General features: G+C 55.8%; 4 protein-coding genes across 13 annotated transcripts; all 4 read left to right on the top strand.

Moving 5' to 3' along the window:
* Positions 1-4087: 4087 nt before the first annotated feature.
* Positions 4088-7331, top strand: TUSC2 (tumor suppressor 2, mitochondrial calcium regulator). Its single transcript, XM_075574187.1, has 3 exons — positions 4088-4350; positions 5386-5506; positions 6197-7331. The coding sequence occupies exons 1-3, from the start codon at positions 4220-4222 to the stop codon at positions 6260-6262; spliced, it is 318 nt and encodes a 105-aa protein (XP_075430302.1). The 5' UTR covers positions 4088-4219; the 3' UTR covers positions 6263-7331.
* Positions 7332-12130: 4799 nt separating this feature from the next.
* Positions 12131-38263, top strand: HYAL2 (hyaluronidase 2). 7 transcript variants are annotated; one of them, XM_075574183.1, is made up of 5 exons: positions 18924-18977; positions 19853-19900; positions 34233-35186; positions 36672-36761; positions 37413-38263. In XM_075574183.1, the coding sequence occupies exons 3-5, from the start codon at positions 34248-34250 to the stop codon at positions 37803-37805; spliced, it is 1422 nt and encodes a 473-aa protein (XP_075430298.1). In that variant the 5' UTR covers positions 18924-18977; positions 19853-19900; positions 34233-34247; the 3' UTR covers positions 37806-38263. The 7 variants fall into 7 exon arrangements, with proteins under 7 accessions (XP_075430300.1, XP_075430299.1, XP_075430298.1 ...); XM_075574185.1 differs by lacking the exons at positions 18924-18977; positions 19853-19900 and adding an exon at positions 12131-12274; XM_075574184.1 differs by lacking the exon at positions 19853-19900 and having other exon boundaries at positions 18880-18977.
* Positions 38264-47331: 9068 nt separating this feature from the next.
* HYAL1 (hyaluronidase 1) lies at positions 47332-73089 on the top strand. 4 transcript variants are annotated; one of them, XM_075574177.1, is made up of 4 exons: positions 47332-47483; positions 61616-62576; positions 67343-67432; positions 71763-73089. In XM_075574177.1, exons 2-4 carry the CDS (start codon positions 61653-61655, stop codon positions 72078-72080), a joined length of 1332 nt encoding a protein of 443 aa, XP_075430292.1. In that variant the 5' UTR covers positions 47332-47483; positions 61616-61652; the 3' UTR covers positions 72081-73089. The 4 variants fall into 4 exon arrangements, with proteins under 4 accessions (XP_075430292.1, XP_075430294.1, XP_075430290.1 ...); XM_075574175.1 differs by lacking the exon at positions 47332-47483 and adding an exon at positions 48596-48814; XM_075574178.1 differs by lacking the exon at positions 47332-47483 and adding an exon at positions 54070-54146.
* Positions 73090-95642: 22553 nt separating this feature from the next.
* NAA80 (N-alpha-acetyltransferase 80, NatH catalytic subunit) lies at positions 95643-101448 on the top strand. The gene is given in 6 exon segments (XM_075573644.1): positions 95643-95665; positions 98774-98868; positions 98871-98954; positions 98957-98983; positions 98986-99444; positions 99489-101448. Coding segments are annotated over 6 exon segments (912 nt in total). The 3' UTR covers positions 99713-101448.
* Positions 101449-106575: the final 5127 nt, after the last annotated feature.

Raw genomic sequence — 106575 nt, 5'->3', positions numbered from 1 at the left:
GCAGCTCATGCAGGAGGCGCTGGCATCGCACGCCCCGGGCTGAACCCGCAGGCCGGGCCCAGGAGAGCAGAGCGCGTGAAACCGCGAGACGGTGTGACTGGAGACTGTGTGCGGGTGCCCCGGCCTGCGGACCCCCGCGGGGGGGAGTGAGTGTGCGGGAGAGTGTCTGCGTGGGACCCGAGGAGCTGCGGCTGTGACAGATGTGAATGAGGAGGGCACTGAGGGTGGCGGTTACCCGAGTCTCCCGGCTGCAGAGCTGACGCTCAGAACCTCCCAGGAAATGGGGGGGGCGTCTATTCAATCCGCTGCTGCTTGTTTGCAGCTGGGAGTCTTTCACTAAACTGCCCCTCACAGCAGAGGAGGCGCGTGACATGTATACGGGGCGAGCCCCAAACACAGCCCGTTGGGTGCGCTCAGCGAGATAGCTACAGGAGGAGGCTGAGGACTGGTCACTAGGTGCCTGGTAACCCAACTCCTGCAGTGTGTTAATGCTGAGAGTGTGATTTTCCTGTGTCTGTGCACACGTTACACACATAAACATTTGTGCTGTAAAACAAAACCTTGTGTGTCCATTTATTCAGCGCCTGGCATGCGTGCAGCCACCCCCGGGGCACGTGGGACATGCGTGCAGCCACCCCCGGGGCACGTGGGACATGCGTGCAGCCACCCCCGGGGCACGTGGGGACATGCGTGCAGCCACCCCCCGGGGCACGTGGGACATGCGTGCAGCCACCCCCGGGGCACGTGGGACATGCGTGCAGCCACCCCCGGGGCACGTGGGACATGCGTGCAGCCACCCCCGGGGCACGTGGGACATGCGTGCAGCCACCCCCAGGGCACGTGGGATATGCATGCAGCCACCCCAGGGCACGTGGGATATGCGTGCAGCCACCCCCGGGGTGAGAACCTCCCCACCCATTTTTAAACCCACCAGGGGCTCTGACTCGAGCACCTTAACCACTACACTAAGCAGCTCTGCGATCAGGAGGGGAAGGAACCTGCAGCCAAGAGCATAAAGCCCAGTACTCCCAACTGCTACCGAGTACCAGAGCATCGCTCCTAACTCATCCCCTGCAGAGCATCGCTCCTAACTCATCCCCTGCAGCGCATCGCTCCTAACTCATCCCCTGCAGCGCATCGCTCCTAACTCATCCCCTGCAGCGCATCGCTCCTAACTCATCCCCTGCAGCGCATCGCTCCCCCACGCCTCTCCCTGCAGCGGCATCGCTCCTAACTCATCCCCTGCAGCGCATCGCTCCTAACTCATCCCCTGCAGCGCATCGCTCCTAACTCATCCCCTGCAGCGCATCGCTCCTAACTCATCCCCTGCAGCGCATCGCTCCTAACTCATCCCCTGCAGTGCATCGCTCCTAACTCATCCGTCGCTCCTAACTCATCCCCTGCAGCGCATCGCTCCTAACTCATCCCCTGCAGCGCATCGCTCCTAACTCATCCCCTGTCGCTCCTAACTCATCCCCTGCAGCGCATCGCTCCTAACTCATCCGTCGCTCCTAACTCATCCCCTGCAGCGCATCACTCCCCCATGCCTCTCCCTGCAGCGCATCGCTCCCCCACGCCTCGCTGCAGCGCATCGCTCCCCCACGCCTCTCCCTGCAGCGCATCGCTCCCCCACCGCCTCTCCCTGCAGCGCATCGCTCCCCCACGCCTCTCCCTGCAGCGCATCGCTCCCCCACGCCTCTCTCTGCAGCGCATCGCTCCCCCACACGCCTCCCTGCAGCGCATCGCTCCCCCACACGCCTCCCTGCAGCGCATCGCTCCCCCACGCCTCCCTGCAGCGCATCGCTCCAAACTCATCCCCTGCAGCGCATCGCTCCCCACGCCTCTCCCTGCAGTGCATCGCCCCCCACCGCCTCTCCCTGCAGCGCATCGCTCCCCCACACCTGTCCCTGCATTGCATCGCCCCCCACGCCTGTCCCTGCAGCGCATCGCTCCCCCACACGCCTCCCTGCAGCGCATCGCTCCCCCACGCCTCCCTGCAGCGCATCGCTCCCCCACGCCTCCCTGCAGCGCATCGCTCCCCACGCCTCTCGCTGCAGCGCATCACTCCCCCACGCCTCTCGCTGCAGCGCATCACTCCCCCACGCCTCTCGCTGCAGCGCATCACTCCCCCACGCCTCTCCCTGCAGTGCATCGCCCCCCACGCCTGTCCGTGCAGTGCATCGCCCCCCACGCCTCTCCCTGCAGCGCATCGCTCCCCCACGCCTCTCCCGGCATCGCATCGCTCCCCACGCCTGTCCCTGCAGCGCATCGCCCCCCAGGCCTCTCCCGGCAGCGCATCACCCCCCCACCCACGCCTCCCAGCAGCGCATCACTCCCCACGCCTCTCCCTGCAGCGCATCGCTCCCCCACGCCTCTCCCTGCAGCGCATCGCTCCCCCACGCCTGTCCCTGCAGCGCATCGCTCCCCACGCCTGTTCCTGCAGCGCATCGCTCCCCACGCCTGTCCCTGCAGCGCATCGCTCCCCCACTCCTGTCCCGGCAGCGCATCGCTCCCCCACGCCTGTCCCTGCAGCGCATCGCTCCCCCACGCCTCTCCCGGCAGCGCATCGCTCCCCCACGCCTCTCCCTGCAGCGCATCTCTTCCCCACGACTGTCCCTGCAGCGCATCGCTCCCCAAGCCTGTCCCTGCAGCGCATCGCTCCCCACGCCTGTCCCTGCAGCGCATCGCTCCCCACGCCTGTCCCTGCAGCGCATCGCTCCCCACGCCTGTCCCTGTAGCGCATCGCTCCCCCACGACTGTCCCTGCAGCGCATCGCTCCCCAAGCCTGTCCCTGCAGCGCATCGCTCCCCACGCCTGTCCCTGCAGCGCATCGCTCCCCACGCCTGTCCCTGCAGCGCATCGCTCCCCACGCCTGTCCCTGTAGCGCATCGCTCCCCCACGCTTGTCCCTGCAGTGCATCGCCCCCCACGCCTCTCCCGGCAGCGCATCGCCCCCCACGCCCCTCCCTGCAGCGCATCGCTCCCCACGCCTGTCCCGGCAGAGCATCGCTCTCCCTGCAGCGCATCGCTCCCCCACACCTCTCCCTGCAGCGCATCGCTCCCCACGCCTCTCCATGCAGTGCATCGCCCCCCACGCCTCTCCCGGCAAGGCATCGCCCCCCACGCCTCTCCCGGCAGCGCATCGTTCCCCACGCCTCTCCCTGCAGTGCATCTCTCCCCACACCAAGCTGCAGCACATCGCACCTCACGTCTCCCTGCAGCGCATCACTCCCCATGCCTAGCTGCTCCTCACTCCTCCCCCTGCAGCGCATCGCCCCTCACGTCTTTCTACAGTGTATCGCTCCTCACTCCCCTTAAAGTGCATCGCTACCCACGCCTCCGTGTAGCCACATCGCTCCTCACACCTCCCCTGCAGCGCATTGCTTCCCACACCTCCCTGCAGAGCATCGCTCCCAATGTCTCTCTGCAAAGCATTAATCCTCATGTCTCCCCTGCAGCACCTCACTCTTCACTCCTCTCCTGTAGAGCATCGCTCCTCACGCCTTTCCTGCTGCTTATCGCTCCTCACTCCTTCCCTGCAGCGCATCGCTTCTCACTCACTCTATGCAGAGCATCGCCCCTCACGTCTCCATGCAGAGCATTGCATCTCCCCTGCAATGCAGCACTCCTCACGCTTCCATGCAGATCATCACTCTTCACACCTCCTCTGCTGAGCATCGCTCTTCACCTACAGAGCATGGCTCCCCACGCAGTGCGTCGCTCCTCAAACCTCTCTGCAGAGCATCACTCCTCAAACCTCACCTGCAGAGCATGGCTCCCCACGCAGAGCTTCGCTCCTCAAATCTCACCTGCAGAGCATCGCTCCTCAAACCTCCTCTGCAGAGCATCGCTCACACGCAGAGCATCGCTCCTTGCACCTCGTCTGCAGAGCATGGCTACTCACACCTACCATGCAGCTCTCGTGGAATTCTCTGCCAGGCAGGTCACATGCTTCACACCTCTCACTTCTGGGCACGTGCACACACTGCGTTCCAGGCCTCGTTCTGCTACAGGAAGCCACGCCCCCGAGAAGAGCGTCGATTGGCTGTAGCGTGACGTGCCGCGTCTCCTCTGATCATGTGACACCGTCTGTGCGGCAACGGAAGTGACGCAACGCCGGAGCGTGTGACAGGAGTGCGACCCGGGGGAGACCGGAGTGCGGCCCGGGGGAGACCGGAGTGCGGCCCGGTTGTGAGGAGGCCGGGGAGGGGGGATCCGCTATGGGCGGCAGTGGCTCCAGGGCTCGGGGACTGTGGCCTTTCTCCTCCGCCGGAGCGGAGACCCCAGGGAGCTGCGAGCAGAGCCTGAGCCGGACCCGCAAAGCAACCCCCTTCATATTCACACGGCGGGGGTGAGAGCCCAGGGGGGGGGACAGAGTGAGAACACGGGGCAACCAGGGGGGGGACAGAGGGAGAACACGGGGCAACCAGGGGGAGAACACGGGGCAACCAGGGGGAGAACACGGGGCAACCAGGGGGGGGGGACAGAGGGAGAACACGGGGCAACCAGGGGGGGGGGGACAGAGGGAGAACACGGGGCAACCAGGGGGGGGGGACAGAGGGAGAACACGGGGCAACCAGGGGGGGACAGAGGGAGAACACGGGGCAACCAGGGGGGGACAGAGGGAGAACACGGGGCAACCATAGGGGACAGAGGGAGAACACGGGGCAACCAGGGGGGGGGGGACAGAGGGAGAACACGGGGCAACCAGGGGGGGGGGACAGAGGGAGAACACGGGGCAACCAGGGGGGGGGGACAGAGGGAGAACACGAGGCAACCAGGGGGGGGGGACAGAGGGAGAACACGGGGCAACCAGGGGGGGACAGAGGGAGAACATGGGGCAGCCAGGGGGGGGGGGACAGAAGAACACGAGGCAACCAGGGGGGGTAGAGGGAGAACCCGGGGCAACCGGGGAGGGGGCATCCAGGGGGGGACAGGCGGAGAACCCGGGGCAATCGGGGGGAGGGGGACCTGTGGACATATATACCAGTGTTTTAAATATACGTCTGTGTGTGTGTGTGTTCGTGTTCCTCATCTCAAGCACATCCCTTTCCAATGGCCCTGTGCCTCCCATATCCAATATCAAAGTCTGAGGAAACGGACCCCCTCCCCCCGCTCACCTTGGTAATGGCATAATTCTAGTTCATCATTAACAGTGAGTGCAACACTGGTTAAAGCTCTTCCTCCTCCCCCCCTGATGAGACATGGATTAATGGAACCAACATATTGTAGAGCAGTAAAATGTAGGAGCGCTCTAAACACGCAGCGTGTACACCTCTGCACTAGAGGATGGCCATGCTGCAGTGAGCCGGGCGTTGGAAGTGTGTGTGTGTGTGTGTGTGTGTTACATACACTATGGGAGTTTGAGAACCATCTCTCTTGGCAGCTCCATGTATTTTGATGAGGATGGGGACCTCGCTCACGAATTCTACGAGGAGACAATTGTGACAAAGAACGGTCGCAAACGAGCGAAACTAAGACGTATCCACAAGAACCTGAGACCCCAGGTAATGAGGGGGGGGGGGGGTGAAAGAATAGGGGGTAAAGAGGGAATATAGAGGAGGGGGGGTGTGTGAAGGGAGAGAGAGGTCAAGATTGTGGATGTACTTCTAGTTTGTCTACATGGACATGTGTGATTGGTTTTGTTTCCCATATATATTAGAAAGCAGTGGTGCTGTGTCTAATTTAAGGAGAATCTTGCTCCGTGAAAAGGTGAAACTCTAAAGCCACATTTTCACATATGCTGTTTATTTGTTTCATGGACAGAAATGCAAATCCTTTTAAACTTTAAAGTTCCCCAGCAGTGCAAGATCTTTGTAACACTTTCCTGTTTGTGATTATTTGTTGCCAATATTCCCAGCAGTTTGAGATGCAAACTGTAACAATAGATAATGTTGCCTTAGTAATATAAGGATACATTGACCCTGCAGTCACAATACAGCGTCCGATCTTGCAGTGAAGCACTCAGGAAATAGTGTTGTACTACATTGGTGTCTGCTATCTGGTGCCTCAGTCTGTGCTGTATACAGCGGGACAGTATATGCCGTGTTCTGTATGTACACACCGACAATATACAGCCACAGACGTGCGCCTATATCGCAGGATACATTGCACCTCCCCTGTGTGTGTCACTGGATCCCCTCGCTCACCTCCCCCTCGGTCCCCTCGCTCACCTCCCCCTCTTTACCTCCCCGCAGGGCACCATCAGGCTGGACCACCCGTGCATCCACGTGGACTTCCCCGTTGTAATATGCGAGGTCTGATGCCGCCTGCCTGCCACGCTGTGCCCTCTTTGGCCAACCTCTGTGCCTCTCGCCATGCTCCGGACACAGGGAGCGGGAGGAGGATGAGGGGGGCACGCAAGAACAGTACCCCAATACCGAGACTTCAACACTGTCTGCGCAGAGAGACACTGCCTGGGTGTGATTCGGAGACAGAACAGCCGCATGTCCGCGTGATGTGACGCACGGCAGCCGGTAACGAAGCCCCGGGAAGTGGCGGCGCGGGAAGGGTAATATCGCATTGCACGTGCTGTACTCCCCGAACGCTGGGCACTGCAAGGCAACGCAGACTCTCCTGGCAGGGGTTAAAGGAGAGATTCACCAAGACCTGGCTCCCCTGTGGCACTCAACAGGTTAAAGATATTCCGGGCCAGGAATGCATTGGCGCTGGGAACAAGTGCCAGGGGGAAGGGTTTGACCCGAAGAATACATGCGCCCAGCTGTAAGGGTTAAATCCCGCCCATACGTATCCCCTGTGTAATCGAGACAATTCTGACTTATATTGGTCATTACAAGCCCGCGTGTCTGCTCTGCCGCTGTGGGCGGAGCCGCACTCGCTGTAGCTGGCACTGAAAGGGTGCTTTTTCATGTGAAGGATAGGAGTCATTTTCATGTTAACTTATGTAGTCGGAGCGAGCTGCACTGTGAAGGCACGTACGATTCTGTAGGTGGCAGGGAGGGGGGGTTATGGCTGCCCAGCTGTGTGGGAGGGAGGGGCACGGCGGTACTCTCCTGTGGGGGGTGCCCCCCCCCCCCTCTCCATACATCGCTCAGCTGCCTGATTTTGAGTAGTTCTATGTATGTAAATAGATGTATGTAAACTTTCTCTGCGCTGGATTCCTCCCCCTTTCCCCCCCACGGAGGGGGCGTGTAAATTATTTATTACATGTATGTTTTAGTTTGTGTTGTGTATTTCTGCGCTGTGAACAGTCCCCCGTATGGTCCACTCTGCCCCCCACTGCTCCAGTGCAATGTAAATGAGATATACCCCATACATTGGTTTTCTGGGGGGGTAATGTCTCCTAAATAAAACTCCTGTTTGGAACAGCAAGGGTCTCTGTGCTGCTGGGAGGTACATGAGAGAAGGTGCCACTGTCATCTCCCCAGGCAGTGAAGGGTTAAGGCTTCATTAGTGATCTGAGCACATGGATATAATCAGTGAGGGGCTGTACCCTGTAATATGGGAGATACATATGCTGCTCTGTATAATAATGCTGAGTATCTATACACTTCTGCTTAAACGGTCATGGTCACGCTTTTCTGTATAATTATTGACTCTGTGCACTTCTGTGTAATGGTAATGAGTATCTTTAAACAATGACAGCCTCTGAAAATGAACATGCTGCCGGGTATAATGATGCAGAGTATCTAGACCAAATCACATAAAGGGATGCTGAACTGTATAATGATGTTGAGTATTGACATGCTGCATAGTATGTGTTGACCCGGCGATCCCCCCTAACTATGACCCCGATAACGCACACACAGTGTCACACCAACGCACAGCTATAACATCACTGTGGCTCCTGTCATTTCAGCAGCTGTCCACTGGAGGGTGTGTCCCTCACATAACATCCTATCCGTGAGGGGATGTCACCTGGCGAGGGAGCCAGGTTAGAGCCACTGTACATTATTTTATTTGTATGGCGCCAACGTATCCCACAGTTCAGTGCTGGAGGGAGGACAGGAACATTGTGTGACGAGTTACATAGTAGATGAGGTTGAAAAGAGACAAATGTCCAAGTTCACCCCATGCTAAATGTAGATGTCAGATACTTTATCCTATATACGTACTTGCAGTATACTGACCCAGAGGAAGGCAAACACAAACCCCAGTGACATCATCTAATGATATCTCATAAGGGGAAAAATAAATTCCTTCCTGACTCCAAATATTGGCAATCAGATTATTCCCTGGATCAACATCCTTCCCATATTTACTTATTTGGTATATCCCTGTATACCTTTCCTTTCTAAAATGCTGTCCAACCTTTTTTTGAACTTATCTATTGTATCTGCCATCAGTCTCCATGGGTAATGAATTCCACATTGTAACTGCCCTTACTGTAAAGAACCCCTTCCTTTGTTGCTCGTGAAATCTCCCTTGCTCCAACCTTAAGGGATGACCCTGTGTCCTGTGTACTGTTCTTCGGATGAATAATTATTTTGCTAGCTCCTTGTATGGTCCCTGAATATATTTGTATATAGTTATCATATCATCTCAGACGCCTCTTTTCTCGTGTAAACAAAACTAATTTAGCTAGCCTCTCTCCTCATAGATCTGATTATCCATCCCCTTTATTAATTTGGTGGCTGTTATCTGCACTTTTTCTAATGCCATAATTTCTTTTATAGACTGATGCCCAAAATTGTACTCCATATTCAAGGTGTGGTCTTACTAATGCCCTATAAAAGGGGCATCATTATGTTTACTTCCCTTCCATCCATTGCCAGTTTAATGCAAGATAAGATCTTGTTTGCCTTTGTAGCTACTGCATGACTTTGAGCATTATTGTTAAGCCTGCTGTCTACAAGCACTCCTAAATCCTTCTCCATCAAGGATTCCCCTAATTTATCCCCATTTAATTTGTACGTTGTCTGTTTATTCTTGGTTCCCAAATGCATAACCTTACATTTATCTGTATTAAACCTCATCTGCACCTGCCCAAGTTTCCAGTCTCTCCAAGTCCTGCTGGAGAGAAATTACATCCTGCTCTGATTCTACAATTTAGTATCATCAGCAAAGATGGAGACTTTGCTCATTATGCCAACCTCAAGCTCATTAACAAACACAAACAATAAAAGCACGTGTCCCAGTACCGATCCCTGAGGTACTCGGCTCACAACTTTAGCTCAACCTGAAAAAGCTCCATTTATTACAACTCTGTTGTCTATCCTTCATCCAGTTTTCAATCCATGTGCAAATATTTTTACCGAGCCCAATTTGTACTCTAACCTCGTGTGTGTGGCATTGTATAAAAAGCCTTTGCAAAATCTAAGAGAACCACATCCACTGCATTACCCTGGTCTAGAGATGCAGTGAGATACGAGGAAAGGGAGAAATGGAGATGCAGTGAGTTACGGGGAAACAGATGCAGTGGGATATAGGGAAATGGAGATACAGCGAGATACAAAGAAATGGCGATGCATTGGGATACGGGAAATGGAGATGCAGTGAGATACATGAAGTGGCGATGCAGTGACATATGGGAAGTGGCGATGCAGTGACATATGGGAAGTGGCGATGCAGTGAGATACGGGAAGTGGCGATGCAGTGAGATACGGGAAGTGGCGATGCAGTGAGATACGGGAAGTGGCGATGCAGTGAGATACGGAGAAAGGGAGATGCAGTGAGATACGGGAAGTGGAGATGCAGTGAGATACGGGAAGTGGAGATGCAGTGACATATGGGAAGTGGAGATGCAGTGAGATACGGGAAGTGGCGATGCAGTGAGATACATGAAGTGGCGATGCAGTGAGATATGGGAAGTGGCGATGCAGTGAGATACGGCAAGTGGCGATGCAGTGTGATACGGAGAAAGGGAGATGCAGTGAGATACGGGAAGTGGCGATGCAGTGTGATACGGAGAAAGGGAGATGCAGTGAGATACGGGAAGTGGAGATGCAGTGAGATACGGGAAGTGGCGATGCAGTGAGATATGGGAAATGGAGATACAGAGAGATACAGGCAAAGAGAGATGCAGTGAGATATGGGAAGTGGCGATGCAGTGAGATATGGGAAGTGGCGATGCAGTGAGATACGGGAAGTGGAGATGCAGTGAGATACGGGAAGTGGAGATGCAGTGAGATGCAGTGAGATACGGGAAGTGGAGATGCAGTGAGATACGGGAAGTGGCGATGCAGTAAGATACGGGAAGTGGCGATGCAGTGAGATACGGAGAAAGGGAGATGCAGTGAGATACGGGAAGTGGAGATGCAGTGAGATACGGGAAGTGGAGATGCAGTGAGATACGGGAAGTGGCGATGCAGTGAGATACTGAGAAAGGGAGATGCAGTGAGATACGGGAAGTGGCGATGCAGTGAGATAGAGACACAGGAAGTGGCGATGCAGTGAGATACGGAGAAAGGGCGATGCATTGAGATACGGGAAGTGGCGATACAGTGAGATATGGGAAGTGGTGTTGCAGTGAGATACGGGGAGTGGCGATGCAGTGAGATACGGGAAGTGGCGATGCAGTGAGATACGGGAAGTGGCGTTGCAGTGAGATACGGGGAGTGGCGATGCAGTGAGATACGGGAAGTGGCGATGCAGTGAGATACGGGAAGTGGCGATGCAGTGAGATACGGGAAGTGGCGATGCAGTGAGATACGGGAAGTGGCGATGCAGTGAGATACGGGAAGTGGCGATGCAGTGAGATACGGGAAGTGGCGATACAGTGAGATACGGGAAGTGGTGTTGCAGTGAGATACGGGGAGTGGCGATGCAGTGAGATACGGGAAGTGGCGATGCAGTGAGATACGGGAAGTGGCGATGCAGTGAGATACGGGAAGTGGCGATGCAGTGAGATACGGGAAGTGGCGATGCAGTGAGATACGGGAAGTGGCGATGCAGTGAGATATGAGAAATGGAGATACAGTGAGATACGGAGAAAGGGCGATGCAGTGAGATTCTGTGATGCAAAGAGAGACACTCAGCGGCATTCACGCCTAGCGGTCACTGGGTCCAGTAAATCGAAACGCTTCCTCCATGTCTGTGACGTACACAGTGAAAATAAGCCGATCAATCCCAAACCAATGTAACTATAAAAGTAACATCAGCCATACAACAATACGAGAGACATATAACAATAACACATCTGAAAGTGAGGAACGTCCCGTTCCTTAGCGAGACATTCCATTCTGAGGACGGTCACATCTTTAGGGTCAGAATGATGATGGGGGGGGGGGGGGTCTGTTGTATTTACACACGTTTATACTTCTCAAAAAGGGGGATTTTACATTACAAACATTTTAATTTTGTCTTTATATAAAAAAAAACAAGTACTCCCTTTTGAGAAGAATTTCCAAATAATGTTCCTATACTGTGTGTGTGTCTGGTCTGGTCACGCCGAGAGCTGTACCCAAAACAGCGGGTTACCGGTACACAGAGCTTATCCTGACTCCACCTGCCCGGAAAATGCCTTGGTCCTACTAACTGCAAGGAATTACTGTTAGGGCAAAAAAAAGGGCCCAAAAACACACTGCTATCCCTAGCCTCAGGTTGGTAGTGTCACACCCCCCCCCCCCCCACACACACACCACCAAGACACTAGGGGGTCACACTCATACCTGGGATACCACCCACTCAATCCTGGTGATTATGGACGCTCGCTGTGAGTCACAACCTTACTGTGAAACTTTAGTGGTTTTTGGGGACGGGGTCCGCCACGTACGCAGAGGGTCCCAGGTCTCCCAAAATACACGCAGCAAATGACAATCCCCGTACACACACCGTAGTGATTCTAGCCTAAACTCTTATCTCCTGGTGGTCTCAAGTCTACACTCACTACGGGGCAGTGTGGCCACCAACAAGGCTATGAGCCAACTCACGCCACTCCTGTTAATCCCTGACTAACACAAGGAGCCAATCCCACTTCAATGGCTAGCGTTTCTACCTGTACTGTTATCCGTGGGTTACTGAGAATAAGGGAAACCAAGCCAACTGACAGAATGGCCAGTAAGCTCCCTCAGCAAATAACTCCATATACAGTCTATCACGTTACACAAAACCACGTGGGTAACACTGTCACCACAATAGAGCTATCAAAGGTTTCATCTAGAAGGGTACAGTACACAAACTGTAACGGGGGGGGGATAGGAAAAAAGTTCTTTAAAACGTTACGGCCCGAGGGGGGTGGATTAAAGTCTTTGGGGTGGTGCTGGAACAGCGGGATCGCTGCGGAGGCCGCTGTCTTCCAGAGAGAGATCACCAGGCTTCGGGAGCAGGGAGACGGGAGCGAGGAAGCCATTGGTGGCCGGCGGGGACACTTGTGGGCGAGTACAGGGCACTATTTTGGCCATCTTTAGGGGCCTGCAGGGTCCGCCGGTGCTGCACGCGCCCCTTCTCCGCCTGGGAGAGGGAGCAGGGGAAGCCCTCCGGTGGTGATCTCGAGCAGAGGGGAGAGCGGAAAGCAGCAGATAAGAGGAGCGGGCTGGGGGGGGGAAGGCGCTGGGTGTCATGGAGGGAGTCTGGAAAGCCCCCTCCGTCACACACACACACACACACATATATATACAGTCATGTGAAAAAGAAAGTACACACTCTTTGAATTCTATGGTTTTACATATCAGGACATAATAACAATCATTTGTTCCTTAGCAGGTCTTACAATTAGGTAAATACAACCTCAGATGAACAACAACACATTATATACTACACCGTGTCATGATTTATTTAACAAACATAAAGTCAAAATGGAGAAGCCATGTGTGAAAAACTAAGTATACCTTATGATTCAATAGCTTGTAGAACCACCTTTAGCAGCAATAACTTGAAGTAATCATTTTCTGTATGACTTTATCAGTCTCTCACATCGATGTGGAGGAATTTTGGCCCACTCTTCTTTACAACGTTGCTTCAGTTCATTGAGGTTTGTGGGCATTTGTTATATATATGTGTGTGTATATATATATATATATATATATATATATATATATATATATATATATATATATATATATATCATCTTCAGCACTTGTCTCCCCACTTCGGGACGAAGTCTGTCCAATGATCTCCCAAGCATTGCGGTTGCAGCCTGCCTTCTCCACGTCGCTCCCACGCATTACCTAATTTCCCATCTTACTTTTGATATCCCTTGGCATTATTACTATCGTGTCTGTAAAGCGCCAAGGTATTCCGCAGAGCGATATAGTGGGGGTTACTGAGAGATCTAAATGAAGGCAGTGAGAGCCCTGATCCTGGGAGCTTACACTCTACAGGGAATACGGGGCAATATTGACACATCAGGTAAAGTGGCTGCTCATTGTGTGACGGAGTATACATCAGGATGGAGTATGGTCCAGCTGCACAGCTGGTCCTATTAGGGTTGGAGGGATGTTGGGGGTATGCCTGATATTCTTCCTGGGAAAAGGTGAGTTTTCCGGGACTATAAATGACTGGAAGCTGGGGGAGAGTCTGATGGTGCGTGGTACGGAATTCCAGAGAGAGAGAGGGCACCACGGGAGACGTCTTGTAGGCGGGAGTGAGAGGAGGTAATAAGGTAAGAGGAGAGGCGGATAGGGTTTTAAATGTAATTGTAGAGGCTATGGGAAGCCAGTGTGGGGATTTTGTAGTGGAGCAGTGGAAGTGGAGCGGTGAGTGAGGTAGACGAGTCTAGAAGCAGCATTTTGGATGGATTGGAGTTGGGACAGGCGGGCGATGGGAATGCCAACTTGGAGAAGGTTTCAGCTGTCAAGGCGGGACAGGATAAGTGAGTGAATTGGGATTTTGGTTGCGTCATGAGTGATAAAAGGGCATCTCTTGGTGATATTTCGGGGGGGGGGGGGCACTACTTACTGAGGGATTGAATATGAGGAATGAAGTACAGGGTAGAGTAAAAGATGATCCCTAGGCAGCAGGTTTGGTGGGTTGATGAGATTGTGGTATTATTGACAGTGAGGGAGATTTTGGGTGTAGGGGTGACAGTGGAAGGGGGAAAGATGATTAATTCTGTTTAGGAAATGTTCAGCTTCCGGCAACGGTGGGACATCCAGGATGAGATTGTGGATAGACAGTTGGTGACACGGGACAGGAGAGTGAGGAGAGGTAGATTTTGGTGTCATCAGCATAGAGATCATACTGAAAGCCAAAAAATGGTATTAGTTCACTAAGAAAGGAGGTGTAGAGTGAGAAGAGCAGAGGGCCAAGGACAGAGCCTTGTGGGACCCCAACAGAAAGAGGGAATGAAGAGGAGGAGATACCAGAGAAGGACACACTGAAGGAGCGGTTGGATAGATAGGACATGGACCAGGAGAGGGCTCCATCACATAGGCCAATAGAGTGGAGAGTGTACAGGAGAAAGGGTGATCAAAGGCAGCAGAGAGATCATGGAGAATTAGTAAGAAGTGACCCTTAGATTTAGCTGTGAGTAGGTCATTGGTCACTTCTGTTAGTGATGTCTCGGTGGAGTGTAGAGGACAGAAACCAGATTGAAAAGAGTCAAGCAGGGAATTGGAGGAGAGAAGTGAGTCAAGTAGCTGTATAGAAGTCGCTCAAGCCAGTCAAGTACCATGTATGGGAATATATGTGTTTGTCTATAGTAGTGCAGGGTGATGTGCTGACATAGGAAGGTTATCTCAGGACGATCTTTCCCAGAATCCTCTGCTCTCCACATCCCTTTCCTTTCCTGCGTCACCCTTGAGGTCACTCTCACGGCGGGGACTTTCGTGACGCTGAAGCTGACCTAAGAGGAAATCCTGGAGAGAGGATGGGTCAGCACGGGAGCATTAATTCCTCCCTATCCCATGATAGCCCAAATCTGTGTCACACTGTGTAACCCCTTCACTGCCAGAGAGGAGAGTAATATATATGTGTCTACGAATGTGTGGTGATATATATCTCTGTGTGTGTGTATACAGGGCGAGATATACAGTGGCGAGGAAAAGTTTGTGAACCACTTGGGATTTTCACATATTTCAAACATAAATGTTATTAGATCTTAATCTAAGTCCTAATAATAGATACAGATAACCTGATCAAACAAATGCCACAGAAACATGATACTTTTCCCACATTTATTTATCCACAAATGATTTACCATTCAATATCCATGTGTGAGAAAGTATGTGACCCTTTCGATTCAGTACCTGGTGGCGCCCCCTTTAGATTCAGAACCTGGTGGCGCCCCCTTTAGATTCAGCACCTGGTGGCGCCCCCTTTAGATTCAGTACCTGCTGGCGCCCCCTTTAGATTCAGTACCTGCTGGCGCCCCCTTTAGATTCAGTACCTGGTGGCGCCCCCTTTAGATTCAGTACCTGGTGGCGCCCCCTTTAGATTCAGTACGTGGTGGCGCCCCCTTTAGATTCAGTACCTGGTGGCGCCCCCTTTAGATTCCGTATCTGGTGGCGCCCCCTTTAGATTCAGCACCTGGTGACGCCCCCTTTAGATTCAGTACCTGGTGGCGCCCCCTTTAGATTCAGCACCTGGTGGCGCCCCCTTTAGATTCAGCACCTGGTGGCGCCCCCTTTAGATTCAGTACCTGGTGGTGCCCCCTTTAGATTCAGTACCTGGTGGTGCCCCCTTTAGATTCAGTACCTGGTGGCGCCCCCTTTAGATTCAGCACCTGGTGGCGCCCCCTTTAGATTCAGCACCTGGTGGCGCCCCCTTTAGATTCAGTACCTGGTGGTGCCCCCTTTAGATTCAGTACCTGGTGGCGCCCACTTTAGATTCAGTACCTGGTGGTGCCCCCTTTAGATTCAGTACCTGGTGGCGCCCCCTTTAGATTCAGTACCTGGTGGTGCCCCCTTTAGATTCAGTACCTGGTGGCGCCCCCTTTAGATTCAGTACCTGGTGGCGCCCCCTTTAGATTCAGTACCTGGTGGCGCCCCCTTTAAATTCAGTACCTGGTGGCGCCCCCTTTAGATTCAGTACCTGGTGGCGCCCCCTTTAGATTCAGCACCTGGTGGCGCCCCCTTTAGATTCAGTACCTGGTGGCGCCCCCTTGAGCAGCAATAACTTCAACTGCGCGTTTCTTGTAACTGCTGGTCAGTCTCACATCGGGTTTGAGGAATTTTGGCCCATTCCTCCTTACAGAACTGCTTCATCTCAGTGACATCTGAGGGCTTCCTTGCATGGACAGCTGCTTCAGTTCATGCTACAACATGTCGATGGGGTTTAGGTCCGGACTTTGACTAGGCCAGTCTAAAACACAGAATTTTCTGTTTGTATGTTTAGGATCATTGTCTTGCTGCATGACCCACTTTTGGTTCAGCTTCAGCTCATGGACGGATGGCCTGATGTTTGCCTCTAGAATCTTCTGATATAATGCATAATACATGGTTGTGTCAATGCTGGCAAGCCGTCCAGGTCCTGACACAGCAAAGCTGCCCCAAACCATCACACTCCCACCACCATGCTTGATGGTTGGGTTGAGGTTCTTCTGTTGAAACATAGTTTTGGCTTTCACCAAACATAACGTTTCTCATTGAGACCAAAAAGTTCTACATTTGACTTATCTGTCCAGAGACCATTGTTCCAGAAGACTTAGGGATCCTCTATGTTCTCTTTAACAAACTTCTGTCGGCAGCAATGTTCTTTTTAGAAAGCATTGGTTTCCTCCTGGCTATCCTTCCATGAATAACATTCTTGTTCAGTCGTTTTCTGATAGTTGAGTCATGAACACTCACGTTAGCCAAGGCCAGAGTGTCCGGCAGATCCTCGATATTACACTGGGGTTCTTTGTGACTTCCTCGGTGATTTGCCAGTTTGTTCTTGGAGAGATGGTAGGATGACCGCTCCTGGGTAGATCGTGGCATGACGTGTTTCCACACACCTGTTTGATGAAGACCAAACGCACACACTTTCTGATCTTTATATAGGACGGGGCCTCCCAAACTCACATCTAAAGATCTACCTAATTATTTCAACACCTGATTCTAATTATCCCCTTTAATTTAGCTGATAAAACCAGGGTTTCACTTACTTTTGCACATAGCCTGACTCTTAATTAGTGCAGGACAGGATGCAGGTGTAGGACGGGGCACAGGTGCAGGACGGGGTACAGGTGCAGGACGGGGCACAGGTGCAGGACGGGGTACAGGTGCAGGACGGGGCACAGGTGCAGGACGGGGTACAGGTGCAGGACGGGGTACAGGTGCAGGACGGGGCACAGGTGCAGGACGGGGTACAGGTGCAGGACGGGGCACAGGTGCAGGACGGGGTACAGGTGCAGGACGGGGCACAGGTGCAGGACGGGGTACAGGTGTAGGGTGCAGGACGGGGCGCAGGTGCAGGACGGGGCGCAAGTGTAGTGCGCAGGACGGGGCGCAGGACCGGGCTCAGGGGCAGGACGGGGCGCAGGTGTAGGGTGTAGGACGCAGGTGCAGGACGGGGCGCAGGTGCAGGACGGGGCGCAGGTGCAGGGTGCAGGACGGGGCGCAGGTGCAGGACGGGGCGCAAGTGTAGTGTGCAGGACGGGGCGCAGGTGCAGGACCGGGCTCAGGGGCAGGACGGGGCGCAGGTGCAGGACCGGGCTCAGGGGCAGGACGGGGCGCAGGTGTAGGGTGCAGGACGGGGCGCAGGTGTAGTGTGCAGCATGGGGCGCAGGTGCAGGACGGGGCGCAGGTGTAGTGTGCAGCATGGGGCGCAGGTGCAGGACGGGGTGCAGGTGTAGTGTGCAGCATGGGGCGCAGGTGCAGGACGGGGCACAGGTGTAGGACGGGGCGCAGGTGTAGGGTGCAGGACAGGGCGCAGGTGCAGGACGGGGCGCAGGTGTAGTGTGCAGCATGGGGCGCAGGTGCAGGACGGGGCGCAGGTGCAGGACGGGGCGCAGGTGCAGGACGGGGCGCAGGTGCAGGACGGGGCACAGGTGCAGGACGGGGCTCAGGTGTAGGGTGCAGGACAGGGCGCAGGTGCAGGACGGGGCGCAGGTGTAGGGTGCAGGACAGGGCGCAGGTGCAGGACGGGGCGCAGGTGTAGTGTGCAGCATGGGGCGCAGGTGCAGGACGGGGCGCAGGTGCAGGACGGGGCGCAGGTGCAGGACCGGGCTCAGGTGCAGGACGGGGCGCAGGTGTAGGGTGCAGGACAGGGCGCAGGTGCAGGACGGGGCTCAGGTGTAGTGTGCAGCATGGGGCGCAGGTGCAGGACGGGGCGCAGGTGTAGTGTGCAGCATGGGGCGCAGGTGCAGGACGGGGCGCAGGTGCAGGACGGGGCGCAGGTGCAGGACGGGGCTCAGGTGCAGGACCGGGCACAGGTGCAGGACGGGGCACAGGTGCAGGACGGGGCACAGGTGCAGGACGGGGCACAGGTGCAGGACGGGGCACAGGTGCAGGACGGGGCTCAGGTGCAGGACGGGGCACAGGTGCAGGACCGGGCACAGGTGCAGGACGGGGCACAGGTGCAGGACAGTGCAGAGGACGGGGCACAGGTGCAGCACGGGGCACAGGTGCAGGACGGGGCACAGGTGCAGGACAGTGCAGAGGACGGGGCGCAGGCGTAGGACAGGCCACAGCCGCACACATACAGGACATGGTGCAAGCGCACATCACGGCTGTGACAAGATGTTCTAATAAACACAATGTTCTTGTCAATGTTTATTATCTGTCTGGGGGGGGGGGTCAAATGTCACCTGTCAGCAGAATCCCCCCCCCCCACAACATCCCCAAGCAGTCGCCTCTCCCTCCTCCCCCATCCCGTCACAAGACCCTCATATCCCGATCGCTGAGGATTTGGGGGTCTGTGACTCAATTGGTGGGTGGGGGGAGCAGATAAGCAGAGGGGCCAGCGCAACCCTCCCCCACCCCCCCCCCCCCCCCTCCCCATCGTCCCACTGGGCAGAGGTGGGAAAACTTCCTATTCCATTCAACAGAGGAAACCAGCGCTGATTTGGGTGTGTGTGGGGAGGGAGGGAGGGGGGGGCAGGAAGGAAGGAAAGGGGGGGCAGGGAAAGACGGGGCAAAAGAGACCAGTGCACGGCTGGTGGCTACATAAGAGACCTGTGGGAGCAACGCTGTCACCGAGAGAGACTGCGCACAGACACAGGTAAGAGAGGGGAGAGCAGCGTGAATAAAAGAGGGATGTAAAAAGAAGACAGAGGGAGAAGAGAAGGAGGCAGTGGGAGAGTTTGGGGGGACCAGCATATTTCTTGTTTTTGGTTTAGTTTGGGGCACAGGGTCAGCAAACTGAGGGGTCACTTTCACGAAACGAAGCAGCTCTCAGCTGCCAAACAGGAAAAGAAATACTTTGCACCTGTACGGGAAGTGTCACCCAAAACCTCACCCAGTGACTCAACCTGTGGGGGGGGAGAGAGAGAGGGGGGAAAGGAGAGGCAAGAGAGAGAGAGAAAGAAAGAGAGGGGGGAAAGGAAGGGAGGAGAAAAAGGGAGAGAGCAGAGAGATAGAGAGCGGAGAGATAGAGAGAGGAGAAAAAGGGAGAGGGACAGCAGAGGAAGGGAGGGGGAAAAGGGAGAGAGATTGAGAACAGAGAATAGGAGGGAGAGAGAGTGACAGGGAGAGGGAGAGCCGAGGAAGGGAGAGAGAAAGGGAGAGAGATTGAGAACAGAGAATAGGAGGGAGAGAGTGACAGTGAGAGGGACAGCCGAGGAAGGGAGAGAGAAAGGGAGAGAGATTGGGAACAGAGAATATGAGGGAGAGAGAGTGACAGGGAGAGGGACAGCAGAGGAAGGGAGAGAGGAAGGGAGAGAGAAAGGGAGGGTGAAAAGGGAGAGAGATTGAGAACAGAGAATAGGAGGGAGAGAGTGATTGGGAGAGGGAGAGCGGGCGGAATAAGGAGCAGGTTGGAGGACCTGGAATGAGTGATGATGATGAGGAGGAGGAGAAGCTGCATTATGAGGATCTGACATATGCAGCAGGGAAGAGGTTAATGGAGGGGACTTTCTGATAGCCGCACTGTTACAGGGTCTGTCCTAACGAGGTGACACGCAGACTCAGGGACAGCGCAAAGTGGTGAGTACGATACAATATGCACAGGGTGACAATGTGATATAGCACTCACCCGATCACACTCACGGCAATGCGAGGACCACAGTGTCCCCTCTGTCTGCGTCACACTGTCCCCTCTGTTTGCGTCACACTGTCCCCTCTGTCTGCGTCACACTGTCCCCTCTGTCTGCGTCACACTGTCCCCTCTGTCTGCGTCACACTGTCCCCTCTGTCTGCGTCACACTGTCCCCTCTCTCTGCGTCACAGAGTCCCCTCTCTCTGCGTCACGCTGTCCCCTATGTCTGTGTCGCTGTCCCCTATGTCTGTGTCGCTGTCCCCTATGTCTGTGTCACACTGTCACTCTGTCACAGTGTCCCCTCTGTCTGTGTGACTGTCACACTTGTCTCTGGAATGTGGCGCTTGTGTCTGGGCAGCTGCTGCTAGGGTCACAGGTCACAGGGGCAGATAATACTATACATTCCAAACATGTCATGTTCAGACTGAGAGACATCACTGCACAGGGACCCATTTGAGGGGCTGTAACTCCCCCGCACCCAGCACTCTTATACTGCTCCCCCCCCACACCCAGCGCTCTTACACTGCTCCCCCCCCCCACACCCAGCGCTCTTACACTGCTCCCCCCGCACCCAGCACTCTTACACTGCTCCCCCCCACACCCAGCGCTCTTACACTGCTCCCCCCCACACCCAGCGCTCTTACACTGCTCCCCCACACCCAGCACTCTTACACTGCTCCCCCCCCCACACCCAGCACTCTTACACTACTTCCCCCGCAGCCAGCGCTCTTACACTGCTCCCCCCGCACCCAGCGCTCTTACACTGCTCCCCCGCACCCAGCGCTCTTACACTGCTCCCCCCGCACCCAGCACTCTTACACTGCTCCCCCCGCACCCAGCGCTCTTACACTGCTGCCCCTGCACCCAGCACTCTTACACTGCTCCCCTGCACCCAGCACTCTTACACTGCTCCCCCTGCACCCAGCGCTCTTACACTGCTCCCCCCACACCCAGCGCTCTTACACTGCTCCCCCCGCACCCAGCACTCTTACACTGCTCCCCCCCCACACCCAGCACTCCTACACTGCTCCACCCCCAGCGCTCTTACACTGCTCCCCCCCCCACACCAAGCGCTCTTACACTGCTCCCCTCACACCCAGCGCTCTTACACTGCTCCCCCCCCACACCCAGCACCCTTACACTGCTCCCCCCCCACACCCAGCACTCTTACACTGATCCACCCGACACCCAGCGCTCTTACACTGCTCCCCCCCCACACCCAGCGCTCTTACACTGCTCCCCCCCACACCCAGCACTCTTACACTGCTCCCCCCACACCCAGCGCTCTTACACTGCTCCCCCCCACACCCAGCGCTCTTACACTGCTCCCCCCCCACACCCAGCGCTCTAACACTGCTCCCCCACTGCACCCAGCGCTCTTACACTGCTGCCCCCTGCACCCAGCACTCTTACACTGCTCCCCCCGCACCCAGCGCTCTTACACTGCTCCCCCCGCACCCAGCGCTCTTACACTGCTCCACCCCGCACCCAGCGCTCTTAAAATGCTCCCCCCGCACCCAGCGCTCTTACACTGCTCCCCCAAACCCAGCGCTCTTACACTGCTCCCCCAAACCCAGCGCTCTTACACTGCTCCCCCCCACACCCAGCGCTCTTACACTGCTCCCCCCCACACCCAGCGCTCTTACACTGCTCCCCCCCACACCCAGCGCTCTTACACTGCTTCCCCCCACACCCAGCGCTCTTACACTGCTCCCCCCCCACACCCAGCGCTCTTACACTGCTCCCCCCCACACCCAGCGCTCTTACACTGCTCCACCCCCACACCCAGCGCTCTTACACTGCTCCACCCCCACACCCAGCGCTCTTACACTGCTCCCCCCGCACCCAGCGTATATAGTGAGATATTGGGGTGAGATGTAATGCGGGACAGAGGAGGGTATAGTGAGATATTAGGGTGAGAAGTAAGGAGGAGCAGAGGAGGGTATAGTGAGATATTAGTCAGATATAAGGAGGGGCAGAGGAGGGTATAGTGAGATATTAGTCAGATATAAGGAGGGGCAGAGGAGGGTATAGTGAGATATTAGGGTGAGATATAAGGAGGGGCAGAGGAGGGTAAAGTGAGATATTAGGGTGAGATGTAATGCGGGACAGAGGAGGGTATAGTGAGATATTAGGGTGAGAAGTAAGGAGGAGCAGAGGAGGGTATAGTGAGATATTAGTCAGATATAAGGAGGGGCAGAGGAGGGTATAGTGAGATATTAGGGTGAGATATAAGGAGGGGCAGAGGAGGGTATAGTGAGATATTAGGGTGAGATGTAAGGAGGGACAGAGGAGGGTATAGTGAGATATTAGGGTGAGATGTAAGGAGGGGCAGAGGAGGGTATAGTGAGATATTAGGGTGAGATGTAAGGAGGGGCAGAGGAGGGTATAGTGAGATATTAGGGTGAGATGTAAGGAGGGGCAGAGGGGGGTATAGTGAGATATTAGGGTGAGATATAAGGAGGGGCAGAGGAGGGTATAGTGAGATATTAGGGTGAGATGTAAGGAGGGGCAGAGGAGGATATAGCGAGATATTAGGGTGAGATGTAAGGAGAGGCAGAGGAGGGAATAGTGAGATATTAGGGGGAGATGTAAGGAGGGGCAGAGGAGGGTATAGCGAGATATTAGGGTGAGATGTAAGGAGAGGCAGAGGAGGGAATAGTGAGATATTAGGGGGAGATGTAAGGAGGGGCAGAGGAGGGTGTAGTGAGATATTAGGGGGAGATGTAAGGAGGGGCAGAGGAGGGTATAGTGAGATATTAGGGTGAGATGTAAGGAGGGACAGAGGAGGGTATAGTGAGATATTAGGGTGAGATGTAAGGAGGGGCAGAGGAGGATATAGCGAGATATTAAGGTGAGATGTAAGGAGGGGCAGAGGAGGATATAGCGAGATATTAAGGTGAGATGTAAGGAGGGGCAGAGGAGGGTATAGTGAGATATTAGGGTGAGATGTAAGGAGGAGCAGAGGAGGGTATAGTGAGATATTAGGGTGAGATGTAAGGAGGGACAGAGGAGGTTATAGTGAGATATTAGGGTGAGATGTAAGGAGAGGCAGAGGAGGGTATAGTGAGATATTAGGGTGAGATGTAAGGAGGGACAGAGGAGGGTATAGTGAGATATTAGGGTGAGATGTAAGGAGGGACAGAGGAGGGTATAGTGAGATATTAAGGTGAGATGTAAGGAGGGACAGAGGAGTGTATAGTGAGATATTAGGGGGAGAAGTAAGGAGGGGCAGAGGAGGGTGTAGTGAGATATTAGGGGGAGATGTAAGGAGGGGCAGAGGAGGGTATAGTGAGATATTAGGGTGAGATGTAAGGAGGGACAGAGGAGGGAATAGTGAGATATTAGGGTGAGATGTAAGGAGGGGAGAGGAGGGTATAGTCTTAAAAGTGAGGAGGAGAATTTTGTAAGTGATCAGAGTTTAATTGGAAGCCAGGGGAGAGATTTCAGCAGGAGAGGCGCTGAGACAGATTTAGGCTGCATCCATGGTGAATTGTGCCGGCCGGAGGCGCGCTGAGGCTGAGGGAAAGTGGGTGCTATCCCTGGCCTTAGACAAGGCTTGCGGAAGCGTGCGCGAGCCCCTGCTAAAGCTGCTCTCATTGCGGCTGCAGGGGCTCACTGCCGAGCAGCAGCGCGCCTCAGCACGACTTAGCGCATAAGCGCTGACCATGCCCGAGGCCTTAGGAGAGAGCAGCGGTTAGGATAGATCAGGGGTGCAATTTCTGAGCTGTGTCCCCCTGCCCGGCCGCCCAAGTGCTGGCGCCCCCCATGTCCTAGGACCTGGCGTCAAATGACGCCACGGGTCATGTGACATCACGTGACCCGGCAGCGTCATTGCAGCGCGTTGACATGGCGACGCGTCATGTCACACGACCCCGCCGCGTCGGTGAAGAGCCGGCTGAAAGTAGGTAAGAGAAGTTACCGAGGCCTCACGCCTCCCCCCGGCATTTAATTTAAATGCCTTGGGGAAGAGTGCGGATCCCTTGTAACCACCGCGCCCACCTCTAGAAAATCTTGCGCCCCCCTGGGATAGATTGTAGGGGAGACAGGTGTGAGGCAGAACAGTAAAAGGTTACAATAGTCGAGATGGGAGAGGATGAGGGCCTGCGTTAGTTTTAGCAGTAGTGGGACGAAGGAAAGGACCTATCTTTGCAATTTTATGGACGTAAAAATAACAGGTTTCAGCCACATTGTGAATGTGATCCCCAGGCTGCGTGTGTGTGTGACCCCCAGGCTGCGTGTGTGTGTGATCCCCAGGCTGTGTGTGTGTGTGTGACCCCCAGGCTGCGTGTGTGTGTGACCCCCAGGCTGCGTGTGTGTGTGACCCCCAGGCTGCGTGTGTGTGTGACTCCCAGGCTGCGTGTGTGTATGACCCCCAGGTGCGCAGAGTGTGTGACCCCCAGGCTGCGTGTGTGTGTGACCCCCAGGCTGCGTGTGTGTGTGACCCCCAGGCTGCGTGTGTGTGTGACCCCCAGGCTGCGTGTGTGTGTGACCCCCAGGCTGCGTGTGTGTGTGACCCCCAGGCTGCGTGTGTGTGTGACCCCCAGGCTGCGTGTGTGTGTGACTCCCAGGCTGCGTGTGTGTGTGACCCCCAGGCTGCGTGTGTGTGTGACCCCCAGGCTGCGTGTGTGTGTGACCCCCAGGCTGCGTGTGTGTGTGACCCCCAGGTGCGCAGAGTGTGTGACCCCCAGGTGCACAGATCGCTGGGGCTGCAGGAGTGCGCGCGCCCGCGCAGTTTGTATAAGCTCAGCCTAAGAGATCATGGGGATGGGCAGATGTGAATGTGCTCACATGTTGGATGTATATTTTCTTAACATATATGTGCTCTTTTGTCATACAATGTTACTGTCCTCCCTCCCGCTTTGTGCCGCTCTGTGGGATATGTTGGCCCCATACAAAGAAAATCTATTAATAATATAAATAATACAAATAAATAATACAAATGTAACACAATTTCTCCCCCCCCCAATCGCAGATAGAGTGCATGTGAGGGGAATCTATATGTATGAACAAAAAACAAACAAAAGCGCAAGCTCCATAGCACGTAACTGAGTAAAAAATAAGGTACATTTATTTTAAAAATCAGGCATTGGATGCCTTTATGAAGAGGTGTAGGTCATCGGGAAGCGCAAACCATGTAAAACAGAAAAATAATCTGATAGTGCAGTATACGTGATAAATAGTAAATTAATGTGAATGCAGGAATCTGTGTGCAAAATACTCACAAACATGTAGTGAGTGATAATCACATAAAGGTATCTTTGAATCACAGCCCACCAAGGATGGTAATCACAAGGAGCTTCTGGAGACCTTAATCACAAAAGAAACGGACATAGTGCAGACTGGATTGACAATTTATAAAAAGTAAGTGGTAAGGGATACACTCACATGGTAATGGAAATATAAAAGCATATAGATCCTGCGAACTATGCTTTTTTATTTTTTATATTTCCATTACCATGTGAGTGTATCCCTTACCACTTACTTTTTATAAATTGTCAATCCAGTCTGCACTATGTCCGTTTCTTTTGTGATTAAGGTCTCCAGAAGCTCCTTGTGATTACCATCCTTGGTGGGCTGTGATTCAAAGATACCTTTATGTGATTATCACTCACTACATGTTTGTGAGTATTTTGCACACAGATTCCTGCATTCACATTAATTTACTATTTATCACGTATACTGCACTATCAGATTATTTTTCTGTTTTACATGGTTTGCGCTTCCCGATGACCTACACCTCTTCACTCTGCATGGGATCGTGAGAAGGATCCTCCACTGGGTTATAGCGGCATCCATACCTGTTTTTATTGGTATCACTTTTTACTACACACAGTAAGATTGGGCTTTAGGCAGGTTGTATTTTATTTGGTTATCCTAGAGCGCCATTATTGATAAGTTCAATTGGATGCCTTTATATCTTGCTGCCAATTGATGGTGAACCTGGGCTGTTTACATCCACTCTGCAAACCTGGGACTCGTCCTACCACCGCAGATGACCACAATAGAGATTTCTCTCCCACGAATGGTTCTGTTCGAAATCCTGTAAGTGCACATTCTTATGGGTTGCTGATTTTTAAAATAAATGTACCTTATTTTTTACTCAGTTACGTGCTATGGAGCTTGCGCTTTTGTTTGTTTTTTGTTCATAGATTCCAAAAGTGGTTGGCTCTACCACTCCCCTTTAAAGCTGCAAAGACGCTCCCTGGATCTTCTATTGAGACTATATTTCTCTCTGGATTCTTTGTTTGAGTGGAACATTCAATTTGGATTTTCCTTTTTTTTCACTATCACGTTATGGTTTGTAGATATTATTAGGTTAAATTGTGGTAATTTTAATTTATTTTAATATTTTAAATATGTTATTATAATTTATCATTTATTAGGGTTATTTCACATCCTCTTTAGCGCTACTTAATTTTTGTGTTGAATCTATATGTATTATCAGCTGTGGTGCTTTTACCTGTCGGGTTCACAGGAGGCCTGAACCTCCGCCAGTGAGAGCCTGGGGTGAATCCTCTGGAACGATCTTACATAAACAGCGCCTCCACCTGTGTAGGATTCTAAGGGTAGAATGACCCCTGGCACAGGACCCGCATATAGTAACCACATACACCGGAGTATATATAAACAGTTTACTATAGGGGCAGATAACACAATACAACATACATAAACAATATGACAGTGTCCTTCTAGGCAGTGGATATACAGAGTTGAGTGCAAATAGCCGCACGGCTATTCTCAGTTGAGTGCAAATAGCCGCACGGCTATTCGCACTCAGTAGAACTTAACTGAGTGCGAATAGCCGAGCTGTTATGAACAGGTTTCTATGCCTTTATTCACTAGAAAACAATCAGAAAGTCTTATAGCTCAGTGAATAGCCGTGCGGCTATGAACACTGTAATGTCAGTAGGTGTTTCGCACGGCTATCCGCACTCAGTAGAAAAAAAAATGGAAAAAAATAAACATCCCTGCCAGGAATCGAACCCTGGTCCACTATGCTAATGGCCTGCAGCATAACCACTGAGCTATAAGACTTTCTGATTGTTTTCTAGTGAATAAAGGCATGGAAACCTGTTCATAACAGCTTGGCTATTCGCACTCAGCTAAGTTCTACTGAGTGCGAATAGCCGTGCGGCTATTTGCACTCAACTGTGAATAGCCGTGCGGCTATTTGCACTCAACTCTGAATATCCACTGCCGTCCTTCTATGACACTAATAGGTACAACTACTCGTCGTCTCGCCGGGCTTTAGCCCACACCTTATCCCACCCAACACCGTGTACCCAGAGCCCTACAACTATAGGTATGATCAATGCCTGTGTGAACCGGTATGGTGGTGCACTTGGTGATGTGGATAGTACCTGCCGGATGTGTCCACACCCGGGCACGCAGATGCTTGACTTGGAATCCCTTGCGATGACCCGAGATGCCTCCTCCTCAACGGCGGGTGGCTCCCGCATGGAGTGATCCACCTTACGAATGTCTCTGCCTCTGTTACTGCAGGGGATGCTTCACCTTCACAGCAATGGCCAGGATATTTACGTTTCCTGGCTGGACCCTCACTTGCCTGGGTTCTATAGGACCCTGTCCCTATCTAAGGGGTGTCCCTGCAGCAACCACAAGCTGAGGCGAGTTGGGGCCTAGCTGGGGCCTAAGGGGAGACTTCTGGCCTAGTGTATGAGCCACTGGCTCCCTACACATACCCACCCTCCCCTGTCTGTGACCCAGCTTCAACTGCTCTTCCTGTGCAGAGCGCAACAATGTATATCTCCCTCAGGGAAAGCTGTAATCCCTCTTGGCTGCTGAGGCATCACATGTGCTCCAGCCCCTGGGAATGCTGGGAGTTGTAGTTCCCCATGGGCCTATTTAGCATTGGGGCCGCGTGCACGATCTGCACTGCGCATGCGCGAACTTCTAATGGCCGTCGCCGACGCTAACTGCGCATGCGCGACTGTGGGCCATCCCTGCTGTATGGAGCACCTCTTCTGCCAGTTCTCCAACAATAAAATGGCCGCCGTGTCGCGTCTGCGCGAGCCTCGGCGCCTGCGCGAGTACACGCAATATGGCGGCGACCCTGAAAAGGGAGCCACCGGCCAGCCCGTCGCCACCCGCAACCACCACGGAGGGTGAGGAGGGAACACGGGGAACCGGAGAGCCATAGAGGACCTGGCTACAGATGTATATTTTCTGAACATATATGTTCTCTTTTGTCATACAATGTTACTGTCCTCCCTCCCGCTTTGTGCCACTCTGTGGGATATGTTGGCCCCATACAAAGAAAATCTATTAATAATACAAATAATATAAATAATACAAATAAATAATACATATAAATAATACAAATAAATAATACATATAAATAATACATATAAATAATACAAATATAAATGATACTACTGATACTATACCTAGTCTCCTCTGTGCTGTCCCTTTAATCCATAGGCTCCGCCCCCTCTGGTAGTGGACTGTACCACCGTGAGGCCGGGGGGGTGCCCAGACCTTCAGACACCAGCCCCGGGGAGGAGGAGGTGGGAGACAGAGGCCGGCTCCCCCCGGGGAGGAGAAGGTGGGCCCGCCCGCAGAGATCTCTTTATGTGAATGAAAGGCCCGAACTGTATATACTGTAATACCGGAGCACTGTGTGTGTATATATACATACACACCGGGGCACTATGTGTATACACCGGGGGCACTGAGAGCAACGACAGGAGAACACCGGGTGAGGAGGGAGCCTATGTATACTGGGAGTCACTATGTGGGATATATATATATGTGTGTGTGTATGTATGTATATATATACACTGTGTACACTGTGTGTGTGTGTGTGTGTGTGTGTATGTATATACATAGTGTGTGTGTGTGTGTGTGTGTGTGTGTGTGTGTGTGTGTGTGTGTGTGTGTGTGTGTGTATATACTGTGACTGTGACACCAGGTATATAATATATGTGACTGTATGTGTGTGTGTGACACTGTATATATACTTCAAGTTTGACACTGTGTTTATATGGATATATATATGTGTGTGTGTGTGTGTGTGTGTGTGTGTGTGTGTGTGTGTGTGTGTGTGTGTGTGTGTGTGCACACTAAATCTCTCTGTATATATACTGTAAGTGTGTTATTGACACTATGAAGTGATTGTGTCAGTATATAGCGTGTGCTATTAATTATATCTGTGTTTGTTTATGTGCACTGTTCATGCAGGGGAGAGTTATTTCTGTGTGTATACCTATATTCATGGAGATATGCATGTGTTGTACAGTATATTTCTACACGTAACTTTCTATATATACTGTGTACGTAGAGAGATATAATGTATATATTCATGGAAAGGTGTGCGTCTGTGTAAATACATACATTCCTTTGCTGCCAGAGAAGTCTACAATGCATATATTTATGAAATGCCAACATATTTTGTGGTGCCGTACAAAAGGTAAGACGTCGCTGTGACGCGCAAAATACAACAGTAACAAAATCTGCTACAATAGATATATATATATACACAAACGCAACAGTGCACAGCAGTGTGTTTATACACGTGTATTCATCGCAGGCATGTACTGTTTATGTTGGTATAGTAAAGCTGCCAGGTTTCCTTGTGCCAGGTATATGCCACGTGCTGTGACCCCCGTAGCATGTCACCGGTGATAATTTATGGAAAGGGAAAAGTCTGTAATTGTGAATGGAACTTTTATGTTTTCCGCAGTAATTCCCGACCTATCTCTGTGCTGCTTCTGTCCTGGGTAAATCGTGGCATCGGCTTTAGTTTGTGTGATTAAATATCCTGCATCACAGAGAGACTGGCGTGTGAGGGTGAGAGAGGCGTGTGAGGGTGAGGAGAGACTGGTCAGGATGAGGAGAGACTGGCGTGTGAGGGTTAGGAGACTGGCGTGAGAAGAGAGACTGGCGTGTGAGAGTGAGGAGACTGGCGTGAGAAGAGAGACTGGCGTGTGAGAGTGAGGAGACTGGCGTGTGAGAGTGAGGAGACTGGCGTGTGAGGGTGAGGAGACTGGCGTGAGAAGAGAGACTGGCGTGTGAGAGTGAGGAGACTGGCGTGTGAGGGTGAGGAGACTGGCGTGAGAAGAGAGACTGGCGTGTGAGGGTTAGGAGACTGGCGTGTGAGGGTTAGGAGACTGGTGTGAGGGTGAGAGAGGCGGGTGAGGAGAGACTGGTCAGGATTAGGAGAGACTGGTGTGTGAGGGTGAGAGAGGCGGGTGAGGAGAGACTGGCGGGTGTGAGGGTGAGAGAGGCGTGTGAGGAGAGACTGGCGGGTGTGAGGGTGAGAGAGGCGTGTGAGGAGAGACTGGTGTGTGAGGGTGAGAGAGGCGTGTGAGGATAGACTGGCGGGTGTGAGGGTGAGAGAGGCGTGTGAGGAGAGACTGGCGGGTGTGAGGGTGAGAGAGGCGTGTGAGGAGAGACTGGTGTGTGAGGGTGAGAGAGGCGTGTGAGGAGAGACTGGTGGGTGTGAGGGTGAGAGGCGTGTGAGGAGAGACTGGCGGGTGTGAGGGTGAGAGAGGCGTGTGAGGAGATACTGGCGGGTGTGAGCATGAGGAGAGGCGTGTGAGGGTGAAAAAGGCGTACCAGGAGAGACTGGCATGTGAGGATGAGAGAGGTGTTAGGGTGAGAGAGGCGTACCAGGAGAGACTGGCATGTGAGGATGAGAGAGGTGTTAGGGTGAGAGAGGCGTACAAGGAGAGACTGACATGTGAGGATGAGAGAGGTGTTAGGGTGAGACAGTCTGCAAGGTGCTTGTAGACAAAGAGAGAGAGACAGACGGGGAGACCCCAGGGAGTGACATTAAAGGAAAGGAATAGATGGGGCAGCACAATGAGTCATTGTATCAGCATCAAGTGTACAGCATCACTCACACTCAGAGCATGGTCTCACCCACACTCAGAGCATGGTCTCACTCACACTCAGAGCATGGTCTCACTCACACTCAGAGGATGGCGGTCTTACTGACGCCTCTCACTCGTGCTCATTAGATGGCGCTCTCACTCGTGCTCATTAGAGGGCGGTCTCACTCGTTCTCATTAGAGGGTGGTCTCACTCGTGCTCATTAGATGGCGCTCTCACTCGTGCTCATTAGAGGGCGGTCTCACTCGTGCGCATTAGAGGGTGGTCTCGCTCATTAGATGGCGGTCTCACTCTCACTCATTATATGGCGGTCTCACACTCGCTCATTATATGGCGGTCTCACTCTCGCTCATTAGAGGGCGGTCTCACAGGGAGCAGTGTGTCTCTCTATTCGGGGTCTCCTGTGGGAGTGGGGGGCAGCGTGTCCCTGTATTCGGGGTCTCCTGTTGGAGTGGGGAGCAGCGTGTCCCTGTATTTGGGGTCTCCTGTGGGAGTGGGGAGCAGTGTCCCTGTATTCAGGGTCTCCTGTGGGAGTAGGGAGCAGCGTGTCCCTGTATTCGGGGTCTCCTGTGGGAGTGGGGAGCAGTGTCCCTGTATTCAGGGTCTCCTGTGGGAGTGGGGAGCAGCGTGTCCCTGTATTCAGGGTCTCCTGTGGGAGTGGGGAGCTGAGTGTCCCTGTATTCGGGGTCTCCTGTGGGAGTCGGAGCAGCGTGTCCCTGTATTCGGGGTCTCCTGTGGGAGTGGGGAGCTGAGTGTCCCTGTATTCGGGGTCTCCTGTGGGAGTGGGGAGCTGAGTGTCCCTGTATTCGGGGTCTCCTGTGGGAGTGGGGAGCTGAGTGTCCCTGTATTCGGGGTCTCCTGTGGGAGTGGGGAGCAGCGTGTCCCTGTATTCAGGGTCTCCTGTGGGAGTGGGGAGCAGTGTCCCTGTATTCAGGGTCTCCTGTGGGAGTCGGAGCAGCGTGTCCCTGTATTCGGGGTCTCCTGTGGGAGTGGGGAGCTGAGTGTCCCTGTATTCGGGGTCTCCTGTGGGAGTGGGGAGCTGAGTGTGCCTGTATTCAGGGTCTCCTGTGGGAGTGGGGAGCTGAGTGTCCCTGTATTCGGGGTCTCCTGTGGGAGTGGGGAGCTGAGTGTCCCTGTATTCGGGGTCTCCTGTGGGAGTGGGGAGCTGAGTGTCCCTGTATTCGGGGTCTCCTGTGGGAGTGGGGAGCAGTGTCCCTGTATTTGGGGTCTCCTGTGGGAGTGGGGAGCAGCGTGTTCCTGTATTTGGGGTCTCCTGTGGGAGTGGGGAGCTGAGTGTCCCTGTATTCGGGGTCTCCTGTGGGAGTGGGGAGCTGAGTGTCCCTGTATTCGGGGTCTCCTGTGGGAGTGGGGAGCTGAGTGTCCCTGTATTCGGGGTCTCCTGTGGGAGTGGGGAGCAGTGTCCCTGTATTCAGGGTCTCCTGTGGGAGTGGGGAGCTGAGTGTCCCTGTATTCAGGGTCTCCTGTGGGAGTGGGGAGCTGAGTGTCCCTGTATTCGGGGTCTCCTGTGGGAGTGGGGAGCAGCGTGTCCCTGTATTTGGGGTGCCGCACAGAGACACAGGACACTAAACATGGCGGCACACAGATGGAATCCATCGCTGGGGAGGGATTCGCAGGATTATTGTGCCGATATTAAACCTGTTATTCGTATAGTTATTCCCCGGCGTGAAATCTATTCTTGTGGTGTGGCGGCAGTGCAGGCCTGTCCAGCAGTGCATGGTGTTAACGCCCCTCTCACCAGAGCGGCGGGGGTTAATATGTAATAATAATAAATCTCCCTTCCTTGGGCTGCGTGCCTGGGTGTCACCTCGGGGCGCGAAGCTATGGTGACGTCTGCGCCCCAAGGGGACACCCTCCCCCCAACCCAGTCTGACCGGTGTACCCTGAGACACGGCTACACCTGAGGGAGAGTAAAGCTGTAGACCCACTCGGAGAAAGCACTCGCCAGTGTACCAGCTTCATAACCCCTTCACTGCCAGAGGGGCCTCTTCATTGCAGCGTGTGACATAGGGCACAGCCAGTGAGTAGATTCTCGTCACCGCTCTATGTATCTTTTTCCTGGTTAAAAATAGACCCAAATCTCTGCTCGCCCAGGGGACCCGTTCTTGTCGCAGGACGCCGCGTCGCAATCACTCCCGGCGCGCAGTCATCTGGGTTTAGTGACGTCCTGCTCCGAGGTAGAAAACAATAAGAGATTGCAAAGTCGTCGCATTGGGGCTTCCTGTTGGGATCTGCCTTTTAAATCCCGATGTCACAGTGGCTGTTATCACGGGAGACGAGGGCTAATACCAGGATCAACTCGCTCGCCAGCGACAAACGCAAGAGTTTATCAAATTAATTTATTGGGGGAAAAGTTATCCACAACTGACATAAACAGACAGCACACATACTCACAACTGGGGGAAAACTGGGGGACCCTATAGTCCTAGGTGCAGGGATCTCCTGCAGAGATTTGCCCTGTTCTCTCTTCCCTGCAGCCTCCTCAGGACTCCAGGCCCGACACCAGCACAGGACACCGCAGCTTCCCTCAGTTACAGCAACAACTTCTGCAACTCCTTATAGCCAGCCACGGGTCTCCCTCACCTCCTTTTTATACACTAAACCAGGGGGGCGCAAAGTGAGGGGGGCGCAAGAATTTGAAAGGGGGAGGGGGGGAGTGCGGCGGTTGCAGAGGCCCCGCGCGCTTCCCCACGGCATTTACAATTTAAATGCCGGGGGATCGTGTGAGGCCTCTGCAATGTCTCCGACCTTGTCTTTGGCAACATGTCGCCGCGGCAACGCGATGTCAGCAGACGCCGCGGCGGTCACGTTGACATCATGTGACCCCGCGGTGTCATTTTGACGCCGCAGACGAGGAGGGGGGCGCGAGCAGGCAGGGGTGCGCAGGGTAACACCCCTGCGCTAAACCAATTGAAACATTCTGGGCCAGGTGCTCTCCACCTGCCCAGCCCCTGATTGGTGGGTAAAAATGCACCATAAAGAGTGACACCAAATCCTGCAGGGGAAGGTCACAGACACTACTGCAACACTATTTCCTGCAAAATTAACCCCTGGTCCCTGAGGTGCTGGAACCAGGTTAAGACCGAATACATTATACATACACACAACATAATACCAGTGTATTACTGACCGGTAGGGGTAATGGCAGCTTGACCTTTGACAGCAGCCATATTTACCCCTACCGTCACATTGGTAGTTTCCCCAGTGGGTATCTACGGAACCGGGGGTCTAATAATAGTGCAGTTCAGGTCTGGAAGACCCCACCCTCCCTCCTGGCACCCATATTGTTCTATCCCCCACCCCTACGAAACTTCTAATGCAAAAATCCAATGGGATAAATGAGGGGTGCAACGTGAGAGGTATTTTGGGTTGGGTTGCTCATTTCTCTCCTCCTGTCCTCTGCAGATCCCTTCTCCCAGGATGCGTTCCCGCTCCTCACTCACCGCCCTCCTGTGGCTTTTCCTCTGTACCCTGGCGGATGGCCAGTTGGGCGAGAACTGGCTGCAGAAGCCCACCTTCCGCCCAGTCTTCACCCGCCGGCCTTTCATGGTGGCGTGGAACGCGCCCACCCAGGACTGCCGCCCGCGCTTCAAGGTGCCTCTGGACCTGGAGCTCTTCGACCTTCAGGCTTCACCCAATGAGGGCTTTGTAGACCAGAACCTCACCATCTTCTACAAGGAGCGGCTGGGCCTGTACCCGTACTTCGATGAGCAAGGGTTGCCCGTCAATGGCGGGGTGCCGCAGAACGCCAGCTTGCCGGACCACCTGAACCGGCTGCAGGACGGTATCCAGAAGTACCTGCGCTCACCCGACAAGGACGGGCTGGCGGTCATCGACTGGGAGGAATGGCGCCCCATCTGGGTGCGGAACTGGCAGAACAAGGACGTGTACAGGCAGGCGTCCCGCCAGCTGGTGGCCTCACACCACCCGGACTGGGATACGGACCGGGTGAGCAAGCAGGCGCAGTACGAGTTTGAGAACGGCGCCCGCGATTTCATGACTCGCACCCTGCGCCGGGCCAAGAACTACCGGCCGCGTCAGCTGTGGGGCTTCTACCTCTTCCCCGACTGCTACAACCACGACTACAGCAAAAACCCAGACAGCTACACGGGCCGCTGCCCGGACGTGGAGGAGGCGCGCAATGACCAGCTGTCCTGGCTGTGGGAGGAGAGCACGGCGCTGTACCCTTCCATCTACCTGGACCAGGCGCTGGCTTCATCGGACAACGGGCGCAAGTTTGTGCGGTCCCGGGTGCGAGAGGCCATGAGGATCTCGCACAAGCACCATGAGGGGTACTCGCTGCCCGTCTTTGTGTACACACGGCCCACCTACATACGCAAGATGGACCTGCTCACCCAGGTGAGGAGCGGGGCCTTGAACTGGGGGGGGGGGGCGAGGTCTCTGGGTCACACATGCAAAAATACCAGCCGTGGCTGCGGTTTATTCTCTGATAGTCTTGGCGGGGGGGTAACCACACTCCAGCAGTGTCTTCTGTCACCTGTCAATCTCACATAGCCAGCCAATGTAAAGAATTTGACAATCCAATTGGGTACCCTAAACACACACACATCCTCTCCAGCCCTGGTCTCCCCACTGCTGGATGAAGCCTCCCCAATGATCCCCCAGGTCCTGCAGTTACAGCTTCTCTTCTCCACGTAACTCCAACACATGTTCTGATCTCATCCTCCCATCTTACTTTTCGTCGTCGGCCTGGTCTTTTAATCTCTCTACGAATCCAGTCGGGTTCCATCTTTGTCCAACGATGGTCATTTCTTCTTGCGATATGTCCGGCCCACCGCCATTTTATTTCTTTCCCTATGTGATGATGTCACAGACTTTTGTTTCGTTTCAAACCCATTCATTCTTTTTCCTGTCTCTTTAGGTCATACCCATAATGCATGCCTCCATACGTTGGATTATACCCAGCATGCATAACTCCATCCTTCTTTGGGTCATACCCAGCATGCATTTTTTCATACGTCTTTGGGACATACCCATCAAGCATCTCTCCATACTTCTTCGCGTAATACCCATCAAGCATCTCTCCATACTTCTTCGCGTAATACCCATCAAGCATCTCTCCATACTTCTTTGCGTAATACCCATCATGCACCTCTCCATACTTCTTCGCGTAATACCCATCATGCACCTCTCCATACTTCTTTGCGTAATACCCATCATGCACCTCTCCATACTTCTTCGCGTAATACCCATCATGCAAATATATCTATATACACTCGCTTTAACCCTATTCCTGCCATATTAGGATTTTGCTTTGCAATTTGTCCAACATTGACATGGTGAAAAAACACATGGGAGAGACACAGATTAACCCCCTGAATACCGCTCTGAAACTTGTAATATCCAGAGCTTTTTTTTAGCAATAAGGTAAAATGTGCAGCTTGGGTGGGCGTCCTCTGCCCCCCTCACATGGAAGCAGGCTGTTGGTCAGAGACTGCAGTTGGGTATCGGGTGACTCATCTGAGGTCACCACATCACCCCCCTCCCCCCCCCCCCCAACGCACAGACCAGCGCTCGATCCACGTGCATTCACAGTTCCACCCCTGAGGTGGCTGCACGGGGTTCCATTAGTCCGCGTATCTGGGCAGGGTTCTCAGGCTGCGCTTATAGTGCCTGCGACGGTGACGTCAGGCTGCGGTCGCTGGAAAAATCAAATAGAGATTACTTCCAGCGACCGTGACCAAGCCGCCGCGCTTACTATACGTGCACGAGACGGCGGTAATGCATTTGTTTTGACGCGACGTCGCCGACACTATAAGCGCAGCCTCGTGCTGCACAGCGCCGTGTACATGCTGGGTCACTGACGTCTACTCCTCTCTCCAGATGGATCTGATCTCCACGATCGGGGAGAGTGCCGCCCAGGGAGCAGCGGGAGCCATTTTTTGGGGGGATGCAGAATACACCAAGAGCAAGGTGAGTGCGCTGGCAGTGTCCCCTGGCTGCCCCCTAACCCCCCCCCCCAGCTGTTCCGGGTGCATTATTGTACTCTTGACCTTGTACCTACAAGCGGTCAGGAGCACACTGAGACCCCCTATTTCATACCCCACCCCTTAAGTGCTGGCAAATATGCTCAACCAATCAGATCTCCCGGCCTGAAGCCTCTGTGTGCCCCCCGGTAACGCCAAGAGGGCATCGCTATATCTGATTGGCCTCCGATTCATCGTTTCTGTGGCGAGATACAGGGGGGGGGGGGGGGAGTCCGTGGGGGAGGAGAACCCGATGCTGCAGGTCACACACAGAGCCAGCAGCAGAGCCGGGCACAGGGAGGTTAGAAACGGGCAGTGGTCAAAGGTGTTTGTATGGAAATAAAAGTGGATCAATTTGGGGGCAGTGCTCTGTACCCCCACCCCCCCCCCCTCCCAGTCCTCAGGATATCCGTGCTTCAGCACAGGTGGCTTAGTCTTCGACTGCACCACCTGTGCTGAAGCACGGATATACTTAGAACCTGACCTGTTGGTGGCCCTTGAAGACTGGAGTTGGCCGCCCTGCCCTAGTATGGTCACACCCCCACCGTGGCCCTGCGGGGTGCTGCTGTGTCTCAGGCTCCCCCCTCTCTCCCCGCAGGACACCTGCCAGGTGATTAGAACGTACCTGGAGGAGGACCTGGGCCGTTACATTGTGAACGTGACCACGGCCGCCGAGCTCTGCAGCCACACGCTCTGCGGCGGGAACGGGCGCTGCCTGCGCCGCGGGAACAACACCGACGCCTACCTCCACCTCAACCCGGCCAGCTTCCGGATCGAACGCGGCGCCGACGGGCTCCGGGCCCAGGGCCAGCTGTCTGCGGAGGACGCCCGCGCCCTGCGCCTCCAGTTCCGCTGTCAGTGCTACGTGGACTGGTTCGGAACCAGCTGTGGCACCCAGAGGCACAGCCAGAACAATGCAGCAGCCACGGGGAGCGCGGGGTGCCACGTGCTGGGGGTGATGTCAGCGGCGCTCCTCCTGTTGCTACACTGAGACGTGGAGCGGGGGGGGGGGGGCGGGGGCTGAACAGTAGAAGACACTACAGCGGAATCATGGTCATGTGACCCCAGCCGTGGGAGAGCCAGCCAATCACTGAGCAGGAGCTGGCGGGCGGGGGGGCCACATGACTTCTATTTATATAAACTGTTCTCACTACCCATCACTGACCGATGGCTTCCAGCGTTCCTACCTCTAGGACTTGAGGGCGAGCCGGGCACCTCTAGGGCTAGACAGCAGAGGGAGCATGGCCACAAGGGATAGTGGGCTTGGCACCTCTAGGACTGGATGGTATGCAGACCTGCTCCTCTCTGGTGCCGCCCTAGCGATGCAGAGCTTGGCAACCTCTAGGACTGTGCAATATGCTCCTCTCTTCCCATGTCTCTGGGAGGGTGGGCAGCTTTGAGACTTCCTGTCTGCCGTGCGGCCTGCAGTTCACCCTCCCCCCCCCCCCCCTCTAACTACAGACACCCTAATCCTGGCAGCCACCGGTGTTAAGGGCAATAAGGCACTCGGGGAACACAGCACCTGCCATTCACCACCAGTGCCTTGATCCATTGTTAAGCAGAAGCTGCCAGCAGTGAAAGAGTTACCGCTGCGCCTTTTGTGTTACTTAACCCCTTTCCTCCTGGGGAGATGTGAGGGGCTTGCTGCTGTGCGAGGGTCTCTGTGCAGGGCATGCTGGGAAAGCTGCATGCCAAATCTGGAGCGGGTCATCCAGACTCAGAACACCTATTCCCATCCCCCCCACCCCCCTCGTCCTTCCCCAAACACCTCTTCCCCCCCCCCCCCCCCAACTCTACTCTCCCTTATTCTCTTACCCCCCCCCCCCCCCAGTCAAACCTGACACAGGACCCTTGCAGAGAAACCATGTAATAAAGACAGAGGAGCAGCAGTGTGTGTGTGTCACATTATTACCGCCTTATACACACGCACACGACTGTCACTGCCTCACTATACCACCCCACAGCCCTCTGCTATTCCCGTGCTGACCCCCTGCACCTCCATCCTGCCTGGCACAGTGTGTGTGGAGCTCTTCCTGCCGGAGCAGGAGGATGGGTGTGGGGCGCCGGCCTCTGCTCTCTGTTTCCGGACTCTCGGACTTTGCTGACTGGGGATATTCTCTGAGTGGGAAGAGATGTGCACCCCTCTAACCCGGCGCTCTGTGTATACAGACGGGGAGCTGCGGGGGGGATAACCGGTGCTCTGTGTATACAGACGGGGAGCTGCGGGGGGGATACCCGGTGCTCTGTGTATACAGACGGGGAGCTGCGGGGGGGATAACCGGCGCTCTGTGTATACAGACGGGGAGCTGCGGGGGGGATAACCGGTGCTCTGTGTATACAGACAGGGAGCTGAGAGACTGGGGGAGATACCCGGCGCTCTGTGTATACAGACGGGGAGCTGCGGGGGGGATAACCGGTGCTCTGTGTATACAGACAGGGAGCTGAGAGACTGGGGGAGATACCCGGTACTCTATATACAGACAGGGAGCTGAGGGACGTCAGCGGGGGGGATACCCGGTGCTCTGTATACAGGCGGGGGGGATAACCGGCGCTCTGTGTATACAGACGGGGAGCTGCGGGGGGGATAACCGGTGCTCTGTGTATACAGACAGGGAGCTGAGAGACTGGGGGAGATACCCGGTACTCTGTATATACAGACGGGGAGCTGAGGGACGTCAGCAGGGGGGCATACCCGGTGCTCTGTGTATACAGACGGGGAGCTGCGGGGGGGATACCCGGTGCTCTGTGTATACAGACAGGGAGCTGAGAGACTGGGGAGGATACCCGGTGCTCTGTGTATACAGATAGGGGGGGAGGATACCCGGTGCTCTGTGTATACAGACAGGGAGCTGTGAGACGTGGGCGGAGGGGATACCCGGTGCTCTGTGTATACAGACAGGGTGCTGAGAGACGTGGGCGGAGGGGATACCCGGTGCTCTGTGTATACAGACAGGGAGCTGAGAGACGTGGGCGGAGGGGATACCCGGTGCTCTGTGTATACAGACAGGGTGCTGTGAGACATGGGCGGAGGGGATACCCGGTGCTCTGTGTATACAGACTGGGTGCTGAGAGACATGGGCGGAGGGGATACCCGGTGCTCTGTGTATACAGACAGGGTGCTGAGAGACGTGGGCGGAGGGGATACCCGGTGCTCTGTGTATACAGACAGGGTGCTGTGAGACGTGGGCGGAGGGGATACCCGGTGCTCTGTGTATACAGACAGGGTGCTGTGAGACGTGGGCGGAGGGGATACCCGGTGCTCTGTGTATACAGACAGGGTGCTGTGAGACGTGGGCGGAGGGGATACCCGGTGCTCTGTGTATACAGACAGGGAGCTGAGAGATGTGAGCGGGGGGGATAACTGGTGCACTGTGTATACAGATGGGGGGGGGGGGTATCCTCTCACTTCCTCGTCTCCTCGATCTGTACAATCTCCCCCTTCTGGGATGGAAGGGCTGTAAGAGCAGTGGTACTGTGGTATGTTGCACCGTGGTACTGTGGTACGTTGCGCCGTGGTACTGTGGCACGTTGCACTGTGGTACGTTGCGCCGTGGTCTGTTGCGTCGTGGTACGTATACCCCTCCCTATACACCCCAACACCCTGCTCCCTCCCTGCACAGAGACCTGCATCTCCCTGCACAGCTCTTACAGGTGATCTCCCTGCACAGCTCTTACAGGTGATCTCCCTGCACAGCTCTTACAGGCGATCTCCCTGCACAGCTCTCACAGGCGATCTCCCTGCATAGAGAGACCTGCATCTCCCTGCACAGCTCTTACAGGCGATCTCCCTGCATAGAGAGACCTGCATCTCCCTGCACAGCTCTTACAGGCGATCTCCCTGCATAGAGAGACCTGCATCTCCCTGCACAGCTCTCACAGGTGATCTCCCTGCACAGCTCTCACAGGCGATCTCCCTGCACAGCTCTTACAGGCGATCTCCCTGCATAGAGAGACCTGCATCTCCCTGCACAGCTCTTACAGGCGATCTCCCTGCATAGAGAGACCTGCATCTCCCTGCACAGCTCTCACAGGCGATCTCCCTGCACAGCTCTCACAGGCGATCTCCCTGCACAGCTCTTACAGGCGATCTCCCTGCATAGAGAGACCTGCATCTCCCTGCACAGCTCTCACAGGCGATCTACCTGCGCAGCTCTCACAGGCGATCTCCCTGCACAGCTCTCACAGGCGATCTCCCTGCACAGCTCTTACAGGCGATCTCCCTGCATAGAGAGACCTGCATCTCCCTGCACAGCTCTCACAGGCGATCTCCCTGCGCAGCTCTCACAGGCGATCTCCCTGCACAGCTCTCACAGGCGATCTCCCTGCACAGCTCTCACAGGCGATCTCCCTGCACAGCTCTCACAGGCGATCTCCCTGCACAGAGACCTGCATCTCCCTGCACAGCTCTCACAGGCGATCTCCCTGCACAGCTCTCACAGGCGATCTCCCTGCACAGAGACCTGCATCTCCCTGCACAGCTCTTGCAGGCGATCTCCCTGCACAGCTCTTACAGGTGATCTCCCTGCACAGCTCTCACAGGCGATCTCCCTGCACAGCTCTTACAGGTGATCTCCCTGCACAGCTCTCACAGGCGATCTCCCTGCACAGCTCTCACAGGCGATCTCCCTGCACAGAGACCTGCATCTCCCTGCATAGCTCTTGCAGGCGATCTCCCTGCACAGCTCTTACCGGTGATCTCCCTGTTTTTATTTTAATAGCACAGTATTGAAGCAGGGGGTCTCCGGAGCTGAACTGCATTAATTTCAGCCTCGGGACCCCCTGCTTCCCGAGTTACAGGCCTCGGTATGGGGTGCCGGTATCTCCACAAAGTTTAATTGTCCCGGTCACGTGACACGGGAGATTTAAACAATGCAGGGAGATACCGCTCACTCTCCTCATCCTCTTGTTCTCTCCTTCTCCTCATCTTCTCTCGCTCTCATCTTCTCGCTCTCCTCATCTTCTCTCTCCTCATCCTCTCTCGCTCTCTCTCTCCTCATCCTCTCTCGCTCTCTCTCTCCTCATCCTCTCTCGCTCACTCTCCTCATCCTCTCTCGCTCACTCTCCTCATCCTCTCTCGCTCACTCTCCTCATCCTCTCTCGCTCACTCTCCTCATCCTCTCTCGCTCACTCTCCTCATACTCTGCTCATCCTCTCTCGCTCTCTCCTTTTCATCCTCTCTCGCTCTCTCGCCTTCCCATCCTCTCTCACTCCTTCGCATCCTCTCGCTCTCTCCTCATCCTCTCTCCTCATCTTCTCTCTTGCGCTCTCTCATCCTCTTGCTCTCTCTCATCCTCTTGCTCTCTCCTCATCCTCTTGCTCACTCTCCTTCTCATCCTCTCTCCTCATCCTCTCTCGCTCTCCTTTTCATCCTCTCTCGCTCTCTCATCATCCTCTCTTGCTCTCTCGCCTTCCCATCCTCTCTCACTCCTTCGCATCCTCTCGCTCTCTCCTCATCCTCTAGCTCTCCTTCTCATCTTCTCTCTTGCGCTCTCTCCTCATCCTCTCTCCTCATCCTCTCTCCTTCTCATCCTCTCTCCTTCTCATTCTCTCGCTTGCTCTCTCTCATCCTCTTGCTCTCTCCTCATCCTCTCCTTCTCATCCTCTCTCGCTCTTTCTCCTTCTCATCCTCTCTCCTCATCCTCTCTCGCTCTTTCTCCTTCTCATCCTCTCTCACTCTCTCTCTCCTCATCCTCTCTCGCTCTCTCTCTCCTCATCCTCTCGCTCTCTCTCCTCATCCTCTCTCGCTCTCTCCTCATCCTCTCTCGCTCTCTCTCTCTCCTCATCCTCTCTCGCGCTCTCTCTCCTCATCCTCTCTCGCGCTCTCTCTCTCCTCATCCTCTCTCGCTCTCTCTCTCTCCTCATCCTCTCTCGCTCTCTCTCTCTCCTCATCCTCTCTCGCTCTCTCTCTCTCCTCATCCTCTCTCGCTCCTCATCCTCTCTCTCTCTCTCTCTCTCTCTCTCTCCTCATCCTCTCTCGCTCTCTCTCTCCTCATCCTCTCTCTCTCCCTCCTCATCCTCTCTCGCTCTCTCTCTCTCTCCTCATCCTCTCCCTGCTTCTGATTTACCAGGATCCCCAACTCACCCAGCGGCTCAAACATTTTCCAGATGTCAATTTCAACATGTTCTTGACTTTGTACTCTCTTATCGGAAATTCCCAGTGCAAATGACAGAGAACCGCTTAACCTTCTCCCTGCCAGACAGAACTGCAGCTTATCGGCAGCTTGCCACACACGTGGAACCCGCGGACTCCCCACTAGCAGATACATGATACATACAAACTAGCAAAGCTGGGTCTCTGTATCAAGCAGTGTTTTATTCCCCTTAGTCAGTGGATCCTATACGCCTCCACTAGGAGACTTCCCCTGCCCCCTCACTGCCCTGTTATACCCCTCCCTATACACCCCAACACCCTGCTTCTCTCCTCACTGCCCTGTTATACCCCTCCCTATACACCCCAACACCCTGCTTCTCTCCTCACTGCCCTGTTATACCCCTCCCTATACACCCCAACACCCTGCTTCTCTCCTCACTGCCCTGTTATACCCCTCCCTATACACCCCAACACCCTGCTTCTCTCCTCACAGTCCTGTTATACCCCTCCCTATACACCCCAACACCCTTCTGCCCCCTCACTGCCCTGTTATACCCCTCCCTATACACCCCAACACCCTGCTTCTCTCCTCACTGCCCTGTTATACCCCTCCCTATACACCCCAACACCCTGCTTCTCTCCTCACTGCCCTGTTATACCCCTCCCTATACACCCCAACACCCTGCTTCTCTCCTCACTGCCCTGTTATACCCCTCCCTATACACCCCAACACCCTGCTTCTCTCCTCACAGTCCTGTTATACCCCTCCCTATACACCCCAACACCCTGCTTCTCTCCTCACTGCCCTGTTATACCCCTCCCTATACACCCCAACACCCTGCTTCTCTCCTCACTGCCCTGTTATACCCCTCCCTATACACCCCAACACCCTGCTTCTCTCCTCACTGCCCTGTTATACCCCTCCCTATACACCCCAACACCCTTCTGCCCCCTCACTGCCCTATTATACCCCTCCCTATACACCCCAACATCCTGCTGCTCTCCTCACTGTCCTGTTATACACCCCAAAATCCTGCTGCCCTCCTCACTGCCCTGTTATACCCTCCCTATACACCCCAACATCCTGCTGCCCACCTAACTACCATGTTATACCCTCGCTATACACCCCAATATCCTGCTGCTCTCCTCACTGACCTATTATACCCCTCCCTATACACCCTAACACCCTGCTGCCCCCTCTCTGCCCTATTATACCCCTTCCTATACACCCCAACATCCTGCTGCCCTCCTAACTGCCCTGTTATACCACTCCCTATACACCCCAACATCCTGCTGCTCTCCTCACTGTCCTGTTATACACCCCAAAATCCTGCTGCCCTCCTCACTGCCCTGTTATACCACTCCCAATACACCCCAACATCCTACCCTACTACCAGGTGAGCAGGGGTATCTCCAGCCAATCAGGAGGCCTCCTGTGTCCGCCAAGGGATGGTATATAACAATGCAATGCTCTGCAGGTCTCTAAAAGGACACAAGCAGGGAATGTGTGTTGGTGCGATGCTCTGCGGAATACTAGCAGGGAATGTGTGTTGTGCGATGCTCTGCGGGACACTAGCTGGGAATGTGTGCTGTGCGATGCTCTGCGGGGCAGTATCAGTGAGTGTGTTGGTGCAATGCTCTGCAGCTCACTAGCAGGGAGTGTGTTTATGCAAATCTCTGTGAGGCAGCAGCAGGGAAAGTGTGTTGTGCGATACTCTGCGAGTTACTAATAGTGAATGTGTGTTGGTGTGATGCTCTGCGGCTCACTAGCAGTGTGTGTTGGTGCAATGCTCTGAAGAACACTTTCAGTGAGTGTCTTGGTGCGATGCTCTGTGGTTCACTAGCAGTGAGTGTGTGTTGGTGCGATGCTCTGCAGGTCACTAGAAGGGAGTGTATGTTGGTGTGATGCTCTGCAGCTCACTAGCAGTGAGTGTGTGTTGGTGCAATGCTCTGCAGTACACTAGCAGTTAGTGTGTGTTGGTGCGATGCGAAGTGTGTTGGTGCGATGCTCTGTGGGTTACTAGCAGTGAGTGTGTGTTGGTGCGATACTCTCCTGGTCACTAGTGGGAAATGTGTGTTGGTGCAATGCTCTGCAGGTCACTTGCAGTGAGTGTGTGCGATGCACTGTGGGTCACTAGCAGGCAGTGTGTGTTGGTGTGAAACTGCAGAACACTAGCAGGGAGGGTGTTGGTGCGATGCTCTGCAGGTAACTAGCAGGGAGGGTGTTGGTGCGATGCTCTGCAGGTAACTAGCAGGGAGGGTGTTGGTGCGATGCTCTGCGGATCATTAGCAGGGAGGGTGTGATGCTCTGCGGGCACTAGCAAGAAGTGTGTTGGTGCGATGCTATATGTGTCACTAGCAGGGAGTGTGTGTTGGTGCGATGCTCTGCAGAATGCTAGCAGTGAGTGTGCTGGTGCGATGCTCTGCAGGCCACTAGCAGTAATTGTGTATTGGTGCAATGCTCTGCAGTTTACTACCAGTGAATTTGTGTTGTACGATACTCTGCGGTTCACTAGCAGGGAATGTGTATTGGTGCGATGCTCTGCGGATCACTAGTAGGGAATGTGGGTTGGTGCGATGCTCTTCGGGACACTAGCAGTTAGTGTGTATTTGAGCGATGCTTTGCGGGTTACAAGCGGTGAGTGTGTGTTGGTGCGATGCTCTGTGGGTCACTAGCAGGGAATGTATGTTGGCGCGATGCTCTGCGGGTCACTAGTAGGGAATGTGTGTTTGGTGCGATGCTCTGCGGGTCACTAGCAGGGAATTGTGTTGGCGCGATGCTCTGCGGGTCACTGGTAGGGAATGTGTGTTTGGTGCGATGCTCTGCGGGTCACTAGTAGGGAATGTGTATTGGCGCGATGCTCTGTGGGTCACTAGTAGGGAATGTGTGTTTGGTGCAATGCTCTGCGGGTCACTAGTAGGGAATGTGTATTGGTGCGATGTTCTGCGGGTCACTAGTAGGGAATGTGTATTGGTGGGATGTTCTGCGGGTCACTAGCAGGGAATGTGTATTGGTGCGATGTTCTGCGGGTCACTAGCAGGGAATCTGTATTGGTGCGATGTTCTGCGGGTCACTAGCAGGGAATGTGTGTTGGCGCGATGCTCTGCGGGTCACTAGTAGGGAATGTGTGTTTGGTGCGATGCTCTGCGGGTCACTAGCAGGGAATGTGTGTATTGGTGCGATGTTCTGCGGCTCACTAGCAGGGAATGTGTGTTGGCGCGATGCTCTGCGGGTCACTAGTAGGGAATGTGTATTGTGCGATGTTCTGCGGGTCACTAGCAGGGAATGTGTGTTGGCGCGATGCTCTGCGGGTCACTAGTAGGGAATGTGTATATTGGTGCGATGTTCTGCGGAGCACTAGCAGGGAATGTGTGTATTGGTGCGATGTTCTGCGGAGCACTAGCAGGGAATGTGTGTTTGGTGCGATGCTCTGCGGTTCACTAGCAGGGAATGTGTGTTTGGTGCGATGCTCTGCGGGTCACTAGTAGGGAATGTGTGTTTGGTGCGATGTTCTGCGGGTCACTAGTAGGAAATGTGTATTGGTGCGATGTTCTGCGGCTCACTAGCAGGGAATGTGTGTTGGTGCGATGCTCTGCGGGTCACTAGTAGGGAATGCGTATTGGTGCGATGTTCTGCGGGTCACTAGCAGGGAATGTGTGTTTGGTGCGATGCTCTGCGGGTCACTAGCAGGGAATGTGTGTTGGCGCGGTGCTCTGCGGGTCACTAGCAGGGAATGTGTTTGGTGCGATGCTCTGCGGGTCACTAGCAGGGAATGTGTGTTGGCGCGATGCTCTGCGGGAAACTAGCAGGGAATGTGTGTTTGGTGCGATGCTCTGCGGGTCACTAGCAGGGAATGTGTGTTTGGTGCGATGCTCTGCGGGTCACTAGCAGGGAATGTGTTTGGTGCGATGCTCTGCGGATCACTAGCAGGGAATGTGTGTTGGCGCGATGCTCTGCGGGTCACTAGCAGGGAATGTGTTTGGTGCGATGCTCTGCGGGTCACTAGCAGGGAATGTGTGTTGGCGCGATGCTCTGCGGGAAACTAGCAGGGAATGTGTGTTTGGTGCGATGCTCTGCGGACACTAGCAGGGAATGTGTGTTTGGTGCGATGCTCTGCGGGTCACTAGCAGGGAATGTGTGTTTGGTGCGATGCTCTGCGGGTCACTAGCAGGGAATGTGTTTGGTGCGATGCTCTGCGGGTCACTAGCAGGGAATGTGTGTTGGCGCGATGCTCTGCGGGAAACTAGCAGGGAATGTGTGTTTGGTGCGATGCTCTGCGGACACTAGCAGGGAATGTGTGTTTGGTGCGATGCTCTGCGGGTCACTAGCAGGGAATGTGTGTTTGGTGCGATGCTCTGCGGGTCACTAGCAGTTCTCCTCCATCCGTTGACCACCCAGTCCCCCCTCTGGTAGGGCAGAGGTTACTTCGGTGCTCAGGGGGAGGGCTGTGTGACGCAGGCTATCTCTGCCCCGGGCAGGGGCGGGCACAACGATTCTGCCCCCCTCAGGGTGGCTCAGATCTTCCTGGAGAAATCACAGGAGGGAGACAGCGCAATCTGACTGTCAGCAGCACGGGAGTGAGTCCATGTGTGTCTCATTGTGGGGGGGGGGGGGGGGGAGGGAGGGGGATAGGGAGTCCATGTGTATCCAAGTGTGGGGGGGGGATAGAGAGTCCCTGCGTATGTCATTGTGGGGGGATAGAGGAGGGGATAGGGAGATCATGTGTATCACAGTGTGGAGGGGGGATAGAGGGGTGAGGAGGGAGGAAGAGGGGGATAGGGAATCCATGTGTATCGCAGTGGGGCGGAGGGGAGAGAGATGCGTATATGGGGGGGGAGAGGGAGAGAAGCGGGAGGAGGGAGAAATGAGGGGGATAGGGAGTCCATGTGTATCACAGTGGGAGGTTGGGGGGATGGAGAGAGGGTCCATGTGTAACACAGTGTGTGGGGGGGTGAGAGAGAGGGTCCATGTGTAACACAGTGTGTGGTGGTGGGGGGGGGGGGTGAGAGGTTCCATGTGTAACACTGTGTGGTGGGGGGGGGGTAGAGAGAGGGTCCATGTGTAACACTGTGTGGTGGGGGGGGGGGGGAAGAGAGAGGGTCCATGTGTAACACTGTGTGTGTAACAGACTAGGTAGAAAAATTTGGCAGGGCACTGCCAGACGGAACAGAAGGAGGCTCACTGTGTGCAGAAGCAAACATTATTTATTGCATTAAAAAATGGACCAAATGTCCCCCCTAAGCCACAGCAAAGGTCCACCAACGCGTTTCGGGCAGTATGCCCTTTCTCTTGGTGGACCTTTGCTGTGGCTTAGGGGGGACATTTGGTCCATTTTTTAATGCAATAAATAATGTTTGCTTCTGCATACAGTGAGCCTCCTTCTGTTCCGTCTGGCAGTGCCCTGCCAAATTTTTCTACCTGTTCCTGCTGCTTACCTGGGAGATTGCACGCTTACCTGGGAGATTGCACGCTTACCTGGGAGATTGCACGCTTACCTGGGAGATTGCACGCTTACTGGGAGGTTGCACGCTTACCTGGGAGGTTGCACGCTTACCTGGGAGATTGCACGCTTACCTGGGAGATTGCACGCTTACCTGGGAGATTGCACGCCTACCTGGGAGATTGCACGCTTACCTGGGAGATTGCACGCTTACCTGGGAGATTGCACGCCTACCTGGGAGATTGCACGCCTACCTGGGAGATTGCGCGCCTACCTGGGAGATTGCACGCTTACTGGGAGATTGCACGCTTACTGGGAGATTGCACGCTTACTGGGAGATTGCACGCTTACCTGGGAGATTGCACGCCTACCTGGGAGATTGCACGCTTACCTGGGAGATTGCACGCTTACCTGGGAGATTGCACGCTTACCAAAACAACTGATGTTGGATACGCCAGGAGAAACAAAGTGAGTGTACTTTATGGGTCACTGTAACCCTTTTTTCTCCTTTACCACAGTGGGACTTTGGTCTGTACTAATTATCAATGGTGCCGGTGACATTAGGTACTAGTCCCCTAACCCTATTAGAGCTACGTTATGATATATCCTTATAAAGGAGTTTTTTCCAACTACAGATTATTATATTATATTAAACAGGACTTGTTTTTCTGAGCACTGGCATTCTACATATTCTTGTGTAACAGACTAGAAAGGAGAAGTGAGAGATAAGAGGAGTGGGGGAGGGAGTGTTAACCCTTCTATAATGTCTGTGTTACACTGTGTGCTACTGTACAGCAGGACACACGCACATACTGAAATAGAACACACAGACACACGCACACACTCCAGCGCAACACACACTGAAGTAGGACACGCGCACACACTGCAACAGGACACGCGCACACACTGCAGCAGGACACGGGCACACACACACACTGCAGCAGGACACGGGCACACACACACACACTGCAGCAGGACACGGGCACACACACACTGCAGCAGGACACAGGCACACACTGCAGCAGGACACGGGCACACACACTGCAGCAGGACACGGGCACACACACACACACTGCAGCAGGACACGGGCACACACACACTGCAGCAGGACACAGGCACACACTGCAGCAGGACACGGGCACACACACTGCAGCAGGACACAGGCGCGCACACTGCAGCAGGACACGGGCACACACACTGCAGCAGGACACGGGCACACACACTGCAGCAGGACACGGGCACACACACTGCAGCAGGACACGGGCGCGCACTGCAGCAGGACACGGGCGCACACTGCAGCAGGACACGGGCTCACACACACTGCAGCAGGACACGGGCGCACACTGCAGCAGGACACGGGCACACACACTGCAGCAGGACACGGGCGCACACTGCAGCAGGACACGGGCACACACACTGCAGCAGGACACGGGCGCACACTGCAGCAGGACACGGGCGCACACTGCAGCAGGACACGGGCGCACACACTGCAGCAGGACACAGGCACACACTGCAGCAGGACACGAGCGCACACACTGCAGCAGGACACGGGCGCACACACTGCAGCAGGACACGGGCGCACACACTGCAGCAGGACACGGGCACACACACTGCAGCAGGACACGGGCACACACACTGCAGCAGGACACGGGCACACACACTGCAGCAGGACACGGGCACACACTGCAGCAGGACACGGGCACACACACTGCAGCAGGACACGGGCACACACACTGCAGCAGGACACGGGCGCACACACTGCAGCAGGACACGGGCACACACACTGCAGCAGGACACGGGCGCACACACTGCAGCAGGACACGGGCGCACACTGCAGCAGGACACGGGCACACACACTGCAGCAGGACACGGGCGCACACTGCAGCAGGACACGAGCGCACACACTGCAGCAGGACACGAGCGCACACACTGCAGCAGGACACGAGCGCACACTGCAGCAGGACACGGGCGCACACTGCAGCAGGACACGGGCGCACACACTGCAGCAGGACACGGGCGCACACACTGCAGCAGGACACGGGCACACTGCAGCAGGACACGGGCGCACACACTGCAGCAGGACCCGGGCGCACACACTGCAGCAGGACACGGGCACACACACTGCAGCAGGACACGGGCGCACACTGCAGCAGGACACGGGCGCGCACTGCAGCAGGACACGGGCGCACACTGCAGCAGGACACGAGCGCACACTGCAGCAGGACACGAGCGCACACTGCAGCAGGACACGGGCACACACACTGCAGCAGGACACGGGCACACACACTGCAGCAGTACACGGGCACACACACTGCAGCAGGACACGGGCGCACACTGCAGCAGGACACGGGCGCGCAAAGCAGCAGGACACGCGCACACACACTGCAGCAGGACACGGGCGCACACTGCAGCAGGACACGCGCACACACACTGCAGCAGGACACGCGCACACACACTGCAGCAGGACACGGGCACACACACTGCAGCAGGACACGGGCGCACACTGCAGCAGGACACGGGCGCGCAAAGCAGCAGGACACGCGCACACACACTGCAGCAGGACACGGGCGCACACTGCAGCAGGACACGGGCGCGCACTGCAGCAGGACACGGGCACACACACTGCAGCAGGACACGGGCGCACACTGCAGCAGGACACGGGCGCACACTGCAGCAGGACACGGGCACACACACTGCAGCAGGACACGGGCGCACACACTGCAGCAGGACACGGGCACACACACTGCAGCAGGACACGGGCACACACACTGCAGCAGGACACGGGCACACACACTGCAGCAGGACACGGGCACACACACTGCAGCAGGACACGGGCGCACACTGCAGCAGGACACGGGCACACACACTGCAGCAGGACACGGGCGCACACACTGCAGCAGGACACGGGCACACACTGCAGCAGGACACGGGCACACACACTGCAGCAGGACACGGGCACACACACTGCAGCAGGACACGGGCGCACACTGCAGCAGGACACGGGCGCACACACTGCAGCAGGACCCGGGCACGCACACACTGCAGCAGGACACGGGCGCACACACTGCAGCAGGACACGGGCGCACACTGCAGCAGGACACGGGCGCACACTGCAGCAGGACACGGGCGCACACTGCAGCAGGACACGGGCGCACACTGCAGCAGGACACGGGCCCACACACTGCAGCAGGACACGGGCACACACACTGCAGCAGGACACGGGCACACACACTGCAGCAGGACACGGGCGCACACACTGCAGCAGGACACGGGCGCACACACTGCAGCAGGACACGGGCGCACACTGCAGCAGGACACGGGCACACACACTGCAGCAGGACACGGGCGCACACACTGCAGCAGGACACGGGCACACACTGCAGCAGGACACGGGCACACACACTGCAGCAGGACACGGGCACACACACTGCAGCAGGACACGGGCGCACACTGCAGCAGGACACGGGCGCACACACTGCAGCAGGACCCGGGCACGCACACACTGCAGCAGGACACGGGCGCACACTGCAGCAGGACACAGGCACACTGCAGCAGGACACGGGCGCGCAAAGCAGCAGGACACGGGCACACACACTGCAGCAGTACACGGGCACACACACTGCAGCAGTACACGGGCACACACACTGCAGCAGGACACGGGCACACACACTGCAGCAGTACACGGGCACACACTGCAGCAGGACACGGGCGCACACTGCAGCAGGACACGGGCACACACACTGCAGCAGGACACGGGCACACACACTGCAGCAGGACACGGGCACACACACTGCAGCAGGACACGGGCGCACACACAGCAGCAGGACACGGGCGCACTGCAGCAGGACACGGGCTCACACACACTGCAGCAGGACACGGGCACACACACTGCAGCAGGACACGGGCACACACACTGCAGCAGTACACGGGCACACACACTGCAGCAGTACACGGGCACACACACTGCAGCAGGACACAGGCACACACTGCAGCAGGACACAGGCACACACTGCAGCAGGACACGGGCACACACACTGCAGCAGGACACGGGCACACACACTGCAGCAGGACACAGGCACACACTGCAGCAGGACACGGGCACACACACTGCAGCAGGACACGGGCACACACACTGCAGCAGGACACGGGCACACACACTGCAGCAGGACACGGGCTCACACACACTGCAGCAGGACACGGGCACACACACTGCAGCAGGACACGGGCGCACACTGCAGCAGGACATGCGCACAGAGCTCCCCAAACTTCACATGTCTCTTTTTCACGTGTACATGGCTTACCAAACCTCACAAGTCTCTTCTTCACGTGTACAGAGCTTACCAAACCTCATTGGTCTCTTCTTCACATGTACAGAGCTTTGCAAAACTCACAGGTCTCTTCTTCACATGTACAGAGCTTTGCAAACCTCACAGGTCTCTTCTTCACATGTGTGACGGGGAATCCTCTTTAGGCTGCGCAACGTCGCTCCAAAACAAATACATTGACTTTTCCGCAAGCGCTTATAGTAAGTGCGACCGCGACGGAGCGACCAAAAATGTTGAAACCGGGTTAATTAGATTTTTTAGAGACAGTCGCCACATGTGACTGTCTCTAAACCAGAGAGCGCTGCCCGCCCCCTTCGTGACGTCACTGGCCTTGTCGCCTAGCGATTTTGCTTAAAACCGAAATATATATTTCGCTCGTGGCGACGGGTGACGTCATCGGTCGCGTCGCCGTCAGCAAGGCAAAGGATGGAGGAGGGAGGGACAAGAAACAGATAACTAATTAAATAGAATAGATAGGGAGGGGGAAATAGCAAGGGGTCATTGGAAGTAGAATGGGGCAAGTGCGAGATTAGCATGCAGGGAGACACCCAAAGTGAATACAGATAATACTATAAAACTGCTAAAAACTAAACCCAATTGGCGAAGGCCGGAGCAGATAACAGAATAGCACAGACTGGAAAACCCCTTAAATGCGTGCTTGCTAATGCAAGAAGCCCGAGGCTGCGCCGATAGTGCCGGCGACGCAACTATTGCGGCAAAACAAATGTATTGCCGCCGCTGCGAGCGCTTATAGTAGAAGCGGAGCGACGGATTGGTCGCGATCGCTGGAAGTCAAGTCCATTTGATTTTCCCTGCGACCGCAGCCTGACAGATAAAATGGGGGAGCTTGAATTAATAGCTGAAAGGGAGCAGTATGATATCATAGGCATTACTGAAACATGGTGGGGGGAAACTCATGACTGGGCAGTTCATTTAGAGGGTTATTCCCATTTTCGGAAGGATCGAGCAAATAGAAGGGGAGGTGGAGTATGTTTATACAGTAAACCGGATCTAAAACCTATTATAAGGGAAGATGTTTACAAAGGGAATGATGACAATGTAGAAACCTTGTGGATAGAAATTAGCAGTGGAGGTAAAAGTGCAAAGAAAATGTTTGTGGGAATATGCCATAAACCACCAAATATCTGTGAGATTGAGGAAGCCAAAATACATTTGCAAATGGAGAAGGCAGAAAAACTGGGTCATGTTTGCATAATGGGGGATGTCCTGGAACAGGATTGTGTTTTCTCTGGCTTCAGGCTGCCAGCCTAGCTGTTGCAACAATGTTGCCATCCCTTGTGGGTTTCTTGGCTTCAGCCAGTTGCCTTGGCAACCCCCCTGCCTTTTTACCAGGATGGACTGCTCCCCCTCCCCTTGCCAGGTGCTATTGTCCCAGTTAATTTCCCATCAGCCCAGACCAGCATGCGCTCTCTTAGTACCAGCAGCCATCCTGAGCAGACATCTCTCCTATCCTGGTAAAGTTACTGTTTTTTACCTATTCCTATATCTTGCATTTATCCCACTTCCCCCATAGCTCCCCTCCCTCTCTATTGCTCTCATGTCCCAGTGTTCCCTCAGTACTTTTTCCCCCTTTTTATTTGTATGTTGTTGCCCCAAATAAACACTTCAGCGAGTAAGAAGGTTCCCTTGCTTGGTATATGGGATTGAGTTAACCTGCCTGTCCCTACGCATCTATCAGGGTGTGCTTGGTCCAGAACAGGCGATTTTAATTATCCAGACAGACTGCGGCAATGAGATTAGCATTACAACAAAAGGAAACAGGTTTTTGGGGATGCTTAAAGACAATTACATGACTCAAATTATTGAGGAACCAACCCGGAGAGGGGCAATACTGATTTGGTAATATCAAACAATGTAGAAGTACAGGTAGTCCTCGCTATCCATCGTTTCACTTTACAAAGAATGGCATATCCAACGCTTTACAATGCAACCCTAAGGGCCGTTTTTCACCGCCATAATGCGTTATCCGACACCTGAACGCCTGAACGCTCACCGCCACCGATTAACATGGGACTCACTTTACAATGGTTTCGCTATCCAACGTTACTTCCAGAACGGATTCCGTTGGATAAACGAGGACGGCCTGTATTAACAAATATTCAAGTCCAGGAACATTTGGGTAACAGTGACCACAAACTGGTCTCATTTGAAATAAATCATCAAAAACCATATTACTTGGGTTCAACAGAGACTTTAAACTTTAATAAACTGAGCACTAATCTAAAAGGAATAAATTGGGATGATGTTTTTGCAGGGAAAAAGGTGGAAGATAGATGGTCAGTCTTTAAAACATTGTTAGAAAAGCACACTCATCAGTGTATACCCTTGGGTTATAAGTATAAAAGAAATAAGTCTAAACCTATGTGGCTAAATAAACAGGTAGGGGAGGAAATGGAAAAGAAGAGGCAGGCGTTTAGATTATTGGGTAGGGGAAAAAATGGTAAGTAAGATCAACTCTAAAAAATTATTTAAGTACCTTAATAGCAACAACAACAAAAAATGAGAAAAGAAAATATAGGACCCTTTCAGTGTGAGATGGGCAGGCAGATTATTTGAGATAAGGAAAAAGCAGAGGTTTTCAACAAATTATTTGCCTCTGTGTTTACCAGGGAAGAATCAATTTCAATAGTAGTGCCGCAGGAGGAAGCCTCAACCTCCTTATTAATAAGCAATTGTTTAACTGTGGAAGAAGTTCATGGGCGGCTTGATAAAATGAAAGTAAATAAGGCACCTGGCCCCGATGGCATACATCCAAGAGTTGAAGGAGTTAAGCTCAGTAATAGCCAAACCATTACATGTAATATTCAAGGACTCCATTTCCACAGGCTCAGTACCACAAGATTGGCGTAAAGCAGATGTGTTGCCTATATTTAAAAAGGGAGCTAGATCACACCCGGGGAATTACAGACCTGTAAGCCTGACATCAATAGTGGGGAAGCTACTTGAAGGTTTCATACGGGATAATATTCAGGAATACCTAATAGAGAAACACAATTATTAGTAATAGTCAGCATGGATTTATGAAGGATAATCATGCCAAACTAACCTTATTAGTTTCTTTGAGGAAGTAAGTAGAAATTTAGACCAGGGTAATGCAGTTGATGTGGTCTATTTAGATTTTGCAAAGGCTTTTGATACGGTTTCACACAAGAGGTTGGTGTACAAAATAAAGCAAATTGGACTCGGTAAAAATATTTGCACCTGGATTGAAAACTGGTTGAAGGACAGACAGAGGGTTGTCATAAATGGAACTTTTTCAGGTTGGGCTAAGGTTGTGAGTGGGGTACCTCAGAGATCGGTACTGGGACACCTGCTTTTTAACTTGTTTATTAATGACCTTGAGGTGGCATCGAGAGCAAAGTCTCCATCTTTGCTGATGACACTAAATTGTGTAAGGTAATAGAATCAGAGCAGGATGTAATTTCTCTCCAGAAGGACTTGGAGAGACTGGAAACCTGGGCATGTAAATGGCAGGTGAGGTTTAATACAGATAAACGTAAGGTTATGCATTTGGGAAACAAGAGTATACAGGCAACTTACAAATTAAATGGGGATACATTGGGGGAATCCTTGATGGAGGAGGATTTAGGAGTGCTTGTAGACAGCAGGTTTAGCAATAGTGCCCAAAGTCATGCAGTAGCAGCAAAGGCAAACAAGATCTTATCTTGCATTAAACGGGCAATGGATGGAAGGGAAGTAAACATAATTATTCCCCTTTACAAAGCATTAGTAAGACCACAGCTTGAATATGGAGTACAATTTTGGGAACCACTCCATAGAAAAGACATTATGGAACTAGAAAAAGTGCAGAGAAGAGACACCAAATTAATAAAGGGGATGGATAATCTGATTTTTGAGAAAAGGCTAGCTAATTAGATTTGTTTACATTAGAAAAGAGGCGTGTAAGAGGAGATATGATAACTATATACAAATATATTCAGGGACAATACAAGGAGCTTTCAAAATAACTTCTTCCTATGGGCAGTACAAAGAGGACTCTGGGTCATCCCTTAAGGTTGGAGGAAAGGAGATTTCACCAGCAACAAAGGAAAGGGGTATTTACAGTAAGGGCAGTTACACTGTGGGATTCATTACCCATGGAGACTGTGATGGCAGATACAATAGATTTGTTCAAAAAAGGTTGGACACCATTTTAGAAAGGAACGGTATACAGGGATATACCAAATAATAAACATGGGAAGGATGTTAATTGAGGGAGTAATCTCCACTATTTGGAGTCAGGAAGGAATTAATTTTTCCCCTTAGGAGACATCAGTGGATAATGTGTCACTGGTTTTTTTTGTTTGCCTTACTTTGGATCATTATACTGTAAGTACAAATATAGGGTAAAGTTTCTGTCGTCTAAATTTAGCATAGGTTGAACTTGATGGACGTATGTCTTTTTTCAACCTCATTAACTATGTAATGATATGCATGGCAGTCTTATGTTTAGGTCTGCAGTCCAGCAGGGACCTGGTTAAGTAGCTGCCGAAAAAAAGCTGGATATTTAACCAGGCCCCAGCTGCCTGGTTAAGGCCGCGATTATAGTACCCGCGACAGCGCTCGATTTCGTGCACTGCGCGAACAAAGTGCAGCAGCCTTATGGAGCCGGCCATACTGTGCGCGGGCGCGATGCAGAGCGATCGCGCGTCAGATTTTTCAAACGACAAATGAATTGGTTTTTTTTTTTCCGCGCTGCGGCCGCGTCACGTGAGCGGTTCAGCCAATGAGGGCGATTCAACCTGGCGACGCGTCCACCATGCTTCCGCCACGCCTCCCCAATCGCTCCATCACAGTGAACCCATCACTCGGGCGACAGGCGCACACGCGATGCCATGCGCTCCGTCGCACGCCTACTATAATCTTAGCCTAAGGGGGTTTAAGACACCAGAACTGTCACTGTTTCAGAGTCTTAGGGAGACTGCGGTCTGAACCAGTGAGATACACGTGCCTGAGCTAAAGCACCCACACCCTGGATGACCCACCCTGGGGGAATGGAACCCCGCATTGTAACTGTTCAACAGGTCTGTTCTAAGCTATTGTCTTGTGGCATTTTTATGCTGAATGAAGCTCTGTTATGTTCCCGGTTTATTCAAAGATGAATAAACGCGCCTTCTCGGATACCCCACGTGTTGTTGCCTTGTCTTCTGCAACATGTGGTGTGAGAAGGGGGATGCTGAGGGGCAACTGCATCCAAAGGGCCACGTCTAAACAGGTGGTCAACATGTTGTTGGAGCTCCTCTCTAGGGTGGGACTTCCCCAGGTAATGTTAACCGATCAAGGAACACATTTTATGACCAACAGGATGCAGAAGGTTTTAATGTGGCTAGGGGTTAAAATACGTGCGTACATTGGTCTACCATTCAAAGACGGATGGATAGGTAGAAAGGTTTAACCGAACTCTGAAAAGTATGTTGAGAAAATGTGTTGATACAGAGAAGACCCCTTGGGACGAACTTCTCCCCCTTCTGCTGTTTGCAAAGCGGGAAGTTCCCCAAGCTTCCATGGGGTTCTCCCCATTTGAGCTCCTATTTGGCCGCCAACACTGAGGTATCCTCGACTTGTTAAAGGAGACCTGGGAAGAACAGAGATCCCCGTCTAAGAATGCCCTTCACTATGTATTCGATCTTAGGAATTGCCTAGGCATGACCGGCCATTTTGCAAGGGAGGACCTTAGACAGCCCCAAGATCATCAGGAACGACACTATAACCAAAACGCTTGCACGAGGGTGTTTCAACCAGGGGACGAGGTGATGTTGCTCTTACCTAGTTGTGAGTAAACTCCTAACAAAATAGCAGGGCCCATTTAAAGTACTCCGCCGTACGGGTGAGGTGAATTATGAGATCTCTCAGCCAGGGCCCAGGAAGGGTAAACAAAATGACCATGTAAATTTGCTGAAGCCCTGGAAGGTGCAGAGATCTCTGTTCATCCACCCGACGGAAGAGGAAATGAGTCTAGGGCCTCCACCGGAGAACCCCCCTTAGGCCAACAAAATCCCTATGGGAATGCAGTTAACCTCCGAACAGAGAGAACAGTTGGTAGAATTATGTAACCAGTTTAACAATGTGTTTTCAGATCTCCCCAGGAACACAAATCTAGTGTCACACAGGATAGAGACCCAAACTGGTGTGAAAGTACGATCCCACCCTTGCAGATTACCGGAAAGCCCTGGTAAAAAAAGGAAGTGCAATAGATTCTAAATCTGGGCGTGATCGAGGAATCATGTAGCCCAATTGTAATGATTTGTAAGCCAGATGGGAAGGTTTTTGCGTGGACCTTTGGAAGGTAAATGCTGTAACCCGGTTTAATGCATACCTGATGCTAAGGGTAGACTAATTACAGAACTCTCTTGGCGCGGAGAGTACATATCTACACTGGACCTCACCAAAGGATACTGGCAAATACCTTTGGAGGAGGACTCCAAACCCAAAATGGCCTTTGCAATGCCCCTTGGGATATTTAAATTCGTGACGATGGCGTTTGATCTGCATGGAGCCCCGGCCACCTTCCAGAGGCTCATGGACAAAGTGTCACAGCCTCCTAGGGCTTGTGCCATGGCATACCTAGCTGATATAGTAAGCATTGGTGGGTTCACCTCAATAGGGTAAGAGCACTCCTTAAATCCTTGAGAGAGGTAGGGCTCACTGCAAACCCTCAGAGGTGTGCCTTGGGAAAGACCTCTACAAAGCACCTCGGCTATGCTGTAGGGAGTGGGAAAGTAAGGCCATGAGCCAGTAAGGTAGTGGCCCTAAAGGAAGTCCCAAACCCGCGGACAAAAACACAGGTACTGTCCCTGCTCGGCTTAGCCGGGTTTTATCGTCGATTCATCCCCAACTATTCCGAAGTTACTGCGCCCCTAAAAGACCTCACAAAGAAGGGGGCCTTTGTACAAGTGGTATGGTCAAGAGAGTGCCAGATGGCCTTTGAAGAGGTAAAAAAGTGTTTATCAGAAGCCCCTATCCTTAAAAGCCCAGACTAATAAACCCTTTTTGGTACAGACCGATGCCTCAGAGATAGGACTGGGGGCAGTTCTGTCACAACAATTTGAAGGAGTAAAACACCCAATTCTGTTCCTGAGTCAGAAATTATTCCCGAGGGAGAGAAATTACTCTGTAAATCGATAAAGAATGCCTCACAGTGAAGTGGGCAATTAAAGTCCTAAGACATTACCCGGCGGGAGTCCACTTTACCCTCGTGACTGACCATGCTCCTCCAAAGTGGTTAAATACACTGACAGACTCCAATGTCTGGCTTACAATGTGGTATATGGCCCTCCAACCATTCTCTTTCCAAATTCAGCACAGGCCAGGAAAGGAAACGCGAATGCGGATTTCCTCTCCCTTGAGAAAGGGTGGGTGGTCGGGCTTCATCCATGCATGGCCCCAGCCATACACAAACGGGGAAGGAGTGTGACAGGGGCAATCCTCTAAAGTCAATGTTATGCATGGCAGTCTTATGTTTAGGTCTGCAGTCCTGCAGGGACCTGGTTAAATCCTAGCCTGAGAGAGGCTGGATAATTAACCAGTCCTCAGCTGCCTCATTAAGAGGTTTTAATTCACCAAAACTGTCACTGTTTCAGGGCTGTCAGTCATAGGGAGACTGCTGTCTGAACCAGTGATATGCACGTGCCTGAGCTAAAGCACCCAGACCCTGGATGGCTCTCCCTGAAGAAAGGGGACCCCACATTTGATCTGTTGTATGTATGATGTATGTATGTCTTTAATTTATATAGCACCATTAATGTACCTAGCGCTTCAAAGCAGTAATATACGTGACAATCAAATAAATAATAAATAATATAAATAAAACATAAAAGTAACATTTAGGAAAAGGAGTCCCTGCTCCAAAGAGCTTACAAACTAATTTGTTGGTAGGGAGAACATACAGAGACAATAGGAGGGTGTTCTGGTAAGTGTGTCTGCAAGGGGCCAAGCTTTATGTATCGTGTATAGTATTAGCCATGGAGCTACTCATATGCTTCCTTAAACAGCTGTGTTTTAAGGTGGGTCTTAAAGGTGGATAGAGAGGGTGCTATTCAGGTATTGAGGGGGAAGGCATTCCAGAGGTGTGGGGCAGTCAGTGAGAAAGGTTTAAGGCGGGAAGAGGGCTTTAGATAGAAAGGGGGTAGAGAGAAAACATCCTTGAGCAGAACGCAAGAGTCGGGATGGTGCATAGCGAGAAATTAGGGCTGAGATGTGAGGGGCAGAAGAGTGTAAAGCTTTAACAGTGAGGAGGAGAATTGAGTGCGAGATGCGGGATTTGATCAGAAGGTCTGTTGAACAGGTCTGTTCTAATCTATTGTTTTGTGACATACTTACGCTGTATGAAGCTCGTTTGTGTTCCTTGTTTAATCAAAGGTGAATAAACAAGCCTTCTCCGATATCTCACGTGTCATTGCCTTGTCTTCTGCAACAACATGTACAGAGCTTCTAAAACATCATAGGTCTCTTCTTCACATGTACAGAGCTTCGCAAACCTCACAGGTCTCTTCTTCACATGTGAGGTTTGGAAAGCTCTGTACATGTGAATAACAGACCTGTGAAGTTTGGGAAGCTCTGTACATGTGAAGAAAAGACCTGTGAAGTTTGGGAAGCTCTGTACATGTGAAGAAAAGACATGTGAGGTTTGGAAAGCTCTGTACAGGTCTGTTCTTCACATGTACAGAGCGTTCCCAACCTCACAGGTCTCTTCTTCACGTGTACAGAGCTTCCCAACCTCACAGGTCTCTTCTTCACGTGTACAGAGCTTCCCAACCTCACAGGTCTCTTCGTCACATGTATAGAGCTTTCCAAACTTCACAAGTCTCTTCTTCACGGGTACAGAGCTTTCCAAACCTCGCATGTCTCTTCCTCATGTGTATAGAGCTTTGCAAACCTCACAGGTCTCTTCTTCACATTACTGTCTTTGTCTTCTCTCTTTAAGAAGCACTGGTTCCTGCGGGACCCAGAATCGAGTGACGATGGTTCTAACGCCAGAGCTCTCTTCATCGCTTCCCCCACCCTTTGCTCTCTCACTGCTCCTCCTGTTCCTATCCCCTGCTGGTTCTGACCCTGTTCTCTCTCAGCGGCCCTTCGTCACCGCGTGGAACGCCCCCACCCGCCGGTGCTGGGATACTTTCGGGGTGGCCCTGGACCTGGGAGCCTTTGACATCTCGATCAACCAGAACCATTCATTTATTGGCAACGAGGTGGTCATATTCTACAACACCCAGCTGGGGGAGTACCCGTACTACGCCCAGGACGGGTCGCCCGTCAACGGGGGGCTCCCCCAGAATGCCAGCATTGAGGAGCACCTGACCAAGGCCCGCACAGACATAGAGGCCGCCATCCTTGATCCGGCCTTCAAGGGGGTGGCGGTGGTGGACTGGGAGAACTGGCGGCCTCTGTGGTCCCGTAACTGGAACCAGATGAAGGTCTACGTCCGCCATTCCCTTGAGCTGGTGAGCCAGCAGCAGCCGTACTGGCCCCGCAAAAAGGTGAGGAAAGTGGCAAAGAGGCAATTTGAGGGGGCCGCCCGGGACCTGATGAGGTCCACGCTGGAACTGGGCAGTAGGCTCCGGCCCGGGGGGCTGTGGGGCTTTTACGGCTTCCCCAATTGCTACAACTACGAGTACAAGAACGCCAGCTCCAATTACACGGGGGTCTGCCCCGAAGCGGAGGTGAGGAGGAACGACCGCCTGGGCTGGATGTGGGGGGCCAGCAGGGTGCTGTACCCCGATATTTACCTGGAACAGAGGCTGAAGCTGTCGGAGAACGTGGGGAAGTTTGTGCAGTACAGGGTGCAGGAGGCGTTCAGGGTGGCCAAGGCGGCACCTGGGGGGACCCTGCCCATCCTGCCCTACGCCCGCATCGTGTATACATACAGCATGGACTTCCTCGCCCAGGTAACGGAGAGACGACATACTCACCCGCCTCACACTCAGCACATACAGTGGGGCATAATAACCCCCACACAGCCAGATACACGGCACTCTTATAATGGGGCACATTAACCCACTCACAGCCAGATACACGGCACTCTTATATAATGGGGCACATTAACCCACTCACAGACAGATACACGGCACTCTTATATAATGGGGCACATTAACCCACTCACTCACAGACAGATACACGGCACTCTTATATAATGGGGCACATTAACCCACTCACAGACAGATACACGGCACTCTTATATAATAGGGCACATTAACCCACTCACTCACAGACAGATACACGGCACTCTTATATAATGGGGCACATTAACCCACTCACAGACAGATACACGGCACTCTTATATAATGGGGCACATTAACCCACTCACAGACAGATACACGGCACTCTTATATAATGGGGCACATTAACCCACTCACAGACAGATACACGGCACTCTTATATAATGGGGCACATTAACCCACTCACAGACAGATACACGGCACTCTTATATAATAGGGCACATTAACCCACTCACAGACAGATACACGGCACTCTTATATAATGGGGCACATTAATCCCACACAGACAGATACACGGCACTCTTATATAATGGGGCATAATAACCCCCCCACAGCCAGATACACGGCACTCTTATATAATGGGGCATAATAACCCCCCCACAGCCAGATACACGGCACTCTTATATAATGGGGCACATTAATCCCACACAGACAGATACACGGCACTCTTATATAATGGGGCATAATAACCCCCCCACAGCCAGATACACGGCACTCTTATATAATGGGGCATAATAACCCCCACACAGCCAGATACACGGCACTCTTATATAATGGGGCATAATAACCCCCACACAGCCAGATACACGGCACTCTTATATAATAGGGCACATTAACCCACTCACAGACAGATACACGGCACTCTTATATAATGGGGCACATTAACCCACTCACAGACAGATACACGGCACTCTTATATAATAGGGCACATTAACCCACTCACAGACAGATACACGGCACTCTTATATAATGGGGCACATTAATCCCACACAGACAGATACACGGCACTCTTATATAATGGGGCATAATAACCCCCCCACAGCCAGATACACGGCACTCTTATATAATGGGGCACATTAATCCCACACAGACAGATACACGGCACTCTTATATAATGGGGCATAATAACCCCCCCACAGCCAGATACACGGCACTCTTATATAATGGGGCATAATAACCCCCACACAGCCAGATACACGGCACTCTTATATAATGGGGCATAATAACCCCCACACAGACAGATACACAGCACTCTTATATAATGGGGCACATTAATCCCACACAGACAGATACACGGCACTCTTATATAATGGGGCACATTAATCCCGCACAGACAGATACACGGCACACTTATATAATGGGGCATAATAACCCCCCCACAGCCAGATACACGGCACTCTTATATAATGGGGCACATTAATCCCACACAGACAGATACACGGCACTCTTATATAATGGGGCACATTAATCCCACACAGACAGATACACGGCACACTTATATAATGGGGCATAATAACCCCCCCAAAGACAGATACACGGCACTCTTATATAATGGGGCACATTAACCCCCCCCCCACAGACAGATACATGGCACTCTTATATAATGGGGTACATTAACCCCCGCACAGACAGATACAACCAACACAGACAGATACACGGCACACTTATATAATGGGGCACATTAACCCCCGCACAGACAGATACACGGTACTCTTATATAATGGGGCACATTAACCCCCGCACAGACATACACGGCATAATAACCCACATAGACAGATACACGGCACTCTTATATAATGGGGCACATTCACCCCCCGCACAGATAGATACACGGCACTCCTGGAACCCATATCTGTCACCCCCCCCCCCCTGTGTCCGTCACTCCCCCCCCCCCTGTGTCCGTCACCCCCCCCCCTGTGTCCGTCACCACCCCCCTCCCCCGTGTCCGTCACCCTCCCCCGTGTCCGTCACCCCCCCTCCCCCGTGTCCGTCACACCGCTCCCCCGTTTATTATACACACTTCTATTATAGATTGCAGCATCAGATTAAGACAATGTAGGCCTTTTATGTGACAGGGAAAGGGTTAACGCGCTCCGGGGCAGACATCTTATGTGCGCCCGGCAGTAATTCCCAGTATGTCATTTCCAGGGAAGGGAGATTTTTATCAGAAAAGCGGAATTTTGCCTCCGGTAAATGCACATTTAACCCCTCCACTGCCAGACGTACCCGACTAACCTCATTCTTTTGTGCGAGCGCAGATATTAACCCCTTGTGTGCCTGTGCTCACCCCCTCCCACACTATAAAAGGGTCTATTACCAAAATATTAAAGCAGCAGCTCCCCCCAAAGCCTGTGTGCTTTGCGCTCGTACGATGTCAGCAGCCCCCCCTTCAGCCTGACCTCCCCCCTCTGTGGGAACGCTCACACTGCACCGGGCTCCGGGGGGCGCTGCGTTATAACCTCCCCCCTCTGTGGGAACGCTCACACTGCACCGGGCTCCGGGGGGCGCTGCGTTATAACCTCCCCCCTCTGTGGGGACGCTCACACTGCACCGGGCTCCGGGGGGCGCTGCGTTATAACCTCCCCCCTCTGTGGGGACGCTCACACTGCACCGGGCTCCGGGGGGCGCTGCGTTATAACCTCCCCCTCTGTGGGAACGCTCACACTGCACCGGGCTCCGGGGGGCGCTGCGTTATAACCCCCCCCCTCTGTGGGAACGCTCACACTGCACCGGCCTCCGGGGGGCGCTGCGTTATAACCTCCCCCCTCTGTGGGAACGCTCACACTGCACCGGGCTCCGGGGGGCGCTGCGTTATAACCTCCCCCCTCTGTGGGAACGCTCACACTGCACCGGGCTCCGGGGGGCGCTGCGTTATAACCTCCCCCCTCTGTGGGAACGCTCACACTGCACCGGGCTCCAGGGGGCGCTGCGTTATAACCTCCCCCCTCTGTGGGAACGCTCACACTGCACCGGCCTCCGGGGGGCGCTGCGTTATAACCTCCCCCCTCTGTGGGAACGCTCACACTGCACCGGGCTCCGGGGGGCGCTGCGTTATAACCCCCCCCCCTCTGTGGGAACGCTCACACTGCACCGGGCTCCGGGGGGCGCTGCGTTATAACCTCCCCCCTCTGTGGGAACGCTCACACTGCACCGGGCTCCGGGGGGCGCTGCGTTATAACCTCCCCCCTCTGTGGGAACGCTCACACTGCACCGGGCTCCGGGGGGCGCTGCGTTATAACCTCCCCCCTCTGTGGGGACGCTCACACTGCACCGGGCTCCGGGGGGCGCTGCGTTATAACCTCCCCCCTCTGTGGGAACGCTCACACTGCACCGGGCAAAAGAAATGGAGCCATGAAAAAAATCATTGTTGACGTTTTTTTTCACAACTGTCTCACTGCCCCCTGTGTCTCACACTGCCCCCCTGTGTCTCACACTGCCCCCTGTGTCTCACACTGCCCCCTGTGTCTCACACTGCCCCCTGTGTCTCACACTGCCCCCCTGTGTCTCACACTGCCCCCCTGTGTCTCACACTGCCCACTGTGTCTCACACTGCCCCCTGTGTCTCACACTGCCCCCTGTGTCTCACACTGCCCCCTGTGTCTCACACTGCCCCCTGTGTCTCACACTGCCCCCTGTGTCTCACACTGCCCCCTGTGTCTCACACTGCCCCCTGTGTCTCACACTGCCCCCTGTGTCTCACACTGCCCCCTGTGTCTCACACTGCCCCCTGTGTCTCACACTGCCCCCCTGTGTCTCACACTGCCCCCCTGTGTCTCACACTGCCCCCTGTGTCTCACACTGCCCCCTGTGTCTCACACTGCCCCCCTGTGTCTCACACTGCCCCCTGTGTCTCACACTGCCCCCTGTGTCTCACACTGCCCCCTGTGTCTCACACTGCCCCCTGTGTCTCACACTGCCCCCTGTGTCTCACACTGCCCCCTGTGTCTCACACTGCCCCCGTGTCTCACACTGCCCCCCTGTGTCTCACACTGCCCCCCTGTGTCTCACACTGCCCCCCTGTGTCTCACACTGCCCCCTGTGTCTCACACTGCCCCCTGTGTCTCACACTGCCCCCGTGTCTCACACTGCCCCCTGTGTCTCACACTGCCCCCTGTGTCTCACACTGCCCCCCTGTGTCTCACACTGCCCCCCTGTCTCCCCCTGTGACAGTCACACTTCCCCCAGTGACTGTCACACTGTCCCCCAGTGACTGTCACACTGTCCCCCAGTGACTGTCACACTGTCCAACTGTGACTGTCACACTGCCCCCTGTGTCGCCCACTGTGACTGTCACACTGTCCCCCTGTGGCTGTCACACTGTCCTCCCTGTGTCTGTCACACTGTCCTCCCTGTGACTGTCACACTGTCCTCCCTGTGACTGTCACACTGTCCTCCCTGTGACTGTCACACTGTTCCCCAGTGACTGTCACACTGTTCCCCAGTGACTGTCACACTGTCCCCCCGTGTCTGTCACACTGTCCTCCCTGTGACTGTCACACTGTCCCCCCTGTGACTGTCACACTGTTCCCCAGTGACTGTCACACTGTCCCCCCGTGTCTGTCACACTGCCCCCCTGTGACTGTCACACTGCCCCCCCTGTGACTGTCACACTGTCCCCCCGTGACTGTCACACTGTCCCCCCGTGATCTCTGCAGGAGGACCTGATTCAGACGATAGGACAGAGCGCGGCGCTCGGCGCGGCCGGGATCATCCTCTGGGGAAACGCAGACTACAGCAAGAGCAAGGTGAGACCCCAAAATACAGGGGTCCCGTCTGTGTCACCCCACGGTGAGCCCCCAAAATACACGGTCCCATCTGTCACCCTGTGGTGAGCCCCCAAAATACACGGGTCCCGTCTGTCACCCCACGGTGAGCCCCCAAAATACACGGTCCCATCTGTCACCCTGTGGTGAGCCCCCAAAATACACGGGTCCCGTCTGTGTCACCCTGCGGTGAGACCCCAAAATACACGGTCCCGTCTGTGTCACCCCACGGTGAGCCCCCAAAATACACGGTCCCGTCTGTGTCATCCCACGGTGAGCCCCCAAAATACAGGGGTCCCGTCTGTGTCACCCTGCGGTGAGACCCCAAAATACACGGGTCCCGTCTGTGTCACCCTGCGGTGAGACCCCAAAATACACGGGTCCCATCTGTCACCCTGCGGTGAGCCCCCAAAATACACGGGTCCCGTCTGTCACCCTGCGGTGAGCCCCCAAAATACACGGGTCCCATCTGTCACCCTGCGGTGAGCCCCCAAAATACACGGGTCCCATCTGTGTCACCCTGCGGTGAGCCCCCAAAATACACGGGTCCCGTCTGTGTCACCCTGCGGTGAGCCCCCAAAATACAGGGGTCCCATCTGTGTCACCCTGCGGTGAGCCACCAAAATACACGGGTCCCTTCTGTGTCACCCTGCGGTGAGCCCCCAAAATACACGGGACCCATCTGTGTCACCTTGCGGGGAGCCCCCAAAATACAGGGGTCCCATCTGTGTCACCCTGCGGGGGGAGGGACACACTGCACACACTTCCCGACTGTGTCACCCTGCGGGGGGAGGGACAATGCACACACATCCCGACTGTGTCACCCTGCGGGGGGAGGGACACACTGCACATGTCCCGTCTGTGTCACCCTGCGGGGGGAGGGACACACTGCACACGTCCCGTCTGTGTCACCCTGCGGGGGGAGGGACACTGCACACGTCCCGTCTGTGTCACCCTGCGGGGGGAGGGACACTGCACACGTCCCGTCTGTGTCACCCTGCGGGGGGAGGGACACACTGCACACACATCCCGACTGTGTCACCCTGCGGGGGGAGGGACACTGCACACGTCCCCTCTGTGTCACCCTGCGGGGGGAGGGACACACTGCGCACACGTCCCGTCTGTGTCACCCTGCGGGGGGAGGGACACACTGCACACGTCCCCTCTGTCACCCTGCGGGGGGAGGGACACACTGCACACATGTCCCGTCTGTGTCACCCTGCGGGGGGAGGGACACACTGCACACACGTCCCGTCTGTGTCAGCCTGCGGGGGGAGGGACACTGCGCACACGTCCCATCTGTGTCACCCTGCGGGGGGAGGGACACACTGCACACACATCCCGTCTGTGTCACCCTGCGGGGGGAGGGACACTGCGCACACGTCCCGTCTGTGTCAGCCTGCGGGGGGGGGACACTGCACACGTCCCGACTGTGTCACCCTGCGGGGGGAGGGACACACTGCACACACGTCCCGTCTGTGTCAGCCTGCGGGGGGAAGGATACACTGCACACGTCCCGACTGTGTCACCCTGCGGGGGGAGGGACACTGCGCAAACGTCCCATCTGTGTCACCCTGTGGGGGGAGGGACACACTGCGCACCACGTCCCATCTGTGTCACCCTGCGGGGGGAGGGACACACTGCACACACGTCCCGTCTGTGTCACCCTGCGGGGGGAGGGACACTGCGCACACATCCCGTCTGTGTCACCCTGCGGGGGGAGGGACACTGCGCACACGTCCCGTCTGTGTCAGCCTGCGGGGGGAAGGATACACTGCACACGTCCCGACTGTGTCACCCTGCGGGGGGAGGGACACTGCGCAAACGTCCCATCTGTGTCACCCTGTGGGGGGAGGGACACACTGCGCACACGTCCCATCTGTGTCACCCTGCGGGGGGAGGGACACACTGCACACACGTCCCGACTGTGTCACCCTGCGGGGGGAGGGACACACTGCACACACATCCCGTCTGTGTCACCCTGCGGGGGGAGGGACACTGCGCACACGTCCCGTCTGTGTCAGCCTGCGGGGGGGGGACACTGCACACGTCCCGACTGTGTCACCCTGCGGGGGGAGGGACACACTGCACACACGTCCCGTCTGTGTCAGCCTGCGGGGGGAAGGATACACTGCACACGTCCCGACTGTGTCACCCTGCGGGGGGAGGGACACTGCGCAAACGTCCCATCTGTGTCACCCTGTGGGGGGAGGGACACACTGCGCACACGTCCCATCTGTGTCACCCTGCGGGGGGAGGGACACACTGCACACACGTCCCGTCTGTGTCACCCTGCGGGGGGAGGGACACTGCGCACACGTCCCGTCTGTGTCACCCTGCGGGGGGAGGGACACTGCGCACACGTCCCCTCTGTGTCACCCTGCGGGGGGAGGGACACACTGCGCACACGTCCCGTCTGTGTCACCCTGCGGAGGGAGGGACACTGCACACGTCCCGTCTGTGTCACCCTGCGGGGGGAGGGACACTGCGCACACGTCCCGTCTGTGTCACCCTGCGGGGGGAGGGACACTGCGCACACATCCCGACTGTGTCACCCTGCGGGGGGAGGGACACTGCACACGTCCCGTCTGTGTCAGCCTGCGGGGGGAGGGACACACTGCACACACATCCCGACTGTGTCACCCTGCGGGGGGAGGGACACTGCACACGTCCCGTCTGTGTCAGCCTGCGGGGGGAGGGACACTGCACACACGTCCCGTCTGTGTCACCCTGCGGGGGGAGGGACACACTGCGCACACGTCCCGTCTGTGTCACACAGCGGGGGGAGGGACACACTGCGCACACGTCCCGTCTGTGTCACCCTGCGGGGGGAGGGACACACTGCGCACACGTCCCGTCTGTGTCACCCTGCGGAGGGAGGGACACTGCACACGTCCCGTCTGTGTCACCCTGCGGGGGGAGGGACACTGCGCACACGTCCCGTCTGTGTCACCCTGCGGGGGGAGGGACACACTGCACACGTCCCATGTGTCACCCTGCGGGGGGAGGGACACTGCACACGTCCCGTCTGTGTCACCCTGCGGGGGGAGGGACACTGCGCACACGTCCCATCTGTGTCACCCTGCGAGGGGAGGGACACACTGCACACACATCCCGACTGTGTCACCCTGCGGGGGGAGGGACACTGCACACGTCCCGTCTGTGTCAGCCTGCGGGGGGAGGGACACTGCACACACGTCCCGTCTGTGTCACCCTGCGGGGGGAGGGACACACTGCGCACACGTCCCGTCTGTGTCACACAGCGGGGGGAGGGACACACTGCGCACACGTCCCGTCTGTGTCACCCTGCGGGGGGAGGGACACTGCGCACGTCCCGTCTGTGTCACCCTGCGTGGGGAATGACACACTGTGCACACATCCCGACTGTGTCACCCTGCGGGGGGAGGGACACACTGCGCACACGTCCCGTCTGTGTCACCCTGCGGGGGGAGGGACACACTGCACACACGTCCCGTCTGTGTCACCCTGCGGGGGGAGGGACACACTGCGCACACGTCCCGTCTGTGTCACCCTGCGGGGGGAGGGACACAGCACACGTCCCGTCTGTGTCACCCTGCGGGGGGAGGGACACTGCGCACACGTCCCCTCTGTGTCACAATGCGGGGGGAGGGACACACTGCACACACGTCCCGTCTGTGTCACCCTGCTGGGGGAGGGACACTGCGCACACGTCCCCTCTGTGTCACCCTGCGGGGGGAGGGACACACTGCGCACACGTCCCCTCTGTGTCACCCTGCGGGGGGAGGGACACACTGCACACACGTCCCGTCTGTGTCACCCTGCGGGGGGAGGGACACACTGCACACACGTCCCGTCTGTGTCACCCTGCGGGGGGAGGGACACACTGCGCACACGTCCCGTCTGTGTCACCCTGCGGGGGGAGGGACACTGCGCACGTCCCGTCTGTGTCACCCTGCGGGGGGAGGGACATTGCACACGTCCCGACTGTGTCACCCTGCGGGGGGAGGGACACTGCGCACACGTCCCGTCTGTGTCACCCTGCGGGGGGAGGGACACTGCGCACACGTCCCCTCTGTGTCACACTGCGGGGGGAGGGACACACTGCGCACACGTCCCATCTGTGTTACCCTGCGAGGGGAGGGACACACTGCACACACGTCCCGTCTGTGTCACCCTGCGGGGGGAGGGACACTGCACACGTCCCATCTGTGTTACCCTGCGAGGGGAGGGACACACTGCACGACTGTGTCACCCTGCGGGGGGAGGGACACACTGCGCACACGTCCCCTCTGTGTCACCCTGGTCCGTGTCACCATGTCACTGTTCTCAGGACTCCTGCCTGGCAGTGAAAGCGTACATAGATGACACTCTCGGCGCGTACGTGGTGAATGTGACCAGCGGGGCCTTGCTGTGCAGCCGAGCTCTGTGTGCCGGGAACGGGCGCTGCGTGCGGAAGGACCCCGCGTCCGAGGCTTATCTCCACCTGCACCCCGGGAGTTACAACATCAAGCGGCACACCTTGGGAAGCGGCTACCTCGTCTCTGGAGAGATCACCCAAAGGGACACTGAACACATGGGGACACAATTCCGGTGTCGCTGCTACCCAGGCTGGGGAGGGACAGACTGCACACAGGGGACAGACTGGTAACGCCAAAAGTTTATTCTGGGTAACTCCTGAGTGTTTCGTTACTCCAGCAGTGACACCTTACCGTGATAACCCAACCTCTGAGTGCCTCATTACTGCAGCAGTGTCCCTGTAACATCATATCACAGTAACCCAGCTCCTGAGTGCCTTATTGCCCCGGCAGTGACCACATTTTGCAGTAACCATTGAAGGTTATTATATAATCCTGTTAATCTCTCGCTATAAACCCACTCGCTCTCTCCTGTCTCCTCTCTACCCCCAGTGTCAGCACGTCTCTCACCCCCTCACCCCCAACCCCCCCCACTCTGCAAGCTCCACAAAGCGTTTCATTGATCCTGGGTGGGACCCCGCCTCACTAACGACATTATGCACTTATACCCTGTAACCCAAGAGTGGCCAACCCCCGTCCCCAAGGGTCACCAACAGCTCAGGGTATCCCAGCTTCAGCACAGGCAGGTCAGTGAAAACCTGACCTGTTGGTGGCGTTGGAGGACACGCGTGCTCTTGCCGTGTCTGTCAGGGTGTGTGGTTATTTGATACTGTGTAGCTATTTTCATGATATTGGTGGGTTAATGCGCTTTGCGTCTCGCTGTGTGATGTGTTGACACGCACAACGTTCGCTATGATGGGTTAGCGTCCATCGTTGGCGCAGACAAGGGACCGTGTGTCACCTTCTCTGTACACCGGGGGCGCTCAACTCCTGTCCTCAAGGACCGCCAACAGGTCAAGTTTTCAGGATATCCCTGCTTCAGCACAGGTGGCTCAATCAGTCCCTGCTGACTGAGCCATCTGTGCTGAAGCAGGGACATCCTTAAAACCTGACCTGTGGTTGGCCCTTGAGCGCCCCCCGGTGTACAAGCCGGATATGGGAGGATGTCACTCCTGGATATGGCGGCGGACATGTATATAAGCTCACGCGATATTGGGAACCCCGACCTGATGATGGGGGGCCTGGGACGCCCCTGTTTGATGCACCGCGGTTTCCTGTGAAATAAAGAGATTTTCACTACAAGCGCGTCTCAAGAAATTATTTGCAGAAACGATCATCTGACTACAACGGCGAGCGCTTTGCGGCGAGCGCTTTGCGGCGAGCGCTGTCTCTTCTGATTTGTCTGGTCGTTTCCCCACATGCTGAGTAGATAGGAAGTTCCTGTGCCCAGGAGCTCACATTCTCCCAATGTTACCTCTATTTCTGAAGCGCTTGTTCCCTCTGAATTATTCTATTCTCTGTTATTGTAAAGTGCCAAGTACCTGGTCAGTGCTATAAAAATATACATATACTCTACACATGTAGATCCCTACATATATACACATACAAATATATAGATCCCTACATATATACATATAGATCCCTACATATATACAGATACAAATATATAGATCCCTACATATATACATATAGATCCCTACATATATACACATACAAATATATAGATCCCTACATATATACACATACAAATATATATAGATCCCTACATATATACACATACAAATATATAGATCCCTGCATATTTACACATACAAATATATAGATCCCTGCATATATACACATACAAATATATAGATCTCTGCATATTTACACATACAAATATATAGATCCCTGCATATTTACACAGAAAAATATATAGATCCCTACATATATACACATACAAATATATAGATCCCTACATATAAACACATACAAATATATAGATCCCTTCATATATACACATACAAATATATAGATCCCTACATATATACACATACAAATATATAGATCCCTGCATATTTACACATACAAATATATAGATCCCTGCATATTTACACAGAAAAATATATAGATCCCTACATATATACACATACAAATATATAGATCCCTACATATAAACACATACAAATATATAGATCCCTTCATATATACACATACAAATATATAGATCCCTACATATATACACATACAAATATATAGATCCCTACATATACACATACAAATATATAGATCCCTACATATATACACATACAAATATATAGATCCCTACATATATACACATACAAATATATAGATCCCTACATATACACATACAAATATATAGATCCCTACATATATACATTCATACATACAAACAAACAAGACACTCTATACAACACCACGAAGAAGGAAGATACTGCTCACCCATGGGACACCGCTTCTCACAGCCAGATCCTTCCATTAATGATTTAAAAATCAAAATCCTCAATGGAAAGTTTAAACGCCCCCAGGAACAGAAACATCTGAACTCAGAATGATAAGACTCTTTGACACCAAAACAAGAGGACTTAATGCGGATATGGGGTTTCTCACACCCTATCACAATTGTTTGTAATGATCCCGCCTGCCTCTCTGCCAATGTTCCTATCAACCCTCCTCCCGCCCCGCAGCATCCCCTTCCCCTCCGTGCTGCTGTTGGGCTGCGCTTATAGTGCCTTGCGACGGCGACGCCGCTCGAAAACAAATACATTGCCTCCGTCGCCAGCGCTTATAGTAAGTAACGTAAAGTAACATTTGGAAGCTGGGGCCATTTGATTTTTTAGAGACAGTCGCCACATGTGACTGTCTCTAAACCAATCAGAGACCGCGGCCCGCCCCCTTTGGTGACGTCATTGGAGACCGTCGCTAAAAACCAAATTACAACTATTGCGGGTGGCGACGGAAACGTTATCGGTCGTGTCGCTGTCGCCAGCACGATAAGCGCGGCCTTAGATGTACAGCCCCCCCCCCACCCCCATCCCTGGTTCTCACATTCCTCGTCACCGTTTTATTGCCCTTCAAGTGTCTTGAAACTTCCCTTTCTCACCCACCTCATCTTCATCTGTCACTCGCGGGGGGGGGGGGGGGAGGCAGTGTCACTGGCGGGGGGGCAGTATCTCACGGGGGGGCAGTGTCTCTCACAGGCAGGGCAGTGTCTCCCACGGGGGGCAGTGTCTCACAGGGGGGCAGTGTCTCTCACAGGGGGGGGGCAGTGTCTCCCACAGGGGGGGGCAGTGTCTCTCACAGGGGGGGCAGTGTCTCTCACAGGGGGGGCAGTGTCTCTCACAGGGGGGCAGTGTCTCACACGGGGGGGGGGGCAGTGGCTCTCACATGGGGGGCAGTGTCTCTCACAGGGGGGGGGCAGTGTCTCTCACAGGGGGGGGGCAGTGTCTCACAGGGGGGGCAATGTCTCTCACAGGGGGGGGCAGTGTCTCTCACAGGGGGGGGGCAGTGTCTCTCACGGGGGGCAGTGTCTCACAGGGGGGGCAGTGTCTCTCACAGGGGGGGGCAGTGTCTCTCACAGGGGGGGGGCAGTGTCTCTCACAGGGGGGGGGCAGTGTCTCACAGGGGGGGCAATGTCTCACAGGGGGGGCAGTGTCTCTCACAGGGGGGGCAGTGTCTCTCACAGGGGGGGGGCAGTGTCTCTCAGGGGGGAGCAGTGTCTCTCACAGGGGGGGGGGGGCAGTGTCTCACAGGGGGGGCAGTGTCTCTCACAGGGGGAACAGTGTCTCTCACAGGGGGGGCAGTGTCTCCCACAGGGGGGGCAGTGTCTCTCACAGGGGGGCAGTGTCTCTCACAGGGGGGCAGTGTCTCACACGGGGGGCAGTGGCTCTCACATGGGGGGCAGTGTCTCTCACAGGTGGGCAGTGTCTCACAGGGGGGGCAGTCTCTCACAGGGGGGGGGCAGTATCTCTCACGGGGGGCAGTGTCTCTCACATGGGGGGCAGTGTCTCTCACAGGCGGGGCAGTGTCTCCCACGGGGGGCAGTGTCTCTCACAGGGGGGCAGTGTCTCTCACAGGGGGGGGGCAGTGTCTCCCACAGGGGGGGCAGTGTCTCTCACAGGGGGGGCAGTGTCTCTCACAGGGGGGGCAGTGTCTCTCACAGGGGGGCAGTGTCTCACACGGGGGGGGGGGCAGTGGCTCTCACATGGGGGGCAGTGTCTCTCACAGGGGGATGGCAGTGCCACTCACAGGGGGGGGGGGGGCAGTATCACTCACAGGGGGCAGGGCAGTCACTTACATGGGGGTCGTGCCACTCACAGGGGGCAGTGTCACTCACTGGAGGGGTATTGATCTCAGTATCCCTGTCCCATCCTGTGATCTCATGGCGCCTCCCTGTGGTCTCGGGCGGTACTAACCCTCCGAGTATGAGTGGAACAGAAGGTCATACAGAGGGGTGCAGGGGGCCACAGAGGGAGGGGGTGAGCAGGGGGTCACAGAGGGGGAAGGGGGCAGGGAGTAATAAAGAGGGGGGAGCAGGGGGCACAGATGGAGGGGGAGCAGGGAGTCACATAGAGGGGGGGAGCAGGGAGTCACATAGAGGGAGGGGGAGCAGGGAGTCACATAGAGAGGGGGGGAACAGGGAGTCACATAGAGGGAGGGGGAGCAGGGAGTCACATAGAGGGGGGAGCAGGGAGTCACATACAGGTGGGAGCAGGGAGTCACATAGAGGGGGAGCAGGGAGTCACAGAGGGGGGAGCAGGGAGTCACATAGAGGGGGGAGCAGGGAGTCACATAGAGGGAGCAGGGAGTCACATAGAGAGGGGGGAACAGGGAGTCACATAGAGGGGGGGGAGCAGGGAGTCACATAGAGGGGGAGCAGGGTGTCACAAAGAGGGGGGAGCAGGGAGTCACATAGAGGGGGGAGCAGGGAGTCACAGAGGGGGGAGCAGGGTGTCACATAGAGGGAGGGGGAGCAGGGAGTCACATAGAGGGGGGAGCAGGGTGTCACATAGAGGGGGAGCAGGGAGTCACATAGAGGGGGAGCAGGGTTTCACATAGAGGGGGGAGCAGGGGGTCACATAGAGGGGGGGAGCAGGGGGTCACATAGAGGGGGGAGTAGGGTTTCACATAGAGGGAGGGGGAGCAGGGAGTCACATAGAGGGGGGGAGCAAGGGGTCACATAGAGGGGGGGCAGGGAGTCACATAGAGGGGGGAGCAGGGGGTCACATAGAGGGGGGAGCAGGGGGTCACATAGAGGGGGGGAGCAGGGGGTCACATAGAGGGGGGAGGAGGGTTTCACATAGAGGGAGGGGGAGCAGGGAGTCACATAGAGGGGGGAGCAGGGGGTCACATAGAGGGGGGGCAGGGAGTCACATAGAGGGGGGAGCAGGGGGTCACATAGAGGGGGGAGCAGGGGGCCACATAGAGGGGGGAGCAGGGGGCCACATAGAGGGGGGGAGCAGGGGGTCACATAGAGGGGGGGAGCAGGGGGTCACATAGAGGGAGGGGGAGCAGGGAGTCACATAGAGGGGGGAGCAGGGGGTCACATAGAGGGGGGGAGCAGGGGGTCACATAGAGGGCGGAGCAGGGAGCACATAGAGGGGGGTAGGGGGTCACATAGAGGGGGTGGAGCAGGGTGTCACATAGAGGGGGGCAGGGGGTCACAGAGGGAGGGGGAGCAGGGAGTCACATAGAGGGGGGGAGCAGGGGGTCACATAGAGGGGGGAGCAGGGAGTCACATAGAGGGGGCAGGGGGTCACATAGAGGGGGAGCAGGGTGTCACATAGAGGGGGGAGCAGGGAGTCACATAGAGGGGGAGCAGGGGGTCACATAGAGGGGGGAGCAGGGAGTCACATGGAGGGGGAGCAGGGAGTCACATAGAGGGAGGGGGAGCAGGGTGTCACATAGAGGGGGGAGCAGGGAGTCACATGGAGGGGGAGCAGGGAGTCACATAGAGGGGGAGCAGGGTGTCACATAGAGGGGGGGAGCAGGGAGTCACATAGAGGGGGAGCAGGGGGTCACATAGAGGGGGGAGCAGGGTGTCACATAGAGGGGGGGAGCAGGGAGTCACATAGAGGGGGGAGCAGGGAGTCACATAGAGGGGGAGCAGGGTTTCACATAGAGGGGGGAGCAGGGAGTCACAGAGAGGGGGAGCAGGGAGTCACATAGAGGGAGGGGGAGCAGGGAGTCACATAGAGGGGGGGGAGCAGGGAATCACAGAGAGGGGGGGAGCAGGGAGTCACATAGAGGAGGGGGAGCAGGGAGTCACATAGAGGGGGAGCAGGGTGTCACATAGAGGGGGGGGAGCAGGGGGTCACAGAGGGAGGGGGAGCAGGGAGTCACATAGAGGGAGGGGGAGCAGGGAGTCACATAGAGGGAGGGGGAGCAGGAGTCACATAGAGGGGGGAGCAGGGTGTCACATAGAGGGGGAGCAGGGTGTCACATAGAGGGGGGAGCAGGGGTCACAGAGGGGGGAGCAGGGTTTCACATAGAGGGGGGGAGCAGGGAGTCACATAGAGGGGGGGAGCAGGGGAGTCACATAGGGGGGAGCAGGGAGTCACATAGAGGGGGGGATCAGGGAGTCACATAGAGGGGGAGCAGGGGGTCACAGAGGAGGGGGAGCAGGGTGTCACAGAGGGGAGCAGGGGGTCACAGAGGGGGGGAGCAGGGTTTCACATAGAGCGAGGGGAGCAGGGTGTCACATAGAGGGGGGGAGCAGGGAGTCACATAGAGGGGGGAGCAGGGAGTCACATAGAGGGGGGAGCAGGGTGTAACATAGAGGAGGGAGCAGGGGTTTCACATAGAGGGAGGGGGAACAGGGAGTCACATAGACGAGGGGGAGCAGGGAGTCACATAGATGAGGGGGAGCAGGGGGTCACATAGAGGGGGGAGCAGGGGGTCACATAGAGGGGGAGCAGGGGTCACATAGAGGGGGGCAGGGGGTCACATAGAGGGGGGGCAGGGGGTCACATAGAGGGGGGAGCAGGGGGGTAACATAGAGGTGGGAGCAGGGGGTCACATAGAGGGGGGAGCAGGGGGTCACATAGAGGGGGGAGCAGGGGGTCACATAGAGGGGGGAGCAGGGAGTCACATAGAGGGGGGAGCAGGGAGTCACATAGAGGGGGGGAGCAGGGAGTCACATAGAGGGGGGGAGCAGGAGTCACATAGAGGGGGGGAGCAGGGAGTCACATAGAGGGGGGGAGCAGGGAGTCACATAGAGGGGGGAGCAGGGTTTCACATAGAGGGGGAGCAGGGAGTCACATAGGGGAGCAGGGTTTCACATAGAGGGGGGAGCAGGGAGTCACATAGGGGAGCAGGGAGTCACATAGAGGGGGGGAGCAGGGAGTCACATAGAGGGGGGGAGCAGGGGGTCACATAGAGGGGGGAGCAGGGGGTCACATAGAGGGGGGAGGAGGGTTTCACATAGAGGGAGGGGGAGCAGGGAGTCACATAGAGGGGGGAGCAGGGGGTCACATAGAGGGGGGGCAGGGAGTCACATAGAGGGGGGAGCAGGGGGTCACATAGAGGGGGGAGCAGGGGCCACATAGAGGGGGGGAGCAGGGGGGTCACATAGAGGGCGGGGAGCAGGGGGTCACATAGAGGGAGGGGGAGCAGGGAGTCACATAGAGGGGGGAGCAGGGGGTCACATAGAGGGGGGAGCAGGGGGTCACATAGAGGGCGAGCAGGGAGCACATAGAGGGGGTAGGGGGGTCACATAGAGGGGGTGGAGCAGGGTGTCACATAGAGGGGGGCAGGGGGTCAAAGAGGGAGGGAGCAGGGAGTCACATAGAGGGGGGGAGCAGGGGGTCACATAGAGGGGGGAGCAGGGAGTCACATGAGGGGGAGCAGGGAGTCACATAGAGGGAGGGGGGAGCAGGGTGTCACATAGAGGGGGAGCAGGGAGTCACATGGAGGGGGAGCAGGGAGTCACATAGAGGGGGAGCAGGGTGTCACATAGAGGGGGGAGCAGGGAGTCACATAGAGGGGGAGCAGGGGTCACATAGAGGGGGGGAGCAGGGAGTCACATAGAGGGGGAGCAGGGTGTCACATAGAGGGGGGAGCAGGGAGTTACATAGAGGGGGAGCAGGGTTTCACATAGAGGGGGGGAGCAGGGAGTCACAGAGAGGGGGGAGCAGGGAGTCACATAGAGGGAGGGGGAGCAGGGAGTCACATAGAGGGGGGGAGCAGGAATCACAGTGAGGGGGAGCAGGGAGTCACATAGAGGAGGGGGAGCAGGGAGTCACATAGAGGGGGGAGCAGGGTGTCACATAGAGGGGGGAGCAGGGGGTCACAGAGGGAGGGGGGAGCAGGGAGTCACATAGAGGGAGGGGAGCAGGAGTCACATAGAGGGAGGGGGAGCAGGGAGTCACATAGAGGGGGGAGCAGGGTGTCACATAGAGGGGGAGCAGGGTGTCACATAGAGGGGGGAGCAGGGGGTCACAGAGGGGGGAGCAGGGTTTCACATAGAGGGGGGAGCAGGGAGTCACATAGAGGGGGGAGCAGGGAGTCACATAGGGGGAGCAGGGAGTCACATAGAGGGGGGGATCAGGAGTCACATAGAGGGGGGAGCAGGGGGTCACAGAGGGAGGGGGAGCAGGGTGTCACAGAGGGGGAGCAGGGGGTCACAGAGGGGGGAGCAGGGTTTCACATAGAGCGAGGGGAGCAGGGTGTCACATAGAGGGGGGAGCAGGGAGTCACATAGAGGGGGGAGCAGGGAGTCACATAGAGGGGGGAGCAGGGAGTCACATAGAGGGGGGAGCAGGGTGTCACATAGAGGGAGGGGAACAGGAGTCACATAGACGAGGGGGAGCAGGGAGTCACATAGATGAGGGGGAGCAGGGGGTCACATAGAGGGGGAGCAGGGGTCACATAGAGGGGGAGGCAGGGGGGTCACATAGAGGGGGAGCAGGGGCGTCACATAGAGGGGGCAGGGGGGTCACATAGAGGGGGAGGGGTCAGGGGGTCACATAGAGGGGGGAGCAGGGGGTCACATAGAGGGGGGAGCAGGGGGTCACATAGAGGGGGAGCAGGGGGTCACATAGAGGGGGGAGGCAGAGAGCAGGGTCACATAGAGGGGGAGCAGGGAGTCACATAGAGGGGAGGGGGGAGCAGGGGAGGTCACATAGAGGGGGGAGCAGGGAGTCACATATAGGGGGGGAGCAGGGAGTCACATAGAGGGGGGGAGCAGGGAGTCACATAGAGGGGGGGAGCAGGGAGTCACATAGAGGGGGGGAGCAGGGAGTCACATAGAGGGGACATAGAGGGGGGGAGCAGGGAGTCACATAGAGGGGGGGAGCAGGGAGTCACATAGAGGGGGGAGCAGGGTTTCACATATAGGGGGAGCAGGGAGTCACATAGGGGGAGCAGGGTTTCACATAGAGGGGGGAGCAGGGAGTCACATAGGGGGAGCAGGGAGTCACATAGAGGGGGGGTGCAGGGAGTCACATAGAGGGGGGGAGCAGGGAGTCACATAGAGGGGGGGAGCAGGGAGTCACATAGAGGGGGGGAGCAGGGAGTCACATAGAGGGAGGGAGCAGGGAGTCACATAGAGGGAGGGGGAGCAGGGAGTCACATAGAGGGGGAGCAGGGTTTCACATAGAGGGGGGAGCAGGGGGTCACATAGAGGGAGGGGGAGCTGGGAGTCACATAGAGGGAGGGGGAGCCGGGAGTCACATAGAGGGAGGAGCAGGGAGTCACATAGAGGGGGAGCAGGGAGTCACATAGAGGGAGGGGGAGCCGGGAGTCACATAGAGGGAGGGGGAGCAGGGAGTCACATAGAGGGGGGAGCAGGGAGTCACATAGAGGGAGGGGGAGCCGGGAGTAACATAGAGGGAGGGGGAGCAGGGAGTCACATAGAGGGGGGAGCAGGGAGTCACATAGGGGGAGCAGGGAGTCACATAGAGGGGGGGAGCAGGGAGTCACATAGAGGGGGGAGCAGGGAGTCACATAGAGGGGGGGAGCAGGGAGTCACATAGAGGGGGGAGCAGGGAGTCACATAGAGGGGGGGGAGCAGGGAGTCACATAGAGGGAGGGGGAGCAGGGAGTCACATAGAGGGAGGGGGAGCAGGGAGTCACATAGAGGGAGGGGGAGCAGGGAGTCACATAGAGGGGGAGCAGGGTTTCACATAGAGGGGGGAGCAGGGGGTCACATAGAGGGAGGGGGAGCCGGGAGTCACATAGAGGGAGGGGGAGCCGGAGTCACATAGAGGGAGGGGGAGCAGGGAGTCACATAGAGGGAGGGGGAGCAGGGAGTCACATAGAGGGAGGGGGAGCCGGGAGTCACATAGAGGGAGGGGGAGCCGGGAGTCACATAGAAGGAGGGGGAGCAGGGAGTCACATAGAGGGAGGGGGAGCTGGGAGTCACATAGAGGGAGGGGGAGCCGGGAGTCACATAGAGGGAGGGGGAGCAGGGAGTCACATAGAGGGGGGAGCAGGGAGTCACATAGAGGGGGGAGCAGGGGGTCACATAGAGGGGGGAGCAGGGAGTCACATAGAGGGGGGAGCAGGGAGTCACATAGAGGGGGGAGCAGGGAGTCACATAGAGGGGGGGAGCAGGGAGTCACATAGAGGGGGGGAGCAGGGAGTCATATAGAGGGGGGGAGCAGGGAGTCACATAGAGGGGGGAGCAGGGTTTCACATAGAGGGGGAGCAGGGAGTCACATAGGGGGAGCAGGGTTTCACATAGAGGGGGGAGCAGGGAGTCACATAGGGGGAGCAGGGAGTCACATAGAGGGGGGGAGCAGGGAGTCACATAGAGGGGGGGAGCAGGGGGTCACATAGAGGGGGGGAGCAGGGGGTCACATAGAGGGGGGAGGAGGGTTTCACATAGAGGGAGGGGGAGCAGGGAGTCACATAGAGGGGGGAGCAGGGGGTCACATAGAGGGGGGGCAGGGAGTCACATAGAGGGGGGAGCAGGGGGTCACATAGAGGGGGGAGCAGGGGGCCACATAGAGGGGGGGAGCAGGGGGTCACATAGAGGGGGGGAGCAGGGGGTCACATAGAGGGAGGGGGAGCAGGGAGTCACATAGAGGGGGGAGCAGGGGGTCACATAGAGGGGGGGAGCAGGGGGTCACATAGAGGGCGGAGCAGGGAGCACATAGAGGGGGGTAGGGGGTCACATAGAGGGGGTGGAGCAGGGTGTCACATAGAGGGGGGCAGGGGGTCAAAGAGGGAGGGGGAGCAGGGAGTCACATAGAGGGGGGGAGCAGGGGGTCACATAGAGGGGGGAGCAGGGAGTCACATAGAGGGGGCAGGGGGTCACAGAGGGGGAGCAGGGTGTCACATAGAGGGGGGAGCAGGGAGTCACATAGAGGGGGAGCAGGGGGTCACATAGAGGGGGGAGCAGGGAGTCACATGGAGGGGGAGCAGGGAGTCACATAGAGGGAGGGGGAGCAGGGTGTCACATAGAGGGGGGAGCAGGGAGTCACATGGAGGGGGAGCAGGGAGTCACATAGAGGGGGAGCAGGGTGTCACATAGAGGGGGGGAGCAGGGAGTCACATAGAGGGGGAGCAGGGGGTCACATAGAGGGGGGGAGCAGGGAGTCACATAGAGGGGGAGCAGGGTGTCACATAGAGGGGGGAGCAGGGAGTCACATAGAGGGGGAGCAGGGTTTCACATAGAGGGGGGAGCAGGGAGTCACAGAGAGGGGGAGCAGGGAGTCACATAGAGGGAGGGGGAGCAGGGAGTCACATAGAGGGGGGGAGCAGGGAATCACAGAGAGGGGGGAGCAGGGAGTCACATAGAGGAGGGGGAGCAGGGAGTCACATAGAGGGGGAGCAGGGTGTCACATAGAGGGGGGGGGGAGCAGGGAGTCACATAGAGGGGGGAGCAGGGGGTCACAGAGGGAGGGGGAGCAGGGAGTCACATAGAGGGAGGGGGAGCAGGGAGTCACATAGAGGGAGGGGGAGCAGGGAGTCACATAGAGGGGGGAGCAGGGTGTCACATAGAGGGGGAGCAGGGTGTCACATAGAGGGGGGAGCAGGGGGTCACAGAGGGGGGAGCAGGGTTTCACATAGAGGGGGGAGCAGGGAGTCACATAGAGGGGGGAGCAGGGAGTCACATAGGGGGAGCAGGGAGTCACATAGAGGGGGGGATCAGGGAGTCACATAGAGGGGGGAGCAGGGGGTCACAGAGGGAGGGGGAGCAGGGTGTCACAGAGGGGGAGCAGGGGGTCACAGAGGGGGGAGCAGGGTTTCACATAGAGCGAGGGGGAGCAGGGTGTCACATAGAGGGGGGAGCAGGGAGTCACATAGAGGGGGGAGCAGGGTGTCACATAGAGGGAGGGGGAACAGGGAGTCACATAGACGAGGGGGAGCAGGGAGTCACATAGATGAGGGGGAGCAGGGGGTCACATAGAGGGGGAGCAGGGGGTCACATAGAGGGGGAGCAGGGGGTCACATAGAGGGGGAGCAGGGGGTCACATAGAGGGGGGCAGGGGGTCACATAGAGGGGGGCAGGGTGTCACATAGAGGGGGGAGCAGGGGGTCACATAGAGGTGGGAGCAGGGGGTCACATAGAGGGGGGAGCAGGGGGTCACATAGAGGGGGGAGCAGGGGGTCACATAGAGGGGGGAGCAGGGGGTCACATAGAGGGGGGAGCAGGGAGTCACATAGAGGGGGGAGCAGGGAGTCACATAGAGGGGGGAGCAGGGAGTCACATATAGGGGGGGAGCAGGGAGTCACATAGAGGGGGGGAGCAGGGAGTCACATAGAGGGGGGGAGCAGGGAGTCACATAGAGGGGGGGAGCAGGGAGTCACATAGAGGGGGGAGCAGGGTTTCACATATAGGGGGAGCAGGGTTTCACATAGAGGGGGGAGCAGGGAGTCACATAGGGGGAGCAGGGAGTCACATAGAGGGGGGGAGCAGGGAGTCACATAGAGGGGGGGAGCAGGGAGTCACATAGAGGGGGGGAGCAGGGAGTCACATAGAGGGGGGGAGCAGGGAGTCACATAGAGGGAGGGAGCAGGGAGTCACATAGAGGGAGGGGGAGCAGGGAGTCACATAGAGGGGGAGCAGGGTTTCACATAGAGGGGGGAGCAGGGGGTCACATAGAGGGAGGGGGAGCTGGGAGTCACATAGAGGGAGGGGGAGCCGGGAGTCACATAGAGGGAGGGGGAGCAGGGAGTCACATAGAGGGGGGAGCAGGGAGTCACATAGAGGGAGGGGGAGCTGGGAGTCACATAGAGGGAGGGGGAGCCGGGAGTCACATAGAGGGAGGGGGAGCTGGGAGTCACATAGAGGGAGAGGGAGCCGGGAGTCACATAGAGGGAGGGGGAGCAGGGAGTCACATAGAGGGGGGAGCAGGGAGTCACATAGAGGGAGGGGGAGCCGGGAGTAACATAGAGGGAGGGGGAGCAGGGAGTCACATAGAGGGGGGAGCAGGGAGTCACATAGGGGGAGCAGGGAGTCACATAGAGGGGGGGAGCAGGGAGTCACATAGAGGGGGGAGCAGGGAGTCACATAGAGGGGGGGAGCAGGGAGTCACATAGAGGGGGGAGCAGGGAGTCACATAGAGGGGGGGAGCAGGGAGTCACATAGAGGGAGGGGGAGCAGGGAGTCACATAGAGGGAGGGGGAGCAGGGAGTCACATAGAGGGAGGGGGAGCAGGGAGTCACATAGAGGGGGAGCAGGGTTTCACATAGAGGGGGGAGCAGGGGGTCACATAGAGGGAGGGGGAGCCGGGAGTCACATAGAGGGAGGGGGAGCCGGGAGTCACATAGAGGGAGGGGGAGCAGGGAGTCACATAGAGGGAGGGGGAGCAGGGAGTCACATAGAGGGAGGGGGAGCCGGGAGTCACATAGAGGGAGGGGGAGCCGGGAGTCACATAGAAGGAGGGGGAGCAGGGAGTCACATAGAGGGAGGGGGAGCTGGGAGTCACATAGAGGGAGGGGGAGCCGGGAGTCACATAGAGGGAGGGGGAGCAGGGAGTCACATAGAGGGGGGAGCAGGGAGTCACATAGAGGGGGGAGCAGGGAGTCACATAGAGGGAGGGGGAGCCGGGAGTCACATAGAGGGAGAGGGAGCCGGGAGTCACATAGAGGTAGAGGGAGCCGGGAGTCACATAGAGGGAGGGGGAGCAGGGAGTCACATAGAGGGGGGAGCAGGGAGTCACATAGAGGGGGGAGCAGGGAGTCACATAGAGGGAGGGGGAGCCGGGAGTCACATAGGGGGAGGGGGAGCAGGGAGTCACATAGAGGGAGGGGGAGCTGGGAGTCACATAGAGGGAGGGGGAGCCGGGAGTCACATAGAGGGGGGGATCAGGGAGTCACATAGAGGGAGGGGGAGCCGGGAGTCACATAGAGGGGGGGATCAGGGAGTCACATAGAGGGGGGAGCAAGGAGTCACATAGAGGGAGGGGGAGCTGGGAGTCACATAGAGGGAGGGGGAGCCGGGAGTCACATAGAGGGAGGGGGAGCAGGGAGTCACATAGAGGGGGGGAGCAGGGAGTCACATAGAGGGGGGAGCAGGGAGTCACATAGAGGGAGGGGGAGCCGGGAGTCACATAGAGGGAGGGGGAGCCGGGAGTCACATAGAGGGAGGGGGAGCAGGGAGTCACATAGAGGGAGGGGGAGCTGGGAGTCACATAGAGGGAGGGGGAGCAGGGAGTCACATAGAGGGAGGGGGAGCCGGGAGTCACATAGAGGGAGGGGGAGCCGGGAGTCACATAGAAGGAGGGGGAGCAGGGAGTCACATAGAGGGAGGGGGAGCAGGGAGTCACATAGAGGGAGGGGGAGCCGGGAGTCACATAGAGGGAGGGGGAGCCGGGAGTCACATAGAGGGAGGGGGAGCTGGGAGTCACATAGAGGGAGAGGGAGCCGGGAGTCACATAGAGGGAGGGGAGCTGGGAGTCACATAGAGGGAGGGGGAGCCGGGAGTCACATAGAGGGGGGAGCAGGGAGTCACATAGAGGGAGGGGGAGCCGGGAGTCACATAGAGGGAGAGGGAGCCGGGAGTCACATAGAGGGAGGGGGAGCTGGGAGTCACATAGAGGGAGGGGGAGCCGGGAGTCACATAGAGGGGGGGATCAGGGAGTCACATAGAGGGGGGAGCAGGGAGTCACATAGAGGGAGAGGGAGCCGGGAGTCACATAGAGGGAGCCGGGAGTCACATAGAGGGAGGGGGAGCAGGGAGTCACATAGAGGGGGGAGCAGGGAGTCACATAGAGGGAGGGGGAGCCGGGAGTCACATAGAGGGAGGGGGAGCCGGGAGTCACATAGAGGGGGAGCAGGGGGTCACATAGAGGGGGAGCAGGGGGTCACATAGAGGGGGAGCAGGGGGTCACATAGAGGGGGGCAGGGGGTCACATAGAGGGGGGGCAGGGGGTCACATAGAGGGGGGAGCAGGGGGTCACATAGAGGTGGGAGCAGGGGGTCACATAGAGGGGGGAGCAGGGGGTCACATAGAGGGGGGAGCAGGGGGTCACATAGAGGGGGGAGCAGGGGGTCACATAGAGGGGGGAGCAGGGAGTCACATAGAGGGGGGAGCAGGGAGTCACATAGAGGGGGGAGCAGGGAGTCACATATAGGGGGGGAGCAGGGAGTCACATAGAGGGGGGGAGCAGGGAGTCACATAGAGGGGGGGAGCAGGGAGTCACATAGAGGGGGGGAGCAGGGAGTCACATAGAGGGGGGAGCAGGGTTTCACATATAGGGGGAGCAGGGAGTCACATAGGGGGAGCAGGGTTTCACATAGAGGGGGGAGCAGGGAGTCACATAGGGGGAGCAGGGAGTCACATAGAAGGGGGGAGCAGGGAGTCACATAGAGGGGGGGAGCAGGGAGTCACATAGAGGGGGGGAGCAGGGAGTCACATAGAGGGGGGGAGCAGGGAGTCACATAGAGGGGGGGAGCAGGGAGTCACATAGAGGGAGGGAGCAGGGAGTCACATAGAGGGAGGGGGAGCAGGGAGTCACATAGAGGGGGAGCAGGGTTTCACATAGAGGGGGGAGCAGGGGGTCACATAGAGGGAGGGGGAGCTGGGAGTCACATAGAGGGAGGGGGAGCCGGGAGTCACATAGAGGGAGGGGGAGCAGGGAGTCACATAGAGGGGGGAGCAGGGAGTCACATAGAGGGAGGGGGAGCCGGGAGTCACATAGAGGGAGGGGGAGCAGGGTGTCACATAGAGGGGGGAGCAGGGAGTCACATAGAGGGGGGAGCAGGGAGTCACATAGAGGGAGGGGGAGCCGGGAGTAACATAGAGGGAGGGGGAGCAGGGAGTCACATAGAGGGGGGAGCAGGGAGTCACATAGAGGGGGGGAGCAGGGAGTCACATAGAGGGGGGAGCAGGGAGTCACATAGAGGGGGGGAGCAGGGAGTCACATAGAGGGGGGAGCAGGGAGTCACATAGAGGGGGGGAGCAGGGAGTCACATAGAGGGAGGGGGAGCAGGGAGTCACATAGAGGGAGGGGGAGCAGGGAGTCACATAGAGGGAGGGGGAGCAGGGAGTCACATAGAGGGAGGGGGAGCAGGGAGTCACATAGAGGGAGGGGGAGCAGGGAGTCACATAGAGGGGGAGCAGGGTTTCACATAGAGGGGGGAGCAGGGGGTCACATAGAGGGAGGGGGAGCCGGGAGTCACATAGAGGGAGGGGGAGCCGGGAGTCACATAGAGGGAGGGGGAGCAGGGAGTCACATAGAGGGAGGGGGAGCAGGGAGTCACATAGAGGGAGGGGGAGCGGGAGTCACATAGAGGGAGGGGGAGCCGGGAGTCACATAGAAGGAGGGGGAGCAGGGAGTCACATAGAGGGAGGGGGAGCTGGGAGTCACATAGAGGGAGGGGGAGCCGGGAGTCACATAGAGGGAGGGGGAGCAGGGAGTCACATAGAGGGGGGAGCAGGGAGTCACATAGAGGGGGGAGCAGGGGGTCACATAGAGGGGGAGCAGGGAGTCACATAGAGGGGGGAGCAGGGAGTCACATAGAGGGGGGAGCAGGGAGTCACATAGAGGGGGGGAGCAGGGAGTCACATAGAGGGGGGGAGCAGGGAGGTCACATAGAGGGGGGGAGCAGGGAGTCACATAGAGGAGGGAGCAGGGTTTCACATAGAGGGGGAGCAGGGAGTCACATAGGGGGAGCAGGGTTTCACATAGAGGGGGGAGCAGGGAGTCACATAGGGGGAGCAGGGAGTCACATAGAGGGGGGGAGCAGGGAGTCACATAGAGGGGGGGAGCAGGGGGTCACAAAGAGGGGGGGAGCAGGGGGTCACATAGAGGGGGGAGGAGGGTTTCACATAGAGGGAGGGGGAGCAGGGAGTCACATAGAGGGGGGAGCAGGGGGTCACATAGAGGGGGGGCAGGGAGTCACATAGAGGGGGGAGCAGGGGGTCACATAGAGGGGGGAGCAGGGGGCCACATAGAGGGGGGGAGCAGGGGTCACATAGAGGGGGGAGCAGGGGTCACATAGAGGGAGGGGGAGCAGGGAGTCACATAGAGGGGGGAGCAGGGGGTCACATAGAGGGGGGAGCAGGGGTCACATAGAGGGCGGAGCAGGGAGTCACATAGAGGGGGCAGGGGGTCAAAGAGGGAGGGGGAGCAGGGAGTCACATAGAGGGGGGAGCAGGGGGTCACATAGAGGGGGAGCAGGGAGTCACATAGAGGGCAGGGGGTCACAGAGGGGGAGCAGGGTGTCACATAGAGGGGGGAGCAGGGAGTCACATAGAGGGGGAGCAGGGGTCACATAGAGGGGGAGCAGGGAGTCACATGGAGGGGAGCAGGGAGTCACATAGAGGGAGGGGGAGCAGGGTGTCACATAGAGAGGGGAGCAGGGAGTCACATGGAGGGGAGCAGGGAGTCACATAGAGGGGGAGCAGGGTGTCACATAGAGGGGGGGAGCAGGGAGTCACATAGAGGGGGAGCAGGGGTCACATAGAGGGGGGGAGCAGGGAGTCACATAGAGGGGGAGCAGGGTGTCACATAGAGGGGGAGCAGGGAGTCACATAGAGGGGGAGCAGGGTTTCACATAGAGGGGGAGCAGGAGTCACAGAGAGGGGGGAGCAGGGAGTCACATAGAGGGAGGGGGAGCAGGGAGTCACATAGAGGGGGGGAGCAGGGAATCACAGAGAGGGGGGAGCAGGGAGTCACATAGAGGAGGGGGAGCAGGGAGTCACATAGAGGGGGAGCAGGGTGTCACATAGAGGGGGGGAGCAGGGGGTCACAGAGGGAGGGGGAGCAGGGAGTCACATAGAGGGAGGGGGAGCAGGGAGTCACATAGAGGGAGGGGGAGCAGGGAGTCACATAGAGGGGGGAGCAGGGTGTCACATAGAGGGGGAGCAGGGTGTCACATAGAGGGGGGAGCAGGGGGTCACAGAGGGGGGAGCAGGGTTTCACATAGAGGGGGGAGCAGGGAGTCACATAGAGGGAGGGGGAGCAGGGAGTCACATAGAGGGGGAGCAGGGTTTCACATAGAGGGGGGAGCAGGGGGTCACATAGAGGGAGGGGGAGCCGGGAGTCACATAGAGGGAGGGGGAGCCGGGAGTCACATAGAGGGAGGGGGAGCAGGGAGTCACATAGAGGGAGGGGGAGCAGGGAGTCACATAGAGGGAGGGGGAGCCGGGAGTCACATAGAGGGAGGGGGAGCCGGGAGTCACATAGAAGGAGGGGGAGCAGGGAGTCACATAGAGGGAGGGGGAGCTGGGAGTCACATAGAGGGAGGGGGAGCAGGGAGTCACATAGAGGGGGAGCAGGGTTTCACATAGAGGGGGGAGCAGGGGGTCACATAGAGGGAGGGGGAGCCGGGAGTCACATAGAGGGAGGGGGAGCCGGGAGTCACATAGAGGGAGGGGGAGCAGGGAGTCACATAGAGGGAGGGGGAGCAGGGAGTCACATAGAGGGAGGGGGAGCCGGGAGTCACATAGAGGGAGGGGGAGCCGGGAGTCACATAGAAGGAGGGGGAGCAGGGAGTCACATAGAGGGAGGGGGAGCTGGGAGTCACATAGAGGGAGGGGGAGCCGGGAGTCACATAGAGGGAGGGGGAGCAGGGAGTCACATAGAGGGGGGAGCAGGGAGTCACATAGAGGGGGGAGCAGGGGGTCACATAGAGGGGGGAGCAGGGAGTCACATAGAGGGGGGAGCAGGGAGTCACATAGAGGGGGGAGCAGGGAGTCACATAGAGGGGGGGAGCAGGGAGTCACATAGAGGGGGGGAGCAGGGAGTCACATAGAGGGGGGGAGCAGGGAGTCACATAGAGGGGGGAGCAGGGTTTCACATAGAGGGGGAGCAGGGAGTCACATAGGGGGAGCAGGGTTTCACATAGAGGGGGGAGCAGGGAGTCACATAGGGGGAGCAGGGAGTCACATAGAGGGGGGGAGCAGGGAGTCACATAGAGGGGGGGAGCAGGGGGTCACATAGAGGGGGGGAGCAGGGGGTCACATAGAGGGGGGAGGAGGGTTTCACATAGAGGGAGGGGGAGCAGGGAGTCACATAGAGGGGGGAGCAGGGGGTCACATAGAGGGGGGGCAGGGAGTCACATAGAGGGGGGAGCAGGGGGTCACATAGAGGGGGGAGCAGGGGGCCACATAGAGGGGGGGAGCAGGGGGTCACATAGAGGGGGGGAGCAGGGGGTCACATAGAGGGAGGGGGAGCAGGGAGTCACATAGAGGGGGGAGCAGGGGGTCACATAGAGGGGGGGAGCAGGGGGTCACATAGAGGGCGGAGCAGGGAGTCACATAGAGGGGGCAGGGGGTCAAAGAGGGAGGGGGAGCAGGGAGTCACATAGAGGGGGGGAGCAGGGGGTCACATAGAGGGGGGAGCAGGGAGTCACATAGAGGGGGCAGGGGTCACAGAGGGGGAGCAGGGTGTCACATAGAGGGGGGAGCAGGGAGTCACATAGAGGGGGAGCAGGGGGTCACATAGAGGGGGGAGCAGGGAGTCACATGGAGGGGGAGCAGGGAGTCACATAGAGGGAGGGGGAGCAGGGTGTCACATAGAGGGGGGAGCAGGGAGTCACATGGAGGGGGAGCAGGGAGTCACATAGAGGGGGAGCAGGGTGTCACATAGAGGGGGGGAGCAGGGAGTCACATAGAGGGGGAGCAGGGGGTCACATAGAGGGGGGGAGCAGGGAGTCACATAGAGGGGGAGCAGGGTGTCACATAGAGGGGGGAGCAGGGAGTCACATAGAGGGGGAGCAGGGTTTCACATAGAGGGGGGAGCAGGGAGTCACAGAGAGGGGGAGCAGGGAGTCACATAGAGGGAGGGGGAGCAGGGAGTCACATAGAGGGGGGGAGCAGGGAATCACAGAGAGGGGGGAGCAGGGAGTCACATAGAGGAGGGGGAGCAGGGAGTCACATAGAGGGGGAGCAGGACATAGAGGGGGAGCAGGGTGTCACATAGAGGGGGGGAGCAGGGGGTCACAGAGGGAGGGGGAGCAGGGAGTCACATAGAGGGAGGGGGAGCAGGGAGTCACATAGAGGGAGGGGGAGCAGGGAGTCACATAGAGGGGGGAGCAGGGTGTCACATAGAGGGGGAGCAGGGTGTCACATAGAGGGGGGAGCAGGGGGTCACAGAGGGGGGAGCAGGGTTTCACATAGAGGGGGGAGCAGGGAGTCACATAGAGGGGGGAGCAGGGAGTCACATAGGGGGAGCAGGGAGTCACATAGAGGGGGGGATCAGGGAGTCACATAGAGGGGGGAGCAGGGGGTCACAGAGGGAGGGGGAGCAGGGTGTCACAGAGGGGGAGCAGGGGGTCACAGAGGGGGGAGCAGGGTTTCACATAGAGCGAGGGGGAGCAGGGTGTCACATAGAGGGGGGAGCAGGGAGTCACATAGAGGGGGGAGCAGGGAGTCACATAGAGGGGGGAGCAGGGAGTCACATAGAGGGGGGAGCAGGGTGTCACATAGAGGGAGGGGGAACAGGGAGTCACATAGACGAGGGGGAGCAGGGAGTCACATAGATGAGGGGGAGCAGGGGGTCACATAGAGGGGGAGCAGGGGGTCACATAGAGGGGGAGCAGGGGGTCACATAGAGGGGGAGCAGGGGTCACATAGAGGGGGGCAGGGGGTCACATAGAGGGGGGGCAGGGGGTCACATAGAGGGGGGAGCAGGGGGTCACATAGAGGTGGGAGCAGGGGGTCACATAGAGGGGGGAGCAGGGGGTCACATAGAGGGGGGAGCAGGGGGTCACATAGAGGGGGGAGCAGGGGGTCACATAGAGGGGGGAGCAGGGAGTCACATAGAGGGGGGAGCAGGGAGTCACATAGAGGGGGGAGCAGGGAGTCACATATAGGGGGGGAGCAGGGAGTCACATAGAGGGGGGGAGCAGGGAGTCACATAGAGGGGGGGAGCAGGGAGTCACATAGAGGGGGGGAGCAGGGAGTCACATAGAGGGGGGAGCAGGGTTTCACATATAGGGGGAGCAGGGAGTCACATAGGGGGAGCAGGGTTTCACATAGAGGGGGGAGCAGGGAGTCACATAGGGGGAGCAGGGAGTCACATAGAGGGGGGGAGCAGGGAGTCACATAGAGGGGGGGAGCAGGGAGTCACATAGAGGGGGGGAGCAGGGAGTCACATAGAGGGGGGGAGCAGGGAGTCACATAGAGGGAGGGAGCAGGGAGTCACATAGAGGGAGGGGGAGCAGGGAGTCACATAGAGGGGGAGCAGGGTTTCACATAGAGGGGGGAGCAGGGGGTCACATAGAGGGAGGGGGAGCTGGGAGTCACATAGAGGGAGGGGGAGCCGGGAGTCACATAGAGGGAGGGGGAGCAGGGAGTCACATAGAGGGGGGAGCAGGGAGTCACATAGAGGGAGGGGGAGCCGGGAGTCACATAGAGGGAGGGGGAGCAGGGAGTCACATAGAGGGGGGAGCAGGGAGTCACATAGAGGGGGGAGCAGGGAGTCACATAGAGGGAGGGGGAGCCGGGAGTAACATAGAGGGAGGGGGAGCAGGGAGTCACATAGAGGGGGGAGCAGGGAGTCACATAGGGGGAGCAGGGAGTCACATAGAGGGGGGGAGCAGGGAGTCACATAGAGGGGGGAGCAGGGAGTCACATAGAGGGGGGGAGCAGGGAGTCACATAGAGGGGGGAGCAGGGAGTCACATAGAGGGGGGGAGCAGGGAGTCACATAGAGGGAGGGGGAGCAGGGAGTCACATAGAGGGAGGGGGAGCAGGGAGTCACATAGAGGGAGGGGGAGCAGGGAGTCACATAGAGGGGGAGCAGGGTTTCACATAGAGGGGGGAGCAGGGGGTCACATAGAGGGAGGGGGAGCCGGGAGTCACATAGAGGGAGGGGGAGCCGGGAGTCACATAGAGGGAGGGGGAGCAGGGAGTCACATAGAGGGAGGGGGAGCAGGGAGTCACATAGAGGGAGGGGGAGCCGGGAGTCACATAGAGGGAGGGGGAGCCGGGAGTCACATAGAAGGAGGGGGAGCAGGGAGTCACATAGAGGGAGGGGGAGCTGGGAGTCACATAGAGGGAGGGGGAGCCGGGAGTCACATAGAGGGAGGGGGAGCCGGGAGTCACATAGAGGGGGGAGCAGGGAGTCACATAGAGGGGGGAGCAGGGAGTCACATAGAGGGAGGGGGAGCTGGGAGTCACATAGAGGGAGAGGGAGCCGGGAGTCACATAGAGGGAGAGGGAGCCGGGAGTCACATAGAGGGAGGGGGAGCCGGGAGTCACATAGAGGGAGGGGGAGCAGGGAGTCACATAGAGGGAGGGGGAGCCGGGAGTCACATAGGGGGAGGGGGAGCAGGGAGTCACATAGAGGGAGGGGGAGCTGGGAGTCACATAGAGGGAGGGGGAGCCGGGAGTCACATAGAGGGGGGGATCCGGGAGTCACATAGAGGGAGGGGGAGCCGGGAGTCACATAGAGGGGGGGATCAGGGAGTCACATAGAGGGGGGAGCAAGGAGTCACATAGAGGGAGGGGGAGCTGGGAGTCACATAGAGGGAGGGGGAGCCGGGAGTCACATAGAGGGGGGAGCAGGGAGTCACATAGAGGGGGGAGCAGGGAGTCACATAGAGGGAGGGGGAGCCGGGAGTCACATAGAGGGAGGGGGAGCCGGGAGTCACATAGAGGGAGGGGGAGCAGGGAGTCACATAGAGGGAGGGGGAGCTGGGAGTCACATAGAGGGAGGGGGAGCAGGGAGTCACATAGAGGGAGGGGGAGCCGGGAGTCACATAGAGGGAGGGGGAGCCGGGAGTCACATAGAAGGAGGGGGAGCAGGGAGTCACATAGAGGGAGGGGGAGCAGGGAGTCACATAGAGGGAGGGGGAGCCGGGAGTCACATAGAGGGAGGGGGAGCCGGGAGTCACATAGAGGGAGGGGGAGCAGGGAGTCACATAGAGGGAGGGGGAGCAGGGAGTCACATAGAGGGAGGGGGAGCCGGGAGTCACATAGAGGGAGGGGGAGCCGGGAGTCACATAGAGGGAGGGGGAGCTGGGAGTCACATAGAGGGAGGGGGAGCCGGGAGTCACATAGAGGGGGGAGCAGGGAGTCACATAGAGGGAGGGGGAGCCGGGAGTCACATAGAGGGAGGGGGAGCTGGGAGTCACATAGAGGGAGGGGGATCCGGGAGTCACATAGAGGGGGGGATCAGGGAGTCACATAGAGTGAGGGGGAGCCGGGAGTCACATAGAGGGGGGGATCAGGGAGTCACATAGAGGGAGGGGGAGCCGGGAGTCACATAGAGGGGGGGATCAGGGAGTCACATAGAGTGAGGGGGAGCAGGGAATCACATAGAGAGGGGGATCAGGGAGTCACATAGAGTGAGGGGGAGCAGGGAATCACATAGAGAGGGGGAGCAGGGAGTCACACGTAGGGTTTCCGAGCTCAATGGGGGGATGAGGACTACAAATCCCGGAGTGCACCTCTCTTCTCCACGCCCACTTTGTGATGTAACAGCAGCTGATTGGGCGGAGCAAACCCTCGAGCACATGGGGGAGAGCACAGGGAGAGGGTGAGTGAGACCCACAGTGGGGGGGTGTGGGCACGGGTCACACTGTACTGTAAGGTGTGTGTGTGTGTGTGTGTGTGTGTGTGTGTGTGTGTGTGTGTGTGTGTGTGTGTGTGTGTGTGTGTGTGTGTGTGTGTGTGTGTGTGTGTGTGTGTGTGTGTGTGTGTGTGTCATGAGCACCATGAGCACTACCATATATGGGAATATATACTGTGTGTCATATATATATATATATTGGCTTTATTTTTGTTAAATAAATCATGACACGGTGTAATATGTCATGTGTTGTTGTTCATCTGAGGTTGTATTTACCTCATTTTAAGACCTGCTAAGGAGCAGATGATTGTTATTTTGTCCTGATATGTAAAACCAAAGAATTCAAAGAGGGTGTACTTTCTTTTTCACACAACTGTGTGTGTGTGTGTGTGTGTGTGTGTGTGTGTGTGTGTGTGTGTGTATCTACAAAGTCTAAAAAAAAAACACTCGCCCAAACAGAAAGTCACTCCCCCCCCCCTCCCTCACAAGTCTTACCTGTGGCTGGTGCGGCGTCTCCCGCCATTTTCCTGCTCCCCTGCATTTGTGAGTGTCTCCCCTGCAGCTCCTGTGAAAATGGCTGCATTGCCATGACAACGGGACGCTACATGGCACCAGGTTGTCATGTCATATATATATGTGTAACATACACAAAAAATGAATACCGCATCAACAACCAACAAATAAATGCATTATCTAAACCTATCTTTACCAGAAAAATAACTGAAAAGAAATTACAGATAAATAATTAAACTGCTAGGCGGTGCTAGAGGAGTAGATTAAATATGAAAACACAGAAAAGGAAACCTCCAAAAAGCACTCAGACAAATTATGCAAAATAATGATAATAATTTATTAAATCAAAAAATAATGAAAAACAGAAACAGCTGACTGAAGACCTGCCTGACTAAACAAAAAATAAATTAAAATTGGACAGACCCGAGGAAAACGAAATTACCATATAAAACCCAAACATAATATGATCAGTACCTAAGATGATATGACCACTATGGGGACAGAGTACCCATAATAATCTACAACTGGCCGGTCGTTATTACAGATACTGAGCAAAAAAAACAATAAAGGAAAATAAATAATAAACCTTTAAAGAAAATACATAGAATATGGTAAAAAGTAATTAGCAGGCATGCTATACCAGTGTGCGGGGCACTTGATAAAGAAGACCTATAAGCATGAAACTATACATATAATACATGACATCAAAGAAACATTATTTGAAAGGTACTTCAGTGACCCAAACACAGATGTCAAAAAGATGGATTAATAGGAAGATAATAAGCTCCTGTGATAGTATGACACTGCAGTCTCTGGTAGACAAAGCCACGATCCAAAAATAACTTCCAGGGGTAAACAACAGAAATATAAAGTCCAAATAGAGTGCTAGCAGGCAGGGCCAGCAGCGTGAAAGTCCCACCAACGCGTTTCACCCGCTAAGGCTTCTTCAAGGGTCCCCACCAACGCGTTTCGCCCGCTACGGCTTCTTCTAGGAGAAGCCTTAGCGGATGAAACGCGTTGGTGGGACTTTCACACTGCTGGCCCTGCCTGCTAGCACTCTATTTGGACTTTATATTTCTGTTGTTTACCCCTGGAAGTTATTTTTGGATCGTGGCTTTGTCTACCAGAGACTGCAGTGTCATACTATCACAGGAGCTTATTATCTTCCTATTAATCCATCTTTTTGACATCTGTGTTTGGGTCACTGAAGTACCTTTCAAATAATGTTTCTTTGATGTCATGTACTATATGTATAGTTTCATGCTTATAGGTCTTCTTTATCAAGTGCCCCGCACACTGGTATAGCATGCCTGTTAATTACTTTTTACCATATTCTATGTATTTTCTTTAAAGGTTTATTATTTATTTTCCTTTATTGTTTTTTTTGCTCAGTATCTGTAATAACGACCGGCCAGTTGTAGATTATTATGGGTACTCTGTCCCCATAGTGGTCATATCATCTTAGGTACAGATCATATTATGTTTGGGTTTTATATGGTAATTTAGTTTTCCTCGGGTCTGTCCAAATGTAATTTATTTTTTGTTTAGTCAGGCAGGTCTTCTGTCAGCTGTTTCTGTTTTTCATTATTTTTTGATTTAATAAATTATTATTTTGCATAATTTGTCTGAGTACTTTTTAGAGGTTTCCTTTTCTGTGTTTTCATATATATATGTGTGTTTGTGTACCTTTGTTTTGTGTATTTTTATTTAACATTAAACATATTACGTTACGCTATCGAGAGAGAACTGGACTTAAATGTAGACAACAGTCCACTACAATTTGATTTTTTTCACATTATCCCCAGCATACAGCGCTTCCCCTGCAGCAAGGGATTGGGGATAATGATGAAGGGGCTGCAGACTTGCCTAAGGCTAAGGCCCCGCTGCCTCAGTCAGCGCGCCCGCACTGCATTCAGGCGGAGTGCTGAGAGGCAATTGACTGCTACCTGCGGTCTGTAAAGAGCGGGGGGGGGGAGGTTCGTCACCCCACACACCACACACCACACACCACACACCACACACACACACACTTTTCCCCCGCAGCACCTTCCCTCCTTGGCTCACTGCCGCACCACGTGACGCGTCATCGCTTCTGATCACCAGAAGCTTGCAGCATCGGCCGGCTGACGCGTCACAGCACGCAGTCAGCCATGTCGGATGGAGCCAGCGGGGACCTCCAGACTGGAGGAAAGGGGCTGGTGGCCCGCGGCGGTAAACCCTACAGTCTTGAAAATGCAAATCCAACAGTACAACCAACTTCACACTGATGATCCCCATTAAGGCTGAAACATGTCTGTGAACGGTTTCTCTGGCCTTGCATCTGATTCCCATGCTGTGCTTTAAAGCTGTGTTAACAGCGAGTATTAGCTTATATGGGCTCCATGTAACAATGTTTTTTCAGACAAAAGGTGACACATTGTGTGCTCATTTGCATGTCATTTCCCAGAATCCCTTGCATATATATATATGTATATATGTGTGTGTTTATCTTTATAATAACCTCCTCCCCCCCCTCTCTCATGCATATCGTTAAAATAACCCCCCTCCCCCCCTCTCTCTCAGCGATGCCCTCTCAGATCTCGCCCTCATACCGCTGCACCATCGCCCGGATCTGACCGTGTCCTGTGCGGAGCTCCTGAACCAGCAGTGGCAGCGGAGCCTGGCGCCCGCGTCCACTCCCTGCAGCGTTCCTGCGATGAGCTCCCCGTGTGCCTGGTGCTGGCCGGGGGTTCGGGGGGGCCTGTCCTGGGCACGCCCGTCTCTGTAGGGTTCTGGACGCCCGGACAGCGGGTTTGTGGAGTCCGTGGTGGTCAGCAGGGAGCTGCGGGGGAAAGGCTACGGCCGGCGGTTGATGGAGGCCACGGAGAGATACGCCAGGGGAAGGGGCTTCCGAAACCTGCACCTCACCACCCACGACAAGCAGGACTTCTACTCCCACCTGGGGTACCGCCTGTCAGAGCCCGTCCAGAACATGGGCACAGCGGGCACGCTGATTCCATGGGTATCCTTCAGTGCATCACTCCCACAAGGACAGACTCTGCCCCGAACCAGCTGCACCCTGCCCTCCCTATACCCCCTCCACCTGCCCTCCCTATACCCCCTCCACCTGCCCTCCCTATACTACCTCTCCTGCCCTCTCTATGCCCCCTCCTCCTGCCCTCCCTATGCCCCTGCACCCTACCCTCCCTATACCCCCTCCTCCTGCCATCCCTATACCCCCCCTCCTCCCTCCTGCCCTCCCTATACCCTCTCCACCTGCCCTCCCATCTACTTACCCCCTACCACCAATCCTGTCCTCCCTATGGCCCTGCCCCTGCCCTCCCTATACCCCCTCCTCCTGCCCTCCCTATACCCTCTCCTCCTGCCCTCCCCATACCCCCTCCTCCTGCACTCCCTATACCCCTGCATCCTGCCCTCCCCATACTCTTGCCCCCTCATCTGCAGACCTCTTACCGGGATTTCCGGGGGCATCCTGTATTTTGGATGAAGAAAAACATCTGATGGATTTGGGCAGACACGGTTATCAGAGGAGACGTGGAAGCATTTAATAGTGTAACACGGGAGGGGGGGGGGCAACACATGAACCCCCGACATCTTATTCCCAGGCACAATGTTATTTAAAGGGACAGTGTCCCTCACCCGGCAGCCCCTCCAGGCTGGTTTTGTACAATAAATACACTTTTGCAGAAAATAGTGGTACGCGTTTTAACCCTTTCACTGCCGTGCAATAAATATCTGTATCCGGCAGTGTGCACAGTACCACTAGTTTTCCAGCAGCCAGTGTCCCCAAGTGAGACTTTGCACTTCAAGGTTATATACTTAGCAAGAGTAGAGTGTTAACATCTTCACTGCCAGCGGGGCCTGCAATGCGAGCGAGGAGGCTAGGATATATATATATATATACATACAAACAATCAACGCAACAGTGCTCGCTAGTATGTGAAGTGTATTGTCAAATGAGTAAATGACTGATAAGTGCATATGTTCTTAATGATGAATAAAAAGAATCACTAAAATAGTGTATAAGTGCAAATGAGAAAATGTCCAGTGACCAGTGAATACTAACTGATGATTAAGAATAAACACATGGGGTTAATGTGTACATAGTTACACAGTTACATAGTTACATAGTAGATGAGGTTGAAAAAGGACACGTTCATTGTATGCTAAATGTAGACGTCGGATACTTTATCCTATATACGTACTTACCGCGTATTGATCTAGAGCAGGGGTGCACACACTTCTGGTGCTGCACACCCCAGTGCCCCCGCCCCCCCCATCCCCTCTTACCCTAGTGCCGGCGTCAAATGACACTGACCCCACGGCGTCATTGACGGCGCATTGCCTTGGTGACGCGTCCCCGAGTTACAGAGGCCTTGCACGGTTCCCCCGGCATTTTATTTAAATGCCTTGGGGAAGAATGTGGGGCCTCTGTTACCGCCGCGCCCCCCCTGAAAAAAATCTTGCGGCCCCCATGTCTAGAGGAAGGCAATCAAAAACCCCAGTGAGATATCCAATGAGATCTCACAAGGGGGAAAATGAATTCCTTCCTAACTCCAAATAATGGCAATAAATGTTTTTTTAACAGATTTATTGTATCTGCGATCACAGTCTCCATGGGTAATGAATGCCACATTGTAACTGCCCTTATGTTACTTTTATGTCTGAAGCACTTCTCCCCTTTGTGTGTTATTTATATGATTGTCACGTGTATTACTGCTTTGAAGCCCTATGTACATTAACGGCGCTATATAAATACAGACATACCTACTGTAAAGAACCCTTTCCTTACAATAAATTAAAGCTGGTCAAGAAAACCTGGAGACGCAGCTGCTTCTAAAGGAACCTCGAGTTCCAAACAAAACTAAATAACGAAAGCAAAAAACAGAAGCACATGATCCATAGCACAATGATTTAATAAAAGGTGATAATAAAGAGAAAGGCTACAAAACACTCAACAATATTGTAATTCAATGAGGCAGGTGATGATAACATTACCACTTAGCAAAGTGTATGCAAAGTCCCGCTGGTTAGATATAATATCCCCATATATTCAATGTCCCAAAAGTTCACAGTGTTCGAGTTATGAGAATGTACGTCATCATCGATGGTCACTGGTCAGAGTTCTTTGACTTATTCAACATACAAGACAATGCTTCCCCCTACACACTCAGAACATGTGCAGGACGGGTGCACACAACAGGCGGGAGAGCAAACGGCTGCATCGTGTGTCCCAGAGATATATAGAATAAAGATACCAGTCCCTGCGCTTCTAGAATGCAATCAGATGGCAGTGAGCAAGGAACGAGATTCCCACACCAGGCGTGGCACGTCACCACCCACACACACCTTAAGGCCTCGTTCAGGGTGCTGGCTTCGGAGGGAGGGCGTGCTGCTGTGCGTGCTGCCGTGAGAAACAAAGTATTCAATTTGAATACTGGTTGTCAGGGTAGCAGCTGCCCTGTCTCCGAAGCCAGGAGTTGAAGCTGACTAGTTTCAATAAACGAAAATTTCGTTTTTTGGAGCTGCAGCAGCGTCACAGGGACCAAGGCAGCCAATGAAATCATTCTTCAGAATGATTTCATGACTGCAACCTCGATACTTACCCTGCTGTGTGTAACCCCACCCCCTCCCCAACGCTGAAAAGTCTGCTGGGGGATAAACACAGATCACCCAGCAAACTGCCGCACTGCCGCCCTCCCTCCGAGTCCTGCAGCTGGCACCCTGAACGAGGCCTAAGGGAACAGCTGACCGCATCCCACTGTGAGAACAAGACGCCCGGATTTTACTACCGCTGGGCAGGGACATCCTGGGGGTGTAATGATCATTAGCCATGTGCATTGTACAAGCAGCGATTGGGGACAGGAAGCCCTCTGGCGCTGTGATCAGGGTTCTCCAGGTTGGAATGACTGCCCAGTATGTAGCACAGCTGTACGGTTGATGAGGTTTCCCTTCCGATCGCTGGATTTTCGGTTATGTCACTCGGTCCTGGGGGTGCTCGCAAGAAATCCTTCCTCCTGCTACAATAACGCAGTTACCAAGTTCCCCCGCGCGTTTCGCCTGGATTGGCTTCTTCTGGAGTCTCTGATAGGCTGGAAATGTTTGGGAAATGTGAGGACCCATTTCCTGTTTTCTTATCTACATATCATCATCCCAGCTTCTACATATTGCACTATTGGTGTGATTTGTACTCCTTAATGTCGCCCTGCGCTCCCCTTCCCGAAGGCTCCCCTGTAACGTCCAACCCCAGGAAGAAAGAAATATTAAAACACCAGAGACAGCAGAGCCGACTGCACAGTGTAAAACTACACGGAGCGCACACACACAGAGCACACACACGCAATCACACGGAAAGAAGCACTCACAAGAGAAGGAAGAAACATGATCTCTTTCTTGTGAGTGATTCTTACCTTGTAATTGTGTATTAAATCTGTGCTGTTGTACACTATAGAGTCTCCCCCACATCCTCCCTTTCCCCCCTGCTCCCACCTTCCCCTCTCACCCACCTCTCTCCTTCCCCTCACCCACCTCTCTCCTTCACCCCTCCTCTCTCCCCCGTCTCACCCACCTCCTCTCTCCTTCCCCCCTCCTCTCCCCCGTCTCACCCACGTCCTCTCCTCCCCTCACCCACCTCCTCTCCTTCCCCCTCTCCTCCCCTCTCACCCACCTCCTCTCTCCTCCCCCCATCTCTCCTCACCCACCACCTGTCTGCTCCCACCTCCCCCCCCACCCACCTTCTCGCCCACCTCTCCAGCCACCCACATCCTCCCCTCCCCAACTCTCTCCTCCTACCTCCCCCCTACACACGTCCTCTCTCCTCTCCCTACCTCACCCACGTCCTCTCCCCTCCCCCTCATCCCCCCCCCCTCACCCACCTCTCCTCCCCCGCCTGACACCCATCTCCTCTTCTCCCCCCACCTCCTCCTTCCCCCAGCCCCACCTCCTCTCCCCCCCTTCCTGCGGTGATATTGAATAGGAATATATTTATATGATAAAACGGGAAGGAATTCTAAAACCATTTCCCCTCCTTAGCAGGGGCGAGTCCTGTCACTGCCAGAGAGTACGGTGACACCACACTGACATCTGTAGACCCCACACTGCCTGAGATACTTAGCAGTGACATTTCTGGGTTTGAGTGTCCCTTAGGGGAAACAAAATGGCCACCACATCTCAAGCCAAGAGGAAGCTGCCACATCATGAGGGGGGGGGGGAGGGGGCGGCGCTTCCTATTGGACGGCCAACTCAATCCCCTCTAAAGAGCAGGAGGTGATACCAGGAAGGATCTTCGGGTGCAGGGTGTCGCCGGAATCGGGTTGTAGCGCGGTTCTGACGGGCGGCCCAGTTCCCGTCCTGTGACAAACGTTGTTAGTTTGGGGGAAGAGAAAATAAAATCCACGTGTGGGATATTTGTGAGACTTTCCCGCGGGTTTCTTAACCCCGGCAGTGCTGGATGAGCATACAGTTATAGGCTGCTTTGTAGTGCATTGCTGGCATACAAGGGGTTAAGGCAACCCTTAGCGGCGTGTTTCGGGACAGTGTCAGCGGCTCAGTGGTTAGCCCGCCCCCGTGGGTGGGGGGCTCAGGTGGTGCTGGAGTTGAGTTGGAGCCAAAGCTGAGATCCCGCGAGTCGAAGCTGGCGCACGGCGTCTTCCTGAGCGTTTAGTCTGCGAGAGAGGGAGCGCACGGCCGCGTCCTGCCGCACTGCGGGGGAGAGAGAGGGGGGGAGAGAGGGAGGGAGAGAGAGGGGGGGAGAGAGGGGGGGGAGAGGAGGTAAAGCTGGAACATTGAAATATAGCTACTCACACACAGGCCCCTGTGTGCATCCCATAGGTAGGGAGCAAAACGGGAGAGTCCCGTGCTGAGATCTTAAAATATATATCACTGTGTGTATATATATATATATATATATCCATGTGTGTGTATATATTTCACTGTGTGTGTATATATATATCCGTGTGTGTGTATATATATCAGGAGGTGGGTGAGAGGGGGGGAGGAGAGATACACACACAGTGATACACATACACACACACACACACACAGTGATACAAATACACAGTGATACACACAGTGTCACACACACTCACAAGCTCACGCAGTGATACACACACTCACAAGCTCACGCAGTGATACACACACACACACAAGCTCACACAGTGATACACACAGTGATACACACACAAGCTCACAGTGATATACATACTGTAATAATAATCCTTAACCCCCATCACTGCCAGGGAAGCACCTCCGTTACTGGCACACAAATATTTGTTGTGAGTCTTGTGGCACAGAAGGGGGTAACCCCGCCAGAGACGGACAATCCTCTTTAATGTATACATCGGGTTTTAACCCTTCCATCGCAGCACCCTCTGGCAGCGAAAGGGTCAATTCCGCCTCCGTCCCTTTTTTGCAAAGCGCACCCAGGGGGTTACGGGATCAGGGAAAGATTTCCCCGCTGCACAGTGAGGACTTACCGCTCAGGTACAATGTGTAAGCGGTCAGGGAGAGGCTAGCCAGCACGAGGAGGGCCAGGATGGTGAAGGCAGCGGAGCGGGAGCAGCCCGGGGGGCTGCAGCACACGTGGGGGGCCAGGAGACACCCCCCTATCCCCAGGCGAGTGCCCCGTGTCAGGACACAGGATGCTGGGGGCGCCAGACCCCCCGACGGAGCTGAAAGTAGCAAAGGAGAAATCACAGACATGTCACTGTATCAGCGCGCGGTGAGATGGGCGCGGGCCGGGTCATAGGTCACCCCGCGGTGAGAGGGGCGCGGGCCGGGTCATAGGTCACCCCGCGGTGAGAGGGGCGCGGGCCGGGTCATAGGTCACCCCCGCGGTGAGAGGGGCGCAGGCCGGGTCATAGGTCACCCCGCGGTGAGAGGGGCGCAGGCCGGGTCATAGGTCACCCCCGCGGTGAGAGGGGCGCGCGGGACAGGTTACAGGTCACCCCGCGGTGAGAGGGGCGCGGGCCGGGTCATAGGTCACCCCCGCGGTGAGAGGGGCGCGGGCCGGGTCATAGGTCACCCCGCGGTGAGAGGGGCGCGGGCCGGGTCATAGGTCACCCCGCGTGAGAGGGGCGCGGGCCGGGTCATAGGTCACCCCGCGGTGAGAGGGGCGTGCGGGACGGGTTACAGGTCACCCCGCAGTGAGTGGGGCGCGCGGGAACGGGTTACAGGTCACCCCGCGGTGAGAGGAGCACGCGGGACGGGTTACAGGTCACCCCCGCGGTGAGTGGGGCCGCGCGGGACGGGTTACAGGTCACCCCGCGGTGAGAGGGGCGCGCGGGACGGGTTACAGGTCACCCCGCGTTGAGAGGGGCGCGCGGGACAGGTTACAGGTTACCCCGCGGTGAGAGGGGCGCGCGGGACGGGTTACAGGTCACCCCGCGGTGAGAGGGGAGTGCGGGACGGGTTACAGGTCACCCCGCGGTGAGAGGGACGCGTGGGACGGGTCATAGGTCACCCCCGCGATGAGAGGGGCGCGCGGGACGGGTCATAGGTCACCCCGCGATGAGAGGGGCGCGCGGGACGGGTCACCCCACGGTGAGATGGGCGCGTGGGACGGGTCCACCCCGCGGTGGGAGGGGACTGACTCCATGGCCTGCAGATCCCCTCTGCACACACCATATTTGATGGTCACTTACCCTCCTGAATGCCGGGGACCTCCGTGTCCAGTGACGTCCAGTGCAGGTCATTGATAGAGTCCACAGAGTGCAGATTAACGTCAGACTGAGGGTCACTGGCGGACCCTCGTCACAGAGCCGGGTGCCTGACATGAGCCCGCAGAGAACCGGGGCAGCAGCACAGAGACAGTAACAGGGCGTCGCAGAGACAGCAGAGAGAGCGTCGCAGAGACGGTCACCAAGACGGCAGAGAGAGGGTCACAGAGATGGCAGAGAGAGAGTGTCGCAGAGACGGTCACCGAGACGGCAGAGAGAGGGTCACAGAGATGGCAGATAGCATTACAGAGTCGGCTGAGAAAGCGTCCCAGTGTCTCAAAGACAGCAGAGAGAGTGTGACAGAGAGCGTCTCAGGGACGGCAGAGACAGCATCATAGAGACGGCGCAGAGCAGGAGAAATGAAGATGTTGACAGAGAAAGGGAGGGAAGAGAGTGCGAGAGAATGAAGTAGAGACAGACCAGGAACAAAAAGACAGCACTAGTGAGAGCCAGACATGTATATATGAGAGACCAGACTAGGGACACAGAGAGACAGCAAAGTGAGATGTGTGAGTTGGAGCAGAGAGCACGAGGGGACACAGGGTCTGAGACAGGCCCTAATATAGGAACGGGAAGAATGCTGGGGAAGTTATAAATAGCACTGGGATAACTATCCCCACCCCCCCATTACAGGGCCAGAGTAACTCC

This window comes from Ascaphus truei, chromosome 17 (assembly GCF_040206685.1).
Source record: "Ascaphus truei isolate aAscTru1 chromosome 17, aAscTru1.hap1, whole genome shotgun sequence".
Lineage (NCBI taxonomy): Eukaryota > Metazoa > Chordata > Amphibia > Anura > Ascaphidae > Ascaphus > Ascaphus truei.
Note: the sequence above shows the minus strand (reverse complement) of the source record. Positions and strands in the feature narration are given on the sequence as shown.

Bases quoted from the DNA above. Each gene is read 5' to 3' on its own strand.
- TUSC2 (XM_075574187.1), top strand. From the start codon at position 4,220: ATGGGCGGCAGTGGCTCCAGGGCTCGGGGACTGTGGCCTTTCTCCTCC. The intron at 4,351-5,385 runs GTGAGAGCCCAG...CTCTCTTGGCAG, and splicing joins TTCATATTCACACGGCGGGG to CTCCATGTATTTTGATGAGG. The intron at 5,507-6,196 runs GTAATGAGGGGG...ACCTCCCCGCAG, and splicing joins ACAAGAACCTGAGACCCCAG to GGCACCATCAGGCTGGACCA.
- HYAL2 (XM_075574180.1), top strand. The intron at 35,187-36,671 runs GTGAGGAGCGGG...TCCTCTCTCCAG, and splicing joins AGATGGACCTGCTCACCCAG to ATGGATCTGATCTCCACGAT. The intron at 36,762-37,412 runs GTGAGTGCGCTG...CTCTCCCCGCAG, and splicing joins CAGAATACACCAAGAGCAAG to GACACCTGCCAGGTGATTAG.
- HYAL1 (XM_075574175.1), top strand. From the start codon at position 48,789: ATGTTGGATACGCCAGGAGAAACAAA. The intron at 48,815-61,615 runs GTGAGTGTACTT...TCTCTCTTTAAG, and splicing joins GATACGCCAGGAGAAACAAA to AAGCACTGGTTCCTGCGGGA. The intron at 67,433-71,762 runs GTGAGACCCCAA...CACTGTTCTCAG, and splicing joins CAGACTACAGCAAGAGCAAG to GACTCCTGCCTGGCAGTGAA.